This window comes from Ctenopharyngodon idella, chromosome 14, assembly GCF_019924925.1.
Source record: "Ctenopharyngodon idella isolate HZGC_01 chromosome 14, HZGC01, whole genome shotgun sequence".
Classification (NCBI taxonomy): Eukaryota; Metazoa; Chordata; class Actinopteri; order Cypriniformes; family Xenocyprididae; genus Ctenopharyngodon; species Ctenopharyngodon idella.
Genome location: NC_067233.1, coordinates 30,510,134 through 30,614,185, shown reverse-complemented (window position 1 = coordinate 30,614,185; position 104,052 = coordinate 30,510,134). Strand labels below are relative to the sequence as shown.

Below are 104,052 nucleotides of genomic sequence, written 5' to 3'. Positions count from 1 at the left end.
CACTGCCATTACTATCATCACTATCATCAATACTTTCTGGAAAAAAAGTTGTTATTTTTGTTTTGTTTTTGCACGCAAAAAATATTCGCGTCGCTTCATAACATTAAGGTTGAACCACTGCAGTCAAGTCGACTGTTTTAACGATGTCTTTAGTACCTTTCTGGACCTTAAAAGTGGTGATTATATTGATATCTATGGACGAGTCATATACTGTATTTCTCGGATTTCATCAAAAATATCTCAATTTGTGTTCCGAAGATGAACAAAGGTCTTACGGGTGAGGAATGACATGATGGTGGGTAATTAATGACAGAAATTTCACTTTTGGGTGAACTAACCCTTTAATTCAGGTATTAGTACATGATTATTCATGTACCCTTATTGTAAAGTGTTACCGAATTAAGATTAGAGAGATCTACAATTGCATTTTTACTAGTAGTACATCCAGTTACAGAGCTTTACAATTGAATTTCATTAGTAATATGTTCTCTGCATTGTGCAGGTTGTTTGTTGTTGTTGTTGCGAACGTCTTCTATTGAGTTGAGTTAACCATGGATGAACGAACAGTGAGCTAGCAGATTTACACTGATGACATAGTACATCATCCTGTGAAGTGTATTTCAATGATGCAATTGATGCATCATCAGTTTATGGATACAAATAAGATATTCCAACACACTGAACACTTTGGAAAGATCATTTTCATTTTCAATTTGATGGTACCATTTTTTTCTGTCTGTTACCTCTTGTAATATAACCTGGTAATAGGTTAGTTAGGCCATTTGTGGTATTTAGTGGAAATAGGAAAAGGGAAGAATAATGCATAGTGTACAATAGGAAAGTGTTATGTCCACCTCTTCGGTCTAGGAGTAAACAGGGAACGAACAATAAAAGTGGAGAGACTTAAGAGGATCTTTAGCTCTCCAGCTCCAGAGTCACAAAAAAAACAGACGTTAGCGTTTCAAATATGAAGTGGCGTGTCTGCCTTTTACTTGTAAAGTAAGCAGGGGTTCAACAGAAAAAATGTTATGAAATAAAGCATTACAAAACACACACACACACACACACACACACACACACACACACACACACACAAAACCATTACCTCAGGTGGAGGACCCAAATAAAAGAAAATCAAAAATACCTCTACCTAAAAGAAGAATTAATATAAAAATACCTGTCCACAAAAGAAAGAAAGAAAACAAACTTCCCTCCCTCCTTAACTAAACATTAACCCGGAGAAAAGATATTGGAATCCTCCACCCTACATTACCCATAAACTTATCATAAAGATTATGAACTCAGAAACACCTTATGACTCATGTAACCCTCCTTAGCACTCTCTCTGCAGCTTTATGCTGTAATCATCAGGGAACACACCAATCAGTGCGTAGACAGCGCTCACATGGTAAATGAGCACAGGTGGTAGCCCTTACCCTGTCAGGCAAACACACAAAAAGAGAAAAAAAGGGAGAGAAAGAGAGAGAGAGAAAAAAACAAAAAAAACAAAAAACAAACGCAAATAACACTTTATACACTGTAAAAAGTAATACGTTATATCTACTCTGCAAAATTTTGGCAACAGATTACAAGCAATATTATTAATTAAATTCAACAAATAGAATTGAGTTAGAATTAATCAAATTAATTCCTTAAATGTCAACCATTTAAAATGAGTAAAATTTAAGTAAAATTTAAACAAAATATCTGAATAACAGACAGATGTCAAAGATGAATTAAGAACTCGTTATTTATATTGCCAACATTGAAGACACCTGATGATAACAAGCAGAATCACTGAAGGAAAAAGAAACACAAGAATTAACAGAGGTTTAGATGTTGATGTTGATTTTATTGAAAATATTTGGTCACCATTGGCCAGTTTGCCTCTTTTAAGGAATTAAAAGACTCCCCGACTCTCAATGCATATTTCTTCTGGAGCATCAGTGAATGTTTGAACCTTTTTTAATAGTTGCGTTTGAGTCCCTCAGTTGTCCTCAGTATGAAAAGACAGATCTCAAAATCATTCAGTCACTGCTGTAAAGGGTTCAAATATGCAAAAGATGGTGGAAAACTGAAGAATCTGCAGGACCTGGAGAATTTTTCTGAAGAACAGAGCTCAGTTTAACTGATCAGAACAAACAAGAGACTCATGAAGAACCATCACAAAACAAACAAACAGTCGTAGATCATCCAGGTAACCACACACCGTATTAAGAATCAGTGGTTCACATACTTATGAATGGGGTTATTTTAATAAATTCAGCTATTTTTTTGTCTTGTGGATTATATGTAAACATCTTTTATGTAAAATATCTTACTCAGGAGATTACTAAATAAAAAATAACATGCATTTTTTATTATCGCCTTTATTTTGTTAAAATTATTCACATTTTCACAGATTCTGCAAGTAGTTCACATACTTTTTCTTGCAACTGTATGTATGTACGTTACTGCTATCTGGTGGTCAAAAAGATGACACACACTTACAGAGCAATTAGATTGTGTTTCATTTTGTTTTAATAAACGTTGCGGAAACCATGATAAATCAATGTGAACCAAATATAAATATGATGTTCAAATAACTAAATGAATAAAGTACAATGTTTATCTACCTTTAACTAGGCTGCTATTGATGCCATGCAGTTATTTATGCAGAGCAATACTATTGTTTCTTAAATAATTGAATCATTTACTTATATGTATTCCAGAAAGCATGTTATGTGACACACCCAGGTAAGTTTACATAAACGAATAACCTCAACCATTGGTTTCAAAAACCGAAGCATGGAGGTGCACATCATTTAGGTACTTTTTCATTTTTATCTTTTTTATTTATTTATTTTATTATTTATCATTGTTAATTCATTATTGATGTTGTTGTGTATCTATTTGTTTTGTATGTGATGGTAATTTCCATGCTGCAGAACAAATTGCCCCTAAGGAAAACAATAAAAGGATAAAGTCTAAGGTCTAAAAAGTCTAAAGTCTAAAGCATTTGACCAGATATCATTTCACTTTTAAGGAAACATTACTGTGCAGTAAAAGCATTACTGTGCAGCAAATGCTCCGAATTTTCTATCAACTGCAAAAGATTGCATGTCAAACCTAAAAAAGCATTTGGATGCTTGTTTTCTCAGCGTTGCAATTCTAATCAACTCTTTACACAATGACACTTTACCTGGTTTCACAAACAAGGCTCAAGCCTTGTCCCAGACCGAAATGCATGTTTGAGCTGTTTTAGTTGAAAGCAACTTGCACTGACATATCTTAAAATATGTCAGTGCCATTGTTTTGTCTCAAGATGCACAGCATTAAGGGTTTTTTTCTTTTCTTTGTTTTTCAAAGGCATGTTCATAAAAGCCACTTAAATGCCCTAATTGAACTAAGGCCTAATCCCGGCTTAAAGGGTTAGTTCACCCAAAAATGAAAATTTTGTCATTAAATACTCACCCTCATTTCATTCCAAACCCATAAGACATTCATTCATCTTTGGAATACAATTTAAAATACAATATTTTTAATGAAGTCTGAGAGTTTTCTGTCCTCCATTGACTTTCTTGGGCTTGAAAGTGGTAGTTGCATAGGCTGTCAATTGAGGGACAGAAAACTCTCAGATTTCATCAAAAAGATGTGTTCTGAAGATGAATGAATGTCTTACAAGTTTGGAACAAAATGAGGGTGAGTATTTAATGACAATTTTCATTTTTAGGTGAACTAACCCTTTAATTGATATTTCATGTAATGTGATGTTTAAACTTTTTTTTCTGAGTGAAACAGTTTATCAAAAAAGAAAAAGAAAATGTAGGGTGGGACTTTATTGGTTGTTGATATGGAGGCAAATCTGAATGTGAGCTTGCAGTCAATGGACCCTTTTCACATTTACAGGGTTACAGGGTTCTCAGACGAGTAAGTCATCATAGTTGTCAGGTCCATGGGTTCACTCATTCTCTCTGTGTGTGCATGTGCGCATGTGTCTGTTGATTGTTGCTGATGAGCTAAGGCCTGTTGCATGAAGCTAGTTGAACAAACTCTGAGTTTCAGAGTAGGTTTGGAGTTGACAAATCCATATAAATCCAACATTCTCTGACAACTCAGGTTTAATCCAGAGTTTGCGGTTAACTCTGAAGTGCGTGCACCTGAAAGTGTGACACGTGCGGCAAACAGCCAATCACACGGAACACGGAGAGAATCCGCTTGCTTCACTTCTCCCGAGAGAGCCACGCAATTCACTTCTCTTCTGTAGATTAAGAGATCATTATGAAAAATACCATGAAATTACATGCATTTACAAAGCAGGAACAAACACCGATACTGCAGTAAAAGTTTGAGAAGGCAACTAAAAGAAAATTTCTGACTATATTAAGGCATGTGAATCAAACAAACAGGCCTAATAATTTATATAGTTTCACAAAGACCTCAAAAGAAAACATGTAAGCTTAACCTGTTTTAAAGCTTTATATATTAAGTCATGTATTATATTTATTTTAATTTAAAAGCAAAGTTTAATTTTGCCAATTAATATAATTATATGAATATATGGTAACACTTTCTATGAAGACCATGCTTATAATGATTTATAGGCCCATTTATACTTATTTATAAGTAAGTATTACTATTCTAAAAATATATTTATAAAGCCTCATTAAGACCTATACCGCATTATAAGAACAGTTATAGATACATTTATATTGTTTTTATAATTACTTGTAAGCCATGCATTTGCTTTTTCAATGTGCATGCTCATAATCCATTATATACTGATTTATAAATGATCATAGTTCCAGAGACATTTGTTTGCTGTACCAATTAGTTATTAATTATGTCTTTAATGGCTAATGTTTGCATTAGAGGTCATGAATGGTAATTTTGATTTGTTAAAATCTATATCTCCTCAGCCATATGCATGGCATTGCTTATAGCAGTTTGGAATTATACTTTAAAAATATTGCTGCAGTGTTTTGCAAGTATGTAACATTAAAAAAGATTAAAAAAATTTCCAACTGTTTGTAACTGTTTTTTTTCCCCCTTCATTATTTTATTACAGGAACTGTTGTTCATTAGTTACATTTACAAGTAAGCAACTTAAAATGTATAATGAGCACATCTTAACATTTGCTTTAGGAAAATTGCATCCTGTGTTTTCACTTTACTTAAAGGCATCATTGATGCATTTATAGAGACTAGTAACTGTATTATTACTCACCATAAGTATTTATAAGAACACAATACAGCTATTAACAATATATTCACTAAGCAGTAATGCAGGTTGCATCTTTATAAATACATTCATGGAACCATATGACTGACTAATTAATACTTATAAATCAGTGTATAACGATTATAAGCATGAGCATTGACAAAGCAAATGCATGACTTATAATTAATTATATAAATAATATAAATGTAACTATAACTGTTCTTATAATGTGGCATAGGTCTTAATAAGTCTTTATAAATATGTTTATAAAATAGTAATGCTTATAAATAAGTATAAATGGAGCTATAATTCATTATAAGCATGTTCTTCATAGAAAGTGTTACCGAATATATTATATGAATTATACATAATTATAATTCATATAATAAAATATAATAAATAATTAGCAGCAGAAGATGAGCAATTTTTTCTCTAAAATGTTTTAACTATAAACTGATTTAATTTGGAGAGAGATACAGGGGGAGTGGCTTTATTGCATCAGATATGTCACTTTACTCACAGCTGATTGGTCGAGTTTTGGTCTGCAATCTCTAACCCAGAATAAAACCTGCTCCGGAGTAGGTTAGCCGTGTAGCGTAAGTTACCATAGCAATGAAGCCCGCTAAAAAACAATCCACCTTCATGGGCCCGAAAAACCAGGGTTTGCTTAAATTAATCTTGAACTTACCTGGGTAGAAACTGAAACCAGCTTTGTGCAACAGGCCACTGATCAGTGCCTGTGAGCTCGTCCACCCTCACTACCCTCAATGGTGGGCCGGCCAAGGGATACACGGAGGTTCCCAAGGTGGGACAGATGATTGCAGTGCATTTATGCCCACAGAACCCCACCACCTGGAGGAATTGTCCCCGACTCCCATCGAGGGCCTGTAAGTTTACTTCATCCCTAGCACCAAGGCTTACAGTGCCACTGGAGAGGCCGCTTCTGCCTCATGCAATGGCCATCCTGCAAGTCCATCAGGCCAGTGCACTCAAAGATCTGCACAAGGGTAATTCTGAGCTGGGATTGATCCAGGAACTGCGCTGGGTGACTGATTTCACTCTCAGAGCAACTAAATTCATGGCGCGGGCTTTCAGCCAGGCGATGTCCTTCATAGTGGTCCAGGAACGCCATAACTGGCTAAACCTTGCTGAGATGAGGGATGCTGACAAAGTTTGCTTTCTTGAAACTCTCATTTCACAGGGTGGCCTCTTTGGCGACATTGTCAAGGACTTTGCCCAGCAGTTCTCGGTAGTCAAGAAGCAGATAGAGGCCATCAAATACATCTTTCCCCTGCACGAATCTAGCGGCACCTTTAGACCGCAGAGGGCACGCACCACGTCTGTTGCCAAGGGCGCCTGCCTGCAGCTGCTACACCAGCTCTGCCACAGCTTAAGCCCACAGCCTGAGGGCAGCGTCAAGCCTCCCACAAGCCTCATCAGGCGACAGCCAAGAACCCGAGGAAGGTTTCAAAGCACCCCTGAGCAGGCAACCCATGGATGGCAAGGAACTGCTAGTATCTTGCCTTCTTATGTTCAACTGCGACTCACACAAATTCCCACTCCGGCCGCTCTGCTTCCTCACCCATCTCAGGCCTCTTGCAGTCAGGATACAAGGAGCATCACTCCACTTTGCTGCCCAACAGCAAATACATAAGTAATGATTGTCCCATTAGCACCACTCGTGAGGAGTCTAGCTGCATGATTGGCACTTGCCAACCCATCGTGCAGGCTCATCAAGACAGTCAGACTCATCTATGTGATTCAGTTTGAATGTGAGTCCACTAAAGGAGGGAGAGTGTTTTCGCATTTGTCTCCTAAACTCTGGAATAGCCTTCCTGATAATGTCCGGAGCTCAGACACACTCTCCCAGTTTAAATCTAGATTAAAGGCACATCTCTTTAGCCAAGCATTTAAATAATGCATCTCATAACTGTGAACTCCAGTTTTATTAGATCAAAAGCATATGACTATCTATTGCTTGAAATGTTATGAACAACAGCTATGATAATTATTTTCCATTTGCTTTCTGTTTCTACCTTGGGATGCCCATCTTAAATATTATGCCAGCTCCAGTGGATCCTGCCAACTCTGAATCAACATACACAACTGCCAAATTTTCTATATATTGTTATCATTAGGATCAAAAATTAATAATTGCTTTAATGAGCTCATTGTTTCTACCTAAATGAATACATGATGTTAGCAAACTACATGATTTGTATTATCTTAGGACTGTACATTTTTGATATATTGTCACGATCCCTCTATCATGGTTCCTTGTTGGACTCTTATTTTGATTTTGAAGTGTATTTTCTGTTCTCCTTGTATCATTGCTCCCCCTTTCCTGTTTAGTTTCTGTTTGCCTTTGTTTCTGTAGATGTCTTTTTTGGTACCAGTGATTAATCAGTTTCAGGTGTGCCTTGTTAACCCATTGGTTATCCTGTGTATATACAGTAGTCAACATTTGAAGTGGATCAAAAAAGTTCATCAAAGTTGTCCTAAGAACTAAGTTGTCCTAAGAAGAAGGTTTTACGACAACTTTGATGAAAGGTTTCGATCCACTTCAAATGTTGACTACTATATTTCCCTGTGTTTCAGTTTTGGTTTGTCAATTGTTGTCTTTGCAAGTTGTGAGAGTTGTTTGCTGTTATGTGCCTGCTTTTTGGATTATGTTCCTGGTTTTTACCCTCTATTTAGATTATCTTTGTTTTTGTTTTCAATAAATACTGCTCCAACTGGATTCTCATCTCTCTTTGTCCTTGCCATGTAACACATGGATATTATTTGGACACAGTCACCTCTGATAACAGATAACTCTAAACTGTAATATAGAAACATGCATTTTAATATAGAATGTAATGTATAAACATCTTCTTTGAAACAATATGTATTGTGAAATGTGCTATACAAATAAATGTTAATTGGATTGACTTAGTGAAGAAGCTGAAAGTTTGGTTGGGATTTTATTACCCTAATAGGGTTTTCCTTAAGCCTGCTGTTAGGAAAATGCTATACATTCTTAAATGTTCTTGAATTTTGTGACTTTGTTTACATGCATGCTGCTTCCTCTGTGCTTTGCTGTTTAGACTCCGTGTATCCTCTCTACATTTTATAACCAATACATTGGCTAGTACATATCATTGCGTACTTCATGATTTGGTCTCTTGGCCTTCATTAAACTTGAGAAGACAGAAGCATTTTATTTACAAAGCCATTCTGGGTAAACTTCTTTATCTGCGTAATCTTTTCTTACTTAAAGTAATAACTGCCCAGATAGCAGACCAACCTTGAATCAACGTTGAATCAATGTTAATGCATTAACCAAATTATCATTGAATCAATTTTGAATTTTAAATTGATTTTTCATCAGGTTTGCACCCTGAAATAATGTTATTTCAATGATGAAAAATAGATCAAGATGGTTGTAAAATCAATGTTTTTTCAACCTTAATTAAATCACCTATTTAACATTGAATTAACGTGGAAACAATATCAAATCAATCTTGCTTTATGTACAGCAAGATTCTAAGCCAGTTAAATGTCTACTTCTACTCATTTCAATCAGAGACAATGTAAGGGCTGCAGTTAATATGGTTTTTAATGAAAAATTCACAACTTCCTTCAGTTTACATACAAATGTATTTATTTATAACCACACACAGTTTGAACAGGAATTAACATCACATTCAGGAAAAACAAGTGGCTGTAAAAAATAGCATTTCAATGTGACAAACAAATAGACCTGGTTTCACAGACAGGGCTTAGGCTAAGCCAGGATCAGACCTTAGTTCAATTATTTAAGTAGCTTTTATAAACATGCCTTAGAAAACTGTTTATCTTGAGACAAAACAATGGCAGTGACATATTTTAAGATATGTTTTCAGTTAAAACAGTTCAGACATGCATTTTAGTCTGGGACTAGGTTTAAGCCTTGTCTGTGAAAGGGGTTAAATAGTAGCTAAAGAAAAAATACATTATTGGCGTTCATCTTGAGACAAAACAATAGCACAGACACATTTTAAGATGTCAGTGCAAGTTACTTTCAGTTAAAACAGCTCAAACATGCATTTTAGCAACAATGATTACAAAACAGATATTTTTCAGAGATAATTCCAAGTCTAAAGTTTGTTAAAGAGGATAACATGCAAGTCAATAAACAACATGGATTTTACTCATATCCAACATTAGTAATTCATTAACAACTATATCAGTTTTTATATAGAAATTACTTACCATGTATTGCACAGTGTCCTCGGTTGTCAAACAACATTAAAAAGCTTTAGGTCCTAAGAGGAGAAACATTTTTACAGCATTAGTGGTCGAAAGTTGTTTGCTAAGTCAATTAATTAGTTGTGCAAATACTACTGTTATAATCTACTATTTCTACTAAAATCATGATCATGATCATGATTTATACTAAAAATATCCTAACATTTTTCCCTGGACGAAGCAAAACACCAAGTTAGGCAAATGTAACTTTAGCTCACAATGTCTTTACTAACAAATTTGGATCATTATTTCGGGCACATGAAATCAGAGCTAACATGTCAAAGACAAATAAAAGAACAGACAAATATTAATTGAAAAGCTTAACTCAATATTATAATGCAGGAATCACGCGCACTTCCCGCCCACAGCATTTCAAATATCTTGCGCTGCATACACGGTAAAGGACGCATTCATTTTAAATTCGATTAATTACGATTCCGTTAGTAGGCTATTCATGTTCACAAACAACGTTAATTAACTGTAAAACACACATTCAAACGCTGCATTATCGAATATATAAAGTAAAACAAATTTCCAAGTTCAACCTACCTTTCAGTCCGAGAAAATAGATCGATCCGAGCAGAAAGTTCAAGATGCTCGTGCGTCGTGACGTCAGAAAAACGTCTGACGCGGGATCCTTAAAGTGCAGGTGAGATGCTTGAGTAGATGTGAATTTACTGTTTAAGTTGAAAGAGTGTAACGTTATTATAATAATAATGTCCAGCTTTTTCATCTCACTGACTTCCAACTGGTTGGAGTTTATCTATACTTCAGTTGGCAGGATTTGTATTTATTTATTTATTTTTTAATTAATTTATTTATTTTTGTGGGACTAGACTAGAGGGAAGGGTCATGGGGAGCATGAATGCTAATGTGAATAAAGTGTTGAATGAGGGGACAGATGAATTGACATGGGGAAATGAAGCTGACCAAAAATCAACATTGATTCAATGTTTGTATTTTTCAACACTGAAAAGCATTGAAATATCAACGTTGATTCAATGTTGTCTTTTTCAACACTGAAAAGCATTGAAATTTCAATGTTGATTCAATATTATTTAGCATTGAATTTTCAATCTCAACCAAAATGATGATTCTGATGGAATTTCAACATTGAATCAATGTCACCTTGCTATCTGGGTGTGATTCTTGTTTCTCTCGATGTCTACTTTTCAGGGTACCTGAGGGTAGGGTAGCTGCTCAGCTCAACTTAGTACAAAGACTTTTGCTTATTTTGCACCCTGGTCATGGAATACCTTCAGAACATACTACAGCTTAATCAATAATTAATTAATTTGTTATCATGGGGAGTTTAAAGTGTTATGTGACACTTTATGTGACTGAAGAGTGTAATTGTTATTCATAGCCAGGATTTTGAGAGTTGAGAAAGAGTCAGTTCGTAGCCTACTTGCATGAGAGCGGAAATGTTCACAGTGTGACAATTACTTAGGCTACGTTCCCACTGTCAGTCCAAATCTGATTATATGTGTATCCGATTAGAATCTGATCTAAAATTATTGACTGTCCACATTGTGTAGGCCTATTGAAACTGTTAAGATCTGATTTGTGTGTAATATCTGCACTGGTTTCTATGGCAATACCGTTGCGTTGGTAAATATACAAAACAACAACCGCTTGGAAAAACTCCTTTTTTCCTTGATACTGAAGCCTTTTTCAATAACGCAGTGTAACTGCACGGCCATTGGTTCAAACTGGAAAACTATTGCAAGCCTATGGCGATGCAGCGCGCCAAAGCCCGCCAAAATGGGCGGGGCATCTGGCTATATAAGCGAGCATTTCGCCATAGGATTTCAGATCTTTCTCCTTCAGCGACGACGACGCTTCTCTTCGCTGGACTTCGAGACTGAGCGCCTTCGCCTTCTCTCGCCTGCTGGAACAGCTCGCTTCTCGCCGTTGAAGAGGCAACGACAATATGCGAGACTCGCCTACCGCCTGCAGCGCCGGCACCCTCGCAGACTGCCTGCCCTGGAGCGCCGCTCTCGAGCCACCCGCTTTGCGCTTCCGGTTTCTCAGCGCTTCCGCTGCCGCCATCCGGCGCGCTTAAAAGAGCAATTTACAGCATTTTTTATCACTTACAAAAGAGCTATTTCCAGTGGTTTTCACTGCTCTAAAAGAGCTATTTAACCACCATTTTCACGGCGCTGCAACGTTGTTGCAAATGTCGCGCCACCACTGTGGCACATGCAGAGCCCCTCTGCATTAGGATGACGGGCACGGTGAGTGCGTTTTCTGCCTGGGCAACTCCCACGCAGAGGCGGCGCTCACCCGGACTACATGTTCTCACTGTGAGAACATGAGTCTCGCCTCTCTGCGCTCGCGGATCGCTTTCTTCACGGAAAGCGGTCCTACCCCTCGCGCCCTCCCGTTCTCTTCCTCCCACGAGCCTGCAAGGAAGAAACAGTGGGGCAAAGGGGCTCAGCGCTCGGAGACGAGTGAGCTCACGCCATCTCAGCCCCCGTGTGCCTCACTCTCTCCGCCCAGAGAGCCTTCTCCCGTCCTGTTCTCCCGGCCCCGAACAGCGTCCCTCGGTGGAAGCGAGTGACCTTGTTTCGTTTGGCGGTTCTGAGGACGAGCCGCTCGATGACAGCATGTCATTGTTGGCTTCTAAAATGGAGGAATGGGCCGGCGACCCCGCCCACCTGCCGTCTCTGGAGCCCATCGACGCCAGGGCAGGTATGGACGCCGAGTTATTCCGCGTCCTCTCCAAGGCTGTTGAGAAATTCAACCTCGAGTGGGCTCCCCCTGAAGAGCCAACGCGCAGCAGACTGGACGAATGGTTCCTGCTGGGACGCCGCCAGGCCCCTCGCCAGCGCTCTGCACCGTTCTTCCCCGAGGTGCACGATGAGCTGACAAAGTCGTGGCGTGCCCCCTACTCGGCCCGCTTACACACGACCACTTCTGCAGTTCTCACCACCGTGGATGGCTCTCATCAGAAGGGATATGAGCAGATGCCACCCCTGGACGAGGACGTGGCTGCTCATCTCTGCCCTCCCGCGGCTGTGGGATGGAAGAACAAACGGGCCCTTCCTACCAAGCCCTGCAGGACGACCTCTGCTCTGGCTGGCAGAGCCTACTCGTCCGCAGGCCAAGCTGCCTCTGCACTCCACACCATGGCCATTCTCCAGGTGTTCCAAGCAAAACTTCTCCATTCCCTGGACAAGTCTGGAACTGATGCCCACTCGTGCCCTGCGTGCCACGAAAGCTACAGCCCAGGCCATCAGGCGTATTAGAGCACCATCTCTGGCTTAATCTGATGGAGATCAAGGAGATCGACAAAGTGGCCTTCCTCGACCAGCCATAGAGGGCTTCACCGAGCGCTTCACTGCTGCACAGAAGTCGTCCCAAGCCATTCAACACTTCCTGCCCAAGCGCTCCAGCTCAGCCACTGCCTCAAGTTGCCCCAGGCCTGCGCCGACTCAGCAGCAGAGCAAACCTGCACCCTCTACCTCCCAGGCAGCGTCTAAGGAGCAACGTCAGCAATCTCGCTCCTCTAAGCACCCATCTTTCCCAAGACGTCAGGGACCCCGGCCTAGGATCACGCTGGACCCAACGCCTCCAAAATCTTCCTGATCTAACAGGAAGGAAGAGGAGGGGGCAAAGTCCCGCTGCGGCCGGACCACCCCCGGAGCTGCCTTGTCTAGTTCCCCCGCCACCCCGTTCTGTTCCGGGTGTTGGAGACAAAATGTTTGTTTTGCGCCCTGGGCCCACTGTTGTTGCGCCTGCGCCAAACGCCATTCTCATGGCGAACAAAGTAAAAAACATACATTTTCAAAAAGAGAGCAAATTTCCTCTTCCACACTCATCGGTGCTCAGGCCCCTACACAGCGGTCTGTCAACCAACCTAATCCAACCCCTTTTCACACGGGCCAAGGCTTGGCAGGCCATCCCCGGAGTGTCAAGCTGGGTGTTGGGGATGATAAATCGAGGTTACTTGCTGCAGGTTGCCCGAAGACCCCCGCGCTTCAGCGGAGTGGTTCCCACTTTGGTAAAACCGGACGACACTCATGTCCTTCGTGCTGAAGTGATGACTCTGTTAGGAAAGGGAGCCATAGAAATAGTTCCCCCCTCAGAGAGCGAATCGTGTTTTTACAGCCGATATTTTCTCGTCCCCAAGAAGGATGGTGGTCTCAGACCCATCCTAGACCTCAGACTCCTGAACCGCTCCCTCATGAAACGGAAGTTCAGGATGTTAACATTGAAACAGATCCTCGCGCAGATTTGCCCCGGGGACTGGTTCTTCTCACTGGACCTGAAAGATGCGTACTTTCACATCCAGATAGCCCCCCGTCACAGACGATTCTTGAGATTCGCATTTGAAGGAGTGGCTTACCAATATACAGTCCTTCCCTTCGGGCTGTCCCTAGCTGCTCGCACTTTTACGAAGTGCGCGGACGCGGCACTTTCCCCTCTGAGACGGATGAGAATCCGTGTCTTGAATTACCTCGACGACTGGCTCATATTGGCCCAGTCTCAGACCGAGCTAAAACATCACATATCCGTGCTCCTCAGCCACTTGGAGTGCCTAGGACTCAGGGTCAATTTTGCCAAGAGCTGTCTCCCTCTGAAGTTTTTCCAGAGGATGCTAGGGCTGATGGCTTCCGCCTCCCTGGTTTTGCAGCTCGGCCTCCTGCGAATGCGAGGAGAGCGAGGAGAGCCATCTACATATCAACTGCCTAGATATGCTAGCAGTGAGTCGAGCCCTTCACTCTTTTCAGACGGTCCTGAGGGGACACCACGTCTTGGTCCGATCGGGCAGCATGACGGTGGTGTCCTACATAAATCACCAAGGCGGGCTTTCATCCAGTCGCCTTTGTGCACTGGCGAAGTGCCTCTTGGAATGGGCTATGCCCAGGCTGCGATCGCTAAGAGCATCGCACATACCGGGCAAATTGAATCTGGGAGCAGACATGCTATCTCGGAACAATGTTCCCTCGGACGAGTGGATGCTCCATCCCCAGACGATTCTCAGAATCTGGGAGATCTTCGGGAGGGCAGAGGTCGACCTCTTCGCCTCAGAATACAACTCTCATTGCCCAATCTTCTTTTCGAAGGACACAGATGCGCTGGCCCACGACTGGCCCAGCCTCCTTCTTTATGCTTTTCTCCCAATCGCTCTGATCCCTCAGGTCATCAGATGAATCAGGGAAGACAATCACAAAGTCCTCCTGGTGGCCCCACTCTGGAGGAACCATCCTTGGTCCTCGGAGCTGTTCAGGCTTTCAACGAAAGCCCCGTGGCCGATCCCCCTGAGACAGGACCTCCTCTCTCAGGCGAACAGGACAATCTGGCACCCCCGGCCAGAGAGCTGGGCTCTGCACCTGTGGTCCCTCGATGGGAGCCTGCAAACCTCCCCAGGGGACGGTGCTGAATACCATTTCTCAGGCGAGAGCCCCGTCTACTAGACGTCTCTATGCCCAGAAATGGTCAGTCTTCGTCAACTGGTGTGCAGCTTGGAACGAAGACCCTGTTGAGTGTGACATATCTCTGATATTGTCATTTCTCCAGGAGCGTCTGGACAAGGGCCTCACCCTTTCCATGCTCAAGGTGTATGTAGCAGCCATAGCAGCGTTCCACGCACCTATTGCTGGCCAGTCAGTGGGACAAAACAGCCTCGTTGTGCGTTTCTTAAGAGGTTCTAGGCGGTTGAATCCCCCCGTCCTCTCACTGTACCCACTTGGGACCTTTCCACGGTCCTCAGAGCGCTCAAAGGGGCCCCCTTTGAGCCATTGCGGTCAGCTGACCTTCGGCCCCTGTCGCTTAAAACTGCTCTGCTACTTGCTCTAGCATCGGTTAAGCACGTAGGCGACCTGCAGGCCCTCTCTGTGAGCCCTGCATGCCTTGAATTTGGGCCTAACGACTCGAAGGTCAATCTAAAACCCAGGCATGGCTACGTCCCTAAAGTGCTCTCGACTCCATTTAAAACACAGGTCATTTCCCTCTCTGTGCTACCTCCCTCGGCGAATGAGCAAGAGTTGGATTTACTCTGACCAGTTGGGGCATTGAGGACCTACATTGAGCGGTCACAGCCGTTTCGGCAGTCTGACCAGCTCTTCGTCTGCTTTGGCGGTCACACCAAGGGGCTTCCGGTCACAAGCAACGACTCTCGCGTTAGATAGGCTCGCGCAGCTCTGCCGCGCCATCATTGGTTCAAAAAGTTTTCCAGTTTGAACCAATGGCCGTGCAGTTACGCTGCTTTATTGAAAAAGGCTTCAGTATCGAGGAAAAAAGGAGTTTTTCCCCACACGCAGTACTCGTTCCGTATCTCAGGGAACCAAGGTTACGTTCCTAACCGAGTACGTTTTCTGAGGCAGCAGCAGAAATGTAGGAGACTTTATTCTGTGCTGTCATCTCCGCCGGTTTCAAAACATGTCTCGTCCAGCACTTTGCAACAACACAACCTTGTTTCTGCAGTGACTTTCAGCATATTTCCTGTAACGTCTGACGTTTACATTTTACATGGCGTGAGAAAGTCACATAAACCATGTGAAATCCGATCAGAGTAGTCATACTGAAATGGATTTGCAAAAATCGCATTTTATATGATTTTTGGCCGTTCACACAATCGGATTTGGACTGACCGTAGCCATATAGTCTACCCTACTTTTGCAGAACTTTTAGGAGCTTGACAGATGGTCAGCTGCTATTGCTAATGTATGTATTTTCGATATTTTTGTTACAGATAACATCTTCTGTGTTAACCTTTTAAACTACTTCTCAACGTCCACGCAGTAAAGCTTTTATAAAGTATAAAACAGTTAGTTCGCTTTTTGCATTTACACTGTATGGTTTAAAAACTGAATTGTGAAGCGTTACACGGACCCCTTTAATGTATTCAATCCTTGCAAAAGTTAAAGACCTGTTCCAGAGAGCATTTCACGTGGACCCACGTGTCATCTACCTTTAAATATGTAGCGGACTGCAGCTTGAGCAGCTGCTGTTAGAGCGTCAATGTCATGCTGAAGGCAGCATCATAAGCTCATCCCTTGGTGGTTAAAAGCTTTGGTGAGTACTTGAGTATAATGTGATTATAATGTTCTTGTTTCGAAAATATCGTGATTTTAACTGTAGCAGTAGCTATCTGTTTTATGTCATGTGGTCTCTGACTTTTCTTAGTTTTAAAGGTTATTAGGAAATGTAGCATATTAGCTAGTAAAGATATTTATTTGACACGCTGAATTCATGCCACAATAATCGTTTCATGTAACCAGTAAAGAAATAAAAAACATCGCACTGATTTTGTTAAGGTGTTTAACCGAGCGTGTCAGCATCATTCAGAAGCAGTTCACACGGGAAGTCAACGGAATGCAACAGAACTCAAGTCTCCCGAGACTCGATTTTGTCTGAACTATTTTTGGCACGCCGAAAATGCGCATAGACCAGCAAAAAAGAATAAAAATGCAAAAAACGTGGGAACTATGAGGCCTGCCTAATAATAATAACAGTCAAAATAATAATACACAGAATAGTTGTGATAATGACGCATTTGACAGTCTTTGTCGGTAGGCTATTACTACCTGAGTTGCATTGAATAGAGTAACCCTTTTTTTCCCCCCTCAAAACAACGATAGTTTCTATTTCTTGATAGTCAGAGTAGCTATTAGATATTAGATGAGTAGCTATTAGATGTGCGCTCATCCTCTGCTCGTGGAAACATCGACAAAGCGCTCAAGGTGAGAGGAAATTATTAAGCATTGTTTCCTTGTTTCAGTATTGGCTGATTGCATTGACAATGTTCTCCTTTTGTCTGTTTTATTTGTCTTTTTTTTATATTGATACAAATATTTACAGTTTAATAGATAGTATTATAATAAATTGCATTTACAAGTTAAGTTCAGAAATTTTCAAAGTTTTCATAAGTTCATTTAGTAGTTTATCATAAAGTTGAACTCTTCATGTATGCAGGTCTATATGGTGCCTCTGCTCTACTTTCATTTCCAAGCATTTCATGAATATAAACATTTTCTATCCTTGTTTCATGCATAGTATAAGTACGTTTTGCCATCAGTAGCTGAGCAGTTGTCACTATTTTTTTTATATGTCAGGAAATTAGATTACATTCCTGTACATTCCTGTCATTTTGTCTACAACCGTTCTAGGTAAACCAACGTGAAAAGACTGAATGCATTGTATTTGAATAATGAATTACAGTTGGGTATAGAGGCTATATAGGCTAGGCTAAAACAGATTAGGCTGATGACAGATCAAGTTTCAATGATTTGAGGATGAGAATAACCCATGCAGTGTCATCAGTGTGTGTTTGGTTGTAGAGGTCATGAGAATGCTGAGTCATACTGCAGAGTAGCTCTCTCATGCTTACCAGCTTTCCTCTATATTGAATAGTGGCCACGCTTTGTAAATCAATCCAATGTCATAACTAATTCAGCAATTTCCACAGAATGACTTTGGGTCAGATGAGCTGGCTACTGGTAAAGGCTTAAACACACAAAAAACACTATTTTTATTTACCTGATGCTAAAGTCATCAATAAAGGTTATGCACTGATATCACTTTCCCGCCAGAACATGCCCTCTCAGTCGGACTGAGTGGCAAAACATCCGGAACTTGGCTGGCGCTAGTAGGGGGAAATGAAAGAACTACAGAGTAAAACAAATGATTACCTGCTGAAATTAAAGGCAGTTGAACGAAACAGTGATCTTAACAACTTACCAAAGAACTAGTGGACATTGACATGTGGCTAGGAATCAGGTTCTCTTTTACGTTTATACGTAACTGATTTTGATGCAGAGAAAAATACGCACAGCAAAGCCTGAACGCTTTATCTGCTTGATAACACTGAAAATACAGTATAGCTAGATCTAAATCCAAAGGATCACATATCATTTTTATCATCATATCACCCAGCCCTAAAAGCAGTAAGGCATTATAGACATAGCATTATGACTTTATGTAAAAAAAAAAAAAAAAAAAAATGTTTTGAACAATGTGTATTGTGAAATGATAAACAAATAAATTTGACTCAATCCTTGGACCAGAATATCCATTTGTTTCCCCAATATATTTTGTAGAAACTGTAAAGTTATCTGGATAACGGTCAGCTGTTACCATGAGGCAGACTATACAGAGTTTAGCAGTGTAAGATGTTTTTTTTAATAAATTCTGACAAAAATTTTATGGTTACACAGAATATATTTGATTGACAATTAACCAATACAATATATAACCTAGGGTATGACTTTACCCAATAATTCAACATACATGACATGAAACAGCAACTGCAAATCCACATTTGGTTGTCTGGATTCCAGCTGTTTCTGCAAATTGCAGTGATCCATTTGTTTCTGTAGCTTTCAATAATCTGAAAAAGGATAGCCCCGATTTCTTTTTCTTTTTTTTTTCTCTTTTTTTTTTTACACTTATTTGTACAGTCAAACAGATATAAGCTCTTTCCCATTTTAAATGTGTTTCTATGGCATTCAAGCTGAAAACTAACGCTGTCTTTTTGCAACTTACTGGGTGTAACCGCAGTGACTCGCCAACTACTGTGATGTCATGTGACTAATGATAATATGCAAGATATTATCCTAAGCCACTTTTCCACCGTCGGGCCAAACCGTTCTCTTTGCTTAACCATTCTATTCCAGATATGGTTTCATTTTACACTGTGGACATCACTAGACGCATTCTACGGTTAGCCAACAATGCTGAGAATTCCTGGCCGAGAACGGTTTGTAATCATACTGGGCCGAAACAGGCTCAAGTGGAAACATAACTGGAACCGTTCCTTACCATTCTTAGAACCGTTCGGCCCAATGGTGGAAAAGCAGCACTAGACTCATGTTCACAAAAAGAACTTCAAACATTTCATCAGCTCTCTACTTGATTATGATCTATGGCTGAGCGTTCTGCGGTCAAATATTTTTGATTAAATGGATAGTTCACCCAAAAATGAAAATGTTGTCATCATTTACTCACCCTCATGTTGTTCCAAACCTTGTATGAGTTTCTTTCTTCTGTTGAACACAAAAGAAGATATTTTAAAGAATGTTGGTAATGAGACAGTTGATGGTAGCCATTGATACTAGCAAATTCAGTGGTTACCTTCAACTGTTTGATTACCGACATTCTTTAAAATATCTTCTTTTGTGTTCAACACCCTTCAACCATGACTTTTTCACGATACAGCACAGCCTCTTGTACCTTATTGCTTACATAAAAGTTACACTTTATGTGTTGGGTTGATTAAATTTGTAACAATTATCAATGGCCGATCAAGGAATAACAATAGCCGGTCCCACTTTATATTAGGTGGCCTTAACTACTATGTACTTACATTTAAAATTAATAATTTGATACCATGCACTTATTTTGTTCATTCATATTTTTACATTGTACTTATATTTAAAAAAATACCTGTATGTAATTACATCTGTAATTAATTTCTGTAATAACATCTATAATTACACTGTTGACCCATCCCTTAGACCCTAACCCACCCTTAAACCCACCCATACCACCACTGTCCCTAACCTTACCCATATCCCACCTCAATAGCAGCTAAAGTGTTTTGCAATACATTATGAACACAATAAGAACATTGTACTTATTTTTTGATGTAAGTACATAGTAGTTAAGGCCACCTAATATAAAGTGGGACCCAATAGGCATTATTAAAGGCAATACACAATACGATTCACAGTGCTGTCAATGCTGTTGCAGTTATACTGTTGCTCTACTTATATGCTGCAGTAAAAAAAAAAAAAAAAAAGGGCTGTTATTTGTAGACCCCAACACAATCTCATGGCACTATATAACTATAACTATTAATGTAGCGCAACTATTTTACGTTTTGGCACATAGGTGGCTAATTCATATGAATTTTCTGCCTAACACCCCTGACTGGTATGTTTAGGGGTGGACCTTCATACTAGAATATTAAAATAGAGCTAGATTTGGTAAAACACACATAAACTGCAATAGGAGTAAGCTAGCAAGCCCAATATCAATCCAGTTGCCTCATTTAAACTGTTGTTTTTGTGAATGGACATGGGAATGGGTGAAAATACACTGTACCCCAAAAGTTACTCCATTGGCTTTTATGGCAGTCATTCATGAATAATTTGAATTGACTCGAATGTTAAAACAACAGAATGAGAAATGTTTTGCAGGCTGTTGAAGTTGCAACGTATATCGGTCGCTGAGTGAAAACAGAGGGTGTGGGCTGAGCTCCTCTCACAACACGCCTGGATGGCAAGATAAAGGTACTTGCTAACAGGAAATATACCCTGATGGATCTGAGTGGCTGATTATCTCTCCGAGCCAAGAGAGTTAGATGGCGTGACAAAGACAACTTTCTCAATGCTGGAGAGGAAAATAGTTTTAGGTTGTGTGAGCATTACCTGCTGTATAAATGTAACTGCCATCCTTTTGTCCAATTTGCAGCCAACTGCCTTTGCAAAGAAGACAGTGGGATGACTGACCAAGAGACACCCAATGTGGGTGATCCTGATCCCCCTCCAACATACATAATCTTCCTCCTTGTCTTTTTCTTCTTCATCACTGGCCTTCTGGGTTTCCTAATCTGTCACTTATTGAAGACGAAGGGCTACCGCTGCCAACTGGAAGAGGAAGAGGATGAAGAAGATTGTGAAGACAAACTGGGGACAGACAAAGATGGCAAGTTATTTCAACCTTTGTTTTAGAAAAACATGCATATGTTTTATACAAAATCCATATTGTTTAAATATCATAGTTTCTTGTCTTTTTATTTTCTGTATCTTTATCCCATGGATGTTTTATTTCTCTCCAAATTCCTTGGCTTAATACCAAGACATCCCTCAGAACCTCACCATCACTTTTTTTTTAATTATTTGCTTATATAATCTAGTAATATCTATAGTGTATATAATTAATAAAACATAGTGGTGTAAAAAAGGTAGATGCTATTTATATAAATACTGGTAGATACTGTTTGCACAAAAATAAATAGCAAGAACATTTTGTACTAAATGTAGACTATATGAGCAATGGTCAGTGAAGTTAGTAAAAATGACCTTTGCCAACAAGGTTTATCATCAATCACATTAAACATACACTGCCATAAGACAAGAGATTGCAAACAGAGTAGCAAGATTGCACATAATAGTCACTTTTATAGTCTTATATTAATAATTTAAGGGATATAATCCTCAGCACTCAAAAAGCCCATTTTGACACAGTTAACTTGGGAGTTAATTTAGTCAGCTTGATCCGTGGCAAGATTAACCTTACGTGCAATTTTATGAAGTGCCATGAGTGCTATGTTTGCATTGTTATGCTCTCGTGAACGTGTTGGAGATTAATATCTTTTAAATAAAGTGGTAAATTATGTTTTTTGCACATTCACAAGAGGACAACAACGCATGTGTGTTGTTGACGCAAGAGCAGACGTTGTTGCATGAACGCACGTTGAAGATTAATATTTTGTAAATAAAACTTTAATATTTTGTAAATTATGTTTTTTTGCACAAACAAAGCACTAGCGCTTCATAAAATTGGGGTTAAACCACTGGAGTCACATGGATTACTTTAAAGATGTCTTTACCACCTTTCTGGGTCTTGAAAGTGGTAGTTGCGTAGACTGTCAATGGTGGGACAGAAAACTCTCGGATTTCATTAAAAAGAATTTGTGTTTCAAAGATGAATGAATGTCTTATGGGTTTAAAACGACATGAGGGTGAGTAATTGATGACAGAATTTACATTTTTGGGTGAACTAACCCTTTAAAGGGGCTATATGTAGAACTCAGAAATGTTTTGGTTACGTATGTTCATCTTCAGAACATAAATTAAGATATTTTTTATAAAATCCGATGGCTCAGTGAGGCCTGCATCGCCAGCAATAACATTCCCTTTTTCAATGCCCAGAAAGCTATTAAAAACATATTTAAAACAGTTCATGTGACTACAGTGGTTCAACCTTGATAGTATAAAGCGACAAGAATACTTTTTGTGCACCAAAAATAACAAAATAGCAACTTTATTCCACAATATCTAGTGATGGGTGATTTCAAAACACTGCTTCATGAAGCTTTACAAATCATTTGTTTTGAATCAGTGGTTCAGAGCATCATAATCCCAATATTTCAGTAAACAAGGCTTCGTTACGTCAAAAGTGTTTTGAAACTTCAATAGTTCATGTAACTCTGGCAGTTTGATATGTGCTCCGAACCACTGATTCGAAACAAATGATTTGTTAAGCTTCGAAGCTTCATGAAGCAGTGTTTTGAAATCGCCCATCACTATATTGTTGAATAAAGTCGCTATTTTGTTATTTTTGGCACACAAAAAGTATTCTAGTCACTTTATAATATTAAGGTTGAACCACTGTAGTCACATGAACTGTTTTAAATATGTTTTTAGTAGCTTTCTGGGCATTGAAAAAGGGAGTGTTATTGCTGGAGATACAGGCCTTACTGGGCCATTGGATTTTATCAAAAATATCTTAATTTGTGTTCTGAAGATGAACAAAGGTCTTACGGGTGTGGAACAACATGAGGGTGAGTAATTAATGACATAATTTTCATTTTTGGGTGAACTAACCCTTTAATGCCACGGTAGAGTTACACTCACAGGACACTACATTTATTCATAATCACAAAAATTCATTATTTGCATGTGCTTTAAAGCCTTGCGGTTGAACATTTCATTCACGTACTGTTCTGAGTGCGTAGACCCGAAGCACGCGCACACTAAAAGCCTGTCAAACAGTGCCTGTCTGATTGCGCTAATACTGTCAAATACACATAAGGTTTACATTAACACAGTTGGTTATGTCGAAACTGAAAGTAACCATTTGAGAGAAAATTGTATACTTGTCTTTTTATTAGATGCGTGCAGTTCTTAAAGTGACAGCAGCCTAATAGTAAACATGCTGCTGCTTATTCTTAAAGGAATAGTTCACCCAAAAATGAAAATCCTGTCATTATTCATTCTTTCTCATGTTGTTCCAAACCTATATTGATTTCTTTCTACTGCTGAACATTTTGAAGAATGTGGGTAACCAAACAGTTGCTGGTTCCCATTGATTTCATAGAAAGAAATATACTATGGAAGTCACTGGTGACCAGCAACTGTTTGGTTACCCACATTTTTCAAAATTACTTTTATGTTCCACAGAAGAAAGAAACTCATTCAGGTTTAAAACAACTTGAGAGTGAGTAAATGACAGAATTTTCATTTCTGGGTGAACTATTCCTTTAATGTTAATTCATTTATTATTGTTATCTTGTTACAGGTCCATCTGATCTGTTCATTTTATGACATTATTTAAGTATTTAATTTAATATTGTGCGTTTTGTACATTTACATTTATTATTTATATAAGAAGATACTGCTTATCTTAAGTTGTTTTAACCAAGGGGCCCCCAAATAAAATTCTGCTTAGGGCTCCATAAAGGCTTGGGCCGGCCCTGGTTTGATTAAAAAGTATACTTGAGACTACAGACTATATAGATCTGGCTATATGAAACTATAGTTTGAATAAATCCCTTTTCTTTGCATGACACATTGACATTACAGTACAGCATAGCTCTTTTGGCATTATCCTGAATATTCTATAAGCATTCCTTTCACGTGTCGTAGAACGGAAGAGAGTCTCCTGGGAGCATAACTGTCAAATCCTTTGGATTTTCCCAAGGAAACCAGCCCGAGTCCTTCACATTGGAGTCATTCTACAGGCTTTCATAAACAACCTAGAAAGTCGGGGATGGTCTCGTTTTTAAGTTTCGTTACAAGATACACACATTGGCATTACATAAAGTGAAAATACGTGAAAATTCTTACATATAGCCCCTTTAAACTGAACAAATACACAGTATGTTTTTGCTCAGTTCATCCAATTTGTAATGTAATCATTACCATAATTAAATATCAGAAAACTGTTTTTGCCTAGATGAATCAGAAGACAGTCAAGACACTGTGGAACAAATTCTGAAATGCATCATTGAGAATGAAGGTACAGATAATTTGTTCTGTTTTATTCTGCAGAATTTACTATTTTATTGGTCATGTATTTAAATGATTTTCACCACTTGTTTTGCTATTTTTTGTCACAGCCAATATGGAGGCCTTCAAAGACATGTTGGTTGGCCAAAATGTTTGTGAGCATCACGATCCACGGTATAATCATTATATTTGTGATTTTTAAATATTTATTTTGTTCAATAGTCCAAAAACACCAGCCACTACATTTTGGTGGACTGCATACATTGAGATTATTTAAGGTCTTCCAGTTTTTTTTTTTCAGATATTTAAAAAATTATTTTTTTAGTACATTGGCCCTACATACCTCACAATGATGTAGGCCAAGCAAAGACATGTAGATGTGTCACTTAATTTACACACTGACTGAACTGAACTAATGCAAATGTAATAGAGGAACAGTGGCCATTTCAGTATTTTTTTTTTCTTTCTTCCTAACCAGGTTACATCACAAAGATAGTGCAGGTGGTCTTCCCCGTCACCATCATACAATTCATCTGGGTGGTGAAATTAGCTCTTGTGTCCACTGTATGCAAGGACATATATTAAAAACACGACGCAGAAGCCGTGTGGCTAGAAGCAAAGCTCGGCCAGCGGAACAGACTGTGTTTTCTGTGGGAAGGTGAGACTCTTTTATCTGTTACCATTCAAAAAGGTTCAGTAATGGACACACTCATTTTTTATTACTGCTCCACATTTTAGAGAAATGCTAAAGTCTTCAAAAACATGAAATACCACAAACGCAAGTATGAACATGACCAAAAATGTGGAATCGAAACAGTTGTATATTTGAGCTTCTTCAAACATGAATAGAATCCTAGATTCTAGAGGTGCATAGTTTGTACATTTAAAAAAAAAAAAAAAAACAGCATTACAGGAGTTCACATGTATAATGGACACTGGGACTAAAAAAAAAAAATAATAATGTAAATATTAGATGTATGACAAGAGTATCAGCAATAAAGAAAGGGAAAATCTTTACAATATTTTGTTTAAAATACATGTTCTCTTTGTATTACTGTTTCATATGGTTTTGAAAATCTTTAAATATAATTTCAAAAGGTTTAAGTAAAATGAAAAACGTAATATATTTTCCCTCCCCTACAAAGGCCAGTTCTAGAACTGGCCAACAGACTGAGCTTGGTTTCTCCTAAAGTTTTTTCTTTTTCTTTTCTCCATTCTGTCACTTGATAGAATTTGGGCTGCTGACACTATTATAATGACACTATTTTCTCCTGTAGAGCTGCTTTACAGCTAAAATTAAAGTAATTTCATAGCTGATAAATTCTGCAACATTAACACTGTTATTGTTACGTGGTATTTTAGAAACTCTCACAACGAGGAATAATTATATAAGGCAGACTTTAATCACAAAATATTCAGGAACTTATGTACTTACTCAGAAACCACAGTACTACAAACGAGAACAGACAGAGACTGTTTACACCTGGTCACTTTATGCGTTTTCTCTGATCGGATAGCTATCGGATTTATAAAAACGATTGCATTTACACTTGACTACATAAATGTGTCTCCGCAAAATGGATATAAATCTGATCTTCAATTCCCGCGCTATATGCAGATTTCATGGAGTTCACGTCACCTAAAGCAACAAATATGAGCTGCATTTTATTGATCATCAGCTAATTTCAAAATCAAAGACCGCAATAGGAGAGAGCGCGGCAGCAGCAATGCTAAGATCATTTAGTCTCATTACTTTTAATGAAGATGATTGTGTTTTGAGCGCCTGCGACTTACTTTCACTTTGATTTGCTGCAGTTTGTGCGTTATCTTTCTGAAGAGATACTCAGCTGCTCATCTGTGGCGATGCGTGATGCAGTAGCGCGGTCATATCTGGCTATAATATGTTATTTAGCCTATAACACGCTCTCACACATTTATTTTAGTATTTTTGGGAGGAGTTAAGTTTACATATGTGGTTTCAACAACAGATGCATTTAGACCTGTTCAGTTTTGACTGGAATGCGTCATAGACCACCTCCTGAAGTGGTTTGAGCGATCGGATTTATATCCGTCTCGAATGCATTTCGGAAGGCATTTAGACCTGGTCTTTTCAGGATCGGATAGCTATCCGATCAGAGAAAACGCATGAAGTGACCAGGTATAAACAGGCCCTAAGGGAGAACCGAAGGCTCAAGTAAACAGGGCAAACAAAGCGACTAGTGAGTTAATTAACAGGACACAGGTGACTGTAATGACATAAAACAGAAAGAGGGAAACTAGGTCACAGGACTGAACCAAAAACAAAATGAAGGAGGGAAACACAGATCAGACATGTGACAGTAGGAGAGTTCAACGGAGGAGGAAGGGCAGGGGTTCTGGTGGAGGGCGTGGAGCAAAAGAAAATAAAACAGAGTCCAGGGAACATAAAACTGTCCAAGGAGGAGTGGAAGGTGGGAGGAGCCAGTGAGGAACGAGGAATAGGAGAAGCCAGGTGGTGGTCCAGAGACCAGTCAGGACGATGAGCCAGGGCGGAGTCAAAGGCACCCTTCTGAAACCTAAAATGATGAATGGGACGGCCTACGGTCTCGTGGACTCACGCGCACGCGGCAGCCATTGTAAGTCCACAAGACCGAAAGTGCATAGAAATGTGCCATTTGGGATTTAGCCAGAGACTGCTGACATCTCATCCACAGTGGTGGTGTTGTGGGCGGGGCTCTTTTCCCAATCCTCAAGCTCCACAATCACTCCCTCTACAATGCACAATGTTGCCGGCTCACGCACCTGGTCAGACTCTAGCGGGCTCTGAGGCGATAACTCCTTCCGAACTCTTCTCTGGTTCGGGCTTGTCCATCGAGGCGGGCCAGTCCCCACAGTCTGTCAGTGGTGGATGTCTGGTCTCTGGCACCACTCGAGTGGGGCTGATGGTGATGTCATCCTCAGCAGGGCTGATGGTGTATGCTGAGCCGCAATTTACCAACACCCACTCCGCATATTCTGCAAAATTTCCCCAAGGTCCCACACCAGGCAGGTGTGCCTTTGTCTCCGTGATGAGGTATGTGTGGAAAAAGACACTGAACAATCAGTCAGGGAATGAGGTAAGGCACGCCAGGTCGAGGAATGCGCAAGTGTGAGCCTCAAGGGAAAGCTTCTCCTGCTCAAAGCAGAGCAGCAGCACAGCAGGTGCAGCCATGCTGATTTTCGGTTTGGTCCGTTCTTCTGTTACGGTTCTTGGTATTATAGAAACTCTCATGATGAGGAATAAGGCAGAAGGCAGACTTTAATCTCAAAATATTCAGGAACCAGGAATAACATAGGAGAGAACCACAGTACTACCAATGATAACGGACAGAGACTAAGGGAGAACAGAAGGCTTAAGTACACAGGGCAAACAAAGGGACTAATGAGTTAACAGGACACAGGTGACTATAATGACATATCAAACAGACAGAGGGAAACTAGGTCACAGGACTGAACCAAAAACACAATGAAGGAGGGAAACACAGATCAGACATGTGACAGTTATTTTCTTTTTGGTACTGCGAAGCTGCTCTGAATCTAAATGGTATAAAGTGCTATATATAAATAAATGACTGGACCCTAATAAATTTTTTTTTTTTTTTTTTTTTTTTTACAAATAATATGAATTTATACATTTATAAATATAATTTATTTATAAATATAGATATATAATTATATGTTTGGGGAGTCACACGTGACATTTACCACTGAACTTCTCATAAAAGATACATTTTTCTGTTATTTTAAGAGACTTATTGACCTTGATAGAAAATCACGAGGGACAGCAGGGGTTCTCGCTATTCATTTCATTCATTTTTAATTTTTCTTTTTTTCCTTTTTTTTTCTAATAATAATAATAATAATAAAAGATGCCATAAATATGCTATAGCCTACTTACTAAGGTTTTCTTTTAAAGAAGTTTGCTTTTTTCTTTATTATAATATTGGGACAGGACACCCTGACATTTTTTATTTTATACACTAAATATGAATCAAAATGAATATCAAAATGAATTTATTCAAATCAGCGAATGTATGAATTGCATTTTAATGTATTTTGAATGAATATGAACAAAAAAATTGAACATGATAATGTTGATCCAGTTTTGTAAATAAATTCATGTGTAAGCGTAATTAAAATTTATCTAAAAACTAATTTTAAGCATTTAAGTGTTAATCTTTAGGTCAAAAAAGCATTTTGGGATAATGAGAAACATAAACTGTCAAGTGTGTCCAGACTTTTGACTATAATTAATATTTGTGTTATTTGCAAAATTGACAGAATACAGCCAAGCTGACTTAACAAACACTTACTTCAAATTCACAGATTTCGTGTCACCCACATGGAGAAAAGAAACAGCCTTCAAGGTTCACAGAATCTTCCTACCTCTAAGCCAGGAAACGCATCAAATGACACAACGCTCTCTGATGGCAGGGCGGGATTTAAAGACACTTCAAAAAAACATCAGGAGGAATACAACATCCGCAACATGTTCAAAGACACTGGAGCAACCAACGGCAAAGTCCCAAATGGAGGCAAACGGAAGAAGAGTGTCACATTGCTCGGCTTCTATAAGGTTGGTAATCCTGTGGAGACCAAAGGGGGACAGGAAGTGTTTGAGGAGGACAAAGAGGCATCAACCACTGCTGATCAGTTATCTGTCTCTCTAGAAGAAGGCTTGAGCTCAGTTGTGCTGTCTCCCACTGATGAAACAGCTTTAGATGAAAAATCAAATAAAGGCTCTGGTAGTAAATTAGAGGAGACCAGCCTAGAGAACGAAAAGGCTGGTGAAGCGACTTCATATGTGAAATCGCAAGACAAATTAAGCACAAACACAACCGAGATTGTTCCTGATAGTTCTAATGGCTGCTCTAGATTTTCGGTTGTACGAACTACGGAAGAGACTGTCATCCCACCTGCAGCCGCTGCTGACTATAGAGGAGATGATATGACAAAACACAAGGACATTAAGACTGGCCAAGTTAGTCAGGAGAGTACAGACAATCAGCAGATATGATTCAGCCCCACAAGCATAACATAATAAAATTATAAGATGGTCAGACAATTCTTTATTGAGAGTGAGACTTCAGAAAACGGAAAACTTGTAATTTGCCACAACACTGCTTTTACCAAAAATACACTTTGTTCTCAATTAATTGCATATTAAATCTATAAATATGATGGGCCTAATCGAAAAGCAACGGCACAAAAATATATTGACAATTTGGTGTTTTTCTGTTCACATCTTTAGAAAGCAGCTTAATTCAGTGGGCAATCATAGCTCATATTAAAATAACACTGTACTCAATTGAGTTATAGGGGAACTATTTAAACTTGTGTCATGTATATAAGAATGCAAAACAAAGATTGTCAGTTATGCAGGTCATCAATGAATAGAAATATGAACATTTCTATTTATTAAAGACATTTCAACACTCATCCAGATGGCTTCATCAGTTGTCAGAATGCCAAAATACATTTGATGTCATGGGCAATTGTGTGATTATAGCTGAAATTTCTGGGTTTTAAAAGTTTGAAAAGTCATCACTGAAAAGAAGAGGGACAAACATTACTTATTAACCACTTACCTCTAAAATTCTTTCTCTGTAAAGCGCATTTTAATATGGAGCAAGAGATACAGTATAGAGAAGTAGTCTCAGCCTCAGACGTCGCCGCCACGGTCCGTCTCGCTATAACAATCTGATGCATATTGCACATAAAACTGGAAAACACTTTTTCAGTCTATCAATATCTAGTCTGCACATAGGTGTTTTTATCAGTTCACTTTTGAGGATGAAGTAATCACTGGATTTGCCAAAGTTTTGCAAAGATAGTAACAAAATCTTTTAGAAAAGTTTTATTTGTTTGAGATTGTCGTATCATTACACGACTAGTAGCAAGTCCTGAGGTAGTGTTACAACTGATAGATGTAACAAAAGTGCTCCTTGTCTTCAAGCATTAATAGTGCTAAATAAGAACTATATATGTAGGTTTTTGACATATGTTGGTGATAGACGGATAAATTCATCTCATAACAAAAATCACTTTCATTCTGATCAGTCTTTGTGCAGTAAAAAGCAAAAATTGCTACAACTGTACTCGGTTTACCCCATGTATGACATTTTTCCTTGGTTTCCATTAAGTCCATTTTTTCCCATTTCAGTACAATTTTTGTATACCTGTGTATGTTTTTGAGAATAGAAAATAAAATATTAAAATAAAAGTTGAAAAAAGTTTTTACACTATCCATGTCAGCCAGCCTTGTTACTGTGCTCAATGGTAAAAATGTACTGACATTCGATGACCTAGAAATAGTGCATCAGAATTTTAAATATTTTGCAAACATATCACTCTTTCTGTCTTTTTGTCTTCAGTCCCTCCTTACACTGCATTACCCAGAAGATCCTCTCCAAACTTTTAACAACACATACGTTCCAAATTCGGTCACACGACACAAGGCAGCTAAATAGATGGCTGGCAGAGATGCAGGGGCCTATACCATGATGTTGAACAAACTCAGGGTTATGTGATTAGTTTTAAGTTGACAAAACCAAATCCAATCAGGCTTTATTGCTACCATGATGCTGATAACAAACATAGCATAACATAAAATAGTGCAATACAAAGTGTGACATTATTGATGACAGGGGAACTGAAAATTATATCATAATATTTTAAACATGTTAATGACTTTTTGTTTTTTAACAATTTCAGAGAAGACATAAAACAATCAAATTCCACTATAAACACCTTAAACATTGGTGATAAATTTAAACATTTTTCTTTATGTATGTAAAATTTTGCCAGCAATATAAATAAATTAACAACGTATTCAAGACCTTTGTTAACATTGTTTTCATTATACACAATAATATCCTTTAATGAAAAACAGTACCTTTACTAAATTAAATATAAATTCTGCCAATTCCCTTCAAATACTTTGGGTAATTTTACAATCAAAAAACAAACGAGTCAACAACGATTTCTCACTTTTACAGAAGGAGCATAAATCATCAATATCAGAGTATCTTGAAATGAATGATTTAACAGGGTAGATGGTATGCAAAATTTTAAAATGTATTTCTTTAGTTATATCATTAATACAATATTTAAAGGGGATTAACCAAGCAGTCTTGCAATTAATATTATCAATAATAGAGTTTCAAAAGAATTTTCCTCTAGGTGTTATTTTATTATGTTTTTGGAAAATAGCACAAATTTTTTATTGCGTTTTTTTTTAAACAATCAGTTCTTAATCCCAATTTCATGGAGCTCTTCCACATGAAAGTGTGACATCAGCAGCAAACAGCCAATCACATGCTGTGGGGAAGTGGCTTTATTGCATCAAACATGTCACTTTGCTCACAGCTGATTGGTCCAATTTTGGTTTGCGATCTCTTACCCAGAACATAAACTGCTTGGAGTAGGTTTTTTCTCTGCTTTAAATATTGTGTGTCTTCCTATGAATTATCCTGTTTTCCTGAATATATTCCATCTCCATTTTTGTTTAATAAAGAAGTCTGCAATTAGTTTCTCGACTCATTTAACAAATAATTGTGTGTCTGATCTGTCTCAGGCACTACACTTGTTTGGACGTGTTTGGTTAAGGTTAGAGCCGAACACTTTCTGCATTTCTGTAAACAGTTTAATAAACAAGACGTTTATATTGTGTTACATTTACATTTTAGGGAACGTTTACACGACAACAAGGTACTAAATACAAAAAAGGTTTTTCCTTTGTGTTTTCTCACGTACAGATGACAACAAAGTAAAAACAATCCCCATTCACACGGATGCCTGAAAACAACTAAAAATGCTGTATTCTGCTGCCAGGCCAGTAGTTGGCAATGTCACTTTGTAAACAAAGGCACTTCGCACCTGTAGACTGAACATGTAATCGGCTATGCATGCGCATGATGTCACTGACTTCACAAATTCACTTTTTTGTAGTTTACATAGAGACAAGAGCAGTATCATTTTCAAAAAGATACAATTTGAAGCCCATTTTAAAAAGTTTGCGTTTTCAGGCCCCCAAAATGCTGTTGTCATGTAAATGAACTGAACACATGAAACGTTTTCTGGTTTTAGTTGAAAACAGTGTCCTGTAAACGGCCCCTTAGACACAACATTGTCAATATTCACAGTATTTTCAATATTATATGAATCAGCTGTTGGAACCAATCACTTGAATGAATGACTCAACTCACTCATTAAGGCAGTCCAAAAATCTTAGTCCAATTAAATTTGGTTTAAATCTTGCTTTGCGACTGTTAAAAAATTAAGTTCTATAAATTGAGTGTATGAAATTTGTACTTTTACATCTTATATTTATTACATCTGCCATGTTGTCAGTAATGTTGTCATGGGTGCCACTAACAGGAAGCACACAAAGACGAAGATTCAAACAAAATACTCTTTAATCCAAATATCCACAGGAAACTCTCAGGAAACAGATGCAAACCTTAACATTGGTTGTGTGGGCGGAGCGTTTTTAGAAAGCCATGTCATGCGCGAGACACTGCAAAAGGATGCAAGCGGGATGGTTTTGCACGTTAGACTAGTACGTGTTTACTTAGAAAACCAATGGAAAAGTAGCGCATTGGAATGGAGAAGCGTGTTCTGTGTGAACAGCCCTTAGGTTTACTATGAAATAATTCATTTATTTTAGCATATTTTCCCACTCTTTGTGTATTGTTGTATTGAGTGGTCTACAATAAACAAACAGACACCTATAGTGGTCAGCTAAACAAATGTTTTCAAACACACACCATACATTGCACGATCCCTTGATAAATTAACAATACGTTCATGTTTTACTGCACTTTATGTGCACTTACGCGCCGATAGCCAACAACACGCAGACATTGATTTGAAGCAGTTTTACTCACCGCCTGCGGTTCCAACTCATGACGCAAACCTTTATCGCTGGGACCTGCTCCATCTTTCAGCTTTAGATGATCTGCAAAACCGGTGTCGAACTGGGCCTTGTTTATAAAAACAATCATCGCCGAAATGCAGGGAACAAACAAAGACACTTGCACCCCGGAAAAACAAACTCCATCCACTGTTCCCTTAACGCTGGGTTCTTTGGGAAGCTGAACAGGGTTGTCTTGCCCTGACAACCAAAAACACACTTCTTTGGTGACTTCATGAAGTCCTGTGGCCTGTGCAGCGCTGCCGACGACTTCAGTAAAGCTGAATGCACATTGATGGGCGTGCTCTTGCTCTCTCGCTCTGGTCGACGTGTGTGCGTGCGCCTTCTGGGATAAGTGCTCTCACAAGGAGTTCCGACCATAATGACGTCACACAGGCACATACTCGAAAAAAAGAGTCCGATGTTTATGGGAATTTGGAAGAGTATTTTTGGCACAGAAAATCTCTGTCATACGTCCAACTCGTGTTTTGAAACTTTGGCCACATTTAGCATGAGAATCCAACAGTGTAAATAAGTCAGAATACATGAAATAGCATTATACCCACCCTTTAACTACGAACACACACTAAGAAACTAAGAAAAGACAACATATACTGGTCCACCAGCATACCAAGCTGGTCCTAACATGCAAAACATGCCTTATGCTGGTCCACCAGCACACAAAACATACCTTATGCTGGTCCACCAGCACACCAGCATCCCATGCTGGGCCCAGCTTGCGAAACATACCTTATGCTGGTGACCAGCAATGCTGGATTTCCGTCTCCTCAGTGAAGACACATAAACACCTGCTGTAAATCTGAAGAAAAAGCACCTAAAGGATGAACCTAATGAACCTCAGTTCCAACATCATTTCTGGGGGAACAGGCACTGCTCATCACCTGCACAATACCATCCTGACGGTGAAGCATGTGGTGGAGCAGGGAACGTTCTCAGAACTTTCTGGCATGGTTTTCTCAAAGTTTAGAATGAACAAAGTTATCTGGTCATTAGTATTGTTCTCAAAACGTTAGCATAAAAACATTATACATTGTTCATGGAACTTTTTTTGGAGATGTTTTAGTTGGACTTTCGTCTACTTGTTCAGAATGTTCAGAGAATATTCATAAATAACATTCCCATAATGTTTGCAAAGTGATAAAATGGAATATTTTCTTAATGTTCACATAACATTTACAATTAGGGGCCAGGATGTAGGAGCCATATTTAGATTCTTGTGCACTAGCCAAATAACTAGCCAAAGAGATTAATCTTGATTTATTGATTTATTTCAAAACATTATGATTTAAAAAAATTTTATGATTATTGTTTAATACTTGGACTAACCTGTTCATATGAATGCTCCTCCTCCTTGACGCATCACTATGGCGCGAAAGTGTAAGTCTTAATAGCCAACTAGAATTGTTTGGCAGGAATAGGGTGGAGAGCAACAGTTTCTTTAATCGCTCATAAAGTTAATTAATCGCATTTAAAATTTCTTTAAATGCTCACACTTGTATTTTGCCATTTTGGATGTTTCATTTTGTATTCTTCTTTGGAAAGTAAACCAGGGATTGTGATTAATAACCTATGTTTTTTTTTTCTTGTTATGACTTTTTTTCTTGTTATGTATATCTCCATGCACTAACTTCAAGGGGCTAAAGAAAGTTTTTTAAAGATTAGCAGTCACACTAAAAAAAATGTTATTATAGGCCAATTCACACTGCATCGTCAGATGCCGACCAATGTCGACAATCACCAGATTACAGTATGTCACTTCTCAGACATTCCACGACCTGACAAATGTTGATTTAACATGTTCAATCAGAGAAAAAAAAGAGCCAACCAATGCCTACAGATGCTGACAGCAGTACTTCAACAAAACCTGACAAAATATCTGTTGCCGTCTGTGGATGCAGTTTGACATTTAAAAAATTGGATGTTTTGAACATTCAGAGAACACTCAGAAATAATGTTTTCGTAACTTAATGGGAATGTTAACAAACTGTTTTTAGAACCTATTTTTGGCAGCTGGGATCAGGGCCATCCCTAGAGCAGAGAAATGTAGTGACGATTTCAATCGAGGGTGGCCCACAGCAAAAACCTGCACTGAGGCCCTGGACACCCTAACTCCGGCCCTGGCTGGGATCATGCTGTGAAGGTGTTTTTCAGAAGCAGGGACTGGGGGACTCATCAGGGTAAAATCTGGTCCAGAATGCTCAGGATCTCAGACTGGCCTAAAGGTTCACCTTACAACAGGACAATGATCCTGAGCACACAGCCAAGAAGAAACCTGAAAATGTCTGTCCACTGATGCACTCATAAAAATGATTTTTTGATGCTGTTCACTTTATTTAAACAACTTATTTTGATTCAACACCATTGTATCAGGTTTCTGGTTCAAATTTAATTGCTTCATGTTAAATTGACTTGAAACAATTACTTTTTGACTTAACTCGATGCTTTCATATTAAAATAACATGTTTCAATCAAGTAAATTCAACCAGGACTCAATCAAACAGGACTTTCACTTCCCAGCTTTGCAAAGGGGCTGATCTGGGAGAGTAAATGTTGAAATAAAGTGTTATTTTAAGCAGTTTTTAGCAAGATGAGAAAATGGAGCGACTTTTTAATGTTTACTTACTATTATGTTGGTATTTAAAAGTTTCTGTTATGTTAATAGTTTTGGGGTTACCATTGTAGTGAAGTGTTGAGCTTGTGCTTGGGCTGGGGACCTGCTAACAAAAATTCAAATTACTTTAATAACAGAGTATTCACTGTGGTTGTACTCTGGGTTGCGTTTTCCAAAAGTATCATGACCCTAAGTTGAATGTAGCTCCATTGCTATGGTCAACTTACGCTTGTGGTGCTTTTGGGAAATGCTGCCCTGGATGAAACCAGTTTTACTTCTAGACTGCCAACACAGAACATCACAAAAGTTATGTAAATCACAAGACTAAACAAGAAGCATTAATTGTAGGATTATTTGTATAATTCAATTAATATGAAAACTAAAACCATTCATTCAAGTAAAATGAACACAATGGATTCTAGTTTGTTTAACATGGTTGATTCTATTGGGTTTTACTTGTTTCAATCATGTGGAACCACTGTCCATGATTGAATTGAGTTGGTTGGACATAACTATTTTACATAGATTCTTCCTTAGTCAGTTGTGTTGTCACAGCACAAGGATATTGCATAGATTAAAAATAAACCTTTAATGTTTATAAAAACTAAGTTGGTTGTGTGGAACCACTGTCCATAATTGACTTGAGTTAGTTTAAAGTATCATTTTTTTGAGTGTGGTCCCCATCCAACCTGACAAAGACTGAGAGGATCAGCTGAGAATGGCAGAAAATCCCCACATCCAAATGTATTCAAATTATATTCAGTTTGATCACTGTTCAAGTTGATCACTGAAAGAGGTTTTATTTGGTTCTTGTAAAGATTGAACAGAAGTGTGAAAATCCTTAAAAAGCAAGTATTTCCATTGGCGTCTGAGTGTGGCCTCTTTTTTTCTTTTTGCTCGGAAGTCTCAACACCAGCAATAAGAGACATTTTCAGATTAAATGTTATCAAATAGCATCCACCATATATGGTGGTTGATAAAAAATAATCACAATATATATTTTTGGGCCAAATCTTGCAGACCTATACCTTAAATCAATTAAATGAAAAATTTAATACAATCAAAATAACGTGAAAATATTTTAATAAACATAACAATGATAATAATAATAATAATAATAATAATAATAATAAGAAGAAGAAGAAGAAGAAGAATCAAAGTTAAAAAAAAAAAATGTTATGTTGCTATTATAACGAATTGAAATGTGTATTTGCTCTACTAGTTGTCAGGTGGCGCTTTGCTCCATAATCTCCTCATAGCAGCAGGAACCACGAAGAAGACTAAGTGAGTCCTTCCGGTTCTGTAAAGAAGATGGCGACAGTGAGCTGCAGAAAGTAAATAAATAAATAATAAAAACAACTTTTTCTTTCATTGTGACAGAAACCACCCTTTTTATTCAGACTCTGCGACGAAATGTCGAACCGAACGGCGTATTTCTACGACCCAGACGTGGGGAATTTTCACTATGGTAAGATTAATTTGTGTCTGTTAGCAGATGTCGCTAATCAATGATCACACTTGCAAATGCTCACTGTTTACTTTTATAAGTGAGAGGCGTTTGATAGATTTGATCTTAAATTGGTAACTGTTATGCCTAAGCATCAGGCTGTTCTATACAGTATGAACCAAAAGTCTAAGAATAAAAAAAAGCTTTTATTGTGCATTTCATCTAATTTAATTTAATATAATATAATATTCATTAACATAGATATGTCAGTGTTGCGTTGCAACACTAAAGCTGACATGAACATAACCTGGTGATCATGTTCAAATCATCATGATTTGAGAATATTCAAAAGAGCATCCTGAGCTTGATCTGAAAAATAACTGTATGTCTGTATTCACAGTCACTGATAAATATAGTTATGGGCTTTTAGAAAAAAGTTATTAAGTTGAAATGCATTTTTTCACATAAAATAAGAAAGATTATATGTGATACATCTAATACTTCAGTGTTAAGATGACTAATATTATTGACCTGTGTCATGTTTTAAACCTTTAGTGTCTTGTAGGACATGTAATATATTGTTTAGGCCTATAAAGAGGCACCCCATGTAAGAATCAATAACTGTGTGATCTTTATCACATTTAACAACAGTTAATCAAATCCGGTCAAACTTTATATTAGGTGTCTTTAACTTCTATGTACTAACATTTAAATGAGTCATTTGATACAATGCACTAATTGTGTACATACATGTTTTTACATTGTACTTATATTTAAAAATGCCTGCATGTAATTACAGCTGTAATTAATTTCTGTAATTACATCTATAATTGGGTGAAAATTGGTTTTCAAGCATTAAAAAATAAAAGCTTAGTGTTTTTTTATTGTTTTTTTTATTCGCTTTGGTACTATTTTCACAAGTAAAAGGTACATTTTAAAACTCTTAGTAGAAAAATCCAACTGATCACACTTGCAACACAGTTAGTCATTCTTTAAAAATCTGATCCCATGCTTTCATTAGTTATACACATTTTCAGTCCACATAAGCATTGTTTCAAACACAAGATTATTGTAATGAGAACATTTGGTTTAATCACTGAAACACAACAGTATGATCTTCTTTCAATTAAGTGCTTTTAACAATCAGTTCATTTATTAGTAAATAATGCAATATATGTTTCAAATCACCCTTGTTGCTGAAATAATTACAGTAACACAGGCTACAGATGCCACATTAGAAAATACACTTACCTAACTTACGCAACATAAAATCCATAATGTTTGTAATAGCATCTATTCAGTGTGTTATCAAAAGGTGTGATGAAGTATGACAAGGCCATAAGGTTTTATGCTAGAACAGAGTGTGCTAGCAATATAGTAAATGTTCTCACTGTGCCATATGACCTTTATAAGGGTGAGTTACAGTAATGTGGCAGTGTCTACTATGCTAAGAATCACATGGTACTCATATGTCTCATATGTACTGTAATGAAAAATGCTGTGTTTTATGTCATTGGTCTCCCTTCTTCTGATGTGTCTCTGATCAATCTGATGTTATACAGTCATTGACTGTTTCCTCTCCCTTGTACTCTGTCCTGCTCTGTGTTCACAAATTGCAAATCTCTGCTAATGTCACGCACACGCTTTTAACATAGTTGTTATCATATCAAGATCATTCACTTATAATGTAAAAAGATTATTACATTGGGTTTTTTTTTTATCCGTATTGGAAATTGCAAAGTAGAAACTATATCTATAGAACCTTTATCTATAGAAATCTATAGGTGTACTAAATGATTCATTGATTAACTATTAAGATCAGTTGGATTAAATAATAGAAAAATGTATTTAACTGAACGAAAAGAGATGCAAATGAAAAGTTTGATAGTAATAGCATTACGAAAGGCAGTTACTGTGAATTAAACATTTATATAGATGAAACACTTATTTTGTGTAATGAAAAGGGTACTTTGTGATTTTGTATATTGTATAACACAATTGAAAACATGCTGAAATGTTTGAGACAACTGCACTTTTGATGATCTGTTGTGATATTAGTACAAAGAATTTTTGAAAAATAACACTTGCTTGTGAAAATTGCACCAAAGCAAAAAAAAAAAAAAAAAAAACCTGTAATACCACTTTAAATTTGATCTTTTTTTTCTGTATATTAGAATGTGTCCTGTTTACATTTTATTTTTTTCTGAGAAAAATAATGTCGATCATACATTTTTACCACAACTTACAGAATACACCCACCAAAATGTCATCAAGTGTAACAATAGTTTATGTACAAAAATCTTTTCAGGCATATTTAGAAAAACAATTATTTGATGACATATTAATATATACTTATGTAAAGGATCACGCTGCAACCCGCAAATAATAATTAATTGTAGTTTTAAATCTTTCTACTTTGCTTATATCCTTCAAACCACTAGGTTTTACCCATTTGTCATATTTGAGCATGCCAAGAAAACAAATATATAATTTTTTAACTTGGTATTTTATGTTTATTTAAAAATGTAATGGTAAAATCAAAGTGTGGACCATTACATCGAATGACAATTTTGCAGTTTGGACCAGTTATTTCACCCATATTTTGAAATTTTATTTTAACAAAAGATTTTTGAAACATGTATTAGGTTTTCTATGTATATAAAAATCACTTTTGTAAATTCAATATGATGCAGACACAAAAATGGGGATGTCTCGTCTTTGACCAAGTTACACTGTTTACCTTCCCTTACCCATTAACCCAACCTTGAAGGGTTAGTTCACCCAAAAATGAAAATTCTGTCATTAATTACTCACCCTCATGTCGTTCTAAACCCGTAAGACCTTGTTCATCTTCGGAACACAAATAAAGATATTTTTATGAAATCTGAGAGCTTTCTGTCCCTCCATAGACAGCTACGCGACTACCAGTTTGAACCACTTTGAAAATACATATGGATTAGTTTTACGATCTCTTTATGAACTTTTTGAAGAAGCAATGAGGTTCATTCTCGTGTTATGCAGCACGTTTGAGCTTCCCCAAGAGGTTTATTCTCGCACCTCAAGCATGTTCGGTTGAGCTTCTGTTTATGTTCGCTGATCAATGTTTATATATGTATAAATGCCTAAATTAATCTGTTCTTCATATAAGGCGATTGAGTCTCTTCAGAAAAGTTTACAATGTTTTATGAATTTTTTGAAGTGTCAAAGTGGTAGTTGTGTAGCTGTCAGTGGAGGAACATAAAAGCCCTCAGATTTCATTAAAAATATCTTCATTTGTGTTCCGAAGATAAACACAAGTCTTAGGGGTTTGGAACAACATGAGGGCGAGTAATTAATGACAGAACATTAATTTTTGGGTGAACTAACACTTTAAACTTACCCATAACACCAAACCTGTCCTCACTTTACCTGTACCCCACCTCAATAGCAGCACAAGTGTTTTGCAATACAACATCAACAGTTTCTTTTTTTTTTTTTTTTTTGTAAGATACACCAAAAAGACAAGTGTAAAGAGAAATCATAATAGACAACCCCAGCTAGGCAACATCATTAGATATGAATGTGATATTTAGGGGCAGAACATAAGGTGAACTACAGAAAGGACTTTTATTATTATTATTATTATTATTATTATTATTCTCACCTCTGTATTTTTTTATTTATTTTTTTTTTTTTTTACACTCCAGGAGCAGGACACCCAATGAAACCTCACCGACTGTCTCTCACACACAGTCTTGTACTGCATTATGGACTATACAAGAAGATGATGGTATGATCAGTCTGTTCAGCACTTCTTTAGTCCAATCACATTTCTCTGACAACATCAGATGCTCATAAGCAAAGTTCTCTGTACAGGTTTTCAAACCATACAAGGCATCCCAGCATGACATGTGCAGGTTCCACTCGGAAGATTACATCGACTTCCTGCAGAAGGTCAGTCCAAACAACATGCAGGGCTTTACCAAGAGTCTCAACGCCTTCAACGTAGGAGACGACTGGTAAGTTTTCTTTATATATATATATAATATATTATTGTTTTAAATCATTCTTGTTGTCGAAGTCTTGATTAAAATATTGGCTTAAGATTTTACGTTAAGTTTTAGGTTACAAACCAAATGTGTTTTAATGAATGTGAGAGTAAGGAAGGGGGCTTTCACACTGGGCACGTTTGCTGTGGTCCGAGTCTGATCGGGATTGTTCCCAGTGCTCCCCGCAGCATTGGTCTGGTTTCACACTCAACTTGATTCTATCGAACCCTGGTACATTTGCGTTCATCTTACGTCATCACAAACATGCACGGCATATGATAAGTACAGAACACATGTGTTTTTTATTAATTTTTATTAACAGCTTTCACATTTGAAATTTTTCATGTGAACCGTGCACCATTTCGAACTAAACAGCCAGTGTGAATGCACCCTAAGTAGCAAATCTGCTTGGTATTATATATAGCAGGGCTGGGACAATAAATCGATGCATCGCAATTCATGGGCCTGATTCTGAGGTTTTCAGTATGCATCGCGATTCTCTCCAATCGATTCTGAACTTAGTTTTTAACAGCAGATGGAGCTATAGGCTAGTTTTTAACCGCACGCTGAAATGCTTATGAAGAAGAACGCGTGTGAATCCACTTAAGTCATTAAATGTACTTGTACCTCAGAATGCTTTTATGACGTGAAATTAATGTAAACTCAGCCCACTGCGAACGCCCTTGTAATTCGCTTCAATCTTTTTGAATTTTATGAAAGATTATTTTATGGAATATTCAAGTGGTGTTTGTAAGGAATCGGAAGCAAGCAAGCAGAGTACGGCTGTTTCTGAAGCACGCAGTTGTTAAAAGCTAAGCTCAGAATCGATTGGAGAGAGAATTGCAGTGCATACTGAAAATCTCAAAATCGATCCAGAATCATTTGGAGAATCACGATGCATCGATTTATTGTCCCAGCCCTAATATATTGTTCTGCTTTTAAATGTGTAATTTAAGACTTTTCTAATAATTTGTCCTATTTTGTTTTTAGTCCTGTCTTTCCAGGTCTGTTTGAGTTTTGTTCGAGATACACAGGTGCCTCTTTGCAAGGAGCAACTCAGTTAAACCACAAGGTCAGATTGTGGAAATGTTCTCTTTACACGTGCATTGTACATTGGAAAACCTTTTTTTTTCTTCTTTTTTTTTTTTTACCTGGCATAAAAATCGTTAAATTCTATAAACAGCAACAGTTGCTTTGCTGAAGTAGGATTGGTCAACTCAGCAATGTTTTAAAGGTGAAGGGTCTTAACTAACTGCCTGAGCACTGTACATCTCATTCTTTGTGTAGTGCCATAAACTACTTGTTTTTACATTGTTCTGTACTGTTGCATGGCTTTGCCACAGGTTTCATATTCACATCCTTAAAACAACTGATGCTAACAATTTGTCTGAAAGAAAATTATAAATTTAAAAAATTTCGAACTTGAAAATTGATTTCTGCTTACTGAAAATAAAACGTGATGTTCCAGGGTCCCTGTGGGTTCTTAAAAAGTCTTTAAAATCAGTTTTATCAAATTTAAGGCCATTGATAGTCTTAAATATCTTACATAGTATAAGAAAAGTCTTAATTATCATTTCACAAGTTCTTAAATTTTGGGGATGGGAAAACAGGAATCACAATATGGCTTAATATGATTAATTATTAACTTCAAAACAGGTGATGATTTAATTAAATGTGAATGCTGCACGTTTCAAATGCTGTTGTCGTCTAATGCCTATAAAGTGCTGGTTAAAAGCACAGCACTGCTTTGTGTTCATGGGTTACTGAGGTAACAGCTATATTTCTGCCTTTTCATAGGCGCCATCTACTGGCAGGGAATGAATTTGCTAATGTGAAAATCGACCCATAATTTTACGCAGCATACACGATGACAAAGCTGCATTCTAAAGAAATCTAAACAATTAGAATAATAAGGTGTATATACACAGATGAGCCATTACATTATGACCACCCCAAGCCTAGATCAATGAGCGTGCCTGGAAAACGGTGCCACAGGTGCAGTTCACAGAGTAGTATACTATATATACCACCCGAGGACCGGCTTTCGGTCAGTAGAGTGTTCGGTGTGAGAATGAAAAAAGCTGCCGAGTTATCGAAGTTTGATAAAGGAAAAATTGGGATGGCACGGCGCCCCATAACCGCATTGTTCACAGCGACCGCTAGGCCACAGTGTGACAAATCGCCAGCAGCTACAACAGTGGTGACCAGGGCAATGTGTCACAGCACACAGCTCATTGAAGACTTCTGCGTATGGGCCTGCGTAGCCAATGACCCAACTGGGTCTCCATGCTAATCGCACAATGATTTGAAGAAAGTGGCCTGGTCTGATGAATCAAGATTCCTGGTGCATCACATTGAAGGGCAAGCGTAGATACGCCCATTACCAACAGAGGCCATGGCACCTGGATGCACTGTTGGACGGACACAGGCCAGCAGCAGTTTTCTTGGGACACTTTAGGCCCCATTATCCCAACAGCACAATCCCTGACAGCTGTCAGGTATCTAAACATGGTTGCGGACCAAGTGCACCCGTTCATGGAAACTGTGTTCTCTGCCGGTGATTGCCATTACCAACAGGATAATGCGCCATGCCACACTGGCAGAATCGTCAAGGAGTGTTTCGAGGAACATGGTGGTCAATTTCTGTTAATGCCTTGGCCTGACATGAACCCAATCAAACATTTGTGGTTCGACTTGGAAAAGCGGGTTCATGCTACTTCACCACCACTGTTTTGTGGGCTAAAGGAGATCCTACATTATTAGACAGGTGGTCATAATGTAATGGCTCATATATATATATATATATATATAATTTGTATAAATAATCATTTAAATTTTGACTCATTCCTTTTCCTAAAAAAAAAGGCCAAAATGTGAGGTTTTTCATTTGATGAAACTTTGTGTTTGTCAATCTGTATTTGAACTGTAAAGTTGTTTGATTTTACAGTCATTTTATGGTTTAGTATGTTAACATAGACATTGCTCTACCCTGCTTATATGGTATTAATTTTATTTGTGCAGGCCTTTAAAGGTCTTTAACTCAAAAATAAAAAGAAGAAAACTTGAAACGTAATACAGATCTTGAACTCTTTGAATTCCTGCATTGTTTTTGATGAAGACTAATTCATTTGTTCATTGCATAGATATGTGACATTGCTATTAACTGGGCTGGAGGTTTACATCATGCAAAAAAGTTTGAGGTAAGCATATAATTTCTTTTCAAAAATTAATACAAAGGTGAAGGGAAAAAAAAACATACAATTACCTGCATTTTAGCTAGCACATCTACATGATTTTGTTTTCTATTTTCAGGCGTCTGGGTTTTGCTACGTGAATGACATTGTCATCAGTATTCTCGAACTCCTGAAGTAAGTGAGAAATGGAGAGGAAGTGACATCACTCTAAATAAGTAGACATTCCTGATATTTTGCGTTTAATTTGATAGTTTTTGCTGTTCACTTACACCTGTGATTAATGCTTATTCTAAAATGCAGCATTCAAAATGATTCTGAGACATAGACATATTTATGAATGTATAAGTCAATCTTTTAATCACTCTTTAGATTTTTTGTAATTAACCTTAAATAGTCTTGCAGGTGTGGCAAATAAATTAATAAAAGTACAGATATCCTCTGTAGTTTATCAATTAAAAATGAAGTCATTTCTGCACTACTCGGAGTATCAAATGAAACTGCAACCTGTTTGTTTTGTAGTAAATAGGGCAGACATAACAACATTGGCTCAACTAATGGCATGAGTTTGGGGCGGCAGTACCTGTTTGTTTGACCACAGTCGATTGTTTCCAATTGTTTTTGGTGATGCTAGAGGTGTAGAAATGACACACTTTTAATATGACCTTGTAAAAGCTGCATCCATGATAGAATTAGCAAAATGCTTTTTGAAACAGTTTAGATGGAGTATGGAATGGACATGAGGGTTACAACTTATCTATACATATCTTTACTGTTTCTGTCTCTGATAGGTATCATCCACGTGTACTGTACATTGACATTGATATTCATCATGGTGATGGTGTACAGGAAGCATTTTATCTCACAGACAGGGTCATGACTGTATCCTTCCACAAATATGGGAACTACTTTTTCCCAGGAACTGGTATGATGTTCTTACTTTCTGATATATGTCATCTATACAGTGTCATCCACATTGTTTTAGCCAGGGCTTAAAAAAAGGGAAATAGGGTCACTCTGAGCAGAATCAGTATTTTAACAGATCTGTTCATGTGTTCCTTCTTGTAACCATTACCGTTCCAAAAATGGTTTGATTAGAAAAAATACCAGTTAATAACGTTATTTTAATTAATTTTTTTTATTTAGTGTGCCTATACGTTATACAAGAGCTTGAATAAACCTTGTAACTCAAACTGTCGGCAAAACCTCATACGGTAGCTGCACCCGCCTCAATCGTGAATGAAGTGCTGCACGCATTTTGGACCATCTCTGTTTGTTTGCAGTGCAAAGGATAAAAAAAGAACTGGTTCTTTGAATAAATATAGTGTTTTCTTCACTCAAAAAACAGTGTTTGTAAAGGCTAATATTTTGTGTATTTGAGGAGCGGGGAATAGTATCTTAGTATGGTATTTTCTGTCTAGTCATAGGCAATACAGCTTGTGCATAACACTTCATCGTTTATAACACAAGATTATGACCAAATGTGTTAAATGACAGGTAAAACTAAGTGCCCACATAGCTACAATAAACTTTGTAACCTGTAAGTTGATTGTAAAGGGGCGGTCACACTAAACATTTTTCATTCCATTGACTTCCATTCATATGGATGCGAATGCAACAGACCGCAAAGGCAAGCTCATGTGAAAAGTTTCGCATTTCGCTGCATTCCAAAGTTCAAGTTTGACATGCAAATTTGCATCATGTGAAGATGTGTGACCAGTAGAAGATTGATGCTGTACGTCACAGCGTGACCTCTTGGCTGATTTAAAAAAAAACAATATTTTTGCAGTAAAGTTGAGTAGATTGTATATTTTTACATTTTGAATGTATTACTATTTGTTATATGTTGAATTCATGTTTGTAAAAAAGACGCTGCAGAGCATGACGTCATATCACGACCGTTGCAGTGTCCGAAGAAATTTTGCATGCTCAAAGTCTAGTGTGACCGCGGCTTAATGCGATGCACTTACTGTCTCAGATGCGGCCATTCTAATAACTGACAAAACACAAACCTCAGACATTCGCTGGTGAAAAACGTTTTAACTACATTGAGCTTGATTTTGGTAAAATGTTAATAATATGATGACACATGCAAGTGTGTCCATATCCGTCTGATCAAGTCTGACCATACGTAAAGCCACAATACTAACTTAATTATTTCACTTAAATGTAATGCTTTTACAGTTGGTGACATATCCTTGGAAAAACTCCTGTGACCCAACAGCTAAATACTTACCTATGATGACTTGACAACTGAGCGTGGACATTTCACTCATGTTGGATGCGTCAATGTCATATTTGCATAGGCTGTACTCTTTAAATTCATGATTGGTTGACTGCCAAATTAAAATATTAAACAGAATGATAAAATAATGTTATTAACCTGTTAATAGTAATAAGCATTTCTGTTGAGAATGATTAAACTTGATTTCATTTTTGTTTGTTCCTGTTAGTTTGTTTCCATTTGTTTTTGTTTTCGTTTCTTAAACCGGTTCAGAGCCTTGGTTTTAAATGTTAATAGCACATTCATATGGAAAAATAAATTAATTTTTTAAAAAGCAGCAACTAAACAGCTTAATCTTCACAAACACACAGACTGCTGTGGAAACACTGTAATAATAATAATGTACTATGTTTTTGTTGTATGTGTTAAGGTGATATGTATGAGGTGGGGGCTGAGAGCGGCCGCTACTACTGCCTCAATGTCCCACTGCGAGATGGCATTGATGACCAGAGTGAGTTGATTTATGGTCTAATATTCATATTTGAGTCGTTATACAAATAAACTTACAAGTCTGAAAAAGCGTAGTTTCACTCAGATCATGTAGTTGTAATAGCAAAGCCATAGACTGCTGTTTTACTGGGTGGTATATGAACAAAGATATCATATAATCAACCACATTAAATCTGTGAAGAAATAAACTACTGTTTTGGGCAGATAAAGTAAAGAAATAAAGTAAAGATAAAGAAAGCAGTAAAGAAAAAGCAGTCTTATGGCATACATGGGAGCTACTTCATTGCTGTTTGAAAACACCCCAGGATGCACCTCAAGGAGTAGGTTGAGAGAATGTGCAGAGGGTTTTCCAGAAAGCAGGTGAAGAGAAGTTTGTTCAGAGTGAACTGAGAACCTCAACTTTTGGTTCCAAAAACTTTCAGGGTATGTAAGTAGCTGTAGCAACGTAATCTATAACCATGACCTGCGCTCTCTGAGCAATGTAAACATTTTTCCACCTGTTACATTAAGTATTTTATCAAAAAATCAAGATAGAATATTTCAGAGTCCAACATTCTTGACTTCATAGCATAGTAAATGGGAATGTTGAATCTAATTGTGAAAAAACAGACTAGTTTACTCAACTTGTGGGTAAAACCTCCTACCTAATATTGATTTTATGCAAACATACAGCAATGATTTAAACAGTTTTTGCTTTTATATTCTCAGGCTATAGACAGCTGTTTCAGCCAGTTATCAAGCAAGTGGTGGACTTCTATCAGCCAACCTGTATCGTTCTTCAGGTGAGAGCTGTTCTCTCAGTCAATCATAATATTGTGTTGTATTTGTCGCTCATCTCTTGGTTTCATCTGCAGTGTGGAGCAGATTCTTTGGGATGTGATCGATTAGGATGCTTCAATCTCAGCATACGAGGCCATGGGTAAGAGACGCCATACTCTCACATCATCATCTTCTCACGTCTTTTCTTGAGCTACACACAGTATTTTGAAACCTTGAATGTAAAGCTCTTTGATAATCTTATTTAAAACACTTGTATTTGTAGAGAATGTGTGGAGTTTGTGAAGAGCTTCAAAATCCCGCTGCTTGTGCTGGGTGGAGGAGGCTACACAGTGCGAAACGTTGCTAGATGTTGGTGCGTTCATTATTTCATCATTTTATCTCTATTTAGTATAAATCATCAAAAGAGAAAAAAGTTAACTTTAAAGGGGTCATATTTTATTTTCTCTCTCTCTCTCTCTCTCTCTCTCTGAGTACCACTTACATTTAAATACATTTATTTTCACAAGTCTTTCTGCTGCTGCATCTTTAAAATGTGAAATGAGCAATAGTGCCTTCTGTTGCTAACACATAGGCTCTGGGTTTGCTGTCAAGTCCAATAAAATTTTGAACTTCCTGTTTAACAGAGGTGGGCGAAATTAGTAATTTAGAAGATTTAGTAATAAAATCTTTACCATGATATAAGTAATTTTCAATCACAGTAAGGAACACTGTCACAATATAGATGCTACTTATTATAATTAAAGCCATACCCTATATTTCTCAGTTTTGTTGTTTAAATGACTGCAAATTAAATTTGGAAAAAGTTAAACTCTCATTAGACTCTTTGACAGCCACCTATGTTTCACTTAAAACAACTGAATTGTATCTTCATTGATCTTTTCTGAGAATTGTTTACTCTCACTTACAACAAAGCCAACAATTATCTAAATCCCTTAATTACTTTTTAACACTCAGGCCTGTGTCCAAGCATCAGACTTTTCACCTCCAACAATGGTCATGTTTTCATCAATACTTTTTAATAATCACTTACTCTTGCTTAGAACAAAACCAACCAATATTTAAATCTCTAAATAGAGCAGTACTGACTAATACTTAAATCTCAGAATGGAACAAAACTGACACATATTCATATTCAATTAAGCTCTTTTGGCCAGAAGCAATGGCTGAAAATTTCAGAGACCAAAGTGTCGGTGCATCCTTAATTGTTAAAATAGTCTGCACTAAAACGTGCCATTCACAGCTGTTCTTTACTAACTTTGGGGTTCTTCAGAAGAACATGTAGTTCATATCTCACCTCTATCAAGTCTCTGATCGTCAGGGAGATCATACGCCGATCAGGCATAACATTATGACCACTGACAGGTGACGTGAATAACACTTATTATCTCTTCATCACGGCATCTGTTAGTGGGTGGGATATATTAAGCAGCAAGTGAACATTTTGTCCTCAAAGTTGATGTGTTAGAAGCAAGAAAAATGGGCATAAGGATTTGAGCGAGTTTGACAAGGGCAAAATTGTGATGGCTAGACTACTGGATCAGAGGATGCACTAGGATGCACTTTGGGAAGAAGACATGCTGGCTGAGGCATTGTGATGCTTTGGGCAATGTTCTGCTGGGAAACCTGGGGTCCTACCATCCATGTGGATGTTACTTTGGCACGTACCACCTACCTAAGCATTGTTGCAGACCATGTACACTCTTTCATGGAAACAGTATTCTCTGGTGCCTGTGGCCTCTTTCAGCAGGATAATGCGCCCTGCCACAAAGCAAAGATGGTTCAGGAATGGTTTGAGGATCACAACAATGAGTTTGAGGTGTTGACTTGGCCTCCAAATTCCCCAGATCTCAATCCAATCGAGCATCTGTGGGATGTGCTCAACAAACAAGTCTGATCCATGGAGGCCCCACCTCGCAACTTACAGGACTTAAAGGATCTGCTGCTAACATCTTGGTGCCAGATACCACAGCACACCTTCAGGGGTCTAGTGGAGTCCATGCCTCGACGGGTCAGGGCTGTTTTGGCAACACAATATTAGGAAGTTGGTCATAATGTTATGCCTGATCGGTGTATGTTCAGACTTTGGTGTTTTAACTTCAGAATTAGCTGTTTTTGGTTTCAGTAAATGTTTCAGTAAATGTTGGTTTCAGTGTTTTTTTTTTGTTTTTGTTTTTGTTTTTTTAAGTTAACTACATTAGTTGACATGAACTAATAATGAACTGCACTTCTGCAGAATTTATTAATCTTTGTTAATGTTAAAGTCAAAGATAATTTCAACATTTACTAATACATTAAAATCAACTGTGAACTAACATGAACAAGCAATGAACTGCTGTATTTTTATTAACTAACGTTAACAAAGATTAACAAATACAGTAACAAATGTATTGCTCATGGTTAGTTCATGTTAGTTGATACATTAACTAATGTTATCAAATTAACCTTATTAGACGTTTTAGCAATGGTATAATGACCATATATCATTATTTCTCAGTCTCTATATTAGAATATAAAAAGAAAATACAGGAAATTTGTATGCAGTATTAAAAACAACAACAACAACAAAAAAAGACTTCTATAGGCGAAAATGGCTAGTATTTAGTGACCTCCCCTTACACTTAAGCAATAGCAGGAACCTGGCTCTCTTAAACCTAAATGGAATGGAAAAGGACTGGAAGGCCAGGGAAACTTTAAAAGTTTCTCAGATTTTCTTCTTTGAGAAAATGGAAGAAGTCCAGGAGGTCACACTAAATATTGATTTTTGGTTAAAGAAGCCATTTTGTTCTTTTTTTTTTTTTTTTTTTTTTTATTTTGTGTACATATTTCCTGTATTTTTTGTTTGTAAAACATTGCTAAAACAACAAAGCTGGTGGTGGCCTAAGATTTTGTACACAAGTGTTCTCAAGTACATAAAGCTTTTTTTAACTCAAAAATATGACCCCTTTAATCTCTGCGTATATAATATCTTTGCTATCTTTGACTGTTCTCTTTCTGATATTTTCATTAATGCATCATAGCTTTCATTTTTAGGACATTTGAAACATCCTTGCTAGTTGAGGAGTCCATAAGTGATGAACTACCATATAGTGGTAAGACAACAACTGTGTCACATGAGGAAAAGACATCTAGAATTATTCCATGTTTCTGTTCTTCTGTTACATATTATCTAGTGGTTGCTTGATTTAGTGTCCTCTAGGTCAGGGGTTCTCGATCTTTTTGGGGCCAGGGACCCCTTATAGGGTGGAAAATTTTCCTAGGACCCCCTCATAATTATAATTAACAGTGAGTAAACCCAAAGTTAATGTGGATGGGAGTAATGAACACAATATGCTTGTTTTGTTGGTGCAAATGGCTCCAATCTGTAAATATGGACTTTTTAATAATACAGCAGCACCATGTCAAAGTGATAGTCACATTTTATTACATTCAAAAATAATGTAAAATACCAGTAAATAAAATGTGTTTACAAGCATTATAAACATGTTTTTTAATCCCCCTTATGTTTATTTTATAGTAGCCTATAGAATAAACATAAATTATAGTGGCGTTCATTACAAACAACATTTATTTTACAGCCTAAACAAATTTATTTAAACTGAAACTGGATCCGGCATTGGGCTCCTCTCTCATTCGGCACAAATCCAAATGATTCCATATTTGCATGTATTTGGATGCTAAACTAATATTTATTGTGTCAATAATGCTTTGTACTTCATTCGTGTCCAAATATCCACATAAAACGGCATCCTTCGCATGTGCAAAAATGTGTTTGAATAACACCAGTGCGACAATAAGGTGGTGTTCACACTGACCAATGCTGCCTACAAATTGAGCCAAATAACTTTCTATTTTTGGCTGACTACATTTTTAGTTTGATGATGAATAGGCTGTGATGTTCAGTTAGCAACACTAACTGATATGTTGTGTGTGTGCACGAGGTGCTGGCACGATCATTTGGATTTTTTCCTTCTAGCAGTGGAAACAACAGATTTATGAGCATACAGATAAGAGTAAGACAACGTTGAAAACTGTAAAGGGTCTATTTTTTGTGTACATTCAAAATAACAACAAAACATTTTGCTTTTGAGAACAAACTGGATACACCTTCTTCTGTCTCATGCTCTCTGTCAAGTCAAGTCACCTTTATTTATACGGCACTTTTTACAATGCAGATTGTGTCAAAGCAGCTTTACAGTGATAAATGGTATATAATTTTGGCTGCACAGTCAGCTGCACAGTCACAGTTAAATAAGTCACTATGGAATATAAGTCGCAGCATGTTTCAGATGATAAAAAAACGTGACCTATAATCTGTAAAATACAGTTTAGCAAATTATTTCATGGACCCCCTGGCTATTGGTCTTGGAGCCCACTTTGAGAACCCGTGATCTAGGTTACAATGCACTGCTTTAAAACCACCCCATATTACTGTTGTTGTTGTTGTTGTTTTTAAAATGTTTTCTCATCTCTGTATTTGTCCTCTACACAGAATACTTTGAATATTTTGCTCCAGACTTCACACTTCATCCAGATGTCAGCACAAGAATAGAAAACCAAAATTCTAGACAAGTATGCATTTTCCTTACATATATTGTTTGTTTGTGTGTACAAACTAGGGGTGTAACAATACATTGTTATATCGAGACATTGCGATATAAAATGCAATATGTATCAGTGATGTAAACGATGATTTGCGATTATACAGTTAGTTTTATCCAAGCTTACTGTATTTATAAAGTATAATTCACCCAAAAATGTAAATTCTCATTGCGCACTTCTCTTTGCACAGCACAAACAGTCTTTTGCGATTTGATTTGGACACAAAGCCTTATCACGCTTTTGATTTTAGTTTGTTTGCCAGCTGTGGCACAAAATGTGGCATTAAAGACCTTTTATGTTATTATGAGAAGTTTAAATATATTTTCGGGCCAAGTCTAGTTAATGAATGGGGAGCACTGAAATCTATTTGTGGCGGTCAACGTTGATATTGTGACGGGCCGCCATAAATAAAATTGCAGTGTTTCCCATACATTGATTTAAGTTTTGGATGAACTAATAAAGTTTGGGAATATAGTCATTTTGACAGTGACACGCTTTGAACTGTAGGTGTTTTACATCAATCTGGCAATTTAATATTTTCTAGGACATGTTTTAAATTAAGATTGTAGTTTGTCAAAATGTAACACTTCTCATTTCATATACAAAAGTATTTATTAAGGTTAGAGCATTTGTTTAAAACCTCAAGGTGCTTCAAGTAAATGTTTCACAGGTGTTCAGGATACCGTCTTCAGCAGTGAGGACATTAACCAGTACCTCTTTTTGTAGTATTTGGAGCAGATTCGTCAAACTGTGTTTGAGAACTTGAAGATGTTGAATCATGCACCAAGTGTTCAGATCCATGACGTTCCCTCTGATTTGCTGAGCTATGAGCGACCGGATGAGGCTGATCCTGATGAGAGAGGATCAGAAGAGAACTTCTCTAGGTGATTATAAGGCTGTAACTAGTGACTGTAACACTAATGTTCTAAAGTCTTCATTGTTTTTATTTTTTATTTTTATGTTTTTGAAAGAAGTCTCTTCTGCTCACCAAGGCTGCATTTATTTGAAAAACAAAAAAACAGTAATATTGTTATTATATTAATATTAATAATGTTATAATAATAATAATAATATTAATATTTACAATTTAAAATAACTGTTTGCTATTGTAATATATTTTATATGTAATATATATTTTTAAATTGTAATTTATCCTGTAATGGCATTTATCCTGTCATTACTCCAGTCTTCAGTGTCACATGATCCTTCAGAAATCATTCTAATATGGTGATTTGCTGCTCAAGAATAATTTTTGATTATCATCAATGCTGAAAACAGTTGTGCTGCTTAATTGTTGTAGAAACTTTTTTTTTTCTGGATTCTTTGATGAATAGAAATTTACAGCATATAGAAAATATACATTTATTTGAAATAAATTTACTTGCTTGAAATTTGGAATTTTTTTGTTATGATGTAAAAGTCTTTATTTTCACTTTTGATAAATTTAATGAATAATAAAATTAATTTAAAAACATAAATAAATAAAATTGACCCCATATATATATATATATATATATAATATAATATAATATAATATAATATTTATATATATATATATATATATATATATATATATATATATATATATATATATTATATATATATATATAAAATATTATATTATATTATATTATATTATATATATATATATATATATATATATATATATATATATACTACCAAATTTCAAATATATAAAAATTGTTATAAAACATTGCTGTTGGGTGACTTTATGCCACTACTGACGCAAAAATTCACGCAGCTCGGCTTTGTTTGATGGCTTGTGAACTTCAGTCTTTCCTCTTGATCACATTCCAAAGGTTTTCAGTAGGGTTCAGGTATGGAGTTTGGGCTGGCCATGACAGGGTCCCTCCAGAAGGAAGCAAAATTTCTTTCAGCATAACCTTGGCTTGAGTCGTGGGTCCTTCACAAACACAGATCTTCCTGATTCCTGTAGTTTTCAGCTTTGCCTAACACCTGGTCCTCTAATGGTTAGACAGGGACCCGGAGAGGCCTACAACCCACAGTGTCTCACACCCACTGTAAAATTTGGTGGAGGATTGGTGATGATCTGGGGGTTCTTCAGTAGGGCTGGAATCGGGCATAAAGTGCCATAAAGTCACCCAACAGCAATGTAACCGACTGGTAGAGAGCATGCCAAGATGCATAAAAGCAGTGAATGGAAATCAGGGTTGTTCCACCAAATATTGATTTCTGAACTCTTCTGAAGTTAAAACAATAGCATTGTGTTGTTTAAAAATGAATATAAACTTGTTTTCTTTGCGTTAATCGATTTTCTGAAAATAAATGCTCTAAATGACAATGTTCTTAAAATTTAGAAGAAACGTTGTCAGTAGTTTATAAAATAAAACAAACATGTCCATTTTACAAAAACACATACATATACATAATAAATCCAAAGAAATTGCTAATTTTGCAGTGGTCTCTTTAATTTTTCCAGAAGAGAATAACAAATGTCAGCTGCTTGACTGCATATTAAATATCCTGACTATATCCTGACCAACTATGTCTGTTTCCTCACAGGCCTGAAGCTGCAAATGAATTTTATGATGGTGACCATGATAATGATAAAGAAAGTGATGTGGAGATCTGACGAAGAATGGATCTGACATGGGTCTTTAGTTACGATGGTGTCCATTCCTTGCCATATCTATAGTACTTGACTGCATTGTGATGAGTGTGCAAAAGCCAATTTGAATAGTTTTTCATTATGTGCACTGTAACTGTGTTTTTGGCCCTTGTGTAGAACTTTTGTCACAACAGTATTTCCTTTTTATCAAAGTTTAGCTATAAAAGGGAACTTCACACTGAGTCCTGTGTACTACAGATACTGCATTTGTTTTGAAAAGGATCAGAAATCATGTGATGAATGATTGCATTGTATTGTATGTCTAATATCTAAGTGGTTATGATTAACTGAATATTTTTGCCTTGGCTTTTTCATAATTTGTTTATAGAATGTTTCTGTAATAAATCTGTTGGAAAAGAGCCTTTCTAACTTCTTAAACTTCTATCTACACAGTCAAACCTGAAGAACTGTCCATAAGTGTGCTGGATCCTCCTCAATGCCATTTGTTTGTTTGTTTTTATGCAGTTGTTTCATGTTTTTATTGTATTATCTCATAGTTACAGTAATTTGTCATGATAGTCATACAAAAAAAAAAAAAAAAAACACCTCAGAGATAAATTTATAGTATTCTCACAAAGTTTACTCAAATGTTCATGTCACATCATATATAACACAAATGATATGTGTTCTGGACTGTAATCAACATTATACATTTTACCAAATCCTTTGTTCTAGTAGCAAAAATTCCAACAAATATCCTTTTCAAAACATATAACATCATAGCGTACGTCAGAGTGTATCATGACGACGCTGCACACATACTATATTCCACTTCCACAGCTGACGGACATTACATCATCACCAACACACATTACAGCTGTTGCATAAAACAGTCAAGGCATTATTCTAATTCATGTGAAACTGAATAAACAAAAATAAGATACACGTTTCCTTGTATAGGGGGTTCATAAATATGTAGCTTTACATGAGACTGGGCACCCATTTCCAACCAAGCAAACCGTGCGAACTAGTGTAACAGTAAAGTCATCTGCCAGGGTGAGGCTATTGATTCCACTGTAATAGTAAACTCATTTCCTATCATTCCTTGGGAAAACAGGCACTGGCTAAAGCGAATTTGACAGATAATAGGAGCAACTACACTATTTACCTGGCTCAATTACAGAGAAATATACTACGTTACTACTGAATAATGTCAGATGTCAGTCTCCAGATGACCAACTGCATGAGTCTGATGAGTGTCTACAGTTCTTCACTCTCGTATAGTGGGGCGGTGTGGCGAGGACGATGCTCGGTGCTTAATGTAGAAAACTGGCTTAAGATGGGAAGGCCTTTCATCGACCTGGCAGGAGGGGTAGTCTTGTTCATTCGGGCTAGAAGAAAATAGGAATTGCTATTTAGGGCCGAGAGACAAAGCAATACACAGGCAAATTCAGGTTAACAGAAAATAATTCAATATTTGAGTAGATGATATAACATATTAATCAGTCATATCACTGCCCTGCAGTATGACATGTATCTAAAAACATTTTACTCATTTTAAACATGCAATCTTATGAGATCACATTAAAGGCTCAGTAAGCAATTTCTGAAAGATGAAGCTGAAAACTGAAATCAACACCCAAACAAACAATTTTGTGAAAATTTGCTAGATGTCTGTTCTTGTGTGTGTGCTGAAAATAATTTTGTGTTTGTATATACACCGCATTCCAAATTATTATGCAAGTGACATATCAGTAAGATTTCAGTACAATAATGGTATCAATCTCAAACAAAATAATTTGCCAGGTCTATGGAAACCCTACTTAGAGGTTGTTCCACATTATTAAGCAAGTCACAGTTCTCATGCAATATGGGGAGGACGAAAGATCTTTCTGAAGATGAAAAGCATTAAATGGTGCAATGTTGTGCAAAAGGCATGAAAACAACTAATATTGTGTGAAAACTGAATGGAGACGGTGTAGTCCTGGCTTTGTAAATAGGAGAACAAACAGAGTTGCTCGGACTGATCAGACTGAGCTCCAAAACAATGTAGCCAATCAGGGGGCATATAAACTTATGATAGGGGAGAAAAGAGCGTGACCAAGAGGGACATTTGTAGAAAGACTGTAGAAAGAGAGATGGCTGAGATATTACCAAAGAGGAAAAGGTCAGAGGAACATAATTGGAAAAAGAAGAGTTACGATCAGGCAAGTGCTAGGACCTGCATTAATATTGGAAATCTTTCTAGCGCTGGAGAGACCTAAGCAGGAAGGCCTGAAAAAGGATTCCGAGATTGCTCTGGTTCTGCTCGATATGTGAGTAATTTTGGTTTTGCTATCTTTCACGTCAACAAAGATATGCTGCTGCTGTTGTTGAATCACAGCTGATTCATCCATACTTGTGTGAGCTGTCTGATGCACTAGCTGTTACGGTGATTGTCCACTGCACTGCAAAACTCTGTCTCCGCTCAGTGCCACTGACAACACTAAAATGCCTCTGCTTTGGGGTGTCTGTATGATGGGCAGGAAGGTTAATAAATATCACTAATGACTTTTTGTGGGAAGTCACTCTACTCACACAGCGGGCAACTCACTTTCCTCAAGCAGCGAGAGATATCCATCTGCAGACCAGCAGTGCCAGACCCACAGCCACAGGACGGAAGTGGCGGAGCTTATACAGTTAATAGAGTTGCACAACCTATACATGTAATGTTCTTTTATTAAATATGAGCTGTTTTCACATGGATTTTTCACAAATGGGATTCCCGCTTATATCTTGGTGAGGGAGTGGGGAACTGGAGCAAAACGAGAGAGAGTTTTGCGATTGACTGTACAAATAGATTTGACAAGAAATCTGAGGTATATTTTTACAGACTGCCGAAAGCTACAGAAAAGAGAAGCAAATGGATCGCTGCAATTCACAGAAACAACTGGACTCCAGGCAGAAAAACTTAGATTCTGCAGTTATCATTTTGTCAAAATGTTGATTTTTGGGGTAAAATCATTTCCTATATATTGTATTGTTATGTATTGTATTGACAACTCATCAATTAAATATGTACCATCTTATATTCTGCATAATTGGATGTTTTTAAATAAACACTGACAAAACTATACAAGTATACAACTATACAACTATACAACTAAACTATACACATTGGCCACAATTATTGGCACCCCTAGAATTTTTTATGTAAAATATCTCTGAAGTATATTCCCATTCATATTTACATTTTTTTAGCACACCAGGATGACTAGGAGCATGAAATTGTCCAGCCATGACTTCCTGTTCCACAGGAGTACAAATATATGTAAATACAAAGGCCAAATTCCCTTAATCATTCATCACAATGAGTAAAACCAAAGAATATAGTTCTGATGTGCAGCAAAAGATTGTTGAGCTTCACAAAATAGAAAGTGGCTGTAAGAAAATAGCTGAAGCATTGAAAATCCCCATTTCCACTATCAGGGCAATAATTAAGAAGTTCCAATCAACTAAAGATGTTACAAATCTGCCTGGAAGAGGACGTGTGTCTAAATCGTCCTAATGCGCGGTGAGGAGGAAAGTTTGAGTGGACAAAGACTCTCCAAAGATCACAGCTGGAGAATTGCAGAGATTAGTTGAGTCTTAAGTCTCAGAAAGCCTAAAAAAATGATCAAACAGCACCTACATCCCCACAAGTTGTTTGGGAGGGTTTCAAGAAAAATCCTCTGCTCTCATCCAGAAACAATCTCCAGCATATTCAGTTGTCAGACAAGACTGGAACTTCAAACGGGACCGGCTTCTATGGTCAGATGAAACTAAAAAAAGAGCTTTTTGACAGCAAACCCACCAGATGGGTTTGGTGCACACATGGATAAAAAGTACCCTGTGCCCACGGTTAAATATACTGCTGGATCTTTAATGTTGTGGGCCTATTTTTCTGCTGGTGGTCCTGGACATCTTGTTCAGATACATGGCATCATGGATTCTATCAAATACCAACAGATAAAAAAATCAAAACAACACAATACCAACACAAAAATGTGTCACTGAGCACAAAATGAAGCTTCTGCCATGGCCGTCACAGTCCCCTGACCAGAACCCTAAAGAAAATGAGTGGAGTGAACTGAAGAGAAGAAGCACCAACATGGAGCTGGGAATCTGAAGGATCTGGAGAGATTCTGCATGAAGGAATGGTCTCTGATCTTTTGTCAGGTGTTCTCCAAACTCATCAGGCATTATAGGAGAAGACTCAGAGCTGTTATCTTGGCAAAAGGAGGTTGCAAAAAGTATTGAATAAAAGGGTGCCAATAATTGTGGCCAACGTGTTTTGGAGAAAAACATTTACTTAATAATGTGATTTCCCCCCCACTTTCAATTCTTTTCCTTCAATGAAAGGTTAGATTTTTGCTAATTTTATGAATTAAAGATCAAAAGGATAAACAATGCAGATTTATTTTTACAGTCATCTTTGATCATATTTATCAAGGGTACCAACAATTTTGTCCACGTCTGTGTATATATATATATATATATATATATATATAACATCGATATAAGTGATCACTTGGATTTAGACCTACCTATATTGTATTTTATTTAAGTGTTCACAGGCAAATTTCCTTTATGTATTTCCCCGCCGTCAAAATTAGGCACATATAAATGTTTGGAAACACGATTCCTGGCTGCATATCAATATCCATGGATTACTGTATCTTTGGTAAGTTGTAACAGAAAGACTATCGAGTCCAACCTTTAGTTTAATCGTTTGATTTACTCACATTTTTGCAGTTTCCCTATTAAATCCAGTCATGCAGCAGGCTCTTTTGCTACTCAGTCTGGCGGATAGGGCGTCTTCCGAAAGGAAAGAGACGTCAATGCATCACCCCCCAAAGATGATGTTCAATCGGCTATATGTCAATAATAAATATTTATTTATACAGGCATATTTATTTATATTATGTATTATATCTTTATTTAACATATGCCTAAATTGTATATAAGATCAATTCATTTTTCAGCGAGAAACGGTGTTTAATTTGCAAACTTTTATTTTGAAATGTAAGTCAATAACATTTGGCAGAAGCAAAAGTGTTTGCGTGTGGAGACTCTTTGGCGCCTTTTTGGAGGTACTGTTCACTTTTGGAGTTCACGCCCCATTTTGGATTTCTCTGGTCTGCAGCTTTATCTACTTGGATGGTCTACCATGGTCCTTGCACTGTCCATGTGACGTAATTTTTTACAGTTTTCGTCATCAGGATGGTCCATGGATGTCCACACACACCGCCCGCGTGCAACCCAGTTTTTGTGTCCTCGCGAAAGGTGCGTTTACAGCAGTGCATGTGCGAGTGACTTGAACTCTTGAAACAAAGTCCATTAGATAGTGTGCATTCGCTGAATGTGTCTTTCAAGAGGCTGCTCACTGTAGAGCCAATGGGTGGGACTTGATGTCCAGCTCCCCCTTGCTGGATATAATGGGTATAGCTAGATGGCCCAACCACACTCTAACCCTACCCTTAACCCTATCGCTAAACATAACTCCACACATTAGGTCCACAGCGGTAGAGCTGGACTAGGTCAAGCTCCACTCATTACATCCAGAGAGGGGGAGCTCTGACGGCATTCACCTCTGCAGTGAGCAACACTTGCATCTTTCCGCGCTCACAGCCAAAGGAGTATACTTTGAAAGGAGTAGAATGTGGAAAATGAAGTATATCCTGCTCTAAGATTATTGCCTGTGTTGCATAGCCTATTCGTGATTTCATGGGTTCCGGTGCAATGAAGGGAGGAGTGTGTTTCTTATGGGTAGGGGTGTGTTTGTTGGGATGTTGATTTCAAATATCAAGAGTGTTTCTCAGAATTCACTTACTGCACCTTTATTTGAGAGACTACTTGGAATGTTTATACTTTTATAAATTAATTTGTCAAACTGTAAAAATGGGGAAAAGAAATGGTGAGCATTTACAGTACCTTACTACACACTTTACATATTCTTTACACATCCTTTACAGAATTTACATCTATACAGATTTTAACCTTATCAATAAAAATGTTGTATAATGCCAATGCAATGCATCTAAGCAAAAAAGTTTCAGATTTCAGTCTAAGCAAAATAATCTTCACTCACAAACGTTCAAATAAGTCTCAAAACATAAAGTGAGAAAAGTAAATAGAGTAAGTGTACTTACTGGCCACATCTAGCCTGGCATTGCATGTAGACATGCCTGCTTCATTAATGGCGGAAACAGTATACCAGCCTGCGTCAGACTTAATCACTGGATCGATGATCAGGCACTGCTTTCCTGAATTGTCCTGAGAAAGACTGACACACCAAACATGCAAATGTCAACAGAGACTCTGAAGCTTTCATCTAAATACTATAATTTACTGTAAACCAATTGGTTAAAAGTTCATAGAAGAATCTCTAACATTATGACCACAAAATGGAACGAAATAGTCATTTGAGTGTATAAAACTGTGTCCGACTGTAACATGTAGTGTCTGTAACAATCACACGACAAAGAAGGGTATCAGAAAGAACAGGCTTTAACCACAATGCTCAGGAAATAAATCAAGAACCACACAAACTGAAATGAGAACCGACAAGGGGCTAAACATAACAGAGTATAAGTACAAGGCAAACATAATGACATAATGAGTGCAGATAATATGTAACCATAGGAACAAACGAGGACATAAATCAAAAATGAAGGAAACTAAAACTAAACAGAGCAGAGAAACAAGAACTAAGAGAAACAAAACAGGTTATCAAAATAAGTGTCCATAATCATGACACAGACCTCATTCTCATAGGGTCAATCCGCAACATTTCCTTGTCTTTCTTCCAGTACAGCTGAGGGGTTGGAGACGCAGTCACCTTACACTCTAACCTGATGGCGTCTCCCTCCAGAGCTCGAGAGTTCCTCATCTTCACCACAAATGTGGGAGGACACAACTGTTCCTGAGCTGAGGAGACAGAGTAAACGGTTACATTTATTTCAGAATCATTGTGTCCTATAATGTAAGTGGTCACTAATGTGACTATGTAAATAACCAATTAATAACATTATTAGTTGGATATGATGTGATAAGATGTGTTATCCAACATCAGTCATCCTTATTCACGCATTTTAACAAGATCATTATTAACCATTTTTTAATTATTTAATTGTAGCTGGCTATCATTTGGGATACATTTGCATATGTTATACATCATAGTACTATAGACCATGCCTACTGGCATTCAGTCGCTTAACGGCTGACATTTGGATAAGTTATGTACTCTGGATGTGAGTGCTGCGTCGCATCAAAAGCCACAACGGGACAAATAGAAAAGTAAAGGAATGCTCCCTATCACGTCCAGTTTAAGAAGGATTCCAGCTTGGGAAACAAGTGGATGGTTTCATTTAATGGCATCCCAGATTGCATCAGAGGATCATATGTTTGTCCGGAGCATTTTGTTTTGTCAATAGCTATGTTTCCATCCACCTATTTTTATGCGCATTTTGGGATATCGCATAAAAAAACGCTGGATGGAAACGGCAAGATGAGCATAAATTCTAAAAATGCATATAAAAAACTTATGTGCTCAAATGAGTAGGATAAATTTTTTATGCAACACGAAAAAGATGGAAACACTTTTATCGATTATAATTTATTATATATGAAAATTATTATATACAATGGCTTCTATTGCAGAAACTTCCATTGTTCTTAGTGATATTTAGTGGCAGTGTATCAGGAAGTGACGTTTTTGTTCTCTTTGACTCGCTGGATCTAATCAGTGCTTTATTCGCAAATGTTTTATGCGATATTCAAAATTTGCGCATAAGTTAAATACGCAACTTTGGATAGCTATTGAGGCACAATATATTGGAGAGTTCACAAAGAAACTTTTGTTGACAGATGAAGCAGCCAACTGTATCGGATCTGACAGCAGCTGCATCACAAACCGTAAGTAAATTACTTCATAATGTTTTGCCTGTAAATGATGGTTTTATATAGATAAGGTTTTCAAAACACTTACTTGCGTGCAATAACGAGTAGGCATTGATACTGTTTCCTATGCAATGATGTTAACCAATCATAAAAGTGGTTATTTACTGATAAGCCTTAAAGAAACCGCCCCTTAAAAATGGATCATTTTAGACAGAGGGTCAGAACGAGGGTTGAAAATAGTTTTTCCGCATATATGCTCATGGATGTTTAATAAAATGCTAAGAACTTGTGAAGCATCCACTTATCACTGGATTCTATACCAACTTCCAAAAATGTCAAATTCCGCCGATATTGTTCAGCATTATGTTGTATTAGGCAAGACAGTGGTTATTGTTTAGTATTCAGGGTAGTTACCAATGCACAAATGCAGCGGAAAAACAAATCATGATGAAAATGATCAAACATTCCAACATCTGATAAAATGACTAGAAACTGTTTACCTTGCAAAAGTATTTTTTCCCCTCAATTTCCACATTATTTTCATGTTGCAACCTGATTCTATAATGCTTTAAATTTAATCAAATTAAAAAATTAAAATAATTATACTGCATAAGCATTCAAACCCTTTACTGTGGCACTTGAAATTTAACAAAGAAGCATTCCAACTTCTCTGGATCATCTCATCTTTGAGATGTTTCTATACTTGTGACAAATTCAATTTACTGGACATGATTTGGATTTGGAAGTTATCACAAATCTGGTTTTTGCTTTGTCATTATGGGGTCTGAAGTGCATTTATATGGAAAAAATAAAGCATTTTAGCATAAGGTTGCAACATGACAAAATGTGAAAAAAATGAAAGAGTATGAATACTTTCACAAGGCACTGTATTTAAAAAATAATAATAATAATAATAATTACAACACAAGCACACCATTACAGAAACTATAACTTTACTCTTATACAGGTAAGAAAAGACTGCTCACCAATCACATCCAAGCGCAGGGAGAAGTGGCTCTCTCCAGCACGGTTCTTTGCTACACATTCATATACACCTGCGTGATGAATGGTAACTATCTCAATAATGAAGGAGTGGACACTTTTCTCACACACTAGCATCTTATGGTAGTCATCAGGTCGGATGGGTTTCCCATCCAGATACCAAGAAATATCTGGGGTTGGCAAACCTACAACCTGCAGGAAAAAAGAAGGAAAAGCTAAATATTGGTGTGCAAATGCTACATTCACACCGTAGTCTCGATTCATCTCTACCTTAAAATCAATCCTGCAGAATCGTCCCTCTTCAACCGTTAGATCTTGCGGCACTTGTATAAAACGAGGAGCAAAACACTTCTCTTGGATGGTCGAAGCCTCAGTACTGTCCCCTCCAGGACGATTTTTTCTGGACCTGCACAAGAAAAGGTGGAAATTAACTGAATGAAACCTAACTAAATTCATAAGTTGAGCCATGACAAATATAAAAATTTCATTTTTATTTCTGGAATATTTTAACCCTATAGCTTGTATAAAGCCTTCTTAAATTATAAAAAGTCATACACATTGCAAAGTTAAGTTTATCAGAAAAAACAACAGTAGCACAGTAACACAGGCAGGGCTCAGAGCTTCAGCTTGTATCAGCTTGTACTAGAAAAGTCATTCAGGTTACACTTTATTTTGATGGTCCCCTTCAGACATTCTGCTGACTATAATTAATGTTGCACCTACATGTCAACTAACTCTCATTAGAGTATTAGTAGACTGTTAGGGTTAGTACTATAAGTTGACGTACTTGCAAAGTTACTTCTAGTCAGTAGAATGTCTGTTGGGAAGCATTAACATAAAGTGTTAGCAGATATCAAGCAGACAGTCTACTAATACACCAACAATTCTCTAATGATAGTTAGTTGACTTGTAGGTGCAATGTTACTTACAGTCAACAGAACGTCTAAAGGAAACCATCAAGTGTTACCGTCATTCAATATTTAATGCATTCACAAATGTCAGCCGGTGTTCATTCACGCATCAAAACTGTTAGGTGTACATGCACTCTAATTAGATGAAAGCACTTCAGATACAAACTCTAAACTGATACTGCTAATGCAAAATGACATTTACCATATTCCTCCAGGGTGGTGATCTTCTGGAGAGCCTGGCTGTTATAACATTGCATAAAAATAACATTTTGAATAACATTAAAAATATAATAGACAAACAAATAAACTAAGGGAATTGAGACCTTGTGGTGTATGTACACATGTTTTATTTTAATAATAGCATCAGGATGAACAGGATAGCTAAAGAGCACATGGATTTTACACATGCTATTTTAGGCCCATGGAGAGGCTGTTATCTGTTGCTTTGGCTTTGAAAATTCCTGTTGTAGACAACTAGAGTGATGGTAACAAATGCGAATAAAGTATAACTGCATAAACTGCCACTCTTGAATACCAGGGGTTTTAGCTTCACTTGTGGCATTACTTAAGTATAATATCATATCATGTAACATGGATTCTCTGTAAAGCCCGGAACACACCAAGCCGTCGCTGACGAGCTAGTGGCGACGAAAGCAGATTGCGGTGTTGTCTTACGTCGGCAGCGTCTGGGTCCAAAGTTGCCCTGACGGCCAAGTAGCACGTCCATTCTGCGCCTGCGTAAGATGAAATGATTTTCCGTACAAGCAGGTGGCAGTAGCTGAACAGCCAATCAGAATGATCAGATGGCCCAACAGACCGACGAGCTCCGACACCAATTCAACATGTCGAATCGTCCGAAAAAATGCCGACGAGGACCAACTTCGGAACACACTGAGAAAAACTTGGCTTGGTGTGTTCCGGGCTTAAGACACTCTAGCTTCTTCACACATGTGCAGATCATGAGCACTTGGATATAAAGCCATTATCACTGCATAGCATTTCGTCTTTTGACACCACATGTTACAGTGTTGTTTGGATTGGTCCGCTTGTCTTTAAGTCTTTGGTCGTTACCTGAGTCTTTGAGTCCTGGAATATTATGTTGATTATTGGATTGTGATTGGACTTCCGTTTATTTATAGTAATGTAATAAAACTTTGCAAATGGATTTACAAACTATTCACGACACTGACTCGTTATGTGCAGGTGCCAAACTCATCCATCTGCTCCACTGTCAGTAGAGTATACTTTGAAAGTAATACAAATGATTGAACATGAAAAATGAAGTATACTCAGGTCTTTATCATTTGCCTTAATCCTGTCCACTTCAATCAGGTGATCTGCTTTCCTGCTCTCCTTTCATTGAGGAAGGCCAAAGTAGAGATCAATCATCCATCATCAAGAGAGGTTGACAGCTCTAACATAAGCGATTGACTGCAAAGAATTACTCATGAAGCATGCCAGATGCCACACGTCAATTAAATAGTAAAAAAAAAAAAAAAAAAAAAAAAAAAAAAAATACAACTAGCTGTCAAGTTGCAGGTCCATTCATAAAGAAAATATCAAATGAATTGAAAAGACTCTTGAAGATTTGAGGGAGTCTCTTCAGTTGATGTGGTTGTCAATATATTTCCTAATCAAACTGTGTATGAACACAGTATTTAGTGAAACAAACATGATGCTGTGTGAATATAGCCATAGAGCAGTCATACTGGATTGCACAGAAACTTGGTATTTGGCAATTACATTAAACATCAAATAACTGAAAATGACAATACCTGTGCAGGCTGTGAACTGAAAGGGTTTTCAAGATCAAATACTGAGGCAGCATTATCTGCACCCAACAATCTTCTAGCCATCCGCTCCTCATAAGACATCTTCTGCTGTGGGGACAAAAATGCACTTATTCTAAGATTATCAGTGGAGCACTTTATCACCAATAGTCAGATCAGGAACACAGGAAAATATTTAGATACCTGACTGTTCCTTTGTTGAGGAACTTTGTTTCGTAGCTTCTTTTCAAGGTCTTGAATAAGAGCATCTTTTGAACCCTGAATGTCTTCATCTGTGGCACGAGACACTGGACGGGAAACAGTCTTCTTCAGGATTGGCTTTGGCAAACTATGAAACAACCCATGGGAAAATTGTATTCCTTAAAGTTTGCTCTTTTAAAGCTCTGGAGTCATCAGAGATTTTAGTTATATTTCCTATTTTAAAGCATCAACTTTATCATTCTTTTTCAGATGTTACTCTTAAAAACCTAGTAAAGTAAAATAAAAACACATTTTGACAGAGAGCTACAAATTTTATGTGGATAACATCGCTTAGATAATATGGTCTTGGAAGTACTGGATGAGAATCCCGGAACACACCAAGAACTGTTTTGATTACAAACTTTGGTATCTTGGCATATACTAGCACATTTTGAATTATTGTTCAGATCCTCAATGTAAGTAAAAATCTCTCCTCTTTCTAGAAGAAACAACTAATATACAACCCCAATTCCAAAAGAGTTGGCACATTTGTAAAATGTGATAAAAACCACAATCTGTGATTTGTTAATTCTCTTGAACCTTTTTTTTTAACTGACAAAAGTACAAAGAAAAGATTTCCAATCTTTTCACTCACCAACATGACTGTATTTTGTGAATATAAACAAATTTGGCTGCAACACACTCCAAAAAAGTTGGGACAGAAGCTAAATAAAAGTGAAAAGATAATATAATATCCAAGTTAAACTGTTTTTAAACAGTCCACAATTAGCAGGTGAATTGGTAAGGTGAGGATATCGTGTTTGGGTGTAAAAGAGCTTCTCAGTCTTTTTCTCAGAAAAGATGGGTCATGGCTAACCACTTTGTGCCAAATGTCATGAGAGAATTGTCAAACAATTCAAAAATCACATTTCTCAATGCAAGATTGCAAAGAATTTATGTCTTTCACCATCTGCCATACATAATATTGTGAAAGATTCAGGGAATCCAGAGAAATCTAAGTCTGTATAGGGCAAGGTATAGGACACCTCAGTTGAATGTGCATGACCTTTGAGCCCTCAGATGGCATTGCGTTAGAAACCGTCATGCTACTGTGTTAAATAAAGCAACATGGACTCAGGAGTACTTTGGAAAACAGTTGTCACTTAACAGTCTGATGCTGCATCAAGAAATGCAACTCGTATCTCTGTTACACAAGGAGAAAGCTACACATCTGTTCTATGCAGAGATGCTGCCAAGTTCTCTGGGCCCGAGCTCATCTCAGATGGTCTAAAAGACAGTGTAAATGTGTGCTGTGGTCAGATGAGTCCATGTTTCAGCTTGTTTTTGGAAAAAACTGATATCGAGTTCTCAGTCCCAAAGACGAAAGGGACCATCCAGGCTTTCATTAGCGACAGGTGCAAAAGAAAACATCTGTCATGGTATGGGGGTGCATCAGTGTAAACGGATTGGGTGACTTGCATTTGACATGGAGGCATATATTTGAATTGTACAGAGACATAAACTGCCATCAAGATGACATCTTTCCTGGATAGCAAGACAAAACCAGGCCTCATTCTGCATGTGCTACATCAGAGACGTTTCTAGATACTACACCGTAAAGTGGATATGCCTGACTGCCTGCGTACAGTCCAGATCTGACTCTTATTGAAAATGTATGGCCCATCATGAAAAGGATTATCACTCAACGATGACCACAGACAGTTGTGCAGATGTCTTGTATCAGGCGAGATTGGGTAAATATTTCACTTGCAACAATTAGTATTCTCAATTCCCAAATGATTAAAAATTGTAATTTAAGGAAAGGTGATGTGACACCGTGGTAAACATGGCTCTGTCCCAAGTTTTTTGGACTGTTGCAGCCATCAAAATCTAAATTTGTTTATACTTACAAAATACAATAAAGTTGTTCAGTGAAACATTGGAAAGCTTTTCTTTGTACTTTTGTCAGTTAAATAGAGGTTTGAGAGAATTAACAAATCACAGATTCTTAATTTTATTGCATTTTACAAAATGTCCCAACTCTTCTGGAATTGGGGTTGTATTCAAAAGATCTTATTTGTGAATATTTTTATAGGAAGATATGACTAGACATTACAATGTTGTAGGATTTCAGTGACAACACACTTACGTGTTGGGTGTGTAGGTAATCTGAGACACAGGTGGGGGCTGTAGAGGCGGAACAGGAGTTTTCAGGGAATCTGGAGAAATCCGGGGCAGGACAGTTGAAGGAGCATGATTCAGTGATCGACTTACTGGAGGAGACACAGGTTGTTCTTGGGCCTTTGGCGATGGGCTGTGTGACCTAGGGGAGCGCCTGGGAGAGGGCGATTGAGGTATGGAAATGCATTTTGCCTGGGAGCTCGGCAGTGAAGGCAGGACAGATGATAGGAAAGCTGCTGGTGACAGATTCTCACTGTTTGGAGCAGCCCGAGCTTTAGGAATCAAAGTCATGCTGGAGCACATTGATGTGCGAGGGGCTGTAGGCTGAGGAGGGCTCACTAAAGGCGCAACGGTTGAAGCTGGGCAACTAAGATTGTTCGGCTTGCTGATCTCATTGTCGGGTGTGTGGAAACTGGGCAAGGACTGAATGAAATGACGAGGACGCTCATAATTAAAGGCGCTGGGGGGGTAAAGTGATGGCGAGAAGGTGGGCAAGTCAGCCACATTCATGGCACTGGCTCTGGGCTCCACTGGTTTACTCAGGTTGCTGGTGGGAAGGAATGGATGTGGAACACTGTTTTTAACCGCCTTCGGTGGAGGATCAAGTGTGATCATTGAGGAGAGCTGCGTAGCTTCAGTCACCTGACTGGCAGAACTCTGTTTGCTCTCTGTGTCCGCAAGAGACTTAACCTTTTTGATGCCAGACTCCGGAAGCCTGTTTGGAAAGAAATATTTGGCTTCGGTTACTCAGGTTAACATGTGTTTCAAAAATGCAGTTCACACTGATTATTTGCAGCCAAGTGACCTAATTCAAACAAAAGTGACAGAGACCTTAGTATAGCAAAGTTTAGTATAGTTTAATTTGAATGTAAATTAATGGTGTTGCCATGTGTTGACTACAAATAGGAGTGTAAACAGTGAATCCCTCATGATCAGCAGCTTTGTAGCCTACATCAGTAGAGTAGGACCTCCTACTAGTAGTCTCAGCCTCAGACGTCATACCCACAGACCATTGGCTGAACGTCTATGGCACACTTAACTGGAAACACTTCAGGATTTTCGAAGTCGTCATTTGGTTGGTTGAATTCTACAGGATGTCCGGGAGACGTGTGTGCCGTGTCCCCTGGAAACAAATGCCGTGATGCCAAACCCCCTCGTGGCAAAAGAACGCTGTCATGTTTACAACTGTGCAATTACTTTGATCAACTAAATGCTGGATTTTCAAAAGTATGTGACGTTTGCGGCTCCATTGTTGCAGTAAAATTGCACAGCGTTCTTAAATTAATCATTTTGCACGCTGGTCTGTTATTGTAGGGACATCGACTTTACATTTCATGCCCCTAAACATGACACGGAACAAAACAAACTGTGATTGGTTGCATTACATGTCAGTCAAACGTCCTTTTGGGCGGTCCTTGGCCAACGAAAGCTGCGATAGAGTCCAGACCTTGTGCTGTCAGTCTGAAGGTATGGCTACGCAAGACTATCCTACAAGCAACCAGGGTTATGCACCATTCAGAGCTGTATTAAGAATGCTTTTAAATTACCATTCAGTTTCATCTGAATTAAAGTTAGAAATACAGCCAGTTTGATCAGCATGGGCAGCACGCAAGTTAAAAGATTGCAGCCTCTAGCATCAATCGCTAGTGCACCTCTTGAGGCCAAGGGAGTGAGGTTTAACTGTTACTTTCTGGTCTCCGTTACACAGTCAGGAACTATAACTGAATTAGAATTAGCAGAATTAAAATTAATTGACATAGGCTTTATGCCGAATGTCACATGAACAAACCGGAAAACCGGTCTTGCTGCATCTGCTTGTCAGATAAAGTTTTAATGGCAGTGCGAACTGATGGTGATCTCTATGGACTTTTAAGGTAATCAGCTAACTTAGTTCCTTTTATTGTTGTTGTTTTATTCTATTTAAATATCTAATTGTTAGTGAGAAGAACAATAAAAAAAACTTATAGATATCAATCTGCATATGCAATGGACATCAGTTATGCTCATCTTTGTTTGCTCCTTTGAAGGTATCTTGAGTAAAAAGGCTTAATATTTAATGAAATACATACAAAAGACCTGTTTTACAGAATACAGAAGTTTGTTGCTCATAACCCCCATTCAAAGAAATGTAAACAGGCCAAATAAGTGTGATTCTGCAAGAAAAAGGTATGTTTGTCATGCTGGCCTGACTCTGCCATGTTTAAAAGTAAAATAATAATAATAATAATAATAATAATATTAATTTATGCACATATACAACCATGAACCTGAGCCATCTTAAATGTTAGAAATTATTACTGAATTAACGTTACCATGAAATCAAAAATTGATAATTCTTGTTATTTGTGGGATACTGCAGTATTTATTATAATTACTATATTATCATCAATATTATCTGTGCATATCTTTTCTTTTTTTTTTTAAATTCATGTGCACTCATAATCTTTAATCAAACAGGGCGGGACAACCTGTCACTCACATGAGATCTACCAATAGCAAACCACAATCATCCAATCAATTCCCCATGGTCAAAATCAAGCCCCGCCCTACATTTTTCTTATTCCAGAAGTCATTTCACATGGATAGACGTTACAATAGGGAAGAAAAGACTATTGCAACTTCTGTTTAATGCTGACTTTAATCTAAAGTACAAATGTATAATTTGTTTATACATTATATAATCTTTTTTACTCTATAATGAACATGCCATACTGGTGCTGGTGTGTTCCTGTGAGGAAGCTATGTGGCTAAAAAAAAGTGTCATGGGGCAGCAACTGACAGACGTGCCAGGTGCAGTTCATTTACAGCTACACTGGCACTCAGTTACCCTGTTTGGAGGTCATTGTGAATAAGGGTCCAAGCACACTAAATGACATTCACTTCAATTCAATAATATAGAAAATACAATGTATAAATTTGAGATGGTGAAATCACTGCTCAATATAAAAGCAGGTTTATATTGATATTCATATTATTTTATTTCCAAGCAAGGTATAAATATATAATAATATTCAAGCGAAATATTTATTTATAAAAAATAAAAAAACAAAACAGGAATAGGACAAAATGTTTAACAGCTGTGCTATTCTGATCAGCAGCTAGAAAGTCAAGTCAAGTCACTTTTATTTATATAGCACTTTATACAATACAGATTCAATTATCATCATAACAACTTGAATGTGACCAAGATTTTAGGAATGACTTAGTATCTGGCATGTCCCTTTTGCTTTATTGACAGCAGCACTTAAGCTGACATGAACAAAACTTGATGATCATGTTATCCAGCATGATTTGAGAATATTCAAAAGAGCATCTTGAGCTTTAATTGAAAAACATTTGAGTGCCTGTATAGAGTTCAGAGTCAGTCACAAATTTGCTTTATTATTTTTTATTAGTGACTTAGAAATAAGTGCAGATCTCTTTATATTATCTAAAAACTTTCTTTGCTGTACATTTTAAAATCAAGTTTTTATATAGTTATTTTAATCACTTGCAGGTTTACATTAAAATTTGAGCCTTGTACAGGATTAAAACAAAAATCTTTCTTTATCACAACACAAAAAGCCAAATGCTTAACAAAAAAATATTAAATAGTTTCTAAACTAACAATGTATTCTATACACAAACACACAGCAATGAGTTAAAGGTCAAAAAGCTTCAGCAATGAACATAGAGTCATTATACTGTATGACCTACAGGGGTCAACTTACAGTTTATAAAGCAAAGAACACAGAACACTGAACAAGAAAGGCAAAATAAGGACTGGTTATGCATTAACAGAATGATAAATTGAAATATTGGAAAAATAAAGTTGTTATAACAGATATATTGATTTTCAGGTTATTCTAACTGTAAGAAAGTGTAAAAGATAATAATTCAGATTAGAAATCTTGTGCTCACCTGCCCTTTGAAATGATTTTGCTAGCCAGTAAAGCTGGTTTGAAAGGTTGAAGGTGTAGTGTGATTCTTTGGCATCTGTTCACTCAGTGAGACACTGTTGGGCTGTTTATCTATAGAAAACTATGTGAGCAGCAGACACACGCCCACTCCATTCCTGAACAGCCACCCATTCAACACAAGAATAATGCATAGACGTACCTCCGGTTTCACAGACAAGGCTTAAGCTAGTCCTAGACTAAAATGCATGTTTGAGCTGTTTTATCTGAAAGCAACTTGCACTGACATATCTTAAAATATGTCAGTGCCATTGTTTTGTCTCAAGATGTACACCAGTAATGTTTTTTTTTTTTTCTAGTAAACGTTTATAAAAGCTACTTAAATGCCTTAATTGAACTAAGGCCTGTTCTCTAAATCTGTTGACTTGATTTATTCTTGTTGTAAAGTGTTACAGTTAGCTGCAGTAATCTAAGAGAGATGATTCAACTGACTTTTAATGAACACCAGGGAAAACCAAGAACAAGAACTAGACAAGGAACTAAGGAAAACTCAGGGCTTAAATACACAGTGAGGCTAATCAACAGAACTAGAGACAGATGCATAACAATCAGTAACCAAACAAACAAGTATCGGGAACAAAGGCAAACAGGAACAGAACCAAACCAAAACTCTGAATTTTGATAACTCTATGTACCATAATAATATTTCACAAGTTTGTTTGCCCAAATAAGTAATCTTAAACTATTGGTGTTAAACATATTTGGCTTGCTGTCACAGTGTAGAGGCTCGAGGAAGCAGCTTCAACTCAAGCTCTGATGTACCCCAGGGACTATAGTGTTTGGATGATAAGTTTGGATGGGTGCTTGTCGATTTTAATTTATTTGATTTTATTTTTGTCCATGAGAATTGAAAACTTTGGGTAAAATGCAGCACTCATCACTGTCACTTTTTGTTTTGTTAATGGTTTTACATTTTTAAATTTCCTTTTAATGTTCAATGGTTGAAGGGTGAGTAGAGTAATGTTATCTCATTGTACCCAGTTTTTTAAAATGCTTATTATTGCATTCAGAAAGCAAAACTTTCACTGATTGTTTACAGTTTAATGAAAATTACTCCTATAATTCATGCAAAGCATCATGGGGCACAGGAAAAAGATGGATAACTCAAACGAATGGGGCTGTGTTTAACTCCACTTTTAGACATACACACGCAAACTTCCCTAAACGTTTCCCCTTGGGGTAATCACCACCGCAATTTTGAAGTGCGTCCAACTTCGTCAAGTGGATGAGGGAAGTTTATTTGGACAGACCCTCGACCCCTCAATTTTGACAGAGGGAGCGAGTCTACTTAAGGTGTTTCTCAATACTCAAATTGATACTTCCTTGTTTCCTCGCTCCTACATCCTCAAGCCCATGACCCGGAAACCGATACAACTTGAAGGACATCTCATTTCTCTAATTGCACCATGAGGAGGTGAGGAATGAGAAACGAGGAAGCATCCTAAGGAGTCATGAGAGAGGATACACAGGTGTATCCTTCCCTCGCATCCTAAGGAGGTGGAGCTGAGATGCAAGGAAAGAAAGTAAAGAAAATGAAAAGGATGCACAAATAAGAAATGGGAAGAAATGGGTGTTTCTCATTTCTTATTTGTGCATCCTCTTTTTCTTTCCTCAATTTCTTTCCTCACGTCTCAGCTCCACCCCCTGTAGGATGTGAGGGAAGGATGTAAGAAAAGAAAATGAGGACAGAGGAATCGAAGGAAAGTTATTCGTATAGTGGAATATTTTTGATCTCTCGAGAGTCATTTCGAAGCATTATCAGCTGCGCTCAAAGGATCTGCCCTTATGTTGTTGAAGAAATTAATAAATAAATATAGCTGCAAGCAGCAATTATCAGGGCCAAGCACAAGGAGCATGATAAGCCATGCCAACATGGCTGGGAGTGTCAGACCAGCTGCAACAAGAAGCAAGCAACAGCTGAAAAATCATAAATACAGTCATTAGAAATATGATTAAAAGGTTTACTACAGTCGACCAATAGGTGTCACTGTGACCAAACTGATGTGGTGTGGTCAGAGTACAACGAAACATGCAAAGTTTGGTGTCAATGGGGCGAAGCAGTGCAGAAATACAGCCTCAGAGTCATTTTGGCATCATGCCTCAAATTCGTTGCAGCGGTATACAAAAATATACTTTTTGCCAGCACAGTCGGAAGATGATACGAGTTGATTTTGGTGAAAATTGGACAAATGGTCTAGGAGGAGTTTGAAAAAGTACGTTTTGAAAGAAAATCAAAATGGCGGAGAGGAAGTTTGGCTGACTATTGCAAAATTGATATCTATGTTCTAGGCATGACCCAATGAATCTATTGAGACAAGTTTCATTACAATAGTCTAATTTAATAAAAAGTTATTAGCAGTTTTGTAAATTACATTATAACTTTTGACCACAAGGTGGCGCTGCCTCAAAACTTTTTGACTACTGTCAGGGCATGGTGCCGAAGACACATACCGGGTTTCATAACAATGCGCTAAGGTATTCATAAAATATAGCATTTTATATCATAATACTGTATTGTAGTTAATGGCAATTTCATGCTTTGTTCAATTATAGCACCACCAACAGGCATAAACCCACCACTTTTTTATGTGTCCTCAGAGTGAGCCTATACATGTGTGTGTCAAATTTGGTGAAAATATCTCTTTTCGTTTTGGAGTTATAGAAATTTATATGTATGAGAACATAAAAAATGACCCATAAGACAACTTTGATTAAATTTTTTTGCCACTTACTATCAAAATTTTGACATTTGGGCACTAGAATACAGTTAACAAACTATGATTGTGAATTTCCTACGGTGGTTTCATCTCGATCAGACTAATGGTTTTGAAGATATTCGCAAAAGTTTTTTAAGCGCTAAATCACCACGTTGTACAAACCATAAGGCAAAACCTAGCATGTTTGGTATCGATGGACTCGGCAAGGATTCAGGAGTCTAAGGAGATGATTCCCATGAAAATAAGACAACCACATCCAAAGTTATAAGTGTACAAATAATTTAAACACTGGTCCAAAACTTCTCAGGCTCCTTCAGGGCATCGTGCTGATGATCCATACTGAGTTTCACAACGATACCCTAATGCGTACATAAAATACAGCATTCAAATGGTCAAATGGCCCCGAATCTAATGAGACCATATTTATTGGTTTTTTGGACAAACCGTTCAGAAGTTATAAGCAAAAAACCCAAATTTTTTTTTGTATCTCCGGACCAGTAGGTGGCACTGCGCCGAAACCATGCATGTTGCCTCAGGTCATGCTTGTGATGACATGTACCAAGTTTGGTCTGAGTATGATAAAGCTTTGCGGAGATATAGTCTTATGTCTGTTTTCGCAAGCTCTACATAAAATGCACTACAAAAAATGGTTTGAGAAATCGACTTGAATTACATAACTTTTTGTCGGCATGGTCTGAAGATGATCTGGTTAAATTTTCATGAAAACCAGAGCATTGGCCTAAGGGGAGTTTAAAAAAAGTAGTTTTTTTGAAAATTCAAAATGGTGGAAAAATTTTCATGACAGATTTGCTATGGTGACAGTTGACAGACTGTGCTCTATCTGTGTGCCAAATTTCACAACTTTCCCGCACGTGGTTCTATGGGCTGCTATAGACTTCCAGAGCAGAAACGAAAGAATAATAATAAGAACGTCAACGGATACAATATGTGCCTTTGCACCTTCTGTGTTTGGCCCCTAATAATAATAAAGCAAGATGCTCTGTTGAAATATGTGAGATATATGTTTTATTTAAACTGCAAAAGTAAATATGGCTTTCTTTGATCGGTTTCTGGCTCACAGGCTGGAGGACGGAGGAGCGAGGAATCGAGGAAGCATCAATTAGAGTATTGAGAAGCACCCACTATGTACACTTCAGGCAGCTTCACAGTCCACAATGTAACATGATTGTGACGTCACGGCAGGTTGCGCTTAATTTACCCCCACCCCACACAACTCTAATGTATGATATTGGAGTTATTTTGACATTTAACTGCATTTAATACTTGTAGCTACCTTAAGCTGACTGTTTTTTGTTTGTTTGTTTATTGTATTGTTATCATTTTTGTTTGTTTTTTAATATTTTATATTTAATATAAATATGTTAATATATTCATAATTAATATTTGTTTATATTTATTTTTTTAACAGCCCAAGCATACATACAGGCCTATCGAATGGTGCTTAAAATAAATTAATAAGGGGAAAAAAACTGTAAATAATAAATTAGCTTCATTGCAGATCCAACTTTTCTTTTTTATATTATATTTTTATAAGCACCAGCAACTGCCACCAGCCCAGCGACAGTGAAGCCTGAGCCCACCACGATACCAGCGCCAATGACAAAGGAGCCTGAGCCCAAAGAAATGTCTGACCAGGTGCGTGAGATGGCAACATTGTCTGTGCCCCTAGGATTACTGGTAGAGTTTGAGGGGATGTCATGGAGCCCAACCCCCTTGACAGCGGCTGACGAAATGCATGCAGACTTTGAGAGTGAGTGCATCCTGCCCATTTCTGTTTCCTGCACTGAGCCTGTCTCTGTTATTAGTACTGAAATTGTAGAATTTGAATTCCCACCCTGCCTACCGCGCACATCTCTTCTGCCTGTTTTAAGTCTGTCTGTTCCGTGTCAAACTAGACGTCCATTTCTGAATTTTATGCCTGTACCGTGTGACCCTGTTAAGCCTGTCTGTTTACCCCCACCTGCACAACCCAGTCCTCAGTCCTTTGGCTGCCTCTCTGGTCATCATTGGTTCGCCTTGGTCAGAGTATTCGCAACTCAGCCCATGATGATCGACCCAGTAGCTCCACCTAGGACCTCCGTGACCAACACTCCTCCTAGGCCTGTCGAGCAATCTGCTAAATCTGTGTCACCTCTTTCCCTTGGCTCCACCTGGGACCGCCGTCCCTTCGGCTCCACTGGGCTTATTCACCCCTCCAGCTCCGCCTTGGTCAGTTGTCGGTCTGCCTGCACCACAGACTTCTGTTCCTTCACCTGCACCTTGTCCCTCCACCCCTTCTGCTCCTCTGGCTCCACCTCAGTTGCTCGTAGCTGCAGCTCACTCTACCCTCGAGGACCTTCGTCATCACCCGGTCTCTACAGTTCCGTGGCTCCACCTGAGTCTCCACTGACAGCTCCATCTCAGTTAGACGTTTCCCTGGGTCCTACTGCCAAGCCTCCCCCATGGCTCCTCCCTCCATCGTCTCCACTATGGGCCTGTGTCCTGGCCCTTCTGCTGGGGGTTCCACCCTGGCTCCTCCTGCCTTCAACTCCGCCCTGGCTCTACGTCTCCCACCTAAGCCCCCTCAAGCCATCCTCTGTTGGAATCCTATGTTATGTTTTTGGGATGTTATTATTTAGGCGAGAAGTCTCGCCTTCTTAAAGGGTTTTTCTTGGGTCAAAAATGGTCTTCAGTGGTGTGGGTGAACCACCGTCCATCTACACACAGTACAAAGTTATCCATGTAAACTCCGAGCCCAGTACTGACAAGAAATCCATAATAAATGCAAAGAAACAGTTTGCAATATTAACTTATTCATGAAATAAAAAAGATCATAAAACAAAGTGCTAACAAGAACTATTTTATATTTAAAAATCTGTATGTAAAAAGTCACTGAGGGACTGATTTGAAAAATTAGTAATAAAATGAACAACAAAGTAACACATAACATAGAAAAAGTGGCAGAACTATTATACTCCTTAATGCACGGATCATTTGACATACAGTATGAGATTGTTTTGTTCCATCCTTTGCTATGGTTATCACTGTCAATCAGATTGAATCTTGCATTTAAATCCAGAAACTTGTGTAGTGCAATGTGTGCAGCATGAAAAATATATATAATATACAGAAAGCGAGCAAAGATCGCTACTATTATAAATCATTATATTATATTGCAAAGAACTAAACTTTTCTGCATGTCTTTTGACAAATTTTGATAAATAATGGCACAGTCTCAGTTTTCTCAGGTAACCTAAAAATGTGCTTCATATTTAGTAACTTCTGAATTATTGTTTTCAGAAATATGATTTAATGACACCAAGTTACATCAAGGGTCAAATAAAATAGAAATAGCACTTTAAAGTTACAAGACTCAGTTGACATAATCATTATTCATCTACAGCAGATGCGACAGAGACTGTTATTCTAGAGTCAGATAATTCAGCCACTCATGAAGGTGCTAAAAGAACATTGTTTATGCAGCACCTTAAGAATAAAATAAATGGCAGACACACGAGTGAAGATAAGCAACTGTATTAGTAACAAAGCAGCCAGAAATAAAATGTCAAAAGCAATCGACTGTCGATCCCATGATTTATTATATCCCATAACATCAACAACAACAATAACAAGTAAGAACTAAAGGGTAATAACAAAATAATATATAAACTATAATATAAACTTTAGGCTGCATAACATTTAAAGCAACTGCAATAAACCTCAAATTTCAGGCACTAATGACCTGAAGTATTACTGAGTGTTGAGTCTTTGTTAGATTAACAGTTCTTTTCTTTTCCCCAAAACTGCCACAGTAGCATTCCTGATTTGCTACAAATCAAGCCTCTTAGGTGGCTTGGACTAGTGACATGCTCAAATTCCCAGCTGGAGGCAAAATGCCTAAACAGAGCACCAAACTGAGTGCCAAAATTCATGTTATTTCCGTTAATAGCTTTTCAGAGCTTTGTTTAGGAACTTTGGGTCCAAACAAATCCTCAGCTTGTCTGTTTTTCTTTACAATCACCATGTTGCTGATTCAATCTGTTGGCTCTGTAACATCTGTAATATGACCCTCTGCCTGATACACATCCAGTTGGGCTTTGACTAGGTAAAATGGGTTCCAAAGTGCAAGTTTTTGAAAAAAAAAAAAAAAAAAAAAAAAACGATACCGTTATCATCTTCAAGTAAATTAAAAAAAAACGCAAATTTGTGAAAACAGTGACATCATGCGCATGCGTATTCAGAGTTCAGTCAATAGGCATGCACAACTTGACAACCAAAACAATAATGGTGGACTACAGGACTGCGTTTGTGCTGCTCAAGATACTGAGTTTATTAAAGCTTCTCCAGCAAAGTGTAGAGTTACTGCACCACTACTACGACCAGCTGAGATACATTATTTATATATGTCAAAATCCAATTTTCGTCGCCAACTAATTCTAATTCTGACCTTGCCAACTACTGGCCTGGCATGCATAATTCAGCGTTTTTTGTCATATTTGTGAGTCTGTGTGCAAGGGGATCCTTTTGACAACGTTGTCATCTGTACATGGAACTTTTCAAAAAGACAAAGGAAAAAATATCTTTGTTTTTTAGTACATTGTTGCATAAAATCTTTTTTTTTTTCCTCGTGTCTTTGTGTTTGCCCTGCCTCTCCTATTGAGCTCTTTTGTACTCTAACCAATAAAGTATTCCAACAGCGACTGATTTGGCTGACATCATTCTCCTTCTATGAAATAATAATGAAACTATCATTAACACTGCAGTTATTTGTCATTCACTAGAATGCATTCAAATGGCTTTTCAAACACATTTTGTGTCTGCCCTTTGAACTTTCTTTTTCTTTTCTTTTTCTTTTTTTTTTTTTTGACAACAGAAGTGTGCAGCCGGGCACACAAGCAGCTTACAGGGAAAAGTGGTTGCAAGACTTTTTCTTCTGGACATTGTAGGAAACTTTTTCCTCGTCGAAGCAGAGACCAGGAGACGTTGGGATATCTTTCAAGCAGAAGTTACTCTTTATTGAGAAACGTGCTGTGGGTCGCTGTAGTCATCCAAGTCTAACTAAGGCAGTGTACTTGGTAGTTCATATACATTCAAGGGGGAGGGATACATAGAGTAGAGGTGGAGACAATCTAAACAAAGCATGCAAGTGCAGTGCAGGAATCAGCCCATTCCCTACATTTCCCAGCCATGATCTAATCAGCATAACGGTGTCATTCAAATGTATACGTGCTAATCCACTCAGTCTGACAGTATGGCCCATACCTTTACATTATCATAGAGACAAAGTCACAGCTGTATCTTGAGCCAAATGGTTAGGAAGTGCATGAAGACAAAAGGTTAATGTTACAGACACCTGGGCTGCCTGCCTTGATCTCCTTAAATTGTCATTATCTTTACCTCAAAATGTTAAATACAATATACTTCACCTTAATATTTCATGTGAGGTTATGTCAGGATGTAGGATCAGCAGATCTTAAACAGATTCTTAAATTTGTAATCCCACAACATCTTGATTTTCTGTACTCCCTGTTTGACAAGGCACCATCTGACAGCAAGGCACCAAGCCAAGAGGTCACCATTTTTTTTTACAGATGTCTTAGCATTACTTTACTTTCCAAATGTGGTGTTTGTGTGCTTTTTGTGAATTTCTGTCAAGATTTTAAATCTGATCTTTGGATTACATGTTGACTTCAAAATGACTCAAATGCTAAAAAATATCCTACCGTGATGCAGGGATGGCAGTCTCTTCCTCAGAACTGTCAGGCCATTCTGGAGGAGGACTTAATGTGTCTTGTAGTAACAAGGGATGGTCATCTTGCTCTAGTCCAGCTGAGCTTATAGAGGAAGGCTCATCCTCATCTCCCAAAACCTCCTCTAGGTCTTGAAAGAACAGAATTTTATTATTAAACATTAAATGTAGTATATTTCTTTACCTTGTCATTTTAGATATGTAGATCAATTATATACACATATATCAATCAAATACATCAATTCATCAGTAGGCCCAAATAGAATCTGCTGCCTTGTTTTTCTGCTGAATTCCATGGAATGGATTTACACTTGGTACAATGTATTACCTTATTGGTGGTGGAAAGTTTTATCAAGTTGGCCAAAATAATTTATATACAAACACACACTTAAACATTTTCACTTGGAAATTGCTTGTAAATTTCACATACAATTACAAAGAAATGGCAAGTGACGCATTGAATTAAATAACACATTTTGAAGTAGAAAAACTGAAATATTTACAACTTTATTTTTTCAGTGTGGCAGGGAATGCAGAATTTAATGAATAGCAGGTGTTCTAGTTATGTGTACTACTTCCAAGGCTCAGATTGTGTGGGACCATTGAGATAAATCTTTTGTGTTTGTTTTGTGTGCCTACACAAATCATCATCATATTGCGTCAAGTAAATTAAGCTTTGTGTTCTCTTTCATCATCTTGTGTTCAAGATCCACCTATGGGAAGGGCATCCGTATATGACCTCTGCAGAAGCATCCAATTGCACCAAGTCTGGCTTGACAGTCTGGCGCAGTGCCAGGTAAGGGACCGCCCCATACCAAAGTGCATAAAGCATCTGCACGCACTACCTTTCCTCAGTTGTCATTTGCTTCCCTTGACCTCTGGAATATTTACTCTCAGCTTGTGGTTTTACGGACTTCACCATTGTCTATAGGAGGACACAACTTTTTGGATCAGCCTCCACCAGACTCTGAGCTGGGCTGACCAAAGTGACCTGGCTCTTTTCGAGATGTATTTTCTGATAGCTATATTAGTGAGCCACTCAGCCCCAGGGACGAGGACGATGCTGGCCTTCTCGATGGCTCAGAAGACAAGGATGCCATCCTGTTATCTGTAACGCCTCAGGCTAATGCTCCAGCTGCTTTACCCCATTCTGTCAAGTTTGTGAGCGAGTGGCCGTATCCTCCCTGCTTGTGCAAAACACATGAAGCATTGCTGGGGAGACTTGAAGTTAAGAATATGGCCTCTCTTGGCAGGGGTTACCCCAGCTATCGAGACCACGTCCATCCACCAGGCCTCTTATAAAGCCTTGGCCTTGGCTGTAAGAACTCTCAATGTCTCCTCCCTGCTTTCCGCATTGAGAGTTCTTGGTCGACATGGGAGGACAACTGGAGAAAGGGCCACCCTCACCCAATCTCTGGAAGGAGATCATTACAGTTAATGACCTTGTTCTTCATAATGCCCATCAAGCTGTCCAATCTAGCGGGCATTATATGGCTCTCTCGTGGTCGGAGAACATGCACTCTGGCTTAATCTATCTGGTCTCCCTGATAGTCAAAAGCATCTCTTTAGTCCTGCTGTCGCCTTAATGCAAAAGCACTGCGATGAAAAGGAGAAGGATGAGGCTTTCAAATTTTGCCTTTTAAGAAAGCCTGAGCCACGCCAGACGCCCTCTGTGTGGTCACCTAACACCCGTGCTACTGGACGCCATCTCCATAATGAAGGCGGGGCTAATATATCCCGTAGCAAGCCACTGGCCCAGCAGAGTAACCCCCTCTTGCTAAGCCCTGGGAAAAATGTCTTTGGCTGCTGTCACAGCCAAGAAAACCCCTAAACGTAAGCAGCCAGCCTGATGCACAGCCACAGCGGGCTCAAAATCCATGTTCACGGGCGACCAGCCCTCTGGACACCAGTTCTGCCCATCGTAGCAGTGCAAATTAATGTCTGGTTTAAAACATGCTTTTTTGGGGAGGTAAATAATGGTGCAAATACCAGTAAATTGACAAGCACAAATCTAAGTAAATCACCTTGCGTGATTCATTTAAATGCTTTGCAGACTGTTGTGCACGTTCACGTCTTTTGGAGGAGGTGTGGCTTTGGAAAGCGATCTGAAGGAAGGGTAGGATCTTATGCTTTCAAATCTAGCTTGCTATTGCTAGCCTCTCCAAAATTGCCTACCCTACTCTACTCTTTTTTTAGTATCAAGCACGTCTGACAGGAGACTATATATTAAGACAGACACATTACATGATTTGACTGATTTGGATGTTATGTAGGATGGGCAACAGTGCACTGTTTTAAAGGAAAGTAACAGAATGCGGCATTGTGTTAATAGTTGGAAGCCAAAATAAAAAATGAAAATAAAATTCTATTAATCTTACACTCCTAGTCATTAAATCATCTTTGAGAGCAAGGAGGTGGTTGGGGGGCCCTTGCGCACTTAGGGAAAAATAGGGCAAATAGGGAGGACCGGCACTGTATATAGACGACTGGCTGATTATAGTCGATTTGAGAGAGAAAGTGATGCAAGACGCACATCACAGCGCTCAGCTTCAGAGTGAATGTGAGCTAAATCAATTTCAAATGTGTCAAATATGTTCTTCTTACTATGGGACGAGGATGCACCCCTCGGCATGGACGTGCTGGCCCATCCGTGGCCCGACGTGTTGCTCTACGCATTTCCTCCCCTTTGCCTAATAACTTTGCCTAATAAATGACTCTGGCCAGGGTGAGAGAACAGAGCCTGACTCTGATTTCAATAGCACTCAGGTGGCTCAAAGCACCATGGCTCGCAGAGATTATCCCCCTGCTGTATGCCCAGATGTGGCCCCTCCCATTATTCACGTACCTCTTGTCCCAAGCGAACGGGCGAATTTGCCACCTTCATCCAGACTGTGAGAGGGCAAATTTAAACACACTGGGGCTCTCTCCACGTGTTTCTGCCACTATTCAAAATGCTAGGGCCTCTTCTACACAATCTCTATGACTGTAAGTGGCGTGTGTTTGAGGAGTGGTGTAAAGGGCGCTGGTTGATAACATTTCAGTGCTCAGTTTCTGATATTTTGTTTTTTCTGCATGACCTTATGGATGATAAAAGAGCTTTTTTCTACTATTAAGGTCTATTTAGCAGCTATTGCTGCATTTCATATTGGGTTTGACGATACTACGGTGGGGCAACAGCCCGTTATTTGTAGATTTATGAAGGTCTCACTTTGTATGGTGTGCTACTTTGTGACGCGTCATGCACCACCTTTGCAGGTGACCGCCCTCTGGCTTTCAGGGTCTCACTGTGAGTTTATTGGGTGCAACGGGGGAGCTGTCTATATCTCCCATTTGTGGATCTTGAACAGATGATATTATAACAAACACATAAAAACAATAGGTTACTGTTCAAAACCCCAGTTCTCTGAAACATTGAGTGGAGAGATCCACCAAGCTTGCACCACTTGCTGCACAAGAAGCAAATATGCTCACTGAGGAAAATCTCACTTGATGTTTCAGAGAACCAGGGTTACGAACAGTAACCTATTGTTTTTATGTGGTTTTTTTTTTGTTGTTTTTTTTTTTTGTTTTTTTGTTGTGTTATAATATACTTCTGTAAAATGTATGGCATAATCATTGAATCATATATAAATTATACATTCATTTAGATTGATACATTCATATTTATTGAATCAAACAAGCAAGTTACCTGTATATACTTCAAGCATGGCACTGCATGTTGCTGTTCCAAACTGATTTGATGCTGTGCATTTAAATATTCCAGAATCTTCTGGATAAGCCTCTGTGATCACTAGGGTGCACAATTCCTCTGCAATAAAACAAAGAAGAGTTTAAAGCCTAATATTTGACAAATATGTTTATGTTTCAAAAGATGAATACCATCTAATTAAGATACATGTCTACTCACCAGGAACAGAAGCTGAACTTGCCTCTGACAAGGACAAAAATAAAGTAAGAAACAGTTTTAGTTTATTGACTTGTACAGAAACTAGTAAGATGATTCCTGTCTATTACTTTAAAGGAACAGTTCACACAAAAATTAAATTTCTTGAAAATCCAAACCAATATGTTGGTATTTTCAATCCTTTCTATCCAGGTTAAAAAGTGCACAAATGTCACTGATGCCAAAACCTCCATCTCAGCCCTTTTTTTTTTTTTTTTTTGAATAGTGAATGCAAAAGATACAACTTAAATTTTGGTCTTCACACTTAATACAAAAGATACAGCTTAAATTTTGGTCTTCACACTGAATGCAAAAGACTTAAACTTAAATTTATATTTAAGCTTATATTTGTCCATTTAGAACCTAACAGACATGGTCACTATGATCTGTCATTGTATGAAAAGAGCTGTGTAAAGATTCTTCCGAAATTTCTGCTTGTGTGTTGACCGCATTTTGATTTTGGGTTAAACTATTCCTTTAAACAACAGAGAACATGTCAAATAATGCTACATCTTCCACTGACTCTTTCTAAGAATACGGAAGTCTGCCGAATCAAGGATTTGCTCATTCTCTCTGAACCAGGAGATCTGCAGTGGAGGAGTTCCTCTGATCCTGCACTCCAGGACCACCAGCTGCCCCTTCACAGTGCTCACATCATGGAGACGCTGTCAAGACACAACCATGTCAGAGCTCACAGCATGGTAATGAATTGTCAAATCACAACTTGATACTGATCCAGTGAACTTCAGGTTTATATTATTGTTTATTACCTTAACATATGTTGGAGAAACTCCAGCATTTCCTGAACCCTGATTTGTGTTCTGAACCTGAAACGTGACAAAAACACAAATCAACAATCTGTGTTTAGGCTGGAAGTGCGGTTATTTATAAAAAAAAAAAAATGTCTCTACTTTCTCCTACTTTCTCTACTTCCTCCAGTTGAAAACCAACATGCTTGATAGGCTGTTAACTGGCTGTTGGGCTTTTTGCAGATGCCAAATATACTGTAGCACTTCACATTTTTGTCAAAGAGCAAAGAGTGCCACTGGTCTCATCAGACAACTACAGAGGTGACTCGGGTTCTGGAGGGCCACTGTCCCGCAGAGATTAGCTCCATCCCTAAGATGCTAAAATGCAATCTCTACTACTTCTTGTGCACTCAAAAAAATAAATTGTTGAATGAACATGATTTAATCGTAGCACCCATTATGCATCTAATCAAATCAAGTAAACTTGGACTGCTTTGAATATTTTATATGAACACAATATACATTTGCAGATTAAACATGATTTTAATATGTCAATGTAACTTCTTTGCAACTAGTTGGATCAAAATGTTTATATTGTGTTATTGTGGTAATGCACTTTAATTCAACAAAATTCTGCCTTGTTACATCAACTAGTTAATGTCTTGTTCATGTATGGTTTTGGTAGTTTAATGAATATCTATCTTGTTGTTTCAATTAGATTTGAATTTAAATAGATTTATTCAAATAATTCTACAATTAATGCTTTTTGTTTAGTCCTGTAATTTTTCTAAAATTCACGATGTGGTGTTCTGTGTTGGCAGTCTAGAAGTGATACAAGAGTTCCAGGGCTGCATTTCCCAAAAGCATTATAAACCTAAGTTGATTGTAGAACCATACCTATAGAGCTAGGATCAACTAGGATCAACTCCACACTGCAAAATCCTTAAAGGACACTGTCACATAGCTGCATTTAAAAGACAAGGATCACACATCTAAAGACAACAATTAAAACATTTTGGTGAAGACAGATGGTTTCAGAGAAGATTAAAGAAATCTCATTATTTTCAGGTTAGAGTAGTCATCCCTAAAAAGGCAGACTGTCTAAAGTCACTTTTTCCCCATTTACAACTGCCTACAGTCCTGTTTAGGCTTCACTTCATTCAAGTTCCTTCAACAACTCTGATTAACTATAAAAACCAGAAATAAATTTTATCTATTTATGTTCTTACCATTTGAGGACTAATGCAGAGAGGCTGTACTAAAGTGGAGTGCCTCTGCTGAAGCACTGTAGAGGAAGATGATGATGAAGAGGAGGAGGAGGATGACGGGGTTTCACGGGAACATGATGATATAGTTAGGGACATAGTTGATGTTTTTTTCGGAACCCTGAAAGAGTTAGAAAATAACATCATTAAGTTTATGAAAAAACAAGTATAAAATAATAGTTCTAAGACATTCATAAGTATATAAACATTTAAAATGCACATATAACCATTAAAGGGTTAGTTCACCCAAAAATAAAAAATTCTGTCATTAATTACTCCCTGTCACAGTTATGTTCAGTTTCCACAGGCTTTTAGTTATCATAGGACTTTTAGTTTGTTTTCATTCTTCTCATGTGTTTCTTTGTTTGATTTCCCCACCACTCCTTTGTTTCTATGGTTACTGTTATTAGTTCATTCTGTTCAGGTGCATATCATTAATTATCTTGTTTGAGTCACTACTTAAGTTCTTCCTTCCAGTCACTCTCACATTTAGTGTGTGTTGCCCTGCCTGTTATTTGGATTATTATTATTAAAACTTTGTTTTAGAACTCTATTCTTTATCTTCGTCTGTTCGCCTGCAATGACCCGTGACAGGTGACTGGACCTCCAAAATGAATTTAAGAGCTCAGTTTATTTCGGTGGCTCAGGAGAACCCAGATTTTTTTGAGCTTCATAATTAACTTCAGTTTTCTTGCACTCACCAGCCCTTTCGACGACGAGACCCTGAAGAACCTGTTCTGGATCGGGGCCAATTACCATCAGCATGTTGACCTCCCAGACACCTCTGGACTTAACTGGGGGGATGCCGTCATGAGGTGTCTGGAAAGTGTCTTACCCCTGTCCAGAACTCAGCTAGACCCAGAGCCCAAATCACCACCATCGACCATGGAGAAATCGTGTGAGCCCCTGCAGACGGGGAGCTACAGCCCACCGTGACGCATCAGCCAGAGCCCTAGGAGAAGAGGACAGGGGTGACCCTCGCCCCAGAAGTGGAGCTCCATGGTGAGTCTGACCAGGGGTGTGAGCCCGGTACATCAGCAGACGAGGGAATAGTGAATATGGAGAATGAGGACTGGCTGAGAGACTTCAGTGAGGAGGTATTGACTTCTACCCTATCCCACCCGGTACCTTCATCATCGTTGTTTCTAGGCAGCACTAAAGACCGTATGAACTTTGATTAATTTCATCGACCTGCATGGACTGTGTTATACTAACCATTAGCCTGTTCGAGATTCGTATTACCACCACCACAAAGCTCAGACAGTCCTGCTGCCCCGTAGCTGCTGGATGTTTACAGCCCTGCGCCATCTCCGGGGATGGTCTGCTGTGACGTTGAGCCGCAGGTCATGCTACCACCAGCAGCGTCTATGCTAGAGGATCAAGCCACTCTGCCTCAGGCCTCTGATATCTTCACTCCATCTCGGCCCGTCGACCTGTTTGCTCCATCTTGGCTCCTGCCACCTTCGGCTCCACCGGAGAACCTCGGCTTTGCGGCTCCACCGGGTTCCCTCGTCCCACGGCTCCCCCTTGGTCAGTCATCACTCTAATTCTGCCAAGGACTTGCAGGCCGTCCACTGCACTCCGTCTCTCCACTCCTACGGCTGCACCTATTGATACATCGGCCTCGTCTCCCAGCCACAACACCATTTTGGCTCCTCTCTCCCTCGACTCTGCCTTGGGCTGTCACCACTGTTTGGCTCTGGTTCTGTGCCAGCGGACTATTTCCACCATTGCCATCAGGGGATTGTCGTCCACTCACCACCATCCCATCAGCACTGCCTGCTCTCACCATCCCTTTGCCATCTCCTCACCCCCCTCCAAAGTCCCCACCATCCCTCCCTCTGCTCATCTGTTACAGCGCAAGGTCGCGCCTTGCCGGAGGGGGGAGTAATTTCACACTTATGTTTAGTTTTCACTGAATTTTAGTTATCATGGTCTTTGTTTGTTTTCATTAAGATGAATGAGTTTGTTTTCATTCTTCTCATTTGTTCCTTTGTTTTTTGTTTTGTTTTTTGTTTTCCTGCCACTCCTTTGTTTCTATGGTAACTGTTGTTAGTTCATTCTGTTCAAGTGCACGTCATTAATTATCTTGTTTGAGTCACTACTTTAGTTCTTCCTTCACAGTCTTTCAGTGTACGGTCACTCTTACATTTAGAGTGTGTTGCCCTGCCTGTTTTGCCTGTTATTTGGATTATTAATATTAAAAATTTGTGTTGGAAGTCTGTCCTTCATCTTCGTTTGTTTGCCTGCAACCACCCATGACAGTCTCACTTATGTCGTTCCAAAACCGTAAGACATTTGTTCATCTTTGGAACACAAATGAAGACCCTTTTTAATGAAATCTGAGTGCTTTCTGTCTCTCCATTGACCGTATCTACAACTACCACTTTCAAGCCCCAGAAAGTTAGTAAAGACATCATAAAAGTAATCCCTGTGACCCAAGTGGTTCAACCTCAATTTTACAAAGCAACGTAAGTGCTTTGCTTGTGCAAAAAACAAAACAAAAAAACAAACAATTTATCACTTTATTTACAAAATATTAATCTTCAATGCTCGTTCATGAGAGCACCATGACGCATGCATGTTGTGTTGATATTCTGTAATGTTTTGTTGTGTTGATATTTTGAAAATGAAGTGGCAAATTATGTGGGGGTTTTTTTTGTTTTGTTTTTTGTGCAAACAAAGTACTCACATCGCTTCATAAAACTAAGGTTAAACCACTGGAGTCACATTAATTACTTTTATGATGTCTTTACTACCTTTCATGGGGCTTGAAAGTTGTAGTTACAGAGGCTCTCAATCGAGAGACAGAAAGCTCTCAGATCTCATTAAAAAGATTTGTGTTCCGAAGATGAACAAAAGTCTTACAGGTTTGGAATGACATGAGGTGAAGTAATGAACGACAAAATTTTCATTTTGAATGAATCCTTTAAAGCTTTAAGATGGAGAAATCTACAGAACTAAATATATAATAAATGGCAATGCAAAGTGAGGAACTACTTAACAGTACATTTACATGTCTTTCATGTGTACTGTTGCAGAAGTTCTGGTCTGTAACTGAAACTTTTTTTTTTTTTTTTCAAAACAATTAAAACAAACACCATGAAAGTATATGAATGTGAAATCATACAACTTACGCACTGTATTTCAAGTCAGTAGCGATATGGGTGAGAGATACACTGAAATTTAAGTCTTGAAATACCTAAATTACTTCTGGTGCTATGAAAGCTTTAATACCTGTTCATTGTAACTGCATAAAAAAGTAACCTAATTAATAACTATTTCATAATTTTTAACTTATAGTTAAAGAAGAAAGAAAGTCACACAGGTTTTGTGGGTGAGTAAATATAGACAGAATTGTCAGGTTTGTCTCTTACTGTGCCATGTTTCCAGTATCTCCAAAGCGTGTTGATGACCCCAGTAGGAGACACTTGAAAATTCAAGAAGAGAAATATTGAGTTAAAGAGGGCATGAAGGGTTTATCTTGTTTATTTTTGTTTAAATACATTTGTTAAAAAGAAGATTTTTGTCTTGAAGGGATTGTTCACCCAAAAATGAAAATTTGATGTTTATCTGCTTACCCCCAGGGCATCCAAGATGTAGGTGACTTTGTTTCTTCAATAGAACACAAATTATGATTTTTAACTCCAACCGTTGCAGTCTGTCAGTCATATAATGCATGTCAATGGTAACTCCATCTATAAGAGTCAAAAAAACATGCACAGACAAATCCAAATTAAACCCTGCGGCTTGTGACGACACATTGATGTCCTAAGACACGAAACGATCGGTTTATGCGAGAAACCGAACAGTATTTATATCATTTTTTACCTCTAATACACCACTATGTCCAACTGCCTTGCACACGACATCCGGTGCGTGAGGTGTGTACGGGCTCTGGCATAGTTTAAAGGATTAGTCCACTTTCAAATAAAATTTTCCTGATAATTTACTCACCCCCATGTCATCCAAGATGTTCATGTCTTTCTTTCTTCGGTCGAAAAGAAATTAAGGTTTTTGATGAAAACAACTTTATAAACACAAATGATCGCCTCGCACGTGCTTCTGCTTTCCGTATTCTTCAAAAAGCTTACACTGTATGTCCTACATCTTGCCTATTCTACTTACGGAAAAAACGGAACTGTTGCCGTGTTTGTTCCGTAAGTTGAATAAGGAAGGCGTAGGACATACAGCGTAAGCTTTTTGAAGAATATGGAAAGCGGAAGCACGTGCAAGGTGATCATTTGTGTTTATAAAGCATATACATTTGAATTTTTTAGAAAATGACCAATCGTTTCGCTAGATAAGACCCTTATTTCTCATCTGGTATCGTTTAAAGCCGTTTGAAGCTGCACTGAAACTGTAATTTTGACCTTCAACCATTTGGAGAGACCATTGAAGTCCACTATAAGGAGAATAATCCTGGAATGTTTTCATCAAAAACCTTAATTTCTTTTCAACTGAAGAAAGAAAGCCATGAACATCTTGGATGACATGGGGGTGAGTAAATTATCAGGAAAATTTTATTTGAAAGTGGACTAATCCTTTAAACTACGCCAGAGGATGCCGTGCGCAAGGCAGTTGGACATAGTGGTGTATTAGAGGTAAAAAAATGATATAAATACTGTTCGGTTTCTCGCACAAACTGATTGTTTCGTGTCTTAGGAGATCAATGTGTCGCCATGAGCCGCAGGGTTTAATTTGGATTTGTCTGTGCATGTTTTTCACTCTTATAGATTGTGTTCCCATTGACATGCATTATACGACTGACAGACTGCAACAGTTGGAGTTAAAAATCATCATTTGTGTTCTACTGAAGAAACAAAGTCACCTACATCTTGGATGCCCTGGGGGTAAGCAGATAAACATCAAATTTTCATTTTTGGGTGAACAATCCCTTTAATGCACAATTGCAATTTGCACTAGTGGTGGAATTTGTAATAAGTTTTTGAGAAAGTCTCAAACATCACCCTTGATACACATCCAATACATAAAAATATGTGGCATAAAGTAGACCTTCTATATTGCAAGCATAGAGCAGAAACAAAACTTGAAGTGGTCAAATAAAACAACAATACCAAGAAGAGCCATCCTGTAGTGTTGAGTTACAATAAAGTTGCAAGTGAGCACCACAATAAACAAACATAAATAAACCAAAAAAACAACAACTTTGTTTCAGAAAAATATTTCTCCCTTTTCTGAATTTTTAATGTCTTCTGCTTTAAGTATACTTGAGCAAGTTTGTAAACAGATTGTTGACTTTATCCATAGCAATGGTATGAGTCTAACCCTTTTACTGCCCTTTCCCTGGTACTCAATAGAGTGAAGCAACGAAACCTGAGCAGCTCCTGGGCTAATTTGGTTGTGCCTTCTGTGTGTTGCATTTAGAAACACATGGTGTAGGATAAATCTTTCACCCTGGTTTGGATTTGAAAGTGCCATCTCAAATCATACACACAAAAATCTCAGTTGAATATATTTTGAACTTAAACTAGGGTAGTTGTACTGATGTGTAAAATTCATCTTAATTCAATGAGATCATACCAATTTAATTTGATGTATTCTGTGAGCTTTCCCTGAACATAACTCACTCTTGTTGTTGTTCCAACCAGTGCTATGCAGAGTTTTCTGTTTAATGGGTTGTCAGTGTTTAATGTTATATTAGACATTTAAAAGAGCTTATAGAAGTTATGAGTTTTTTTGTTTGTTTGTTGTTTTGTTTTGTTACCATTATGCTTAAAATGAGTTGTAAAAACCAAGTAAATGTAATAAACAAGTAAAAGAAAATTAACTTGTCACTGGCATTAGTACAGTTATGGTTCATTGAGTACAGCATCTTTGTATTTTATGTAGCCACTCACAGCCTAACCACAAGCTCTTCAGCACAATTGTAACCACAAAAATCAACACAACAGAAACTCTTTTAAATGTCAAACATGAACACTAAACATTAAACACTTCATTTAAAAATTTACTCTCCTAATCCAGCCCTATGCAGAGCATGCTGGATACTAGAAATCCACTGCTCAGTTTCAGTCAATGCAACAAAAATGATTCATGCAGTCCCAACACATATGAATTAAGTTAACTTAAGATTTTACAAATGTAATTTCATTCGACGTAATAAAATTGAATGCAAATGATAATTAAGTAAAACATTTGTGTTGCTTTAGCTTGTTGTAGTTAAGTAAACTGAGCAAACAGCTAAAATCATTTTTTTGAGTGAGAGGATTTATTAAATAAATAATCAGAAAAAAATCCTCCTCTGAGTCAGTTTCAAGGAATACTAATAATAATTATCCTATAATAATTATCCTTATTGTTTCCACAAATGACCTTGTAAATGTGATTGTAAAGTGCTTTCATTCCATAGTGAGGTACACCTTAAAAATAAAGGTTCCAGTTACAATGCCTGAAGAAAATGGGAGGAAAAAAAAAACTTTTTTCCATAAAGAACTTTTAATTTCTGTAGTTATTTTGAAAATAATCTATGTACTGGTGCCTTAAAGAACACAAAAACTTATACCATTGGAAAACCTAAAATGAAACATCAAGACTCCAAAGAACCATATAGCAACTCCTGATCCCATACAGACAGATAAGAACAGGGTTCTTAAAGTCTTGCAAAGAATCACGGAAAAATTTTATGGCAATTGAATTACATTAAATAATTTCTCCTTTTGGTTAATCAAACAAATGTACCCCAGCATCAAAGACTGCATACTAATGCACTTTGTCTGTTTACTACTTTAACCAACTAATTAATGTACAGTTTTCCAAATATTTCCTTGGAAAATCATCTGGGTAGCCTTTTGAAGAGTGGAGTGGACTGGAGTTTAAGTGTAACACCTATGAACAAATGTTTCAGTATCAGCAATGAAGCCAGATATAGTTTTTGCACAACCATGTAATGTCTCTCTGTCAAACATGAGCAAATACTCTTGGAGAAAATCAACATATATGTCTAACTACAACAAACATCCATTCTGTCAAAGCAAATAATTAGCCACCTCTCAGGTTAAGAAAAACAAATTCTTTGCATGTGTGCCACCAGTGCACCTGTTTCACAAGCTGGAGCCTTACCGCTGTATCCTGTTAGTGTGGAGGGGCCAATGAAAATTCCACTGGGCTGACAAAACCAAGGCTAAAGGAAGTTAAGAAGAGAAAAACCCACCTTGTTGCCCTCTTCCCCTCTCAAAGAGAGTGCACCTCAAATATTTTTTGCCCCCCCTCTTTGACAGGATGTCTTCTACCCGGTAAAAGAAATGGAGAAGTGGGGACAGGAACCAGACTGGGCTATTGGTAAAGAGATTCACAAGCTTGACTACAGGTTGTCTGGGTAGGTATAAAGTGTAGAGAAAAGTAAGGAAGTGCATTCAAATCTCATCTCACATTACAGTCTGTCCATCTGACACAGCTGACTCCACAGTAAACGGGTGAACCAAACACTTTGGTGTCAAATATAGACCACACTCATGCACTCGGCCTCAGGGATGGAAATAGCATATGCAAGAAGCACTTCTATTAATCATTGTCCAGCCCTCTTCTAGGGGGATTGGTAAGGTTGGTTAGTTACCACTATCACAAATCATGAAAGAAAAATGTAATATGATATCAGAACCATCAAGCCCCTATGGTCATCTTTTTGGCATTTAACCTGAACCCTCTGGGTGTGGGGTGTGCTCCAATAGTTGATCATCCAATTGGGCTCATCACCTCATTTCAGTCTCTGTGCAAACTCTGCCTAGACTGCAAATCATATACACCTGTTTCTCATCACTTGCTAATCAGGGGCTGCACATATACTCACCATAAACTCTCTCTCTAAAGACTCACTTCTCCCTGCCACCCACTTCTTCAAACACTCAGATCTTCGTCAATCTCCCTTGTGGTTATAAGTGCGATAATGCTATACTATCATGCTATGTCGGTAATTACCGTAACGATTCTGAACTGTAAAAAGCCTTTGCGTGCTTGTAGAACTTGTAATTACAATGTGTAAACTAGTAATTTTCGGAGAGCTATGCTGCGTTCACACCACCTTGTATTCGGAGCTGTTCACGTCCTTTGACTGGGAATTATGTGTTTCTACCAATATCAACGCTGTTAACATATTGCTGTTAACATAGCTGTTGCAAATAAAGATATATAAAAGATAAATAAAGATATCATGAAAAACAAGACAACTTGAATTGCTATGTTTGTAAGATAACTCAAACTCTCCCGCCATCTAACTTTAAAAAAAAAAAAAATGCCCAAGGTGTGTTCGACTTGAAGCAGCACTGTGCAGACCGATTGGTGTATGACATCAAAGTACCATATTTGAAAGCATACAGAGCTTTATTTACGGTAATTACAACATGGCGTGAATGCAGCACGCCATCTTCATTTCTCTTGTATCCATCTTAATCAACAGACTCCACTATTGGATGAATCTCTGCTTAAAAACTGTGGTTAAGCTTAAAAGCCTGTTCACTACCTGTTTACCACTACTGTCAATAAAGATTCTGCAGGTGGGTTCAACCTCTTCCTTTGTATGTTGACTCCTGTTCAGAAGATTAAACAACTCCAGTGGTCTGGAAAAGAACTATGTGGAGGAGCTCTGTGAACTGTATTATTTAGTGAAGTTTAATGACGGGGTACTTACTGATGGTTTCATGCAGGTTTAAACAAACCTATTTATTCATGGATTTCTTTGTAAATTGCTCCCTGGATCAGTGCATCTATTATGCCATTCTCCTCAGTAGTTCATCTTTGTCTTGGTGGAAGAAGTTAAAGAGGATCTTAACCCCGCCAATCCAGCTTCTCTCCAGAGTCTGCTCCAGTTACCCCACAGCCAGTCAACTCCAACCCTAGAGCCCATTCCTGAGCCTTCTCCAGCCTCCATCCAGGATCACTGACCTTCATCATTCACCGATCCCATGTGGCTTAACAACACACCTGTTCATCCAGGATTGAAAGCTGTGTCCGAGTCATTCTCTGGCCTGAAGACTACCCCAGTGTTCCTGGCTGTATCCGCTGCACCTTCTTTTCAGGCAGAGGCTGCAGTGTCCACTGCAGTGTCCCCTGATCCATTGAAAATCCCTGTGGCTCCACCTGCTCTGATGGTTCCCTGTGGTGCTCTGGTCTTCAGTTCCTCTGGTTCCACTCGGGGTCACCTCTTACACCAGCTTTGCCCCAGTCTCCAGTTTGAATGCCTCTGATCTGGTCTACAATTTTTCTGGCTAAGCCTGAGTCACCTGTTCCCCCAGCTCCAGTCTGGTTTCTGATTCCTCTGGCTTCTCCCCATTCTCCACCAGAGCCCTTGTTGCCTTGCCCCAGAGTCCTGGTCTGGGACAATCCTTCTTCTGTCCCTCTTCCCTCTGTCCTTTTGTCTGAGTTGTATTATCTAAGGCATTTCATACAATGCAAGTCTTAATGGTTTATTGATTTATTGCTCAGATCCTTTTTTTTTTTTTTTTTTTGTATAGCTGTTCACATTGGTTCACATGGTTTATATCTTTTCTACCCTCAGTTGCTTAATACTTTGTTACTTTTAAATATGGAAGTTGTAGGGAGGTGGATGCCAGGTTGTTTTACTTTTTACTGGAAACCCTGTTTTGTACTAGTTAGGAAAGCCTATGTTGTGTGTTTTCCGTTTTTCTTTATGCAGGTAAGTTAATTACGGACTCCCCCAGTTTTGTTGGTTGTTTTGTCTATATCTATTCCTGAGCTCCTTTTACTTCCTTTTGTAACCATTACGCAAATAAAACTGTTATTCTGGTTTTAATTTACTTGTGGCTGATCATTGGGCTGCTGGAACAGGATAAAGGAACTCCAACACTTACTCCTAGACTGGAGCAGTCTCTGGGTTATAACAATAGAAAAATAATAGAAAAAAAAAGAAATTAAGTAATATAAACAAAGATATAAAATAGCGTCAATTAGGTTCAATTAGGTTCATCAGGATATGTGATAGTGATACGTGGAAGGAAGCGTGAATTCTGTAGTGAGAGGGAAGTTGGAGCTGGTACGGGACAGGGTTGATCTGTTTGGTGATGGTGAAGGGGCCAATATATCTGGGACTGAGCTTTTTGCAGGGCAGGCACAACCTAATGTCCCGGGTTGACAGACAAACCTTCTGACTGGGTTGATAGGATGGTGTTTCAGATATTTGAAGGTCTGCTGTCATCTTGCACCTGTGCACTGCCCGCTGAAGCTGGTGGTGAGCTGCATCCCAGACCCTCTCGTTCTCTCTGAACTAGTTGTCGATGGTCGGAACATCGGATGGTTCTCCAGACCAGTGGAATAGAGGTGGCTGGTAACCGAGTATGCACTGGAAGGGAGTTAGTCCGGTGGTAGGCTGGCCAAGGGAGTTCTGTGCGTACTCGGTCCAGCCTAGGAACTGGTTCCAAGAATTCTGGTGGCCATGGCAGAAGGTTCGTAGGAACCGCTCAATCTCCTGGATCTTTCTCTCTGTCTGCCCGTTCGACTGGGGATGGTATCCAGAGGAGAGGCTTATGGTCACACCTAGGAGGGCAAAAAAAGGCTTTCCATACCCTTGATATGAACTGGGGTCCACAGTCTGAAATAATGTCTTCAGAAATTCCGTAGTATCTGGAGATGTACAAACCCGATTCCAAAAAAGTTAGGACACTGTACAAATTGGGAATAAAAAAGGAATGCAATAATTTACAAATCTCATAAACTTATATTTTATTTACAATAGAATATAGATAACATATCAAATGTTGAAAGTGAGAGATTTTGAAATGTCATGCCAAATAGTGGCTCATTTTGGATTTCATGAGAGCTACACATTCCAAAAAAGTTGTGACAGGTAGCAATAAGAGGCCGGAAAAGTTAAATGTACATATAAGGAACAGCTGGAGGACCAATTTGCAACTTATTAGGTCAATTGGCAATATGATTGGGTATAAAAAGAGCCTCTCAGAGTGGCAGTGTCTCTCAGAAGTCAAGATGGGCAGAGGATCACCAATTCCCCCAATGCTGTGGCGAAAAATAGTGGAGCAATATCAGAAAGGAGTTTCTCAGAGAAAAATTGCAAAGAGTTTGACGTTATCATCATCTGCAGTGCATAATATCATCCAAAGATTCAGAGAATCTGGAACAATCTCTGTGCGTAAGGGTCAAGGCCGGAAAACCATACTGGATGCCCGTGATCTTCGGGCCCTTAGACGGCACTGCATCACATACAGGAATGCTACTGCAATGGAAATCACAACATGGGCTCAGGAATACTTCCAGAAAACATTGTCGGTGAACACAATCCACCGTGCCATTCGGCGTTGCCGGCTAAAACTCTAAAGGTCAAAAAAGAAGCCATATCTAAACATGATCCAGAAGCGCAGGCGTTTTCTCTGGGCCAAGGCTCATTTAAAATGGACTGTGGCAAAGTGGAAAACTGTTCTGTGGTCAGACGAATCAAAATTTGAAGTTCTTTTTGGAAAACTGGGACGCCATGTCATCCGGACTAAAGAGGACAAGGACAACCCAAGTTGTTATCAGCGCTCAGTTCAGAAGCCTGCATCTCTGATGGTATGGGTTTGCATGAGTGTGTGTGGCATGGGCAGCTTACACATCTGGAAAGGCACCATCAATGCTGAAACGTATATCCAAGTTCTAGAACAACATATGCTCCCATCCAGACGTCGTCTCTTTCAGGGAAGACCTTGCATTTTCCAACATGACAATGCCAGACCACATACTACATCAATTACAACATCATGGCTGCGTAAAAGAAGGATCCGGGTACTGAAATGGCCAGACTGCAGTCCGGATCTTTCACCCATAGAAAACATAAGACAGTTGAGCAACTAGAAGCCTGTATTAGACAAGAATGGGACAACATTCCTGTTCCTTGAGCAACTTGTCTCCTCAGTCCCCAGACGTTTGCAGACTGTTATAAAAAGAAGAGGGGATGCCACACAGTGGTAAACATGGCCTTGTCCCAACTTTTTTGAAATGTTTTGATGCCATTAAATTTAAAATCAACTTATTTTTCCCTTAAAATGATACATTTTCTCAGTTTAAACATTTGATATGTCATCTATGTTGTATTCTGAATAAAATATTGAAATTTGAAACTTCCACATCGTTGCATTCCTTTTTTATTCACAATTTGTACAGTGTCCCAACTTTTTTGGAATCGGGTTTGTAGTTAAACATGAGTTCAGTAGTCTCCATCGCAGTGGGAAGTTCTTTGAGGGGAAGAAGACAACAGAATTTGGAAAATCGGTCAATAACCACTAGAAAACATGTGTTACCATCAGAAGGTGGCAAGTCCGTGATGAAATCCACCCCTAGGTGTGACCATGGGTGGTTGGGAACGGGCAACAGATGGAGTTTGCCAGATGGTAAGTGGTGAGGGCTCTTCGAGATGGCACAGTCAGAGCATCCTTGGACGAACCTTCTCACATCCCTGGTCATATTGGTCCAGCAGAAGCAATCTTTTAGCAGCGAGAGGGTGCTATTGGCCCCTGAGTAGCCAGTGCCCAGAGAACAGTGAGCGGAGTGAATCAGGGGAGTGCGTTGTGCTCTGGTGACATACTGTAATCCAGGTGAACAGCCCGGCGGAGTGGCGGTGGAGGCATTGGAGGGGGAAGCTGGATTGGAGGACCACTGGGTGGGACTTACGATGAGCTCTTTAGGAAGGATGGGTTCAGGTTCTTCACTGACATCTTCAAGAATGTGTAGATGGGATAGAGCATCAGCTTTCACATTCTTGGTGCCTGGACGATAAGAAATGGTAAAGTTGAAGCAGGTGAAGAATAATGCCCAACATGCCTGACGGGGATTGAGGCTTTTGGCATTCCGTAGATATTCAAGGTTTTTGTGGTCAGTAAGGACAGTAAAGGGATGTTGTCCACCCTCCAGTCAATGCCTCGACTCGTCTAGGGCCAGCTTGATTGCGAGGAGATCTCTGTTGCCAATGTCATAATTTCTCTCTGCCTAGTTGAGTTTGGATAACGGAACTTCACAGTGATTTTGTTGAGTGCCTGGTTATCAATACAAGGCCGCAAGCCTTCGTCCTTCTTGGCCACGAAGAAGAAACTCGAAGCAGCAGGGGACGTCAAAGGGTGGATGTAGCCTTGTTGTAAAGCTTCAATACACTCCTCCATGGCCTTCTGTTCAAGAAGTGAAAGTGGGTTGAATGAAGCATTCTAAGCCGATGGAATCATCATATGCAGTGAGATGCAGTCGCACTTTGGGTTTCAATCCCTACCGATAGGTGGTGAGGAGCGAGCGCTCATTCCATCCGCTGGCAGCAGCAAGAGTTCTGAACTTGAGAACATAGTCATTTACAGACATAGAACCTTGACGGAGATGATATAGCTGCTCACCCACAGAAGAATCACCAGCTGGTCTGCCAAAAACTTTACGGAAGTATTCGATGAAATTATTAAGAGATTGTGTTACAGTACCAGCTTGTGACCAGATGGTTTCGACCCATTGGAGCACTCGCCTCGTCAGCAGGGATATGATGAACACGATCTTGGCTCAGTCCGATGGGTAGAGATGCGGCTGCATCTCCAGGGCCAATGAGCACTGAAGAAGAAATCCGTTGCACTCCTCCGCCGCACCAGAGAAGGGTGCATGTTTGGCCATGGGACTGGCAACCACTGTCTGTGAAGAAGTGGTGGTGGTAACAGAAGTGGCAGGAAGTGGAAATTCGCCGGAGGGAATACACAATCTCCTGGAACGGATCGGGGGCACTTATGTTGCTGTATATCCTCTTTGGGTCCAGTCTTCTGTTACTCATCACAGAAAACTTATTGCATTTTTTACATTTTCAAAATAATAATAATAATAATAATTATTGTATCGATGCTCATAGTTCAGCAAAAAAGGAATCGGGAAATGCCGTTGTTACGGAAGGAGACTCAGCCAGAGGAATGTGGTGGAACAAAAGTCTTTATTGACAGCAACTGAGCAAATGGAGTAATGGCAGGTAAGTAGGAAGTTCAATGGATACTTTGACGATACTAATGATGATAATAATAGAATGTCTTTTCTTACAGTAGATCGTGGTATAACTGGAGAGAGGACAGATGGATGCACACACCTTGATGGTATTGGTAAGAATGGTTGACAAAGAGACTTGGATGAAGACAGACATTGGACTGGAGAACTGGAGAACACACTGGAGAGGGTACAGGAGGTAAGCACACGAGGGACGCTGGAGAGTAGTCTCTTGGAAACACATGGAGAGATTCCTCCTCATATAAACGAAACCGGACAATGAACAGAGGTGAGGTGTGTGCTTATGAAGCCAGCGTGATAAGGGTGCAGACGAGGTGCAGGTGTGTGTGATTAGTACTCTGGTGATGGTGTGCGCTGGGATTGGTTGGTGAGTGAGCCTGGCAGATCTGTGACAATTATAACTTAACTGCATAAACTAAAACAAAACAACAACATAAATGTCCCAGGCCTGGTCCTCTGTCGTCCTCCACTGTCGTCACTCCTCCTTTTATCCTCCCAGAGCTCCTTCATGGGACTCAAGACTGGTGTGGCGTGCAGGTGATGCTAATTAACACTCGCTCCGTTCCTATGACTCTTGGCACCACCCTGCTTTCCACAATCACTTAGTATGATTTATAAGCTGTTTTCCTCATGGGGACCAAAAAATGTCCAAGGACAAAGATTTCAGGTATATTGTATCCTTGTGGGGACATTTTGTCCCAATAATGTAGGGTTTACCAGGACCACACACACACATACAAAAAAAGTATTTAAAATAACAAACAACCATTGTTATTTGACATCATGACACTTGAATCTGACCTTTAAACAACATCAGCTATGTGGAACAACTAAAGCTTGGGACACATTAAACGACTAGCTAAAACATTCTAAGAGCACAACACACAAAGACTGTTTCCTTCGACTGAAGCAGATTTATATACTTACACACAGAATTTGAACACCGACTGTAATCGCTGACTGAATGCAACTGGCTCTGACTGGATGCGTTTGAGCGCGATCAGTCATAAGTATCAATGTACATTCATAATCGGCCTTACAATAAGTGTGTAAGTGTGTACGTTAAGTGTGTGCGCGGCTTAAGTGTGTTTCTGACTATCTGTACAGCTTTAAGTAGGAATTCCACTATTTAGCTATTATCCACTATTATTATTATTTGCTCAATAGCCTATAGTGTATGTAAAGCAGTACGAAGAGCACTCCAACATCTTTCTCAACACAGCCCTGTCCACTACTGATTCTGAGCATTCAGCATATCCCTCAGTCTCAAGGAGACCACACTGCACACTCCCCCTGGTCTGTCTCTCCACCACCACCTCTTTAGTGTGAAGCAAATTAGAACCATGTCAAAAATACTGAGAGAAATATAAATAACAAAAATATATCTCAAGCAGACAAGTCAAATGGGCATGTGATAGTTACAATAATTACTGACACTTTTATTACCGCAATGAATTGTATTACATAAAAAAAAAAGATTAAAAAGATAACCAAACCTAAGTGTTTTCATTTCCTCTGAATAAGAAGTTAATTAACTTTTTTCAAATAACAAAAAGAACCCTAAAACAAATACACAATACAAATGTATACAGTAAAAATGTAGCCTATTAGTAACTTGCAAATGAACATAACTAATAATAATAATAACAACAATAATAAATAAAAAAATAAATTTAACCAATAACTACATATCTTTTATGAGCTGGCATGTTTTAATCCGGATTAAAATGCAATAATGTAGCTATAGATTAGCCTAATGGTAAACAAATGTTTGACAGACAAAAAGGAATCTTTAAGTAGTATTTGGTAGCCTATTGTTTGACAAACACCATAGCGAATACAAAACATCTGAAGGGCTGTTATACTCTTTGACTTTTTTCCTTTCGTGACAATTGATAACAACAGGGTCTCAGAAGCAGAAAGTAGCGCAGCGCTGCTTGTGTTCAGGGATCACCATTTCTGCTTTTCCATGAGCGCCACCTACTGTCAGAGTCTGAACGTGCATTTCATTCATACATTTCATCTTCTAATATAAAAAAAAAAAAAAAAAAAACGTGAAACCACGTGTTATCTGAAGTTTGTGACAGTTGATACCTCCAGTTCCTCCAGTGATGATGTCTGGATGTAGAAGGTCAAGCATCTGAATGTTGTTTGGGCCTAGTATCACATGAAGTCATGGTTCTAATGCCTGTACAGAAATACAGGAGAGAAACTAGAAAGAAATGAATTAGGCTAGATGGCGTTGCAAGGTGGCTAAACTCTGTCTTCTCACAGAATTAGGCATAGGCTATGTCACTGTTTCAACTCTCAGTTGATCTTTCATTCTCATACCTATATATAA

The 104,052-nt window shown here is 38.2% G+C and overlaps 3 protein-coding genes across 5 annotated transcripts; 2 read left to right on the top strand and 1 right to left on the bottom strand.

The window, feature by feature from the left end:
- The first annotated feature begins 12,099 nt into the window (after nt 1-12,099).
- On the top strand, nt 12,100-30,695 carry rell2 (RELT like 2). The gene is made up of 7 exons (XM_051860962.1): nt 12,100-12,615; nt 17,107-17,160; nt 21,046-21,124; nt 24,380-24,442; nt 24,543-24,606; nt 24,911-25,090; nt 28,777-30,695. Exons 1-7 carry the CDS (start codon nt 12,100-12,102, stop codon nt 29,465-29,467), a joined length of 1,647 nt encoding a protein of 548 aa, XP_051716922.1. The 3' UTR covers nt 29,468-30,695.
- A 6,543-nt stretch (nt 30,696-37,238) lies between these two features.
- hdac3 (histone deacetylase 3) lies at nt 37,239-55,784 on the top strand. Its single transcript, XM_051860066.1, has 15 exons — nt 37,239-37,464; nt 41,130-41,212; nt 41,299-41,441; nt 42,462-42,543; nt 44,615-44,671; nt 44,784-44,839; nt 45,454-45,587; nt 47,317-47,397; nt 48,105-48,178; nt 48,251-48,315; nt 48,439-48,528; nt 51,207-51,265; nt 52,666-52,745; nt 53,502-53,659; nt 55,320-55,784. The coding sequence occupies exons 1-15, from the start codon at nt 37,410-37,412 to the stop codon at nt 55,387-55,389; spliced, it is 1,287 nt and encodes a 428-aa protein (XP_051716026.1). The 5' UTR covers nt 37,239-37,409; the 3' UTR covers nt 55,390-55,784.
- A 195-nt stretch (nt 55,785-55,979) lies between these two features.
- On the bottom strand, nt 55,980-95,084 carry myot (myotilin). Of its 3 annotated transcripts, none has more exons than XM_051860065.1 (17): nt 94,903-95,084; nt 91,106-91,158; nt 87,693-87,849; nt 86,485-86,541; nt 86,238-86,379; nt 85,679-85,702; nt 85,460-85,579; nt 81,746-81,902; nt 69,318-70,064; nt 67,172-67,316; nt 66,974-67,075; nt 65,401-65,438; nt 64,558-64,693; nt 64,272-64,479; nt 62,148-62,313; nt 61,536-61,669; nt 55,980-56,756 (listed from the first exon to the last, which is right to left on the bottom strand). In XM_051860065.1, the coding sequence occupies exons 2-17, from the start codon at nt 91,111-91,113 to the stop codon at nt 56,626-56,628; spliced, it is 2,472 nt and encodes an 823-aa protein (XP_051716025.1). In that variant the 5' UTR covers nt 91,114-91,158; nt 94,903-95,084; the 3' UTR covers nt 55,980-56,625. The 3 variants fall into 3 exon arrangements, with proteins under 3 accessions (XP_051716025.1, XP_051716024.1, XP_051716023.1); XM_051860064.1 differs by having other exon boundaries at nt 66,974-67,078; nt 94,812-95,083; XM_051860063.1 differs by having other exon boundaries at nt 66,974-67,078; nt 94,903-95,083.
- Nucleotides 95,085-104,052: the final 8,968 nt, after the last annotated feature.

Coding starts and splice junctions, on each gene's coding strand:
- myot (XM_051860064.1), bottom strand. Junction 70,065..81,745: donor ACTGCCATCCCTGCATCACG/GTAGGATATTTT, acceptor CTTTCCAAACAG/GCTTCCGGAGTCTGGCATCA. Junction 56,757..61,535: donor TGCCAGGCTAGATGTGGCCA/GTAAGTACACTT, acceptor ATTTTCTTCTAG/CCCGAATGAACAAGACTACC.
- hdac3 (XM_051860066.1), top strand. CDS start 37,410: ATGTCGAACCGAACGGCGTATTTCTACGACCCAGACGTGGGGAATTTT. Junction 48,529..51,206: donor CGAAACGTTGCTAGATGTTG/GTGCGTTCATTA, acceptor TTTCATTTTTAG/GACATTTGAAACATCCTTGC. Junction 51,266..52,665: donor TGATGAACTACCATATAGTG/GTAAGACAACAA, acceptor TCCTCTACACAG/AATACTTTGAATATTTTGCT.
- rell2 (XM_051860962.1), top strand. CDS start 12,100: ATGGAGGAATGGGCCGGCGACCCCGCCCACCTGCCGTCTCTGGAGCCC. Junction 17,161..21,045: donor ACATCGACAAAGCGCTCAAG/GTGAGAGGAAAT, acceptor CACTTATTGAAG/ACGAAGGGCTACCGCTGCCA. Junction 25,091..28,776: donor ACTGTGTTTTCTGTGGGAAG/GTGAGACTCTTT, acceptor TCAAATTCACAG/ATTTCGTGTCACCCACATGG.